Source organism: Lutjanus erythropterus, chromosome 5 (assembly GCF_056507025.1).
Source record: "Lutjanus erythropterus isolate fLutEry1 chromosome 5, fLutEry1.hap2, whole genome shotgun sequence".
Taxonomy (NCBI): Eukaryota; Metazoa; Chordata; class Actinopteri; order Lutjaniformes; family Lutjanidae; genus Lutjanus; species Lutjanus erythropterus.
In genome coordinates this window covers 11,233,532-11,372,518 of record NC_139321.1, presented here as the reverse complement: position 1 = coordinate 11,372,518, position 138,987 = coordinate 11,233,532, and the positions used below count along the sequence as shown (strand labels likewise).

General features: G+C 39.2%; 10 protein-coding genes across 13 annotated transcripts; 5 read left to right on the top strand and 5 right to left on the bottom strand.

The window, feature by feature from the left end:
* Positions 1 to 13,877: 13,877 nt before the first annotated feature.
* On the bottom strand, positions 13,878 to 30,101 carry LOC146326517 (LON peptidase N-terminal domain and RING finger protein 3-like). Its single transcript, XM_084718801.1, has 12 exons — positions 29,260 to 30,101; positions 23,706 to 23,824; positions 23,460 to 23,582; positions 23,222 to 23,338; positions 22,911 to 23,121; positions 22,731 to 22,815; positions 21,174 to 21,288; positions 19,825 to 19,946; positions 17,749 to 17,907; positions 17,485 to 17,647; positions 17,149 to 17,298; positions 13,878 to 16,760 (listed from the first exon to the last, which is right to left on the bottom strand). Exons 1-12 carry the CDS (start codon positions 30,005 to 30,007, stop codon positions 16,602 to 16,604), a joined length of 2,271 nt encoding a protein of 756 aa, XP_084574927.1. The 5' UTR covers positions 30,008 to 30,101; the 3' UTR covers positions 13,878 to 16,601.
* Positions 30,102 to 37,105: 7,004 nt separating this feature from the next.
* On the bottom strand, positions 37,106 to 44,404 carry commd5 (COMM domain containing 5). The gene is made up of 7 exons (XM_084718800.1): positions 44,151 to 44,404; positions 43,804 to 43,964; positions 43,360 to 43,388; positions 43,193 to 43,243; positions 42,904 to 42,999; positions 42,489 to 42,564; positions 37,106 to 37,867 (listed from the first exon to the last, which is right to left on the bottom strand). Exons 1-7 carry the CDS (start codon positions 44,269 to 44,271, stop codon positions 37,766 to 37,768), a joined length of 636 nt encoding a protein of 211 aa, XP_084574926.1. The 5' UTR covers positions 44,272 to 44,404; the 3' UTR covers positions 37,106 to 37,765.
* On the top strand, positions 44,369 to 54,376 carry fam199x (family with sequence similarity 199, X-linked). The gene is made up of 8 exons (XM_084718799.1): positions 44,369 to 44,508; positions 46,510 to 46,688; positions 47,336 to 47,555; positions 47,721 to 47,879; positions 49,169 to 49,330; positions 49,639 to 49,822; positions 49,962 to 50,065; positions 51,253 to 54,376. The coding sequence occupies exons 2-8, from the start codon at positions 46,522 to 46,524 to the stop codon at positions 51,424 to 51,426; spliced, it is 1,170 nt and encodes a 389-aa protein (XP_084574925.1). The 5' UTR covers positions 44,369 to 44,508; positions 46,510 to 46,521; the 3' UTR covers positions 51,427 to 54,376.
* A 1,095-nt stretch (positions 54,377 to 55,471) lies between these two features.
* LOC146326514 (uncharacterized) lies at positions 55,472 to 67,239 on the top strand. The gene is made up of 8 exons (XM_084719829.1): positions 55,472 to 55,553; positions 58,137 to 58,265; positions 58,908 to 58,998; positions 60,250 to 60,338; positions 60,495 to 60,578; positions 62,242 to 62,499; positions 66,051 to 66,233; positions 66,327 to 67,239. The coding sequence occupies exons 2-8, from the start codon at positions 58,152 to 58,154 to the stop codon at positions 67,140 to 67,142; spliced, it is 1,635 nt and encodes a 544-aa protein (XP_084575955.1). The 5' UTR covers positions 55,472 to 55,553; positions 58,137 to 58,151; the 3' UTR covers positions 67,143 to 67,239.
* A 3,228-nt stretch (positions 67,240 to 70,467) lies between these two features.
* LOC146326513 (uncharacterized) lies at positions 70,468 to 78,009 on the top strand. Its single transcript, XM_084718798.1, is given in 10 exon segments — positions 70,468 to 70,486; positions 70,855 to 70,983; positions 72,803 to 72,893; positions 73,015 to 73,109; positions 73,275 to 73,358; positions 74,312 to 74,373; positions 74,468 to 74,554; positions 75,179 to 75,233; positions 76,406 to 76,594; positions 76,688 to 78,009. Coding segments are annotated over 9 exon segments (1,602 nt in total). The 5' UTR covers positions 70,468 to 70,486; positions 70,855 to 70,869; the 3' UTR covers positions 77,513 to 78,009.
* Positions 78,010 to 79,669: 1,660 nt separating this feature from the next.
* Positions 79,670 to 81,927, top strand: smim19 (small integral membrane protein 19). Its single transcript, XM_084718795.1, has 3 exons — positions 79,670 to 79,942; positions 80,644 to 80,768; positions 81,293 to 81,927. Exons 1-3 carry the CDS (start codon positions 79,809 to 79,811, stop codon positions 81,361 to 81,363), a joined length of 330 nt encoding a protein of 109 aa, XP_084574921.1. The 5' UTR covers positions 79,670 to 79,808; the 3' UTR covers positions 81,364 to 81,927.
* A 900-nt stretch (positions 81,928 to 82,827) lies between these two features.
* On the bottom strand, positions 82,828 to 94,178 carry pld7 (phospholipase D family, member 7). Its single transcript, XM_084718796.1, has 12 exons — positions 93,835 to 94,178; positions 93,174 to 93,281; positions 89,801 to 90,685; positions 89,378 to 89,565; positions 88,151 to 88,331; positions 87,940 to 88,054; positions 87,339 to 87,466; positions 86,412 to 86,615; positions 85,969 to 86,108; positions 85,463 to 85,628; positions 85,275 to 85,374; positions 82,828 to 84,249 (listed from the first exon to the last, which is right to left on the bottom strand). Exons 1-12 carry the CDS (start codon positions 93,967 to 93,969, stop codon positions 84,029 to 84,031), a joined length of 2,571 nt encoding a protein of 856 aa, XP_084574922.1. The 5' UTR covers positions 93,970 to 94,178; the 3' UTR covers positions 82,828 to 84,028.
* Positions 94,179 to 94,225: 47 nt separating this feature from the next.
* Positions 94,226 to 101,154, top strand: gpr137 (G protein-coupled receptor 137). The gene is made up of 8 exons (XM_084718794.1): positions 94,226 to 94,366; positions 96,326 to 96,796; positions 97,155 to 97,204; positions 98,139 to 98,379; positions 99,308 to 99,457; positions 99,629 to 99,754; positions 99,888 to 100,006; positions 100,109 to 101,154. Exons 2-8 carry the CDS (start codon positions 96,416 to 96,418, stop codon positions 100,203 to 100,205), a joined length of 1,164 nt encoding a protein of 387 aa, XP_084574920.1. The 5' UTR covers positions 94,226 to 94,366; positions 96,326 to 96,415; the 3' UTR covers positions 100,206 to 101,154.
* A 1,505-nt stretch (positions 101,155 to 102,659) lies between these two features.
* Positions 102,660 to 115,807, bottom strand: syvn1 (synovial apoptosis inhibitor 1, synoviolin). Its single transcript, XM_084718793.1, has 16 exons — positions 115,621 to 115,807; positions 113,113 to 113,264; positions 112,913 to 113,005; positions 112,618 to 112,770; positions 111,861 to 111,909; positions 111,162 to 111,265; positions 110,089 to 110,215; positions 109,856 to 109,955; positions 109,604 to 109,669; positions 108,950 to 109,066; positions 108,514 to 108,671; positions 107,118 to 107,267; positions 106,796 to 106,960; positions 106,157 to 106,340; positions 104,892 to 105,007; positions 102,660 to 103,522 (listed from the first exon to the last, which is right to left on the bottom strand). Exons 2-16 carry the CDS (start codon positions 113,242 to 113,244, stop codon positions 103,311 to 103,313), a joined length of 1,926 nt encoding a protein of 641 aa, XP_084574919.1. The 5' UTR covers positions 113,245 to 113,264; positions 115,621 to 115,807; the 3' UTR covers positions 102,660 to 103,310.
* Positions 115,808 to 118,342: 2,535 nt separating this feature from the next.
* Positions 118,343 to 132,844, bottom strand: smad5 (SMAD family member 5). 4 transcript variants are annotated; one of them, XM_084718792.1, is made up of 7 exons: positions 132,667 to 132,844; positions 127,261 to 128,199; positions 124,010 to 124,303; positions 122,328 to 122,435; positions 121,104 to 121,325; positions 120,749 to 121,005; positions 118,343 to 119,470 (listed from the first exon to the last, which is right to left on the bottom strand). In XM_084718792.1, the coding sequence occupies exons 2-7, from the start codon at positions 127,661 to 127,663 to the stop codon at positions 119,327 to 119,329; spliced, it is 1,428 nt and encodes a 475-aa protein (XP_084574918.1). In that variant the 5' UTR covers positions 127,664 to 128,199; positions 132,667 to 132,844; the 3' UTR covers positions 118,343 to 119,326. The 4 variants fall into 4 exon arrangements, with proteins under 4 accessions (XP_084574918.1, XP_084574916.1, XP_084574915.1 ...); XM_084718790.1 differs by lacking the exon at positions 132,667 to 132,844 and adding an exon at positions 132,198 to 132,311; XM_084718789.1 differs by lacking the exon at positions 132,667 to 132,844 and adding an exon at positions 132,133 to 132,290.
* Between the last annotated feature and the right edge of the window lie 6,143 nt (positions 132,845 to 138,987).

Here is a 138,987-nt window from a genome sequence, read left to right as displayed (position 1 = left end):
AAAGAGCAGCTGGACATTTTGGTCACATTTGCTGAGCCACGCTTCCTCAAACTGCTGTCTGAGTATCAGGTTCTTTAGCCAAATACATTTCTTGTAACATAATCCACAGACATTAAAGGAACAGTTTGCATTGTTTGAAGTGGAGTTGATGAGGTACTTACATAGTCACAACCCCAGTTAGGAGAAGCAGTGGTAGTGCCGGTGTAGGAAGCTAAGCGATGTGCTGCTGTGGACAGGGTCAGCATCAAAACGTATTCTAGCTCCCCAAATAACGGCTGGAACGACCTAGAAAAATCGATATCAGTTTAAGTGTGCACTACATTTAGAATATTTTCTCTACTTTACTTTGGTGTCAAACAGCCTTTTCAGACGGAAAACCACCATCATATAAGCCAGATATCACTCTCTCCAAACCAACCAGACTCCCTTGGAAAAAACAGCAATTTTACCTCACAGAATATATGAATTGTCGATCCTCTACTGCCTCGATCAGTTAGTTTGTTTGTGTTATTTTGAGACTTCTGTGTTTTGAAAGGGTCAGTTTGAATTCACCAGACACTCACAATAACACAAACAAACTAACAGATAGAGGCAGCAGTAGACCTGCAACCTCTGTGTTGTGTGGTGTAAAATTACTGGTTTTGCCAATGGAGTCTGGTTGCTTTGGAGAGAGTGATATTTGACTTATGTAACAGTCATTTCCTGTCAGAAAAGGCTGTCTGACGGCAAAGTAAAGCAGTGAAAATATTCTAAATATAAGTGTACACGTAAACTGAAATACATTTCTCGCTGCTGACCCTGTCCATAGCAGTACATGGCTTAGCTTCCTAAACCAGTGGTCCTGCTGCTTCTCCTCACTGGGGGCATGACGACCATTCATCGTAGGTTATACACTGTCTATGGATAAATACTTCATACAACCCCGCTTCAAAAAATCCAAACTATCCCTTTAAACTAACAATGTTTGTTGTGTTAGAGTGCTGAGTGTGTCCAATAATTTCCAGGTTGTCAATGTAAATTATGTTTTTATTTTCTCTTTTGATATTTTGAATACATAACTACAGATAATCTGTCAGCATCCTACAGAAACTGATTATCTCCAAAAATTCATCTGTTCAGGAATCATGAAAACCTATCATCACATTTACTTTTATGTTTTTTTTTTAAACACTTTTCATTGCATCCTTATGTTGGCAGCATGTTGCGGGTTATGAAATATTTTCCATTGTAAATGAAACAGAGATCAATATACTGGTAAATTAGCCACTTGGAGACTGGTTTGCTGCAGGATGCAAAGCATCACAAGTTTCACAGCAGAAAGTTTCCTTTGTATGAATTAAATCTATCTATCTCACAGTAACTATATAAGTTTTATGCATTTTGTTTTATTTTGTATTGCCTTTTGAGAATTTGTCTTGTACATAAAATGTGCAGTAAAGAACAAATTAAATCTGTTTTTTTCTGTGTTTTCTTGTTATCTGTCTGTATGTCGACACATAGTTATTACACATAGTTACAGCTATTTGGGTTTTAAAGTTAAAATGCTTTTAAAGGGACAGTTCACCCCAAATTCAAAATTACATATGCAATCTGTCCATCTAGATTGCTATTTATCCATCAAAAGGAATGTCTCTTTCCAGACATCATGACCCGGTTACTCAAGATAATCCAGACTTTTTTGTGGGCAGTTTCATGTAGGAACTACATTTTTTTATTTTATTTTTTACCAAACCACACCCACAACCAAATCACTGCACAGGAGGAAATGTGCATTTACTCCTGGACATAGACATAAAATGTAGACACTGCAGTGATGCTTTTGATCCAGAAAAACTCTTGTAAGTGTTTAGAAGCCAGTCTTGACCAGACCGAAGTGACAGTGACACTAACGCACAATCTTTCTATGCTTGTTCAATGGCGTCCTCCTTGCCTGAGCTGTAACCTCTCATCCATGAGTAGATGTACACTTACTTCCTTGTGGTGATTCGGTTGGTGGGTGTAGTTTGGTAGAAAGAAAAATAAATCCCACATAAAACTGCTCACAACATGGTCTGTGGATTATCTTGAGCAAACAGGTTGAGATTCCTGCAAAGAGACATTGCTGCTGAAGTTTTTCAAATGTATTCTTATTTTATTTTATTTTTTCGTTGCTTTCCACACCACAAGTCGAGTGCCAAAAAATCTACATGCATAAATAGCACTACAGATAAGAGTAAAATATGTATATTTGACTGTGGGGTGAACTGTCCCTTTAATGCAGAATAAATCACTGTGTAAAAAGCATCAGCATGCATGTCTTGTATGTCTCCAAGTGAAGCATTTTAAATTTTTTAACACAGAGTATGTCTGGTCTTGATATATATTTTATAGTGATAATATCAGTATTACGTTCTGTTCTAACATGCATGCTGGACTCCAACTCTCTCTTACAGCTGCTACTTAACATGCTGAGGTCCACTCATCTGCAATTTTTTTCAGTCTACAAACAAAACTGAATATTTCATAGGCTGGTTCCAGTGCTTGTTACTGTTAATATATTTAAATTTCACTACTGTTAGATCGATTAGTTAGATGATAATCTCATCTGGAGGTGTAATAGACCAGTGTTCCCCAACCCTGGTCCTCAGGGCCCACTGTCCTGCATGTTTTAGATGTTTCCCTGCTCCAACACACCTGATTCAAATGATCAGCTCCTCATCAAGCCTCTGCAGAAGCCTGACAACAACCTGATCATTTGAATCAGGTGTGTTGGAGCAGGGAAACATCTAAAACATGCAGGACAGTGGGCCCTGAGGACCAGGGTTGGGGAAAACTGTAATAGACCTTGAAAACAACATTAATTCAGCAGTTAACTGGGAAAAAATCCAAGTGATTAAAAGATTTTAGATACAGAGCACTAATTAAAACTGATTTTGTAATACAATAAATGATACTAACATATTAAAAACTTGCAAAAACACTCACTGTAAACTCTTTGCATGCACACACACACACACACACACGAAAATCTTGTATGTGTCCAGTATATGACTCTTTCCTTGTGTGTGGCCAGAGTTTGAGCCAGATGTTTGTGGGCGTTGCGTGCATCAGTGTGTGCACAACGTGATTGGATGTTTGCATGTGTATGATCGATGGCCTCAGTGCGTGTGCGCACATACAGGAAGCTGCAATCAGTGAGAGGGCTGCTCAAACTCCCCAGATGTCTTTTCTGGGTGAGTTAGGTAACAACAACGCTGCTGCCCTACTTCTGATACGCGCACTATCACACACACACACACACACACACACACACACACACACATGCTGCTCTGAACTGGACCAGCTAAGATGTACGATGTGTGTGTGTCCGTGCCAAGTATCCATAGCGATGACTGCTGGGCGCTGACCTTCTCATTTACAGGTTATATAACCAACCAACTTGGCAGAGATCAGAGACGCAGAGGTGAGGAGACCAGGAGAGGAGGTGGAGTGTTAATGTCCACTTAGAGCTCTAAACTTCTGTAAGAGAAACTTTTAGGACACACTTGCATAAAACAAAAAAAAAAAACAGTGATGGAATGAAAATAGGTTACAAGTAATTACAGTTCTCAGAATTCTGTTTTTGAAATTACTGTAACATCAAACCACTTCCATGTGTGATAGAGTTTGTATCAGGCATTTTTCTGCCCAGAGGAAGGACACACAAAAGAGTCACAAAGAGTCAAACATCTGTGAGATGCTTTAGTAAGATTCAGTGGTTAATTTTTAGATCATCAGGAAACAACAGCAGAACAATGAAGTAAAAGTTGCTAATTTTAACCAGGTAATATAGTATGAATCGTTATACAACAGGTTTGCACAATGAAAAGAAAGTTGTAGTCCTTTCATGCTATGCACACATACAACATACCGATAATAAAAGGTAGAATAGCATAGGACAAATTATAAAGTAGAATAAAATAACACATACAGTCACAGGAAATAATTCTGCAGTGCATTTTTTCAATTTGCATCTGGGGTATTGTAAACACCAACAAGAAGATGGTGATGATAATGATAATATGGTTTGTCACGGAAGTTGTGGTGGAACACGTCTCTGTAAGATGTGGGCACAACAGACTCTGGTTTCAGTTTCACTTACCTGAGTGGACATTAGCCAGGAACAGCCTTAAAGGAGAAATCTGTAATGTATTTAACTGTACTAAATAATAAAATGACCATGGTATGTCATCAGAGATTAAGGAAACATGCTAAATTGAAATACTGGCTTCTGCAGTCAGCATGTTCTCCTTTCCAGTGTGGAACAACTTCCTCTGTATGCTTGTTTCACTTTTATTAGAGTTCAAATTAATGCCAAATGCTCAGTGAATGAGTTATTATCTGTTTATAAGTTGTAAGAAATCATTAAAAATATTGTGGAAGGAGTAGGTGTTTATGACGGTTAAATTGAACAATATGTTAATAGAGTCTAGCAGGCAGGCAGTCACTGAACTCCAGAGTGTGTATTTGGCACTTGGCATTGTCAAAATATAATGTTGCACTTGTTTTGCGCTCATGTAGGTTCAACCAGACAACCTGCCTGAGCTTCAGGTTTGAGGAAGAGGCGGCGGGTAGAAACAAGTCTCTTCAACCATAGACTGAGTCAGTATTTGGACTGTAGTACACGCTATGGTCTTACGTACTATTTCTTTAAGTCCAAGCTTGTTTAGCACGGCTCTTATCCCCTCTCTCTTCCTCTCCTCCAGGGGCGGTCATACAAGCTGTGGTGATGCATGCTCCAGCTGGTCGGGCAAAAGATGTCGTGTGCATTGTTGATCATCTCAAGATCTGCTGCTCTTTAATCCAAACTTTGCACTTCCTTTTCCAGTGACTGTGAGTGTCTTTCTACTATATGTGATATGTTTTTCAGCCAGCCGGCAAAAAGAATAACAGATTAAAACAAAAATTAAGTTTGAAGGCACTACCAGCTACAGCATCTGCATGCTGCACTGTTGCCATGGAGAAAATGACACACGCTTATCATGTTCATGAGAAGAGTTCATATGAACATCCCCCTCTTGTGGTTCATGAGTCACGTACACAATTTCTCAAGTCATAAATACAAGATTGCAAGTTCCATTCGAAGGCAAAAACACATTAATACATAAGCTAAAATATTATCCACCACAGTACTTAACTGTAAAAAAATGTGGCAAAATATGTAAACCTGCCTTAACCTGTGTTGTTGCAGCAGAACGAACCACTGACATACATCTGGAGTCCTGTCTGTGACCTCCTCTACTCACCTACACCAACTCCTAAGGGAATATTTTTGTCTCTTTAACACCTAAATCCTTGATTTTGTCCACCAGCCAATGACCAGCTTCATCAATCTGCTGCTTGGAGCTGGTCAGGTACCTTACTGTACGTTGGACTTTTCAGACCTTTTGAAAAATGCTGATGAGAAACTGATGAGACTGAACAAAAACCGTAGCCTCCAACTGCTGGCCATCAAACCAAAACAATTAGCTGAGCGATGCTGAAACGCTCTGCAGCTCTCTATAAATCTCTGTAGCTGTAGAGGGTAGGTGATAATTCTCTATGGCAGTCATTCCCAAAGTGTGGGCTGTGAAATCACCATAAAATATTTATAAATTTTTATTATACAGGTGTACACTGTACACTGTATATACACTGTATTTGGTGGCCTGTTACATTAACACTGGAATGTATCCTATATCTTGTCATTGGCACGATCATCAGAGGTGCGATTGAAGGTTTAGTTGTGCTGCAGAAGATTTTCAGATTTCAAACTGGGCCGTGGCATTCTTAAGTTTGGAAATAGCTGCTCTATATGGAGTAATTACTAGAAGCAGCTTTAAGAACTTGATGCAAGCAGCTTGTACATCAATGAAGCTGCGAGTTATAAGTTGTGGTTGTTTGCAGTTTTAGGTCGACGTTTAAAGCTGTTTCATTTGCTGTCAGAGAGGTTGCTAAAGCTTCACTGTGTTGAATTTTGTTTTTGATTTTGTTTTGGACATGAGACAACACAACATCTCTCTGGCGGCAGAGGACAAGCCGGACGTCCAAAGCAAACACAGCAGCAGAACAAACACACACTCTGCAAGCTTTGTGGTTTGGTCGGTCTGGCCCGACCTCGCTGACCTCTGTGTGTGAACTGGACCGACCCCTGCACCGGGTGAGGTCGGTTCTCAAACTGTCATTGTTTCCAGTGAAATCATAGCTGACCATTTGATCACCACTGTGACAATGAATTTCAATTAACACAAAGACGACAACGGCGGCTGGTTTCGGCTGACCTGACCTGACCTGTGCAGCCGATGAGGACATGAAGACACGTCCTCCTCACCAGATTTAATCCTACTCTTCTTTGTTGTCTGTCCTTCTCATGTCATTACACACACAACTAACAGTTTCCAATAACAGACTCTGAATGACTGCTATTTTTACAAACTGCTTCATTGTATGTATCAAGACTTGACAGGACTGTCGACATATTAGTTGATGCACTCCTTCAACTGAGAGAAATGAAGACTTGGAACTTTTATTGAAGTGAGACTAATATATCATTCATTGTGATCATTTAAGTGTTTAGTTTAACTTTGTCATGGCAACACAACCTTGAGAAACGCTTGGCATACCCTCGTCAAGGGTTTCCAGGGCTTGGTTGCCCATCTATATATGAAACAACAAGCAAACTGAGCGTTTGGCTGCCAGGCAAAAGTTAATAGTGTGTTTTTCCACCTGTTTCCTCTGATGCTTGTCACTCGGCTAGCTCACTCTCCTTGGTCCGTCACCACTTTTCATCAATGCTCCATTAACAGTTCGTTTTGTAGACACTGAACACGCAGACAATAACTCAAAACAAAATTTTGCATGGGAAAAGGGGAAAACTCGACTGTCCTCTTGTTGGAGCACTCAGACAAATGCCTCTTTTCTCTTTGGTGGCCCACACCTGCTCCTCATCGTCTCACTTTGGCAAACCGACCAGCACACGCTGTGTGACTAGGTAAGCCCACCCCCTAGCCTGACAGCCATGCTGGACAGCCAATAGGGAAACAGTATGCAGCAACAACTTTCACAGACAGGCAGACAAAAACACAATGAGCAGTAAGCTTCACACAGTATACCACATTTATATATTTAGACACAAGGCATGTCTCATTCATCATGAAATGAATAATCGCTTATGGAAGATTTTAAATGAAAACAAGTCAAACAAAGAAACTAGAGACCATCTTATGATGAGATCACACCAGCTGTGATGCCAACATGTTGACATTCTGAGCCACGACTGCTCAGTAGTTATTACTACATTACCACATGAGCACTGAGTATTTATGTGTCAGACCACAGCCATCATTAAATTCGACCTTCATTCTGATCTCAACTACACACTTGTAAAGTTTCATGACTGCATGACAATTGTGCTACTACCCCATTGACAAAATCTGTCCACAGACATATAAACACCTGGCAAAAAACCTAAAAACTTTGTGGGAATGATTGAAACTGGGATAAAGTGATTTATGACTTAAATGTGGGCCGATGGCAGGAAGTGAAGGAGCCAGTGGTCCCTTCTCTACTTCCTGCTGCCCTTGTTCCTGTCCCAGTGGCACAGGCGGGAATTATGGGAATTATTAAAGGCTGTACCATCTCAGTGCTCGTGTTTGATCATGCAATGAATATGCTGGTAAAATCTGCATAACCAGAGTGCAGAGGCCCTGAGTCCAAATCTGGAATTCACCAACCACAAATCAGTGCCTTCAGCAGTGACCACTGAGCCAGTCTCTGGAGCCAGATGTATCCTGAGGAGGCTGGAGTAGGATAGGGGAGAAAGAATGACATTCAAGCCTAAAAAGTCAAGGTTCTCAGAGGTGAAGAAAGGCTGAATGATCGACAGATTCTGGTTCCAAGCCCAGCCATCTCCATTGAGGAACTTGGGGAAGATGTGTGAGAGCCCTTAGACCCTCAGAGATGAAACATCAGTCGAGAGCATCTGCAAGGAGCTTGATAGTTAGGGGAAGGATGTGGATGCGACAGGCCTCCCATGCTATTACAAAGTGCGGATATGTCGGCATGGGATTCTGCCGAGCATCCTGTGGCTCCTGTTGATCTATGAGTTCCTGATCCACACCACTGGGAACCTGTAGAGGAGAGTCACCTACTACCCAAGGAGATGGTTAGGTCTGCCGACCAGCAGAGGAGCATGAGGGAAGTGTTGAAAAAGCACAAGTCAACAGACCCTGAAGCAGAGGTATCAAACTAATTTTAGTTCATGGACCACATACAGCCCAAACTGATCTTAATTGTGCCGGAGCAGGAAAAACCAATGCATAATGACCCGTAAATAACAGCACATCCAAATGTTTCCTTTTTCGTGATAGTAAGAGGAAGTACATTCTGAAAACGCACAAAACAGATGAGGGACAGCCTGAGATATCTTTGGAAAATAATCATTTTACCAGATATTTCCACTCCTGTGTTGTATTGCTGCAACACCACACAACACCAACTAAAGCGGAAGCTAATGAGGAAGAAACTGAAGTTATTTCCTGCCTTAAAAAAAACATCAGATCAAACGTTTTGGCAGTGCCTTAGCAACAGGGCTTCACCAATAATGATGTAAGATACTGATTATTTTCTTCTGAAGCTGACCATTGACAATATTTTGCACAGTGTTTATATCTTTAGACATGACGACAATGAGTAGATATTCGCTGTTTTTACAGAGAGCTGTATTCTGGTCTGGAATTAATGACTGCTCTGCAACTGTTACACATTGCAAAGCCATCCAGTGGGCTGGATTGGTCCCATTGGTGGGCTGTTTGTGGCCAGTTAGGCGCATGCCTGCCCTAAACTCTCTGGGGCGGGGATTGAGCAGGAAGTGGAGGGCAGAGGGTGCTGTGGGGTTGCACCAAATTTCATAGTTGTTGAGTTATTTCAGTCTGGACCAAAGCGTTGGTGGGCTGCCCATCAGATCAGCACTGCAGTCTCCTAGGACATTGCTGCTAGTGTGGCTAATATGAATGCTACATGACTGTAATTATCAGGTCACATTTTCAGCATTAAAAGAACGGCTCATGTTGTGGAGAAACATCTTATTTGTGCTCTTCACTGTGATGCGTAACAGATAATCAACATTTGACTGAAATCTCAGTTTACATTGGTTTATAGTTGAGTGAGAATTCAACAGTGTGTCAAAGGTTGACCAGTGCACTTGAATGACTATTGCATGATGAGTCCTAATTTGCCTAAGCAGGTTAGATCCTGGACACCAAGTGGAGGTTTTGATGACGGATGTTTACAGTCTGCAATATGCTGGTCTCATTAAAGCTTCTATATCTCTATATTTAGAGGCACTGGGATTGCAATAAGTAGGCCTTCAAACCTCTAAGAGACCTTATACAACTGCAGCGAGCTAGACTTAGTAATCTGCTGTGTAATTATACTGAAGAGCAACAGATAAAGAGTGGGCCAGGAGGGGAAGAAGACACTGCTCTTCTCTACATGTATCATTACATCTGCCCTCTATCGCTCTGTCTCTAATACGTTCTGTCCCCTTTTCTGTCTCTTTGTTAGTTTCTTACTCTGACTGAGTGACCTACATTTGCATTGCTTGCATAAACTGTCTTCCTGTCTGTCCAGCTTCCCCTCCGTCTCTGTATATATCTGTCGTTAAGCTGCACATTAAATAGTCTGTATATATTATCGGTGGGTGTGTGGCTCAAACATATTGGACACATATGTATGTATGAAAAACAAGCTGTCACTTTCCTTGGTTTTGGTCCCAAAATCCAAAAGATTTAATATATTTTTCTTACACACACACACACACACACACACACACACACACACATGTAAGATTTCTTTCACACATTCTCTCGCTTGCTTATTTTCTATCTCTAAGTGTCAGTTTACCTCTCTTCAACAGTCTTTCCTTGGCTTCTTACACTTGTTTATTCTGCCTTGTTTATTCCACCTCACACACATGCACACACACACACACACATGCACACACACACTGCTTGAATCTGTGTCCATCAGTGGTTTGCAGACTTCCCCTCAGAGACCCTCCACTTCAGAGGAATGTTTTCTTGACCTAAATGTGTTGAATAGTAGGACCTCCACTAACACTTAATGTGAGTTGTTAGCTAACTGCTATATAACAGGACCCACTTATGAAAGGCAACGACTCTCTCAACTTGAAATGTTACCCTCCTTCATTCCTACTCTTCATCACTCTGCAATGGCATTTTTTAACCTGTTAAATCCTGCTCTCCACCAGCAGAACAGTCAATAGAAATGCATAGTGTGCAGTGAAACCCACAGAAGTTCATTTTAAATTATTACCATGTATAAATACAGGCAGAAAGTTTGAATATTTCACTCAGTGTAAACAATGTATAGCTCCATCGAAGAGCTGGAACAGTCAAAGTACAAATCTTAATGCTATTTCTGCATTAAAATGTATAATATATATATATATTTTGTTAAGTTGTTTGGAAGGAAGTTGCTGAGCGTGAATAAATGTAGAATGAGTGCTTCGTTCATGAACATTTCTGCCTGAGTCATGTCAGATAGATTTTTATCAGCTATGTTGGTTGTTTATAAGTGACAATAACATCTCCTATGATCCTGCACTACTTCACAGCATCATCAAACTACATCTTTTATTAATGTTTTAATGTCAGAGAGACTCTTAGGTTATGAAATCACACAAAAGTTCTAGGTCATTCTGAGTAGAACTCCCAACTGAAACTAGCCCGTAGTGGTTATCTAACCAAGATACATCTGTCAAAATTAGCTAATTACATGCAAAAAGATCAGACTAATCAAGCAGATTCGAGCTTTAAAAAAGGTTACCAAAAGTCAGCTCGAAGCCCGTTCTCAGTGCTGTCAAAGTTTAAGCTAACATTAGCAGCTCTGTCCTGCACATAGATTTGTCTTCATCCTGAAAGCCTGAACTCTTGTCACATTAGTGGAGCATACTGCTAAATACAAGCAAATATAGTTAAACTCTTTGCTTTCTTTCCAAGAGATAGTTGAAAAGATATCATTCTCATATCACATTACATGTGAAAGGTTTCAACAATTAGCTTAGCATAACGACCGGTTTTTGTATAAATTAAAAAACAAAACATTATGTGTTAATTAATGAGGTTTAGAGGTGGTTATAGGTGCATATTGTTACTTGTAGACATAGCCAGACTAGCTGTTACCCTGTTTCCAGTTTATGCTAAGCTAGGCTAACCGTCTGTTGGATGTATTGTAGCCTAATATTTAGGCTGATTCTATTAGTATGCAGGTATCAGTAGCCAACAACACTATTTGCACCCAGGCTGGAATAACCAATGTGGGTTACACCTGGGTGTATATTAGCATGGCAGATGCAAGCACCCAGGTGTCGATGGCAAACAATACTATTTCTTCCCAGTGTGGCTATTTACGCCAGCCTTTCTGAAACCTAACCAAGCAGTTTTGTTGCCCAAACAATCAGTTGCTCCAGAACTGCAGATGGAAGGTTTTAAAAAACAAAATGTTGCTGACATGCTGACTACCTCCCACATCACATGCTTTATCGACTACTGTGCTTTTTCAATTGGAGGGTTTGATTCATCTTGTGAATTATTGAACACAAACTCAATGATGTAACCCGTAATCTGACCCCTCACTTTCTAAGGAACTCAGCCGCCTCTGAGGAACACAAACAAAGGAGACGTCAGGCTCTCGTCCAGTCCGGTGCGTTCATAATCCCTTGCAGGATCGAGAACACAAACCTTTTGGTTTATTCACAAGCTGCAGCTTCAGACTGTACTTTTGCAAACGAAATGCATACTAAAGTTTTACTATCAAAAACAGACATGTACAGAAAATATCAGAGAGATGTCAAGACATATGTTACATACATTCATCTTGTGCAAATTCACCCAGACACATTTAGAGGCCATGGAGTTCTACAGGAGAATAACAACCTTTGAAAGGTGCAGGCAATGTAGTCATTGAAGTCAGTTCAAATATTTGACAATAGGAGAGGCGCTTGACAAAGACGTTAAGTTTTTATAGTTAGCAAAGCAAGAATGTGATGAATCCTCAGTTGCCAATTTGCCAGGTAAGATAAATCAAGTTCTCCTTCACATAATTAAAATATCTGGGATCAGTATCAAACACAGAAATCGTTGACATAGTGTCTCAGAGGTGTGAGGTGAAAATGGTGTATTTTAACATGGGCACAAATTTGAAAAAAAAAAAAAGACATTTCTGACCACAGATTATATCTATTATTTGTTTAGACTATCAAAGTACACTTTCAGCACAGAATAAACAACAATAACAGGAAAACAACACGATTAGGAAGCATATTTTTCCCTCTCTCTCTATGTGAAGTGCTCTAGGAGGACGCCAGAGGTAGTTGCACTTCTTCAAAAGGTCAGTGATTGAATTCTGAAAGGTCAACATATCACCAGGCAATAATTCACCATCATGCTTTTTTTTTGCATAGTTTGATGACAAAAAGACCCAACTTCTCCTACGTCTGCGTTGTTGTTATTTTTGCTGTTTTCCGAGCACAAACCTACGGCTCAGTGTTTGTGAGCAACTCTGGGATGCTCTATTGACCCACTGACACTAAGACGCAAAAAGGAGAAGTTGGCGTCAGTGCCAGCAGTCGGCATGATCAAAGTTATCATGAGATTGGAGTGCTACAAAATGTCAAAATTATACCCATCCTGACCTTTTAGAATTCAATAAATCCTTGAGAATTAGAAAGAGAATTCAACAGAATTAATTATATTTAGTAGAATCCAAAGAATTCAGTTTAGTTGGATTCTTCAGCTTGTTTTGATTCAATTCAGTAAGTTTCAATTCAATTGTCTGAATAAGTCTCAATATGTCTTGACTGCTACAAATTGTCAAAATGATACCATCAAGCCGCAACAGCAAGAATTCAGTAATTATTTCAGAATTTTAAAGATCTTAGTAGAATCCAAATAATTAAATTCAGCTGAATTCTTCAGTTCAATTCAACAGAATCCAAAGAATTCAATGATTCAGTTATTACAATTGGCAAATGCCAGTTCAGTTCATGTCCCAGCTGGGTCATAGCTTATAACCTGAGCTGTTTCCTAATTAACATCTTCTCGTCTGAAATCATCTCCGTGAGAATCCAAGCAAACGGAGACTCATCAGTGACGAACATATCGGACCGCGGTGGTGTTGTTTGTGCTGAGATAAATAATTAACAAATTAATTTGAACCATCCATTATGTAACCTGGCTCCAAGAAATCCTACACATCCTGTTTGTCTAATTATAGTATAGTATACTTTGACACTTAAATAGGCTTATTGGGCATGAGAGTGGTATTGATCTCCTCATCTACAGCTAATAAGCCCATTTCCCGGAAGGTGCAGGCATTCCTGTAAGATAAAATAGCCCCTAGCAGAAGCCATTTTTGATATTTTAGATCTTTTTTTGACTGACAGAAGTTGACCGTGCAGAACAAATTGTAACTAAATACTTTTACAACTGTATTTAAAGTGATTAGTAAAAGAGGTTTGGACTTAATTGTTCTATGAGAAGAAAATCCAATGCTATAAGTTACAGTGCGTGAGATGAATTCAGACTGAGTAGTTGTAAGATGTTATTTAGGGAAGCCCAGGTTATCGCACTAAACATTACCGTAGTTGCCAATGCAGTTTATCCATTAAAGTAAAAATGGAAGAAGTCCAACTTAAGGCACTGGAACTGCTGTCACAGATGAGCAATAATTCACAGATATCAATTTCAAGCCAAAATCCAATTTGGCATCATGCTTGGGAACTCAAAAGTTAGAAAAAACATCGGCTCCTCGTGTGACATCCTCAGACAAAACATCAATGATGAACTGATTCAATGAAGTTTTAACCGTTTTGTTTGGGAACTTTTACTGATTTACTAATAACAGGAAAAGCATTTAATTTCAGGTGGATTTTCCCTTTACATCTTTGAGGAAATACATTTGTTACTGAATCTGAAATATCCGTGATATGCTTTTACACTGAAGATGGTTATATTTGACTGATGATTTTTCCCTTTCCTGCCCAGTTTGAGCTGACTCATGTCAATGGTTACCAGTTACAATATAAACAAACATTACTGGGGCAATTTTTAATACTTGAAGAGAAGAGATAAATTAACCCAGTTATTTTAGACAAACATCTTCCAACTGTAACAACTGTGGTGAAAAAAAAAAAATAAAAAGCTCAAATAATGGAACAATAAAATATGAATTATGGAGAAAATATTAAAAAATTGTAGTATTACACTTTGTCAGCTTCTCCATTTTATAGCTTTACATGGCTTTGGCCCTTTCAATACAAAATAATAAATGTGGGTGATCTGACACGACACTCTCTGTACTATGACACATGAACTAAGGAGACACAAACACTCCAGAAAGTGAAGAAAATTATAAAATACAAAGAACCTGATTGACATAGAAACATGTAAAATCAAACACATGTATATAAAATAAAAGATTTTGAAGGCAAAGCTCAACAATCTCTCATATTTTCTGGAGGTGAGCTTTCGCCGTGTAAAAACAGTCATGTCACAGACATCAGCAAGGCCTCGGTAAAACAGATTTTTTTTTTCTCGCAGAAATACATTTGTGGGTCTTTTAAAAATGTGTTTCTCTTGTTTTATTCCCATTTAAACTCATTGCCTTTCTGTGAAAATCATTATCGAGTGGACAAATCTCAATAAAGGGGAAAAAAATTAACTACTTAGCTAGAAGGCACTGGCCTTTACTCATAACATACATCCATCAAACTCATGAATGGAGATCTTTTGCAGTAGTGTTGGCCTGCTAGACGATGCAAATAAGTTTACACAAAGGGACCTTTTACCAATTCATCCAACATAAGACTTAACTTTATTCTGTTCATTCAAATACTTAAATATCCTGACTTCTATCCTGAGGCCTGTTTCTTTCCCTTACATAAAGTGGACGTGCAAAATAAGTCAGAATAAATACTGAATAAATACACTTATGACATAATGGTATCAGAAATCCAGATGTTGCTCTCTGTATTACTGACGGGCTCTGAGTATCTCAGCTGAAGAGACTCTGCTGACAGCGAGGGGATTCAAATATGTTTAAGTCAACAAAGCTCGAATTGTGACAGGCCAATAAAAATAATACAAAAATTTGGGTCACCAGTGATCTAAAAATAGGTGGTCTGGGAGACAATCTGCCCTCAACTATTTTCCAGAGTTTGCCCTGTGCAGTCGTTACCCTCCCTCGATTCTGTAACTGGTCTTTTTGTGCGTGTTTTATAACTTTTGGACTTTTTTTTTTTTCCAACAGCTAACAGGGTTTTATTGCTGATGTTTGGGGTCAAATGTATAAAGGAAAAAAAAACAGCCTTTGGAAAATGAGCAGCTCGGCATCTCTTTCTGTGAAATGTAAACAATGTCACTGCATGCATAAATAATGACAAAATAAATAATGGAAAAAAATCCAACATAAAAAAATGGATGAATAAAATACAAGAAAAAGAGCCTTAAAGCACGCCAATGTAAAGGTTCAGTCCGTAGTTATTCAGCTGCAGGATTTAGAGTCAAACAGGGGCGGAGTTGAAGGGTAGCAAGGAAGACAGAATAGCTGTGATTATTGTTGAACTTATGCTGTAAAGGGCAAACTAGTAAACACAAAGATTTTCTGTAAAAGTCTAACGTATTAATGGTAAAACCATTTACAAAGATTTCAATCAATGGATGTGAAAATTTCCCACATTATAGTTTCAGTCACTTATAATAATTAATCATATGTGACCAGTATTATTGTAATTATTCGCTCAGCTGTTGTGAGTGAATTTACACAAAAAGACAAGTTCTTTATTTGGTCTCTTGCAGAATTTCTGAGTATATTTAAAGACGTACAGTTTGGGGATACTGATTGGTTGGATTAATGGCAGTTGCCACTTGCAGTCGATGTATTTGTGTGATTCTGAACTGTCTGTGTTTGCTTTAAAAGCCATGTTCAGACAGACTGCTCAGTTCAATCACTCATATCAGACTGCAAAGTAAAGTCGGGGGATTTTTTTGTTTGTAAGAAGAAGAACGTAGAACAACAAAAAATGGAGGAGGGCCAGAAAGGCAACAGAAGACAAATGAAGACATATCAGCACCACTACTTGCTGCTGTACACACAGAGATGTTGGACAAAAACATTTAGCATGTGCGTATTAGCATTGATACAGTGACATCCAACATTAAACCCAAATGAAATCATGTGTAAATTGTAATGTCAGTCATCTTCAGAAGAGTTCCCTCCTGTCTGAACGTAGCTTAACTCTTGGTTTTTCTGTATGGTGTGATGACATTATTATGCATGGAAGATATTTAGATCTAAAGCATCTTTGTTGCTGCTTTTTTTTAAGTTAAAGTTTGCTGTTGTGTCGATGGAGTCCAGCGCTGCTTTCTGAACAGGCGATGCTACAACAGCGAAGGTGCAACGACGTCAACATCAGTTCTTTGTGCATCAAAAGGAAGAGCAGCAGGTCAACTGCTGCTTTGGAGGAGGGTGTGTGCGGGGCAGGTGTTTTACTGCATCTTTCCAGGTGGCTCGTTGAGAGCATGTCACCGGTGTCTGCTGTGGGCCATGAGGAGCAGCACCTTGCGGATGCCGCTGAGCCGATCTTTCAGAGAGGTGAGGGCCAGGAACGGCAGCTGGGCTCGGCCTTCTAACGGAAGAACGGCTAATAGCCACCAACACCACGAGGGACCGTTAGGACTGGTCTGAAGGGAGGAGGAGAAAAGAGGAGACAATGTGAGAAGAGTTTAAAAACAAAATAAAGTAGAAATAATGTTAAAGGAAAATTCTGACTTATATTTAGTTTTACATAACTAGCCTAATTGTTTTCTCTTAGAATGAATGAACTGACCCTTCCTAAGTCCCACCCCTTTTTGCTCTGGGCTCCAATAATATCTATCTATCTATATAAAACATGTTTTAAAGGGATGCTGCATCATGTAGTACACCAACAGTTCAACTAGAATCCTGATAGATATATGAAAAAAGCCCCATATTCCCATGTGAAAAAACTATTTTAAAAGAACCATGCACCACAGATGGTTAAATAATTAAAGTAAAAAGTGTGATGTTGTAAATTATTTGTGTCTGTACCTGAAGTACAGAGTCCTTTCCAGGCATGGGTCCAAAGTGTCCTTCAATACGTTCCTTCTGCTCGCGCTTCAGGGAGTTGACCCACACCAGGGCCTGGTCGTACACCGCGTCATGCAGAGATTGCAGCTCCTGCTCTGCCATGCCCTCCACCTGCACACACGCATTAACGTGCACACACGCACACCTTTGAGCTATAACATCTCTCTGTAGTTCTTTAAAATCAACCATCCTTCTTTGGCTAACTCTGCATTTCCAAGCTACTCCACATCTGTCCTGTCCTTCTCCTCCTTTCCTACCCTCTCCCTCCACCCACCCACACCTCCAGCCCCCTCATACCGTAACATCCTCCAGGTACTCTATGTCAGCTGTGTTGTATCCATCCCTCTCTTGATGGTTAATGACTTTAAACCTCCGTCTGCCGATGGTGTCCACAACTGAACGGCCGTCAGAGAAGAATTTCACGTCACGGATTTCCAGCAGGCACCCGTAGTCTGCGAACCTGGAGGGACAGGAGGAGGAAGAGAACACGGGGTTAGACGTCTCGGAAACATACTCAATGACACATGAGCAAACCCACACAGGTACCTTCCCAGCACTGACCCTTTGAGGTTGTCTCCCAGACACATGCCAAAGCAGTTGGTTCCTGTCTCCATGCATCTGCGAATCATCAGTCTGTAGCAGGGCTCGAAGATATGGAGAGGACACGGCACAGTGGGGAAGGCCATGGTGCACACGAATATAGGCACATTCTTGTTAAGACTGAAGAGAAACAACAGTAAAGGAGAGTGTGTTTAATAGAGAACAGCAGAGGAAACATAACATGTCTGATTTCTTTTCATAATCAAGAATGAACTTTCAATCTCATGAATGAAAAGTCTTTGAAATGATTACAAAAGAAAATACAGCTTCATCTGCACCAGTAATCCCAAATGATCTTCGGGCCAAATGCCAACACAGCACTGGCTGCTGTGCATAAGAGAGGCGATTTATTGGAGAGAGAAGTTTGCTACAGCCTCCAGGAAGTGATACTCGATGCCTGACCTCATGTATGCTAAGAGGTCAGTGGGTCAGACATGCGTAATCCACAGTAGGTCAGTAGGTCAAACAACAGAAGATATTCACATAGTTATGGTTATGTCAGCTGTAGGTAGGTACTGACATCCATTTATTGACAATATGGATGGCACACTATTCAAAGTTGCAGCCAGATATTTATCTTACTCCATATGTCATATTTTTAACAGTCTGTGTGCCGCCACGCACAATGGAAAGAATCAAAACTCATACCACTGCCAAAACATTAAGAGGCTGCACTCTCTGGGGCAAACAGTAAGACCATTAACCTACTGCCAGTATTCAGCAAAAGACTGGAGAGGACTCTTTTCAATCTAACTCAACACTATTTTCTAAGCAGTGACCTTATTACAAAATCACGACATGCATACAGAGCTTGTCACAGAACTAACTCTAACTCTTTTTTAATAGTAGCCTCTCAGAAAGCAAAGATCTATCCTGTGGAGTCCCACAAGGCAATTGCCTGGGGCCACTACTATTTTCTATTTCACCATTGATCTGCCCCGTGTCCTGGAAGAGGCAAATGTGGTACTGTATGCAGATGACTCAGCCATGTTCAGTACTGTTAACATGGAAAGAACTACAGGAAGTATTATGCAGTGAATCAAAAATTTGTGTCTGACTGGGTAAGAGAAAATAAATTGATCTTGAATGTATCCAGGACAAAGTGCATTGTCTTTGGCACTAAGAGGGATGTTTGTCAGGGACTCCTGTAACAAGTTATGAAAATAATCAATGATTGCTTGGCATGGTCAGAACATAGATGTTATTGTTGTAAAATGGGGCAGGGTATTGTGATCACCCAGAAGCCTCCCCCTTGTTATCACCATCAATTAGGCATTTTTTCTTTCACACCTAGGGGTCGTGTATGGTTGTGTGGTCCTGTGAAGCTAAAAAAATACCAAAAAGCTCCAGCTCCTACAAAATAAGAGCTGCAAGACTAGTTTATAACTGCTCCTTTAAAACTACAGTCCTAAATGTGCACTGCGGTCTGTCATGGTTGACTATTGAGGGAGTTTTACAGTAAACCGGTTTTAAAGTAAACTGGACATTTTCAACTTGTGCAGAAAGGTTTATCACATAATCATCATAGCAGACATATCACAATGAGTCATCTTGAACTTCATGAGCCCAAAACAAATCAGCTTAAAAAATCAGTCATCTGCAGAGCCTCCAACCTTTGGAACCACCACAAAACAGAAACAATGCCACCTGCTCTAATGTTTAGTTTGGCATCTAACTGATTAGCTTATTTGATGACTGCTGTACATGCACTGCTCAAGTTATCTGATATTTTAATTGCTTTCACTTTTAAATATGTAATAACAGGCTAGACTGATGGGAGTCTGTCATCCTTTGTATTTTTGTTGTTTTGTCTGTGGTTGTTGTTACTGTCAGTGTTTGTATAATGTGATTTATTTATGTGGACCCCAGGGAGAAAAAGCAACCACTCTTGTGAAAGCCAATGGGGAGCCAAAAAAAAAAAAGAATAAAGAATACAGAAAATAAGATTTGACAGCAGAAAAGAAAACAGACTAAATAACGCATGAAGAACAAGTAAAGCCTGACAAAGCTACAGTGGAGAAGGGGACACACACTTACTTGGAGAGCTCAGCCATCTCTTCCTGGTGAATTTTCTGTCTTTCCATGAGCTCAGAGGGAAGATACTTAGATATCAGGTTCTCCATCAATACTGTCTTACAGTACTGCCTCTGGACCAGGTACTGGAGAGAGATACAGAAACAGACTTAATCAGAAATATGTTTACAGTGGCAAAAACATGGAGAGACCGTTTTCAACAACATCCATTGTTTAAGTGGAAATCTTGAGGATTTTCATTCTGATAAATGTCTGCTAAGTTGTCAAATGAGGAAAAACAGTGGCGACTGAGCCTGTGGCCTACTGATTAAAGTATTCTGCATTATTTATATATTTGTAGTATTATGAATTGGGTGTCTGTGGCAACATTAGCGACTGCTGATGTGAACCAAACATTTCCGACTGCTGCAGCTTCACAGTAACAGCATTTAGCTGTCGAAACTCGAGTTGACTTGTACTATGAATTAGTCAAAGGATATGCAATATGTTTGCCAGTAAGCTTCGCACTTACCGCTATCAAAACTACGCCTACAAAAGAAGACAATGGTCATTGTCGGCATTTGTTGACAGCAGATCAGTTTGAAATACTGCAGCAGGTAATAGAACAAGAAGGGGCAACCACAGTGAGCTGTTAGATGAAGACCTGCAGGTGAAAAGCTGCACACCGCCAACTTCTCAGCTGTTCACAGACTCATGTTGCGTGAAGCATAACATCAGATCGTTGCTCACAGAATGATGGAAAAAGCCCAATATTGTCCAACTTCCTTATTAAAATGATAACAGTTTGTTTTGCCATCCCCAGAAATCTTTGTTTGCCAGTAAGCTGTTAAACTACATTTGCTGTTACCACTGGTAACTACAGGTGTTGCCAAATCAGCCAAGATGAAAACGTTTGAGATTGCCACTTTAAGACCTGCTCTATATTTGTCTCATAACATAATCTTATTTATCATCTTCATTACTGTAGGGATGCACCATTCCAATACGTCAGATCCCCATTTGCCCCAATAGTGACCTAATTACAGTAAGTGATCGGCTATCGGCCATGACAGTTTCTGCGTCAATGCCGTCAGAAAATTGAAGATTTCCACTATCAGTTACATTCATTACAGTCATGGCAGGTCACCAACTCTGTTTTTAGTTCCATAGCAATCCGTGGTATCATGTTACCTTACATAAAGATGACCCAAATGAGTTTAACAATGAGGTCAACAGATTTTAAATTTGGGGAAAAGAGAGACAAACCTGAGTGGTATCAGAAAATGTTTGATCAGTAGGTGCATCCCAGCCGGGTTTGGTTTAGCTCACACTGAAAGGTGCCACGTATGTAAGAACACATAGAGAAGTATTACCTCAGAAAGCTCCTCTTTACAGAGTGGACACTTTGGGTTGTGGTCCAGGCATCTCTCCAGACACTGAAGACAGAACGTGTGACCACATGGCGTCGTCACTGGCTCATAGAAAAGCCTGCGTGGGAAACAAGGTGACATGGCTTTAAATTCTTTTTTTTTTTTGTGCAACCGAAAACCCCAAAGATATTCATGATATGTGACAAAGAAAAGCAGCAAACACACATTTGAGAAGCTGAAACCAGAGAATATTTAGCATTTGGTTTCACCATTTTTTTTCACTATTTTATGTAATGTACAATTAGACAATGTCATAGACTGAATGAAACATGGACGTAGTGGTGTAGGAGCCGTGAGGTCACCCATAGGTTTCTGAAGAGCCATCGTGAAGCTCACAGTGTGGTGGCTTCGGTCTTCGCCATCTTGACAGTGCTTTTCTAACTCCTGGCTAATCCGAAAATGGGCAAAGACGTGGAGCTTAGGTGAACGAATGAAGCGACTACCTAGCAGCTGGCTCTCTGTGATGGTGCCCACCTCTCGCCTTAATTATGCATAATTTTAAACTTTAATTTAAACAGGTGAGTTATATAAAAATTCACTGCCTGTACATTTGTCATGAACAGGAAAATTAGCTATAGAGACCAAAACCTTTGTTTATCGGGCTGTAAATATGTTTATTTTTGGGTATTTTAATGCGGGGGTCTATGGGGACTGACTCGCTTTTGAAGCCACCTTCAAGTGGCCTTTTGAGGAACTTTTGGCACTTCAGCGTTGGCTTCATTTTTCAGCCCCGGAGGTTGCGATTGTACAATGTACAATATTGGCCTGCAGACATAATTGCAAATACAAAGTTCAGATGTTAATGTCTGCTGTCTGGTTTTCAAACATACAAGCCAAAATAAAGACATTAATTCAATTTAGGGTTGTTCCGATACCAATACCAGTATTGGAAAATGCTCCTGATACTGGCCGAAATCCTGGTATCAGTATCGGCAAGTACGCGACGCGAGTCTATGCACCAATCTGTTATTATGTACTTTATTAAGCCCACAACCCCCAGGATGGCGAAGTTTTGTTCTAGTCATTCTCTGTATATATTTGTTTGTTTAATCATGTCACAACCATTGTTTTTTTCTTCTGATGTGTCGGATATCGGCAGTGTAGGCAGGGGTCGAGAAAAAAAATACTAGCAGAATCACAGATTTTGGCTTTGATTTCGATTTGAACGCACATTTCGATCAATATTTCATTTTAATATTGGAGTTGTGACACTCTTCTTATATGTATGGGCTGCTGAGTTTCAGCTGATATGCAAAGTTAAAGTATCGGAGTCGGTGTCGGGAAGGATAAGATGGTATCGGAACATCTCTAATTCCCTTCTCACAGGCTGCATTTCGATGTACTGAAAGCTACTGTATGTCACATCATTTTATTACAGGCAATACAACTGTCAGTAGCAACTTTGCACACATTACATAACTTCTAATTGATTTACAGCACAGTGGTATGACTGGTATTATAAAGTCTTATGTCTGAAGGAAACTGTAAAGCTGATCTTACCTCATACAGAGAGAACACTCCAGATCTGTCGGGTCCAAGACGTCACCGACCGCAGAACTCACAGAATCTGTCGCCTCTGCTGGCTCTGAAAGGCGAAATTATTGAATACAAAATAAGATACATATCCTGCTAACAGAGCGAGCGTGCATGTGTTACTCAGCTACATGTGTTTGCGCTCACCGGTCTTGGATCTCTTAGTATCGTCGCTCCGCTCCTGTCCTCCTTTCTCCTCCTCCTCCTCCTCTGTGCTCTTCCGTTTCCGCTTGAGGATCAAACAATGGCCCAACCTCCTGACCTCAGGCTCTCCCTGACCTTTGACCTCGCATCCCTCCGGCCTCTCAGGTGCAGGAGGAGCGAGGAACTCTGACGACAACAGGCTGGGACTAAAGGTCTGGGAGAGGGAAAGGGATTAAGGAGGAAAGGTTAATGAAACCTCATGTATGTCATGCTTTTTTTAAACTGCTGACTACCAGAGACGGAGCAGCTCTCACCTGGGAGGGAGCGCTGATGCTGCTTTTGATGTGCGCTCTAAAAGACAGTACATTGGAGTAGTCTGAGATGTGTTCAGGGACCTGATCAGTAACTGGAGCCAGGAGATCACTGAGGAGCTGAGAGGAGAAAACAGACAATAATGTGATTATTCTGTATTCTCATAAATGCATGCAGGCATTTACGATAATATGACAATTCCCAATGCAATCCCTATTATGATACTACTGTTGTATTTACCTTGTACACTTCAGTCTTGGCTAGTCTACAGTCCGGCTCCACGGACAGACAGACTAGGTACTCTCTCAGAGCTTCCTCCGTCCTGCCCAGCGACACCAGGGCCTGGGCCTTACGAACATGACCCTGCAGGCAGGAGGAAGATAAATCACTAATTTTACATTTTACTTATTTTTACATTTTAACATGAACTGACTCTTAGGTATCTTTTATAATGGAGCTGAACAAAGCCACAGTGGTCTGCCATACCTTGGACCAATGAGGCATGAGCCTGCAGGCCACCTCAGCGTCTCTCAGAGCCTTGTCATAGTGTTTGAGACTGGAGTGGATCTGGGAGCGATTACTGAACAGTATATGGTCCGTGGGTGCTGAGGAGGAGAGAAAGGATAGTTAGTACAGACAGTTAGGTAGTTAGGTAGTTCTCGACAACCATAGAGTGTTAAATTGTTGCAGGGTTAAGTATTGTTAAAACTATTTTGATAATTAATTGTTTTATTCAGCCTCTAAAATAAAGAGGACATTCTCCACGTTATATCTTTGTAAACTGATTAACTTTGAATCTTGATTATTAATCTGAAAATAAAACACTTTTAAAGATTTTTAACATGTTTTGCTGTTGTTTGATATTTTATGGACCAAACAATAAATCAGTTATTTGAAAAAAAATGAAGAGTAGACTGAATTCTAATAAAAATAATTGTTACTTGCAGACCTAAATAGAATGAAATAGACAAATTAAGCAGCAAATAATAATTATTTTCATTACTGATCATTCTATTGATATATTTTTTCAGCATATATGTATATCAATCAGTTCAATTCAATTAGATGTTCTGATCCAAAAATTGTAATTCCCACTAATAGTGAATTCTGTCACAATATATGTCAAAATAATCACAATATGTATAATATTTTTTTTTTTACCATATCATGCAACGCTAGTTTTTAGTATTTAAAATATCAAAAAGCTGTTTTTTAAATTACCATCAGAATTTCGCTCGGCCCAAAGAAACATCTTCAAATTGATTGTTTTGTCTGACCAACAATCTATAACCAAAAGATATTAAAATTACAAAGACGTAAAACAGAGAAAAACAGCAGACTCTCACATTTGTCCAGCTGGAAACAGTTAATTTTTTTTTGCTTAATAATGATTTTAACAATAATTTCTTATCAAAATAGTTGTAAATAACTTCTTTGCAAATCAACTAAGCAACAACTTCGCTAATTCCAATTATTGATTAGTTTCAGCCCTCCTTTTTCAAACTTAAAACCTTTACATACCCATACTAAGATCCATGACCTCCATACTGAGGCAACTGTTTCACAACACACTGCAGAGCTTCAAAAGGAAAAAAAAAAAAAAAGCATGGCCTCACTTGTTTATTTTATGCCATAAAAGGCTGCATTCACCGGTGATATAAGCTTTCAAGTTATATGTGAAAGGAGGAATGTTTAAAGTGGATCAGTTTCCATATTACAAAACGTGTTATGAAAAAAAGTGCTGCCTTACAAAACCATGCAGCATTATCAAGGTCACCCACATTCCAGGTTTCATAACTATAAAAACTTATGCAAATGTCGCAGTTAGCCCTATGGGGATCAGAGGAAAATATCTGCCTGGATTTAGTACAGGAACGTGTAGTAAATCGATAGGAGACGCCCCAAGGGAAAAGTACTGTTTTACATGACAATTTCAAAGACTTCAGAGAATTGTCAAGTACAGTATTTACTGCACAGTGCTTATTTCCAACAAAGCTGCTTTGTTGCACACTCACACACACGCACACACACAGACCTGAGCTAATTATAACTCTGAGGACATTGTACTGACTTGCATTAATTCCCTGGAGACTCACCCTTACCTTAACAAAAGCTGCTGCATGCCTAAACACAACCTTGAGCCTAATATTAACCTAGATCCAACACCGCATTTAAATCCAAAGCTTTGTCTTAACCCTGTAATATGAGGTTAACCCCACAGGGACAAGATCTTTGCTACCGGGTTCTTGCAGAAACATGCACAAGCATTTCAGTAAAAACACTACGGACCTTGTTTAAGAGCTAAAAATATATTTCTATATAATACAGTGATTAACAGGGTAGTGTACACAACAGGCTCTGTGAGTACAACAGGCACTGCCCCTTGTTTTGCTTTGCTGAGATTCAGCTCACAAACTAATCTGCACAAATTCTTTAGCTGGGTTGTTCCATTAGAAATTGTGTGCCAAAAATGAGTCAGAATGATACAGTTATTAAGGCTGCCTCTCACTCCTCCACCAGGATCAAAGATCAACATCCACTACAGGCCAATTTTGCAAATCACTGCAGTTTGCTGGTCCTTTCAAAATAAGACAGTTACTTAATTCTTTGTTAACAATTATTTATCAAAAGATATTTGCTAACCATTATGGATGTAACAATATACTGTCGCAATAAAAATGTCTCAATGCCGTTCTGAATAGAGACAATATCTACTCTGATATTGCATGGTTAATTATTTTCTTTTATTATATATTAAAAATGTACTGCTTCTAACGGCTGCATTATGTTTGTTTTGCAGTTGTACATACATAATTCAAACATTCATTGCCTGAGACAATTGCATAAGACAGTTTTCTGCCACTTTAAAGACACAGTTGACCCTAAAATCAAAAATACTCTTTTTTTGCCCCTGGCCTATAATTCAGTTTACCCATCTATATTATTTTGGTGTGGGTTGCCGAGTTTTGGAGATATCAGCCATGGAGACGTCTGCCTTCTCTCCAATATACTATATATGGGTACTGAATGGCACTCAGCTTGTGGTGCTCAAAATATACATTTGAAAAATTCAAAACCAGTGTCTCTTTCCAAAAATCATGACCCAGTTAGTCAAGATAATCCACAGGCCTTGTTGAGAGCAGTTTAATGAAGGAACTACTTTCTTTCTGCAGTAGAATCTACCAGAACTACTGGATGAAAAGCACTTCAGGCCAGGGGAAACATACATATTTGATTTTGGGGTCAACTGTCTCTTTAATTATATGTTATTAAATAAAAAAGTAGAAACACTTTAAGTTAAAAGGGAAAACTACTTTTATGAAAACAAAAAATTCTGTATCATGGATTTTTTTATTGTGGCATTGTCATACTTTTTTGGCCTTGTTACATCCCTACAAACCATGCAGAAACACTTTGAATAACATTGTGGTGCACAAGCTGACCTGCAAACAGCCTGTCCTATTACTCTGGGAGCTCCCAAGCTCAACAACAGTCAATTATTGGTGTGTAAGCGGCTACACTGCAGCAGCTGGCAGATAAACACTGGTGGGGACCCGCTGTACAGATATGTTGATGTGGCTAAAAAAAATCCTTACGCAACTCGAAATGATGCTCCTATCAGCTGTCAGCTGATCGGCCAGGGAAACTGTGGTGTACTTATAACTTGCTTCAACTATGATCGAAACAATAAGTGACTCTAAACTTACACAAGCAGCCTGAAAAGTGCCCGAGCCGCTGCACTGTAACCATAAAGTCAAATAAGGTCAGGACAAGTATCCCGGTAATGAAAGACCTCTGCTGCCTGTGTTAGAGGAGACTCTCCAATTCAGTCGTCCACTGTGAGGACTTTTATTGTAAGAATACATTTCAATTGCTGCATCAATCATAGAAACCAGTGTACTATGTATGTGGGACATTGATCTCTGAAAGGAAAAGTTCACCCCAAAAGCAAAAATACAATTTTTTTTCTCTGACCTGTAGTGCTGTTTATTCATCTAAAATGTTTTGGTGGGAGTTGCCGAGTTTGGTAGAGATAGAGACGTCCGCCTTCTGCTTGTGGAGTTCAAAGTGCAAAGAAAACAAAAAAACAACAGCAACAACAGCAGCGTCTCTTTCCGGAAATCATGACCTCGTTACTCAAGACAATCCACACATCTTGTTATGAGCAGTTTGACGAAGAACTTTCTTTCTATTAGAATCTGATCAACACATCAGTTGTCCAATATTATCGTCCCAATATTGGCCTATAACAGCTATATCAGTCTACATCAGTATCAGAATATTTATTATCAGTATGTGTCTGTATGTTTTTTTTTTTTACAGAACATAATGCAGATTATATTTATTTGTTGCTTTTTCTTAACTCAGGTTTAATATAAACATAAATGTTGTCTTATTTGTGTTTTTTAAATTTATGTTTATTCATAATTATTATAAAATACCAGTGAAAGTTTACAGTTTCAGTGCCCTGATATCATTTTGGACAATAAAATTTATTATCAAATTGTAAAATATCCTGCCTCCATATTATATCTTTGTCACAAGTGTTAATCACTTTTGCCAGATCATTGCAAAAAAATGTTTATGTATAAATTATACATCCTGTATGTGCAATAGTGTTGCAATTTTTTGTGCATTTTCCTCAATCGATAATTGATAATGATAATATCAATTCATTCACCATCAATCATTATAAAAAATAAATAAGATATAAAATGCAGGATTTTCTCATTTTCAGTATTTTCCTTGAATTTCTCTAATTTTTTTCCCCCATTTTAAGTTTTCTTATTCAACAAATGTTTCTGCCAGATTAAAGAATACCAAAAGAGACTGATTAATTATTGGTTAATGTGGTTTTAATCTGCTCAATTAATGATTAATCATTAACATTTCCAATAAAAAATATCAGCTGATATAGCAACATCAAAAACTTGTTTACTCCCTAATATCTGTATCGCCCTAAAAGTTCAGTATTGTTCTGATCCTACTTTGTATGGTAGAATGTCTCTACAGCTGATATCTCTAAAAACTCAGCAGCTCACATTAACACAACCTAGAGGGAAAAGTAGCACTACAGTATTCTTAATTTTGGGGTGAACTGGCCCTTTAAGAAGTTAACTTCCAGACTCTTGGCCCTAATTAATAACTGCCCGATCAATATGACAGGTTATTTAAATACTGATAATCACCTGTTTCATCAACATACCACCTCTGCCTATATAAAACCTCTGGTATTAATGTCCCTGCTATAATACCCTTGACCCACATTTGCCTGAATCATTGTTTGACGTTACACAATGAGCGAGCTGAGGGAGGCGGGTAACGTGCTTACGCAATGTTTGGTCCACTGGCCCAGCCTACATAACGCTGTTATCCAACACATGGTGATAGATAGGACTGCGAGATGCCAGCGGACTGAGGCAGCCAGCCACTGAAAGTGTGCCACTGTCAAACAGTGTATATAGCACACTTATGAAACTAAGTCATGTGTTATAACTCTCTTATTATGCCCTTACAGAGGCATGACAAGTCACTTGGCATGCTGTTATGTAGCAGAAACCTTGTTATACTGAGGAGTAGCAGCAGAAAACATGAAGTTAAAGTAGCAACATGCAGCTCCATCTCACACTTGTTTCACAAACTGAAACCACAAAATAATTTAAGTTTCATATAAAATAACGTTGAAGTGTCCCGCCTATCAATATGGCTCGGTTACATTTCTTTCTTTCTAGCAGAAAGACAGTAGTTCTGATATTTTCTTAAGTAGTTCCAGTGGCTTCTGCTGCAGGAAAAAAGTAGTTCCTGCATGAAAGTGCCCACAACAAGATCTCCAAAACTCTGCAGCTCACATCAATATATCTAGATGGATAAATAGCACTGCAAGCCAGGGGAAACATATTTGTTTAGGGGGTTTATTTTACTTAAGAGGGGAAGCACTTAAGTTAAAAGGAACAGCTGATTTTATAAAAATAAAAAAAATGCTGTATCATGTTTGTTTTTTAAAGCCACTGTAAACTGACTTCAGTTTCATGTGTCCTACCTATCATTATGGCTTTGTTGTATTTCTCCAGCGCTGCCTCCATCTTCCTCTCGGCGTACAGTCCGTTGCCCTCCCGCCGCAGCTGGCCGGCCTGGTGCGGGGTGGGGAACCACTTGGCCAGCAGGTTGCTGAGGACCACATTGACCCTGTAGCTCTGCACGTCGGCCACCCTGGAGCTGTCCCTGCACTCCTTGCACATCACCGGCCTCTCCCTCTCCTTCCTCTCCCTCTCCAGACACTTCTTGCAGAAGCAGTGTCCGCACGGCAGAGTCACCGGCTCGAACAGAAAGCTCAGACATATCCGACAGGAGAAGTCCTCGTGCGCGCTACCTGTGGCACCGACGCCGGGGCACCCGGCCGCCTCCTCTCCTGTCACCGGGGTCCTCTCCCCGTCCTCCTGCCTCCTGATACTGCCCGACAGGTAGTCTATCAGGTTGTCCAGGTGAGCAGGTCTCAGCCTCTCTATCTCCGAGGCTTGCCGGTACACAGCGAAAGCTTCGGCGAATTTGCCCCCGAAGGCGAGCGCGTCAGCCCGCTTCACCATCAGCTCCTGCCGGCTCCCGGGGTCTCCGAGCCCCGCTAGCTGGCACTCGTAGATATCCGCGGCCAGGTCGAAGTTTTTAGACTGGAAAGCCTCTGCTGCGAGCTGCAGCATGCTCTCGCTCTCTGTCCCCATGCCCAGCGGGTTGCGTCGAGTCTGTCCCCTCACATACAGTAGGCTACGTGCTGCATATGTGGTCGCTGCCATTCATGTTTACGTCTGTAGCTGCAGGAGAGCTCTGACCACACTGTGCGTTCATGCTCCAGCTCAAGAGGTACCGCTATTATTCTCAATGGAGCAGCGCAAGAAAAAAAAAAAACTGTTATGTAAAAGTTGTGTCATGTGACACCGGCCAGCTGTTCTCATTGGACGAGTTTAGGAAAACTGTTACAAAACAATCTGCCATGTAACAGTGTCGGGGCAGGGGGCAGGAGCCTGTCTGACCTGCATCTAGGACTCTAGTAACCGGTGGTGGGTCAAGGTGGGGCTCCAGGTAGGAGGGGGGGGACATCATTCAGGGGTCACTGACAGTAGAGCTGGGGGGCAACCCAACAAAATAATGACTTTTACATTGATATCATATTTCAAGAAGTTTATCCAAATGATTCATGTATAAAGGAACTTACCACATAATCAAAATTAAATTTTTCACTCTTGCCTGTAGTGCAATTTATTTATACTGATTGCTTTGATGTGAGCTGCAGAACTGCAGTGTCTCTTTCCAGAAATAATGACCTGTTTACTTAAGACCTTGTTATGAGAGCAGCTTCATGGAACTACTTTTTTTTTTTTTTTTTTTCTAAGGAACTACACACTCCAAGGAGGAGGTGTGCATCTTGTCATGGATGGGTGGTTTGTTCCCATAACAGGACGGGATGCAATGTTGTGCAAGTTTACCATTAACAAGCGCCTGCTCAAAGTTCAGTTCACATTCCCCCAAATGAACTACTTCACATTTATTTCTTTCATTTTTCAAAATTTTATTTTAAAGGGATAGTTCACTCATAATCAAAAATATACATATGTTTCCCGTTGGCCCGTGGTGCTGTTTTCTTAGACAGAGAGTACCTACATGAAACTGCTTACAACAGTGTCTGTGAATTATTTCGAGTGACCGGGGCATGATTTTTGTGACAGAGACACTGGTGTTGAGTTTTTCAGATATTTTAGGGGCTTTGAGCACCACAGGACCATTTAGTCCCTTTATATCTAAGACAAGGCAGAAATCTTTACGGACAATATCTCCAAAACTCTGCAACTCACACCAAAAAAAATCTAGATAGATAAATAGCACTACAGGCCAGGGGAGAAATATGTATTTTTGATATTGGGGTGAACTGTTTCTTTAAATAGTACCTCCTCCTTCCAAGGATGCTAGAGTCTATATAATGGCGTCATACTAAATAAGGTGCAAAAATGTCTGTAAAAGAGACTCCAGTCTGCAGTGTAGTCCAGATCATACACCTCCTGCTGCATGATCAAAGATGTTTTTTTCTATATTTTATATCACGTCAACAATTCTCTCCATATTCATTTTGCATGCTCTCTCTCTCTGCTGCAAATCTGCATGACACTTTTTTATCAGTTGATGACACGAGCATTGTTTACTCTCTCTGTTTATTTGTTGAAAAGTGATCTGTTCAGTTCACCGTTCACCAAAAACGTGATCACAATCAAAGAACAATACTCTTTTAGCTTGTTCGTGCACAACACTGTTGGGTGTAACCTAAATATTAATGGCGTCCTCCTCTGCTGAGCTGCAGCTTCTTATCCATGAGGAGATGCGCACTTCCTTTTGTCTGGTGATATGGTTAGCAGATGTAGTTTGGTTGAAAGAAAACAGGTCCTACATTTAGACAAGACAAGACATTACTGATTAAGTTTTCTTTGTTGTTGTTGTCAGACTTTTTTTTTTTTTTTTTTGGTGCTTTGAGCACCACAAGCCGAGTGCCATGTAGTTCCATTATATTCAAGAGAGGGCAGACATCTCCAAAACTCAGCAACTGACACCAAAACTATCTAGATGGATAAATAGCATGGAACTTTAAATTTGAGTGAACTGTCTTTTACACCTATACACTATAATTATATTTATGGACCAAGTCATATGCGCAAAAAATCTGTAATCTATCAGCAATCTGTCTGTCCCCAATAAAAATACCACAGCCACAATAAGAAACCTATCAGCACCATTAACGTTAGTAAGATGTGAAATGTTTTTATGTGTATTTTGAGGCTGTAAGAAAGGTGGATCATGAGCATATCCAATCCCAGCTGCAGGACAAAAAACAGCAAATAGAAGAAAAGGAGTGGTTGTCCCCGTACTGAGACTTGCAGGCTCCAAAAAACTGTATTGATATATTGAACATTTTGATCTACACAGTAGGTAGCACCAGAGCCACCACCCAAGGATCAGACTGTATAAAATTTTCCAGCACCTTCTTTGGAAAATTAGGTCAGAGCAAACATTCAAGCGGTATGTTTTTAGTGCCACAGTCAGAATTCTTAAGAGTTGTTGGTTTAGTTATAAAACTGATTTGGGGCGGCAGTTACAAAGACTCATGGCGCAATAATTAACCCATGGGCGTGGACTTTCAGCGCCCTTCCCCCTTCTGTTTAGGTTCATATCATTATACAAGCAAAACAGCAAATATGTGACCCACTCCGAAGTGCTAGAACAACTGTTATGTGACAAGTGAAGCAGTTATGTGACAGTCACAAAACTGCTTTACATAAGTTTTTTTTTTTTTTGCACCAGAAAATCAGGATGACCATTATGTCTTGTATGGATCAAGCAGAATTTTCACGCATCTATCTTTAGAAAGGCTCTACTGAATGCGATGGCACCCGGGCAGCAGTTTGAGTATAATGCAAGCTTTGATGACAGTTTACACCGGTTGTCACATGCAACACCCCCAGAGAAATGTGAGAATGTAAATGATTTTGCTCACTTTGACAAATCTTCGGATGCTATACCACTCAGTCTCACACTGACTGCAGGCACAGAGTTATTATGTACCTCGCTGTAAATACTGGGAAATATGCAGACATCTCACCACTCAGTCACTCCACCTTGTTGCCTGAGGCAGGTGCAGCGGGGCTCATTTAACCACTTACATCAACACAAGAGGACTTATGAAACTGTGACAGTGACACAGAGCGTTTGAGAGTGTTTGATAATGTGGATATGCAACAGTCACTCACAAGAACTTTATCGTCTAGCTAGTCATTGTTACATAAAACTGTTTGCATAATAAGAAAAAATCATGCTGGGTGGCATCTTAGTGAACACACTGAGAATTTAATTAAATCAAGACTGTATTGTAGCCTAATATGCATCTACAATTTTAGTATTACTACTAATAACACAAAATCATTAGTACTTTAAAAAGCTATTACTGGATTTAGTATTATATGTATGAATCTTATGAGTATATAAAGTTTATGAGGTGGCTGCAACTAAATGGTGCACGTAGCATTATTTAAGTTCATAGTTAAAGAAAGACTATTAAAGGATGAATAACACATTCTTGGTCTTGCAAATCAAAAGTTAAATTGATATACAATAAAATGCACCCTCAGGTTTTGCTACAGTCCTACTGGTATGATGAGTAGCTTAAGCCAGTAGTTTTCAGATTCATTCATTAAATAGTATGTAAAAGTTTTTTGTTTTTTATTTACAAAATGCATCATATTTCAACACATAAGGTTTTAATTTTAAAATCTAAAATAGTTAACAGATTACATTATAATCTAACAATCTATAACTCTTAATAAATATATATAAATAGTCCTCTCACCAGTCAATCATGTCACCCATTAATGGTGTAAACTGGTTTTCTCTACGTGGTTATTCTGTGTTGACATAATGCAATATTTTCAATACAATATCTAATGTCTTTCCTGGAAGCTCAGTTCTGCCAGTGTGATCTCATTATGATCCCGTAAGTCATTATGTCAAAATAATGAGAAGCTATTTTTTTAGAAGGTTTCTCATTAGTTTGAGATCACCTACTGAGTCACTATTTTGAGATAATAACTCACCGTTTGGAGAAGGTTTTTTTTTTATTATTATTTTTAGATACCAACTCGTAATTCAGAGATAAATAAGTCACTATTTTGAGAAGGTTTCTCATAAAAATGACTCACAAGATCTTTGTTATGAAATCACATTGGTAGAAATGGTGTTAGCTAATGTTATCAACCTTTAAAAATATTGCTAAGTAGGGCTGAGCAGTATATTGATATTAAATCAATGTTGTAATATGTTGTTGTAATCCAAGTCTCCTAAAGTGCTGACATGCCAAGTTGATTTGGGCCTAAATCTTCACTGTAGATCCTTAGCTTGGAGCCACATTTACGCGCACGTGCACACCGTATGAACTGGGTGTGTGTGGCGTGAACAGCATGTCGAGGCTTTAGGGGACTTGGGTTACACCAGACGAGTAGCATAGAAGCGTTTTATGGGGTATTTTGGTTGTTTTTTCTAAACATTTGAAAACCATTCGCTTATATTGTTTGGAAGATTCTGCAACGCTGATTTACTGTGAAACTACAGCAGTGTTGTGTGGAGAAAAAAAAAACTAAACCTTACCTGAATGACTGAATTTTCATGTGTGATCCACAGCAATGCATCATACACTATAAAATAATCACTATTTGAGAGTTTACAGTAACTTTGCTTAGTCAGCTTTTTGATGTCATTGGTTAAACTATATTTTAGCATCATGTCAAAATGGCTGCTGTGACACAGATCTATTGTGACTATAGGGCGCAGTGGTCAGGAGAAGTTACATAGACCTGTAAGGCCAGAAGTAGAAGTAGGTTAAGGTCAGAGTTTAATGACTCTAGTTAAGGGATTGGATAAAGTTCTGATACTAAACTACATAGTATTATTAGCATCACCTGAAGTAGTATATCCTGCAGCCTCCAAATAAAACCTGTTTGCTAAAGGAGTTGTTATGTATGTGTGTGTGTGTGTGTGTGTGTGTGTGTGTGTGTGTGTGTGTGTGTGTGTGTGTGTGTGTGTGTGTGTGAGTGAGTGGGGATTATAGGCTAGTGAGTTGATCAGTGTCCATGTCAGTAGTAGTGGTGCTGGTAATATAGGTCGGCCGGTCTAGCCAGTGAACTCAATCCCGCGCACAGACACACCCTCTGAGTGACATATACGCTGCAGCAGCAGACACAGACAGACTAACACACATGTCAGAACAGACAGACTGACATATATGCAAATGAGGACACCCGTGGAGTATTACACAAGCAAACACACACACACACACACACACACACACACACAATAGTCAGAGATTCTTGTGTCCCCTCACACCTTGAATTTTGTTATGCATGTTTCTAAATAGGCCACCGGTGCAGTCTAGCCGGATCTTCTAGCACGGTCTGTCTGGACACTGTAAACTGGGCTGGAACCAGCAGTTATCCTCAAAATCACCTCATGGACGATTATACAAGGTCTTATTTGGCTGAAAGAAAGATGGATATTCATGCAATGGATAACAAGCATGTGCTTGTGCTAGTTTTGGGCACCAGAGGTGTCTTATTTCACAGTGAGAATCTCATACTTCAGGGCATTCATTTAAGAGAAAAATGCCTAAACAAACAAGAATGAAAGGCATGAAAGACTCACAGTTATGTGACAAATGTTAAATCAGATTTGAACTTGTGAAAGTCTGAGAAAGAGTTTGAGCTACTCTGTGTGCCGAATGACCATGACAACTACATTTTGAGCACTTCATGGAACAGATGAGGATTTTTACGGTTGTCAAAATCAGATTTATGCTGGCTTCTATTTGTCGAGAAAGATAGGATCAGGTCTGCTCCTTATTAAAATAAAGAACTGAAGTTTTGTGTGAAATATAGTCTTATTTGTATTGGAATCCCATTAAATGGAAATTATAGTGGATGGAGGTTGACAGTAATTGGCTTATTTCAGAGATGAATGATGTTATTGTTAAAGATCAAAGTGTTCAGCTTTGGCATCAAATTTTTTAACATGATAATTTTCTCATAAAATTTCAAACAAAATAATTTACAGATGTAACACGCTAATAAAATAGTTACTGAGCCTTGATTTTTCCTTTTGTGTGCTTTTTTTATCCTTTTTGAATGCTTTGTTGCATCCCCCGCAGAAAAAGGTAGTCGGTCAAATTTTCCGAGCTGTTCGTAAACGCATCAGCGCTGCAAATACCAGCGTTTTGGTTTGGTGAAACATTCCGAGCACGGCAAAACAAGGAGAAAAGAAAAATACAGGAAATACGGGCAAAGGGCAGGGTTTCTGCAGATACAGCCACACACTTTAAGTGGGTCATAGGTGACGGAAAAATGTTGCAGATTATACCTTTAAATCCTACTGCAATAAAAAAAAAAATCACTAATACAGTACTACATTTTTGTTAGAATTTTGTGCCTGATTTGTAAAAAGCATCTAAACTCTGCATCGTGTGGTTAAACAGACATTTTTCACAGCAGGCAGTAGGGTAAACACATAAAGGTCAAACAGAGTCAGGGTGCTGCTCTTGTGCATGTTTTTTGGAAAGGCTGCTACACAAAATGGAATGGGACTTACATTAGTAGCATCAGTAACACCTGTGTTTACCCTTCTGTTTCTTATCAATAGAGCTGCTGTGAAAAAAGGTCTGTTGGTAAAACTGTCGGACCCACCCAAACAAAGTAAAGCTAAGGCTGATGGGAATTTCATTATTTTTTTAATCAAGTCAGAAAAAATGCTGATGATGGTGCCAGATAAAAAAATCGCCAAAGTTATTACATTACATTAGTCTATTGTGTGCACCAAATTTAATGACAACAAAAGTCAGGTGACCACCAAAATCATTAAGATTCATTCTGTGGAGATCACAAACATCTGCACATAATTTCATGTCAATCTGTCCCAAAGTTGTTGTTTCAAGCCAGATTTTAAGGCAATCCCATAAATTGACAACCTGTGTGTTCGGACATTATTAATTGAGATTTAAGTGGATCTTAAATGGAGAAATTGTGGTTATTGTAGAGGAAATCATTCCAGTGTTAAGATGCGTTTTCTTCAGACTGTTGTTTGGAAGAGGAATCAAATACTGGAAGAGTGATTGCTCAATCACGAAATTGATCAGGGTAAGCCAGAAATTATAGATTCGGAAATTATATTTTAGTGCAAAATTAACCTGTGCATGTGGCCCTTCAGCTTTTTTAAAAAAAAAAAAAAAAAACTTCATGTCTTGTTTATTTGTGTGTTTGTTATACCTTTGAAAAAAAAGGACACATGATTTTGATCATTTTGAACAAATCATCTATTCTCTCCAAACAGGAATGGACAGATTTTATTAGAGAAATGTGGTTCAACAGATAAAAATCCTTGATGTTATTGTGGAAAACAAACCGCTGGTTTGAATTACATGTAGTACAAACATGAGTAGGAAAAAAAGAAACGACCTTGTACGTTCTTTGACTTGCACATCCGCTAATGTTTCAGAAGCATGTGAACAAAACGTTCAGTCTCAAACTCAGCAGATGACACCGCGCCAGTTAAAGTGGCCACTTAGTAAGAGAGTCTGAGAGCTCACTTGACTCCATTTGTATTTTGGCACGATGGACCTCTGCAGATGTGTCAAATCTGACAACCACTGGCTTGAATAATACTAATATGTACAGTTTTCAACGCAGCAAGAAAAAAGCGTGATACAGTCTGATTTGTTTCTGAATAAAGGCTGTGAGTTCTTGTGTTTTACTTCAGCGCAGGCAGCTGGCTGACTGTTCGTCTCATTTTACACTCTGTCAACAGTCAAATATGTTGGATGCCAACACACTCAAAGCATGACATCAGGACAGGCGGATTATCAACGTCTTTCAAAATATCATGTTTGAAACTATTTAGTGGCATTCGGTGAAGTTTACAAAATTCCACTAAACTAAGAAAATAAGTTTCGTTACATAACAACCCTGGATGGTTTATCAATCTTGGATTTGAAGAATGCTCCTCTTCTCCAGGTCGTTCATCTCTTTAAGGATCAGAGCCACGTTGTATCGGAGCTCCTGGAATTTGGACACAGGCACCTGAACAAGGAAACAACACAATCAAGATGATCAGTATGAAAACACCTGCACAGCCAAGGTAGACAACACATGATGACTGTCGATTAATCAGTTGATTATTTCCTTAATTATTCAATTAGTCACTTAGTTTATGTAATGTCACGATCAATATTGTGATCCTCAAGTGTTTTGTTTTGTCCACAACCCAAAGATATTCAGTTTATTGTTTTTAAAGGAGTAAAGCAACCAAAAATATTCACATTTAAGAAGCTGGAACCAGAGAATTCTGACTTTTTTAATTAAAAAAAAAAAAAAAAGATCAAAAGAGTTTACCATTAATTTAATAATTGATTCATAATCAATTACTCGTTACTCGTTACCATAGTGATATAAAGCAATGGAGGCCATTACTGATACGCTTCAAAGTAATGTTTTGAATTTTAAATGTTGAACACGGTCAGCATTTTGTTCGGTCTGAAACGTTGCAGTTTCACTGAATTTAGTGCTCACAGTGTGCAGAAATTTCCAACTTTATTTTCCATGATTTCATTTCCCTACACACCTCTCTTCTGCACGTGCAGCGCACAGATGTTTGAAAATAGTCACTGATTTAGTTTTCCAGATTGGAACAAAAATTGCAATGTGATCTTTCCAAAATGCTCTTTAATTTCTATACACAAACATTGTTTCTTCATCATAGGGCTTATTATTCACCTCAAAAAAGCTCAAATCTCTGTTATAAATGTAAAACACAAACAGGTACATTTTTCCATTTCGTTTAGTAATTTAATTGTGATCAGAAATTTTAGAAAGAGATACATTCTGTGATTCAGGAGGTTACTGTTTAATGGTTCACACTGTCCTCTTTGTTTTATTTGTTAAACCATATTTCAGGTAATTTTTCTGATACGGACACAAACTCCCTGTTAATAAGTCTCTTATTTCTGGCTAAAAAGTGCATCTTGCGGTGACGGTCCTCTCTGCAGCTCCTCACAGTCGACGTGGATATCACAGATATCTGCCCTTCTCCCTCTGGAGACACTGACTTATGAACTCAATCATAAATCAGACAAATTGTGGAGACTTTGGAAACCCCTTTCATTCTTTTCTACAGAAACTCTGACTCGTTTGTTCCTGGACAGGTATTGGTTGTTTACTTCATCTGTTTGTCCGTTAATTTACCTACTGTCATATTCTTGTACAATTCAGTCATTTACTCTCACATTCCTGTACAATTTATGTCTATATATGTTACTTTATTTTATTTTATTTTATTTTATTTATTTTTATACCACAATGTTTGGTTTTGACTTGGGGTGGAATTTTCTTGTTTTGCATATATATTGTATTATAATAAATACATTTCCCCTGTCTCACTTCCTGGTTTAAAAAAGGCAAGAATACTGCTTAAGCACAGGTAAACTTTCTATTTTTTGATAAATTCATTAACATTGCTATCAAATGTTTTTCAACCATAACAAGTCAATTCTGTGGTCCTTCTAAATCTAATTTTCTTATTTTGTTACCAGGAGGTTGGTCCATTTAGATTTAATAGCCAAAAGTTTGACCTTTTAAAATATATTTTTTTCCAGCATAATCGAAGAGTAAAAATCAAAACCCCCTCAAACTACTGTTTTGTCCCAATTCTCAATAATGAATTATATATTTAAAAATTTATAGAAATTAAAAAAAGGCACTGAAAGAGTTCTTGAACGTCTGAAAGGCCTTGAATTTCACACTGAATGACTCATAGCCGAGTTTGACCTCTGACCTCACTACAAAGAGAAGGTGGGCTACTGCCAAAACAATATATTCTAAAGTAATACACATTCATGAGGTTTTATTTATAGCTCCTATAATTTCTGTGTTGAAGCCTCACGCTGACTGTGAGTCATTGTCCGTTTTTAACTGTACATGGAAAGATGCATCCGCTCATTAAAGGACAGAGGGGAACAAAGTGTTTGTTTCTTGTGAGAGCAGCAGCAGCAGATACTCTTCAGTCCTCCTCCGGAAGAGCACATATCAGCTGGAGATAAGGTACGTCCATCAATAGAATCTGCACATCGGATGTTGTTGCTGCTAATCTTGTAATTCTGCTGTAATCTGATTACGTAACCGCAGCACTAGGTACACCGAGCGCCGTAGTGAACCCCCACCCCCACATTAGCGGCCAACCTCGAAAGCAATTACGGGGCAGTTATGGACTGTGGCGCCCCCTGCTGACTGAAGCATCTTACTACCTTGTTGAAGGTTTGATTCGTTTTGCTGTTGAGTTTCTCACATTGTTTGCTCATTATTTGTATTATGACCTTCCTGAATCAATCATCATTACTGTTTCCTGTGAGCACATAAAAACTACTATAAATAAAGTGTAGACCCATATTTATAACAAAAGACAAAGATCGTTATGTGCACAGTTACGCTCAAAAACATCACCACTGGCCCTACAGATATGCCGTGAAATTCCGAGTGAGGTTCATTTTTTGTTTTGCTGTCCTGCCTATGAGGACACTTTTCACTAAAATGTCATCTATTTATGTTGATGTCTTTTGGCAAAAAAGGTAACCTTTCTTGTAGCCAATTTTATTTGTCAAGCTTGGGAGAGACGACAGAATATTCTGTTAAAGTGTTCCAGCTATAAAATGGACTGTAGTTTTGCATTGAAAGGAAAATGCTTGAACACTGCAACTATATTTGGTGTCTTATAAACCCATGAGTTTTGTGAGTGTGACATGAAAATAAAAGGAAATCAAATTATATACCTTGTAATTCTTTTAGAGAAAGACTAATTTACCAAGAGATAGAACAGTTCTGATTATCTGTTCTATCCTGCTAGCCAATATTTGTGGCTTTGTAATAAATGCTTTGTTACACAAAATATGTAACAAGTAGAATCATGCAGTTGTCATGATGGTACAGGTTCAAGGTTTGGCTGTCATTAATAAACGTTACTTCAGTTATTCCACTGTGATCCTATTATGCAACAGCTGAAACAGACCTACATTAGCCCAGTGGCTAATGACCCACTTCTTTTTAGTCAGAGGCTGAAGATAAACTTGGAACACACGCTACAGTGCAGAACTGACACTGGTCATGTGGACAAAATTACCATCCAGAGGCTATCCCTGAGTTTCTCACAGCCAAAAGCCAAAACAATTGTTTCTACATTGTAACCCTTGATTTGTGAAACTCTCGCACATGTGTACTTGATTCAGCTCAGGCTGACTAGAATACAGAGCGAGAAAGAGTCCAAGTAGGCAAGAGCTTCAGGTGGACAGGTGGGTCAAGCACAGGACTTTAATCCAGGAATCTAGGGCTTACATTCAGTGTGAACCAAAAGTCAACTTTGACTTTATTTTAGACTTAGCTGATTTATTATTTTTAGCTTTTTAAATTTGTTTCAGTCTTCAGTTACACTTTGGTTTAGAGCCACCCCTGAAAGTCAGAGATTCAAATCATCAGTCAGAAATACATCGAGTTGTTTTTTGTCTGTCAGTGTGCATTACAATGATGGGATAAACCAGATCTTACAAAAATCACGACGAGAACATTTCAGTGAATAATTACAAATAAGAGGAATCATACATATATTTTTATAGCTGGGGGGGCTTATTAAAAAAGTCCCTGTGACAACATGCATTGTTGTCACAACATGCATTGGCGGTTAACTAAAGAGAGACGGTGAAACGAGTGGTGGGTAAACAAGTTCAGCTCTTGTTTTTTACCTGCGTCATTGTACACAGAGCAATGCAACTTTACAAACCATCTCTAAATCACCACAAACCACAAAACCAACTCCGATGGAAATGGAGAAGAGTGACAGACACAGAGTGCAGGTGATGCACTGCAGCCCGGGAGAAAGTGTTTGTTATTCTTAAACTATGAGGAGGAGGATGCATGCTTTTACTTTTTCTGACTGTGTGGAAATCTGATGTTTTCACATCACAGGCGATGAAGAAAGGCATGAAAATGTGAGTCTTGTTGGTAAGACATATTCATGCAGGCTGATATAGGACTTAATTGTGGTGCTAAACTGAAAAAACAAAAAACAAAACATTAAATGTTCATATTGAACTTCCCATTCTTCGACTGAAAAAAGTGGGGTACATCCCTAGTTTGGTTAGGTTTAGACAAAAAAACTACTTTGTGAGGTTTAGGAAAAGATGATGATTTGGCTTAAAATGCTGTCAACACTGTCTTAGGGTTTCACACAGAATATGAAAAGCAGCTTTCTGGTGGAAAAACCTGAAGGCTAACTTCTCTCACGTTCAAGCTGGTTCAAAACATGAAGAATGAATGCACACAAATCTAGCGCAGGTTTCACAAATCTAGGGTTACCAAAAACCAAGACATTTATAATGCAATCTGAAATCCGAGACCAATTCAACCACAAACTCTTTAAACATTCAGTGTTCCTGTCAACAAGACGTTTTACTCCAAGATGATAATTCCCAAAGCTGCTTCAGTGAAAATGCTGAAATGTTTCAATGTTTTTAAATAACGATTTTTGACACATTGGTCTATGTGTCGTCTGTACTGGTGTCAGAATGGAAGGATTAGACTTAGGAACATATACTGAGAATGAAAACAGGTTACTTTCAGATGACTGTAAAACTGTCCGTACAATCAGTTGTTTAAGTACCTCAAAACGGTGAAAGCTCCCGTCTGACAGTTTCATCTGCATGAGAACAGAAGGTTGAAGAGCCCTGGCTAAAGAGCTGTGGAGACAGAGGAGACACAGATCAACATGAACCCCATTACAATGTGTTGAAAACTACATTTCTTTAAGAAATGTGTTCAATACTGTCACATTTTCTCTTTGGATTTTCTTTAGACAGACTTTTCTTTAACAGGTGTCTGCTTTGTCTAATCAAACATGGTGACCATTACTGCTCAGTCAACAGACCACTTCTTCTTGAATTTATCGCAAAACAAAACCAAACAAAAGACAGCAGAAAACACCTCATATTCTGTAAGGGAGATTTTTTTTCCCAAGAAAAGACCCACCAGACACCAAAGAACAAACAGAAATGCTTACATAAATATCTCCACATTACCTTGTAGAAATGGCGACATCTACTCTCCATCTGAAGTCTTCTACTGTGGGGAGCTGAGGATCATTCTGGGAGGTCGCTGCCTCTAGAGCTGCACGCCTGCAAATACAAAGATAGGTGTGATGCAACAAGGATAAAGTCTCCATGAGTGGCATCGTAATGCCGTCCAGTTTAGGTTACAATATGAAAAAGGCATGTCTTACTCATGGTAAATGGAGTTATGTGCCTTCATGAGAAGAAACAAAAACAGAGAATAAGTATATGAAGATCTACATTTAGAGGCTCAACATACCGACTGCCAAAAACCACACTGGAGAAGTCTGTGATAAAATCTTCAGGTATCCTAAATGACAAAATATAACAGAAACAACAAACTCAGCATCTAAGGTTGAAATTGTGTTGTGTATAAGCAGGGGTGATAATCAAGTGATTGAGGATTTGGGAAAATGATGAGCCTACCTCAGTTCTCTGAGATCTTCTTTAAAGGCCTAAACAGAGACATGAATAAATATTTTAGTATAGGAGATTAAAAATATTTACATCTTAAAATGTGTATTTCCATTCTTATGAAGAGGAAGCAATTAGCATTTGTTGCCACAGATATACTTGCAGGTGTGCGAGAAATCTAATCAGGAAAAGTAAGTGAAAGCACCTGTGGTGGTGAACCATAAGGCCTTTAATAAACAGCAGACGTTTTAGCAGTGTCTTAATTACATACTGCATACTTGTTAGAAAAAACATTTACGATGGCTCTGTTCTGTTCTAGTCACTACAGTGTGACAGTTCACTCATTTACTACTCTCTATATAAAAGACACTCAACAGCTTACTCTACAGCAATGAACTGTAAATTGAGATTTAAACACTTGTCACATAACATTTTCAGTGTTTAACAGCAGTTTACCTCTTGTTTAAGTGATGATGTGGGGATGCGGATGGCCTCAGACAGAACTCTGTACATCCCAGCTACGATGTAACTGAGCCTCTCCTGGGGGATTGTGCTGCTCTCTGCTATCGACTTCATCACCTCTCTGCAGTCCTTCCCCTCCAGGGCACTGACCACAGCTGCACACAGAACAATTCACAGACACACTCAACTCACTTTTTAAATGCTTTCAACTGCTAGAAGTCTACTTCCTTAGAATTTCAGGGGCTGGGTCTTACCGAATGAGTGAAATTACAAACATTTAAATATTGCGATAGCTGCTGTTTTAGAGGAACAGTAACAGAAACATCATCTCGCGGACCTACCCTTCAGTATTTTTCTGAACATTTCTTGATCCACATCCTTCAGGTTTTTAGACATTGACTCGATTTCTGGTGGTATCCTTCCTCCCAAAAAGCTGGAGTCCTTTGTATGGCTTGAAGACATGGTTCACCATGCACTAATATACTGTATTTGCAGATAACAGGTAGCAAAATGACAGATATACGCAGAGACGTTAGTTTTTAATGCTAATTTGCTGTTTATGTGCCAGCTTCCGCCTTCGTGTCACATGACCCTAACCTCGCTCCCGGTAGTCTCGCGATGACAGCTTAGATCATCGGTAGAAGAGAAAGGATTTGCAAATGGAGGTGGCAGAAATAATCATTCTTTGAACGACAAAAGGTTGGTGTTTTCATGTAGATAGCTTCTTAATTACAACTTTGCCAGGTTTATAAACCTGTCAGAAATGTTTGTGTGGGAAAAAAGATGAGTTAAGTGTCGTTTTGTGGCTTTTTAAACGCTACGTGGACATTTGGAGCATTAGCAACCAGCTAACGACGTTAGCCCGTGTTGTGTTCCAGTCACAGGCTGGTCGCCTGTACCAAACACGATAACGATTATATAACATCTATAAGTCTAATTAAACTAACGTAGTTTCCGTCATTCATGCTGGATTCTCATGTTGCCTTGCCTTCTTGCATACGATTTGTTTACAGTAAAGTATTTCAGTTCGTTGTCAAGAAAAACAACAATTGACTGACGGGAGTTGGGTGCTTAACGTGGATGACATCTAGTGTCAACAATTAACATGAGCAGTTTCTTTAACATTATTACTAGGTATAAAAAGAAAATGCGGATATCGTGGAATGTAACCAAGTACATTTACTCACGTACTGTCATTAAAAAATATGTTCTTGTACTTAACTTGAGTATTTACATGGTATGCTACATGCTACTTTACACTTCACGCTTACTTCAATACACCTCAGAGGCAAGTATTGTACTTTTCACTACACTGTATTTGCCTGACAGCTTTAGTTACTAGTTACTTTTCAGATTACAAATTTTCATGCCCTTTATTTCCAGTTAAAACACGTATCTCCAGATGTGTCGATTTCTTTGTTTGTTTTGTTGTGTTTGTTATTAAGATATGTGCTGAGAAAATTCTACTTGTAAACTAAATAAACCCTAGATAAAATCCTCTTGGCGTAGCTGGAAAATGTATTATCACAAAGCTGAAAACAGGGCTGTTTTTCTGAGCTCATGAAAAAGACTTACATATACACACATAATTGTGGGGATCGTTTAACTGGAGAATAAGTACTTTTACCTTTGATACTGTAAGTATATTTTGTTGTTAACATTTATGTACCATATTTTGAATGCAGGACTTGTAGTGATTTATTTTCTCGGTGTGGTATAAGTACGTTTACCTAAACTAAGGATCTAAATACTTATTCCAACACTGTCTGTGGGTAGCTTAACTGGATTTGCCCACCACCGTCACCAGCAAATACCCCAAAACATGATCAGCCAGATGTAGATCAGCTTGTGTAATGTTACTGTTCGCTAGTATTTGAATGAAGGAAAGTTTTGCACTGGTGAGTGACTGACTGTATGCAACATTTTTGTCGTCTTCTTTTACCAACTGACTTTGAGTATAAACAGCATATTTGTTCAAGCAAGATTTGTTCATTGAAGACCAGTCATTAAAATTGAAATTGTACTACTAAATTTTGAAAGTCATCTTAGTTTTTTGTTTGCTAAAGGCTGAGCTGTAAATTTATCATAACAAAACATTAAAGCAATATACTTGGATTTCTGAATGTCAGATTTACCTTAAATGTTCACAACTGGTACTGATTATAATATCACATAGCATAAATTAATCTGCACATTTCCCTGTAGCTAAATCTATGCATGCACATACTGCACAGTGTATCTTATACATATTACACTGGCGTGAACAGTGAAAAAACAACTTGTTAGGGCTGCAACAAAAGATTATTTTATTTGTCAATTTATCTGTGGATTATTTTGGCAATTAATCACTTAGTTGTTTGGTCTATAAAATGTCAGAAAATGGTTTAAAAAAAATGTTGATCAGTGTTTCCCAAAGCCATAGATTATGTCCTAATTTTTTTGTTATGTTGCTCAGATTGATTGTTAAAATAGTTACCATTCAAAGCATCAACAGTGTGTCTATTTGCTAGACTTGTCATAAATTGAGTAGACACAGTCACATACACCTGTACAACCCAGTGCAGTCCAATACAGTGAACTTGGAACTGATACAAACTACTTTAGTATCCTAAAGCTTCAGTTTGGTGGTAATTATTGAAACAGTAGCTGTATTAAAAGGTGCTCTTGTTTGTCTTACCTTTGCATATGTTTGTATGTCAGGTACATTTGGCCATGTCTGAATCTCTGTATGAGAAGTTTTTGGCCCCCGAGGAGCCTTTCCCTCTCCTCTCCCAAAGAGCCAACCTCAGTGATGTGGGAACCCTGGACGTCAGTGACTTTGGCTGTCAACTCTCATCTTGTCACAGAACAGATCCTCTACACCGCTTCCACAGTAACAGGCAAGTAGAGAGGGCGTCTGTTCACACATCTGACTTTCAGAATGTATTTTCAAAGGTCATCTGTAAAGTAATTAAGAGAACAAATAAATGTTCAAATTCACCAGACTCTCCAAAGGAAGTCATTATATTTTGTGTCTGAACTCTACCAGCCACACATTTTGGTGCTAGTTTTCCACCCTGGTATCACATCAAGTCTTGTTACAAGTCTTGCAAGTTACAAGTGATCAAATATCATGAATCAGAACTCCATCATGCTTCTTACCACTATTAAAAGGCAACAATGTTGGGAAAGATACAGATTACAGACTGAAAATGTGCGTGATAATAACAATATCCCATGGCACTGAAAATTTACAAAATGCCGTTAGGGAATGTGACAAATCAGAGGTTGATTCTCTGAATTTGATAGCTTAGAAAAACCCTAGGTCTAAACATCGTCCTCAGCGACTCCTGAATCTATATTTTCATACATCCCTTGTTAAGATGAACTGTTGACATTTGTGATGTGTTTCACAGAGGAAGGCGTTTACATGAAATGTACATCCTTATCTTTTGCGCGCAGCACCTGTTCTCAGGGGAATGATCTGAACAGTTTCCAGAAATGACTCACAGAATATACTTTGATGTTGACTTATTGATCTCCATAGGTGGAACCTCACTTCCTGTGGGACCAGTGTCGCCAGCTCAGAGTGCAGCGAGGAACTCTTCTCCTCGGTGTCTGTCGGTGATCAGGATGATTGTTACTCCCTGCTGGATGACCAAGAACTAACATCTCTGGACCTGTTTCCAGAGGGCAGTGTCTGCAGCGATGTCTCCTCCTCTATCAGCACCTACTGGGACTGGTCCGACAGCGAGTTTGAGTGGCAGGTTGGTTGTTGGCTGGAAGGTTATCTAACTTTAGGTACTTTAGGAAGCCATGAGAATTTAGTTGCATTATCTGCCTACATCAGACACAGAGGATGTGGATTGCAACATAACCTGACATCCTTTTTTCCATCTCACTGTTTGTCTGTCTTCCCGCTGTCCTCCCAGCTGCCAGGAAGTGACATTGCCAGCGGCAGCGATGTCCTCTCTGACATCATCCCAAGTGTGCCAAGTTCGCCCTGTCTGTTTTCCAAGAGAAAGCCGAAGCCCCACCCTCACCGCAACCTTGATGAGTTACCATGGAGTGCTATGACCAACGATGAACAAGTAAACAAAACAAAATACCTTTTATGTTTTGCAGTTTGAAATTGTCAATCTTCCTGTGCAAACATGTTTATGTTTGTTTCATTTTGTTGGAGCAAGATCGTGATTTTGCGTGTTTTCTGTGACATTTTTCACAAACTAAACAAAAAAGGCTTAGTGGAAAAACAGGTTTTATGGACCGGTAAAAAACCAACATTAATACATGAAAAGTCATATCATTGCAGATTCTAGAACTTGGGTCAGCAATATAATAGCATTATTCAAAAGCAACATATTATTAGGGAAATCATGTTTCCTTTTTGGACACTTGCAAATGAATGTTGTGTGACAGAATCATTTTTTAGCTGTATTTTAGGTAGGGATCAGGGTTTATTTTAGCAGGCATATGCTGGCTTTTTGCCAGAATGCTGTGTAGTTGTCTGGCAGATGAACATGAGTGAATTACTTGACTTGCAAGAATGGCATTAGTTGGCACGTCTGACTGAGTGTCACTATCTACAGTGCAGACCAGAATGTTTGGGCATTTAACTTTGGCATGTTAAATTAGCATTTAGCCTTTTTACGTAGTTATAATCTTATCCCCTGTGTCCAGATGAGGAAAGGACAAAGAAAAGAACTTATATTACTATTTAAATCATGTCCAATAGTTGTTATGTGCATGTATATGACCGGAATTATGGGATATTAACAGTCATATTGGCTGTCAAAAAATAGTCTCAAACTCTCATGGGGATGTCCTACTGGACTGATCCAAGCATTTTTTTTCCCTGGTGGGTCTGTATCACCAATATAAATCATCAGCCATTTTCCATTCAGGACACAAAATTAGCACCAGCAATCAGCCAGCTGCTGGTAAATGGCTGGTAGGAAAATCTGCTGAGTGGCTGGTTAAATTTCAACATTCACTAGCCATTCGGCTGGTGGACAAAAGTCCAACATCCTGTTTCCAGTTCATTGCTTCAAGCATCCTATTAGACTCAGTTACAACCCTCATATTAGGGCTGCACAGTATGGGGAAAAAAGGCATATTGTGATGATCTTGACTGAAATTACAACGAAGACTGTAGTAAGACTGGCTGTACATTAGTGGGAATGATCATTTTTATATTACGTCATTTATTTAACGTTTACTGGAAAAAAGTGATTTGAATATTGCACTTGGCCATATTGTGATTTTGGTAATATTGTTTTTAATTGTGCATCCCTACTTCTCATCCATCTTTAGTCTTCATTGTAGGCAGCGATTAACAAATACAAAACCCAAAACAATGTGTCTGTGTTTCCACCTCCAGGTGGAGTACATTGAGTACCTGAGTCGAAAGGTCAGCACAGAGATGGGCCTGAGGGAACAGCTGGACATCATCAAGATCATCGACCCCTGTGCTCAAATCTCCCCCACCGACAGCGAGTTCATCATAGAGCTCAACTGCCTCACAGACGAGAAACTCAAACAGGTGAGTAATAAGTCTGAAATACACCACTGAACACAAGTCTACTGAGTCAGTTAACAAGGTGGATTTTAATTCACACAAAACTTCATATTTATGCCAAAGTGTGAGCAGCCTGTCACCAAGTTGATACAGAGAACATGAAAGTTTGATTATACGTTTAGTTTTGATTCAGCTGTTGGTTATCGTTGTTTATTGAAGAGAATCGCTCCTTGCTAATACATCAGTCGATGCAGGGAAAGAAAAATGGTGATCCAGAAATATATGCAGCATGTGAAGAGTAAACTTTTTTTTAACCTGTGTGATGTCATCAGGTACGTAACTACATCAGAGAGCACAGCCCGAGGCAGCGGGCCAGCAGCACCAGAGAGGGCTGGAAGAGGAGCAGCCACAGCAGTGCCAGCACCGGCGGTGTCAGTGGAGCCAGCAGCAGCAACGCCAGCATGGTCAGCTCCGCTAGCTCCTCCACCGGCTCCACAGCCTCCAACTCCATAGCAGGTAAGATGCTACCTAATTCATTAACAGTTGAGTAGTAGTAATATATGGGGCAATGCCAGCTCAGTTGTTGTGATTGAACATAAGAATGACTTATGTCTTTTTCTGGTTGTATTACTGTTAATATTTCGTTGTTTTCTAGGTGGTACAGCATCAGCCTGTAGTGGAAGCAGTGTTGCCAACATCAGCAGAGCTCACAGTGATGGCAACCTCTCCAGTGCTGCAGAACGTATACGTGACTCTAAAGTAAGAAATATGTACATATGCGTGTCTAAACAGAGGTAATCTTCATTTTCCTGGTGATGGTATTGTGCTAGACAAATACCACTATCATTTTAATCGCTGAGAACAAAAAAAATCCAAACAGGTACAGGAGTGTTTTGCAGCCTCATTTCTAAACTTTTTGGAGCAAACTATTTCTGATTCAGGCTACTACACACTTGTTATGTTTACTGCAACTAATTAATTGTAGTTCATTACGTTACATTCATTACGTTACTAAAAGCTAAATACCTGTGCACTTTGACTGCCATTTCTTTTGCCTCAGTATTTCATAAAGAATTTGAGATTGGCTGATCACCTTGATCCTCATCTGTTTTAATCCAGGATGTCATGAATTAGGGATGTTCCTAGCAACTAATTTCCCTGTCGATTAAAGGCAAATTTTAATTTAGACTAGTTGACTCGTCTAACAGTAAGAAAACACTCGGAAAGCAGCTAAAATTGAGTGCAATTCAGTTTTTCAATTGATTTTTATTGATAATGTTAAACACTGTGATAAAACACTATGTATATAAAGAGTCATTTTGAAGTTGACAATCTCCAAATTGTATTATAAATGCTGCTGAAATGTGCTGTGCAATACGAACATTGCATATTAACCTACAAAACATGACAACAATTCACTAAATGCTTCAACTTTTCAGACTGAAAAGGAAGAAAGCCCCATCTTGTGGCGGGCAATGTATATGAATAAAACATTGACAAACTAGTATTTCTGCTGCCAACTAATAAGGGCGGTGTGGTGGTGTAGTCGGAACAATCATGCACATCCCTAATCAGAATTCTAAGTCTTAAAATGTGAAGTTAATGTTACTTTTTTTAAAGTCTTGCTTTTATATGTGTTATTGGGAGAAATTTGTCTTGGTCACTTTGTTACAACTTCAAAATGAAACCACCATGGAACAAAAAACACTATAGTGCAGATCAGTAGTGGACTTTATGCATTGTAGCTAAACATCATTGTCATCATATTATCATAAATTAAGACAGGTCAGCTGTTTCAAATGGTCTCTGATCTGAAAACCTTCGTACTTCTTGTATGGATGTGAAAAAGGTCTGTTGAAAGGGTCTTAAAAAGCCTTATTTAACCGTTGAAACCTGCAGAAATCCTGATAATTCTCTAACCTCTCTGTTGCCAAACTGTCTTTCAGAAACGTTCGAAGCAGCGTAAGCTTCAGCAGAAAGCCCTCCGGAAGCGGCAGCTGAAAGAGCAGCGACAGGCCCGCAAGGAGCGCCTGAGCGGCCTGTTTCTGAACGAGGAGGTGCTGTCGCTGCGAGTGACAGAGGAGGACGACCACGGTGATGACTTGGACATACTGATGTGACAGCAGTGAATCAATCAGTGCTCCCTCTACACCTGCTCTTTCACCACTCGGCCACTACCATAGAGCTTATAGACCACGCTAATCCAGATCACTGCATGCATTAGCTTTGCGTAGGCTAATATGCTAATAGTGCATTTTTTAAGAGTAATGTCTGATAGGCAGTAAAGCTTGCTGCAGCTTAAAACATAGCTTGACACATTGCTTGCTAATACTAGTGTAGTACCGCTAGTGCTAAAACTGACAGCCGCTGAAAACACTACTAAACTAGCTACAGCAATAATACTGCTAATGCTTTGATTAGATACAGACCTCAGCTTGTTGCCAGTGCTAATGAACCTAAATGCTCACAGATACACGTAAATATACATTACTAATGAGTTATTTCAGCTTAGTGCAGTTAACAAGTGGATCGCTTATAAATGCTGTTACAGCGTTCTGTATATCCACTGCTACTAATACAGCCACCGCCGGCAGAAGGACAGATCAGGTGAGAGAAGCTGAATTCGGCCACATTATTCAGATGCTGCTCTGTGAAAAACCAGGTGATGGCAGCAAGTTTATTTCCTCATAATATACAGAAGCGACTATATGCAAGTTAGCAGTATTTTAGTGAATTTGGTAGTAGATTTCAATCATCTGCCTACACATGCATCCGTAGTCTGCAGGGCTGTATCTGCACTGGCCAAACTCGGTTTATCTGCAGCTCTGGTTTAAACTCTTGAAAGTAATGTCACAGCACCAGTGTACTGTATACCTACAGGCCTACTGTCAAAAGTGGCTTGAGTGACAGCAGATTTATTGTAACGGTGTGTCTATTTGCACCCAGGTGAGAATAGTCCCACAGCAGCCTATGGTTGCTATTCACACCGACCCCCTTAATTTAGCCGTTAGAGAGAAAAATTCTATATGAATTAGAGGTTGCAGTGGATGAATGGATTTAGCATGGGACTCTCCCGTCAGGGAACGGGGTCGGAGTCCCGTCCAAGTGGAAAGTTGGCATTAACATAGTTTATAGATTTAGTTGACTTATTAAGTTAGTTTCATGGTTTTTGGTTAGAAAATATCTTGGTTTGTCATGCAGGTGTAATTGGCCACATTGGTTATTTACACCCTGGGTGCAAATAGCATCGTTGGCTACAGTCACCTGGGTGATGGTCTCTACCATGCTAGGCTATATACACCCAGTGTGAATACCCACATTGGTTATTCAACCCTGGGTGCAAATAGCATCTGTCTTATTGTAATGAGTCCCCTCATAGGGACACATCTGGGGAAAACAAAACAAGATCTTGAGATTTAAACCTCACATTGATAAGCAGTTTCTCTAAATGGTGAATTATCGAAGCCTGATACAGACCCAGTGAAGGTTGATTTCAGGGGAAAATACTTGACACTCGGGAAAAGTCACCCTTCAAAACTCACAAGTACATCTGTGATTGAAATGTTCCTGATGTGAAGGGAAGTGGGCTGGTCTGTCTTTCTATCTGCTGAGTGTGGTGGCCCCATTTCACTCTCAAGGCTTAGAGGGAGCACTGAAACCGTGCATGTTTAAATCTTCACCCACACTGAGTCCCTGTGTGGTCCAGTAACTAACAACTTGCGTCATTATTTGCATACACCTGTTTAAAAATAGCTTCTGTGTTGTAAATAAATGATAAATAACAGCATATTTACTGCTTGCTTTAAGGTTTTCCTTGGTGATAAAGGTTTGATATAAAGTTGTTTTTTTTCCTCAATGTATATATATTATGATAAGGTAGTGAACTAATTGGTTATTATAGCTCAACATGCTGTCAGTTACCACTGGTTCTTTGCTTTATTTTGAGTCTTATTTTGAAACATTTAGCTGTTTTGTCACAAGTACTTGAGTTTAGTCTTTGTCCTCTTTGTTTCCTTACCAGCACTCCTACTGTGTAGTTTGTCTGAAACAGACCTGAATAATCACAGATTCTCCATCATTTTCTTCTGTTTGCAGTTTTGAATGATTTGACCACCGTGATAAGTTTCAAACATCTAAGCTCGAAGTTTTTACAGATCACATTGTGTCTCTCTGTCTGTGTACTGTATGGCTGTTTTGGCTTTGGCGCTGAACTTGAGCTGGTTTCTTAAGAATGTGCATCTAACATCGAGTCATTAACTCTGCTTTCAGATGTTCATTTTGCTCAGTTAAAGTATTTATGATCGACAACAAAGTGTTGACGAAGCATTAACATTTCAAAAACAGCTTTTTGTGGAGTTTAGCTTCTATGCCATATTCATGTTTGCTAGAAGTAGCAACCTGAGATATCCTTTCTTTTGTTTTTTGTTTGTTTTTGTTTTTGTTTTTTTCTTTGTCTACCTTGTATGAGAAACACTTTCCCACAGCTTCTCAGCTGTACCGTGGTGAACCACTGCAGTTATTGGCTTAAAAGCCTGCTGTCATTTCTAATACTCTAATAATGTGTACTGAGCTTTGGCTCTCGTCTCTGTCTCATGTATAAAGTTATTGATTACAGCAATTATGTTAAATGCAGCTTTATGTATTCTGTAGTTATGAATTAGTAAAACTCTATTTTGAAAAATAAGATAATTTTGAAAAAAAAAATAAAAATGAGCCAGTGTGATGCAACAGAGTTTTTTGTGTATATACCATGTAACTGCAGAAAATGAATGATATTGAACTGATTAAATACGGTTAAAAAGTTTTAGCATAAACATTTTGTCGGGGAAAACTCCCTCAGTGGCATTGTTAGAATTATTTATCCCCTGTTGAGGTAAAAAGCTACGATAACAGCAGTGTTTTCACCTGTATTATTTCCTAACAAACCACTATGGAGCAGTGTTGCCTGCAGTTATCACTGACAGAAGAGTAGGAAGTCCCAGAGGTGCCATGTTGGATCTTCAGGCAGGACTGTGTGCCAGTTCTAATTCACTGTTAACTTGACAAATAAACTTACATCGTTGCATCCTATTGTTCTTGTCTATGATCTCATTTGAGTGTTAATTTGTCATTTTTACAAATGGATACGAAAAAAATGTTTACAAAAAAGATAAAACCTCAAGCATTTGTGGGCCTGGGGCTCCGGGTCTGTTCTTTTTTTTTTGTTTGTTTGTTTTTCCTTGTGCGTATAAGTAAGTCACAAGTCATTTGTGTGAAAGTCCCACTTGAGTTGCATGTCTTTATTGATTTAGTCGAGCTTAAAAAAATGTAACTCGAGTCCTCACGTCTGCAGTTTACAAATTCAGCTGTTCCTTGATTGATCATTTGAACCTGTGTTAGAAGATAGACACCACTTTTTTTTCAAGTGAGGAAAACCTCTCAGCATCTCTTTAAAGGGAGACTTTTGAAGAAACCTTGTGAAGGCTCAGGGAAGAGGGGACCACCTTCCAGGCCTGTGCTGATGTGCCTAGTCATCCTGTGTATTAAGCCCCAGTGTCCATCCACCCATCTATCTATTTTCTTTCGCTTATCCAGGGTCTGCTCGTAATGGCAGCAGGTTAATTTCATTCAGATGCCTGTTGACTATACTGATGGTCAAACACAACACACAAATGATCTATACACTTAATGACTGACTACAGTAACATGAGCACACTCATTCTCACATAATAAAACCACAGACTGTGGGGACAAAAACCAAGTATGCTGTCATAGCAATGAACCTCAGACCCCAGAGATATAGTTTAGAGTGGAGGTAATGTCAGACTGAACATGCAAATGAAGTTTTGAGTCTGATATGAGGCTAATAATGACCAGCACTTCACAGAAATTAAGCTCTGGATGGGAAGTGAAAGGGAAACATTTGGTCTCCAATGGGCAACTTTAACTTAACCAAAAAAGTGTCAGTAAGGCCCAAAGAAATGTGATGCCAAAATCAACAAAGGCAGTAAAAAGAAGATAAACATGGATGTGAACAATGCACAATTTAAAATGTTTAAAACTCTGAAACACTAAAGAGAAAAAAACAAAAGCCAAAAGAATCAGACCCAACTACACAACTTAAGCATGAATTCCCCCACAATTTTAGCTTGATCATGACGCATAGGTGTTGCATGGAGAGGGAGGAAACCTCTCAGTTTTGTTTCACTTTCTACAGTATATAAACTTACTCTTGGTTTGGGGTTTAGAGGATCTTCGTTCTTTGACGGTGAGTGACACACAGGTTTTTACTGGGGCGATAATTACGCGTTGACGCGCGGCTAACGCATGTTCTGTTATATAGACCATAGGGCTGTACTACGAAGCAAGCTCAACACAGCCAGGCTTTCTCTGCATGATCTGGATCGACAAAGCCTAAAACCGCAACCAGAGATAACGGGTATCACGACGGTGGTTATCAACTCACTTTATTAATCCAGGCTTTCGTCTTCAGACTCTGTGCGCGCTCACATAAAAGAGGCGTTTGTTGCGTTATTTGACTCTTCTTCCGCATGAAATGAAGCGATCGCGAGCCACTTAAGTCAAAATGATCAAGTTGTTATAATTATGAGCTGTGGAAAATATACAAAATACATTACGGCAAAAAGCAACATTGTTGCTGCAAATAAAGCAGGAGAAGAAGAATGCCGTCAGAAAATTACTGATGGACTAAATGCGGTCTTAATGCTGCCGTTTATTCTAACATGAAAACTGCACATTAAACAATAAAACTCCATACAGCAGATTTAAACATGATGAAGTCTGTCTGACACTGTCCTATGATGACAGAGACGTGGAGATCACTGAAGTTTTTGACCAAACCAACGTAAAATGAGTGTAATTGATTTAAGATTGTCTGTGATAAATGATCATGCATTTTCTAATCCGTGATCTGAGCTGCAAAATCACCAAGACAAAACAGATAACAGTAAAAAGTATTCAAAGTGTCTGTAGTTGCTTCATCATTATTTTAGTGTGTGGATTATATACGATGTCAATTTAAAGTGTTAATATGATCTGAAGCAAACGGGAAAAATGACTCTGCATCACCAAACGTATGACAATACGCACCAAATGACAATGTAAACAGGCCTGTCTGTTTAACTCTATAGGGTCCAATGTAGCAACTGGCTAAACGCAAAGAAATAGGAGTATATGAGGAGGGAGAAACCAGGTAAAAGTAAAAATAAGGCTGATCCACAGCAGAGAGAGCGTGTGAATATAGACAGCTGTGTCGACTAGTCACTGCATGAAGTGCCGACCGATATAAAAACTTAACTGATGATACAATTGATACAGTTCTGTGGTTTAAACACTACAGATAAAAATATCTTTGCCTCATCTCTTCAACAAAACATGCCAGTGTGCTGCTTTATTGTAAGTGATGATGAAGAGTCCAGAGTCTGTCTCTCCTCTTCATCTCCTGTCTGCTGTGGTCTAAAACATCCTCACTGATGTAAATGATCCTGCTGCCTTAATACAAAAACATGAATATCGCGCACCGTTTCGTCATTATATGGACTGAAGTGAATGAAGGTGAGGATTTTTCCTCAGAGGACAATATTTTATAAAAGATTTCAACCACTAGGTGGCGGCATGGTGCTGCCTCACAGCAAGAAGGTCCAGAGTTTAAATCCCCCAGCCAGCCAGCTGGGGGGGCTGAGGAGTCTGTGGCTGGGGCAGGATCCTTCTGTGCAGAGTCTGCATGTTCTCCTTGTGTTTGTGTGGGTTCTCTCTGGGTACTCTGGCTTCATCCCACAGTCCAAAGACATGCATTAAATAGATTATTTGATCATTGTCCATAGGTGTGAATGGTGTACCAAGCCTCTTACCCAGTGTCAGCTGGGGTAGGCTTCAGCCCCCCATGACCCTTCAATGATAAGCAGTTACAGACAATGAATGAATGAAACTATTCTTAGCAATAATAATACTAAATAAATAAACAGATGCATATAAATACCGACTTCTTACTAAAATACTGCTGGTTCTGTGGTGTTGGAATTTTAAATTTGAAGCCTGCAGTGAACCATAGAAGCTTGAACTGATTTTTAAAAACTGAAAACTAAATAAATAAATAAATAAATAATCAAAAACTTCAATAGAAAACTAATGAAGTTTTTAGTTCGTTTTGGCCTCAATGTTAAATTAAGCAGGTCAATATGCTTATCTGTGCCTGATGGGTTTGTCGTGTTATTATTTGAGCATATTTTTTATGCCAAATGCAGTGTCTTTGAGGGTCTCTGGACAATATTTGTCATTGTTTTTGGTTAATGTATGTGATTTAATAAAGTTACATTTAAATGACACTATAAATACTTGAAAAAATACATTCTGAACAAAAATGTGCGATTAATTTGCGATTAACTACAGACACTCATGCGATTAATCGCAATTAAATATTTTAATCGATTGACAGTCCTAGTTTTTACATTATGTTATGTTATGTAACTAGTGTGGGATCATAGAGAGCAACAGCAAGACTTTTTACACTGATCTTTGCTTCAGTGTAATTTTTATAGCATATGTAATTGTATCATTGGAGAGAATTTCTATTTTACCATAATGGTATCATCTCATTAGCTTCTATTTGTCAGAAACAAAAGCATACAGTGATGGATGGTCACAAGTATTTTGACAAACTGATTATGCCACAACAGTCAGTGTTTCATATTGTTAAAATTATTGCTTTCCAGAGCTGAGAAAATATAGATAATAATATAGATTTCTAAAATTCTGAGCAATATATCTGAGGTTTCCAATAATACTCTCCCTACAGTGGTCCTGCAATGAATTATTGTTTTTGTGTCATAAGGCGATAACAACAAAGATGGGACAAGAACAGAGCACCCTGCAGAAGGAAGGCTACAACATTGAAAAGGAAACAGAAAATTATGTTATAGCCACAAAGGACGGTGACAAATTCTTCATAAGAAAGATCAAGGTAAGTGGTGGGTTCAGTTTTGTTATTTTACTTTGCACTAAACACGAATAAGCTCAGGTTTACCATCCTCTAAAACACCAATACAAAACTTCATACAGGTTCTGTACATGTTGATCTTATCCACTGTTAGACTAAACTACTGAAGCAGTTTGGAAATAAATTGAAAATCAAACCATACACAATATTATGTAGCCTGTTCTTATATACCCAATAAGTTCTCATGTCACTGCTATAAATAATGTTAAGAAGTGAAACAAATCAAAACTGCCTTTGAGGAAAACATTGATGAGGAAAATACATGTAAGAGATAATACAGTACAGTGAGCGTCGGTTCCCTGCATCACCCTGTCAGGATTTATTTCACAATAATGACCTGCTGACTGTACATTATCTAATTTATTACGTGACTACTTACCCCAGAAATGAATAATTTGCCACCAACCATATGCTACCAACGGTGATGGCATCAACCTTCAAATTGTAATTCAGTTGGAATAGTTGAAAAGTTTTAAGGGGGCAGAGAGAGGGGGCTTCGGCCTGTGAGTGTCCGGGCGCTCAGACAACCAGGTGCCTCTGCCAGACCATTCTGATGCAGTGTTTTTTTTGTAAATTTATTTATTTGTTGTTGTTGTTTTTTGACAGGTTTCCACAGATGCAGCATTAATATCAGAGATGGAGACTCTCAAGACAATAAATCATCCTCATGTTATGAACATCAAGAATTCTTTCAAAGGTAAGTCTTTAAAGTCTGTGTGAAATTTAATGGTCTTCTCAATTTTTTGCCAAAAACATTGGTTGTAAGTAATGATGTTATGGTACTAAAGGTAGAGTACTGAGGCAATTTTGGGATTTTCTTTCTCAAAACTGAGCCCTGCATCACACATCATGTATGAATTTACTGCATTAACAAGCTAATTTGCAGTTCTGCTTCAAAATAATGTATTTTTTGAAAAAGAAATATGATAAGAGTAAATATTTCATTTGAAACACTCTGATTTTGTGATACAGCTGACATCAGTAGTGAGCTGAGAGGAAAGATACAAAAAGTTACATACATGTTTTTAGCATCAAAGTTGGAAACAGAAGATCAACAAAAAAAAAATCAAATTCACCGTTCACTTACTATTTTTTGCAAGAGTTTTGATATGATTGAAAGCCACAGAAAAACATGCCTTGAACTGGGATTGTTTTGTGAAATCTATTGTATGTTTTATACGTCCTGTGGGAGATTTATCTTCCATCCATCCATCTTCATCCATCTTAAACTGCTTATCTGAAGTCGGGTCGTAGAGGTAACAGTTCCAGCAGGGGACTCCAGACCTCCCTAGTGAGGCGACCAGGGTTCATCTTTATGAGATGCCCAAACCACCCCAACTGGGTCTCCACTCTGAGTCCCTCACAGTTAATTAAGTTTCTCATCCTATCCCTGAGGGAGATGCCAGCCACCCTCCTGAGAAAACCCATTTCGTCCACTATCCATGATCTTGTTTTTTCAATCATGACCCACCCTTCACGACCTTCGCCATCTGGCTTAGCTCTCTTTTCATCATAAAATTGCGGTAAAGTGAACGCAATACCGTTCCCACTGCTCTAATTCTGCAGCCCATCTCATGCTCCATTGTCCCCTCACATGACAACAAGATGCCAAGATACTTGAACTTCCTCACTTGGGGTAAGGACTCTTTCCCTACTCGGAGTAGACAATTCACCGTTTTCTGGGCTTTCTTGGGGCAGATTCTCTACACTCCTTCCTTGGTTTTGCACGAGGTTTTTTGAACCATTCTTAGTCTGGACCCTCGCCTGAGACCAATTTGCCGTGAGAGTCCCTTCCAGGAGCACCAGGATCCAGACAACACAGCTCCCAGGTTCATACAGACACACAAACCTCTTCACCACAATAAGGTGATGGTTCCCCAGAGAGGGAGAATTATCTTGTATAGCTTAATATGACAGATTCTCTTTTCTTTTTGTCATAAAGATGAAGACAGGAACACTTACAATGTGGTGATGGAGTTCTGTGAGGGAGGAAGTCTTACGGAAAAGAGCAGAGAGGGGCGTCAACAAGAGTTTGAGGTACTCATGCAAAGAATATTTTAAATTTTCACCTGTGCAATACAACATAAATATATTTTACACATTTGTTCTAAGCAATTAAAATCAGTGCATATATCATAAATAACTAAAATCCTGTGCAGCAGTAGAGATTTTGTTTGTTTGTTTGTTTTCTAGGCTCTGAGCTGGATTGTTGAAATCTGTATGGCACTGAGAGCCATTCACGACAAAGACTTGCTTCACAAAGACCTGATGCCACAGGTACAGTGTTTCACAAAATTTAAACATTAAGTCTTTTACATCAAAAGCGCACAAAATATGTAGGCCTGTTGAATGTTAGATAAATAAATAAGTAATTATAACATTATGTAAGGGATAATGTACAGTGAGGCTGTCATTGTTGTGAAATAAATCCCAAGATAATGAACAGGATGATGCAAAAGTTACTTACTTACCAAATAAAATATATTTGGCACACATTTATATGACAGTATTTATTTTCAAATGATTTTATGGCTTTATTTTGCAAACGTGACCAGCTCATTGTACATTATCCTGCTTGTTTAAAAAAATCAATAATTTGACACAAATTAATTTTAAAATTATTTGATTGTTTTGATTGTTTTTTGTAATTATACATGCATTTGTTGCCCAGTGCTCAGTAACACTTTGGAAAATCGTCGTCAACAAAGTTTTGAAACAAAGTTTATTAGTTAGTTAGGTGATTGGCAATATGCTCGTCTCCACCTCCTCCTGTTCTCTGTTTCTGTGCTTATTCTGAGGAAAAGTGGTTTCAGTGTCTGCCAGTAGTATTTAAAAAATTCAGCAGGGAATCCATTTGTCTTTATTGTTGGTTGTTTATGTATAAGCCATGTGAAGTTCAGACAGTGATAATGGAGCATCTGGAAGCTTTATTTGTGGATTACTGTGGTAGTCGCAGAGTATCTTGAAACGGCTAAATGCTTGTTGGGTTAGAGTTATTTTAGGGGTAACCAACATTGCCATCCATGGAGCCATATGATAAAAACCCACAGCAGGGAGGCAGATTATACTGCAGGTGTGGTGCTGTTCACTAGAGTCCAATGTAACTGCTGTGAATCCTTGAGGATTAGTCCTCTTTAGGTAAGAAGGTAAGAAGCTTTATTGTCATTGCAAGGGATACAATGAAATTTCGTTTGGCAACATCTCTTGTAGCAGCTACAATGTCCTGGTCATAAAATATAATATAATGTAATATAAATAGTAAAAATAAGTAAGTAAAATAAAGTGCAGTTATAATATTTACAGCAGATACAGACTGTAATAGTCTGTATCAAGAGTGCAAGACAGTCAGTAGTCAGTTGGGGGGTCATGGTTCCTGCAGCAGTCTCTTCACAGCCATGGGGAAGAAGCTGTGTCTCAGTCTGTTGGTGCAGGCTCTCATGACTCTGAGTCTGCCAGAGGGAAGGCTGGTGAATAGAGAGTGTCCTGGGTGGGTGGGGTCATCCCGGATCTTTGTAGCCCGTCGGAGGAGACTGCTGGAGTGGATCTCCTCTAGGCATGGAAGTGGGCAGCCGATAATCCACTGAGCCGTCTTGATGACCCGCTGCAGTTGTTTCTTTTCAGATGCAGTACAGCTGGCAAACCACACTGTACATCCATAGGTGAGGGCACTCTCTATTGTGCATTGGTAGAAGTTTTTCAGCAGGGGTGGAGGGAGTTTGTTCCTCCTCAGCATTCTCAGAAAAAAGAGACGCTGCTGGGCCTTTTTGATGATGTGGGTGGTGTTCACAGTCCAGCCCAGGTCCTCCGAGATGTGCAGGCCAAGAAACTTAAAGCTGGTGACCCGTTCCACTTTCTCCCCACTGATGCTCAGGCCTGAGTGCAGTGTGGTCCTCGACTTCTAGAAGTCAGTGATGACTTCTTTTGTCTTCTTGGAGTTGAGGTTGAGGTGATTGTCACTGCACCAGGCCGCCAGTGCTTGGACCTCCTCCCTGTATGGTGCCTCATCACTGTTGTTGATGAGCCCCATGACAGTTGTGTCATCCGCAAATTTGATGAGGGTGTTGGAGCCATGAGTAGCGACGCAGTCATGAGTGTACAGTGTGTACAGGACTGGACTCAGCACACAGCCTTGAGGAACACCAGTATTGAGGACGATGACGGAGGACGTGGAGGTGCCCATTCTGACATGCTGGGGTCTGTTAGTCAGGAAGTCTTTATTGAACGGTACAAACTTTTCACAACTTTCAAAGTCACCTTCCAAGCCTACATTCAATGTATAGATTTAGCTGTTTTTGACATAATAGTCAAATATTTTTTATTTTATCAGTATCAATAGAAATGTTAAAAGAAACTGTCCTCCACTGGTCAAAAGTCTGTTTTAAACAACAGTTAACTGGGGTGTGATCGAAGGTGGACTCTTAAATATAATATAACCTCCATATTTTAGAATGTAATTTACAGAAAAAAAACATCTTCAGTCAATAATTACAGCATTGACAAACAGTTTACAGTTTTGCCTTTTCTTCTTTTATAGAACATATTGCTGACAGAATTTGGAACAGTGCGCCTCAGTGGATTTTGGAACATTGAGGAAAAGTACTGTATACTGCTTTATCAATTAGAAATATAACATACAAAGTATATATAGAATGAATGCAGCAGTTTCAAGTTGTTTTTGTTGTTTACACAGTTCAAACAACCCTAATGAGAGAACTGTGGGACATGCAGCAGTGAATTATCTGGCACCAGAGGTCTTCACACAAGCATCGAACTATGATGCGAGAAGGTATTGATCTTTATTCCAGAATAGAAAACCCAATACTTATTTGGTGAAGTTTTGGGTTGGTTTGGCTTCTTGTCTTCACATTTTTTCTTTTACTTACTTACTGAATGCTCCTATCTGTCTGCTGGAAGTGTAATTGTTTGCTGATATACAGATGAGGATGAAATTATTAGCCCCCTGATTAAAAATTCCCATGTGCTGATAAACAGCAAGGAATTTTTAACACAGCTTTTTCAAACATCCTAGTTTCATTTTGGATGCTTACATTATTTTACTTTGCACACAGAAACAAAATTATTTCACAAAAAACAAAAACTACCAGGGTCAAAACTATTAGTCTCCCTGATGCTAATAGTCAGTTGTGTATTCTGTCTCTGAGTTAAAATTTTAAGTTCCCAGCTGCGATGCTCCGATGTGGTCGATCTAACAGCATGCTCTGAACCCGAGAGTCGGCCGAGGACTAATGCCAATCCCTTCTGCGTTCCGTCTATATCCTCTTCCTTTGCAGTACCTATGTGCTGAATAGATTTGGTTATTTATTGTGCAAAATACCGTCTCCGACGATGGATCCAGATGTATCCTGTTTGTGCCATACAACTTCCCTTTTTTGCTTCTCCCTCTCTGGTCTTTGTGCAGGCCAGTCGATAACGTTCACTTTTGGAGGTAGTTCTTTGTTTGAAGTCAAAGTGACAACCCAGAGCCAGTTTTGCTGCTGACTGCTTGAGGTTTTCTTTCAAAATCTTCACATATCCTTCTTTCTTCATGATTCCTTCCACCTTGACCAGGTTCCCAGTTCCAGACACACTGAAGCATCCCTACGGCATAATACTCCCACCACTGTTGAGGCGTTGTTCTGTTACACGCCTCTCCCTTCTTTCTCCAAACATAAGCAACATCTCTATGGCCAGAAAGCTCTAGTTTTGTCTCATCTGACCAAACAACACGCTTCCAGTATGCATAATCTTTCTCCAGGTTGTCCTTAGCATACTTCAGTCTGGCTTGAAGGTGTCTCCTCTGCAGAAGTGGACTTTTTCTTGGTCTACAACCTCGCAGTCCATTCCTGTGCAGGGCTCTAGTGATTGTCTTCTTTGAGACTACAATTCCTGACTTGGCTAAGTCATTCACTAGTGACTTGGCAGTTGTTCTGGGGTCTTTAGACACGTCTCTCACTGGTTTTCTTTCCAGAATCTTTGAAATCTTTTGCTTCCTACCTCTGTCAGGCTTGTTCTGTACTGTGTGGCTCTCTTTGAATTTCTTGATGATACTCCTCACTCTAGTTCTTGACACTTGGAAACACTGTGATAACTTTGTATATTCTTCTCCTGCTTTGTGAGCATCAACAATTCTTTTTCTCAACTGATTTATTTTTGTTTTTGGCATTATGCTTTCTCAAGTGACAGCTTAAACCCTTACTGAAGTTTTTATACTGTGTGTAAATTGGAAGATAACCCACAGTTTTAACTTGATTTTACAAGCTTTGAGCATTACAAAGTTAAAGCACATCATTGCACAACAGTAGTTTGTGCTATGGCTCAATAAAAAGGTCAGTTCTTAAGGGGGCTAATAATTTTGAAAAACTAGTATGTTTAGAAATGCTATGTTGAAAATTCCTTGCTCTGTTAAAAAAGCACTTGGGAAAATAAAAAAAAAAAACCTTTCCTAGGGGGGCTAATAATTTTGTGCTCAACTGCACAGGACATAAGTGAGTTGAGACAGAATTGCTCTGTGTCTGTTGCTTTACTGTTCTCAGCTTTGCAAACCATCTGTCACTTAGCATCTGGTGTCAGTTGTGCAGTATACATCTATGGTCATCTGAGTGCTTTTTAATTCACTTAAATTCATTTTTTACAGTAAAATTTGTACATATTCTTATTAGTTTACAGTTTGCTTTGTATTTAGTGTGTATGTATGCGTAGGGAGTATTTTTGATTTGCACATATGACACCAGAAGCTATGAACAACCACTTCATTTTCTGATTACTTCTGTAATACTAATAATACTAATACTTTCTTCATTTGTAGTGAAGTTTGGTCAGTGGGATGCATACTCTATGAACTCTGTATTTCACAGTTACTGGTAAGTTATTCAGACGTGTTTGTTACTAAAAATTAATGTAATGTAAATAAACATAAAAAAGAATGAGAATAGAAATAAAACTGCAGAAAAGTCTACAGCCATGCTGGAGGCTCAGTAAGGCTGCAGCTCAGTGGTACTTTGAGTTCAAGTCAGTAAACTAACATTCTCACAGTGACAATGCTAACATGTTGATGTTCATCACGAGCTATAGTTTTTACCATAAATGAAACAGGCTGTTGTGGGAGCAGTGTAGCGATGTAACCAATAATTAAAGCAAGATGCTGCCAAAGGACACAACGAAGATGTTTTAAGGGCAGATTTGGACTGAGAGTTGCTGAAGATATGTTCATAACTGGCTGATGCATTTGAGGAGAGAGTCGTTTCTGAATCGGTTTGCAGGAGTTATGCAGTGTTAGGAGAAAATGGCTGTTTCTTCATCAAACCATATGCCAGGTCGGGCCAAAGAATCCTGAACATGGAAATTGTGAACAACAAAAGAATAACATTTTAACAAAATTATGATTCAGAACCATTCTAGAAATACTGACTGAAAAGTATTGTGAATACAACGATCAGATCATTTTTTTCCACTAACTCTCTAATGTGTCAGACTTGCAGAAACTTTTATCTCAGTAATTAGTCATATCCATAAAATAAGGTGATAAAATTTAATACAGTTCTTAGACCATTTCAGCACGAGGTCCACAGGCTACAATGAATTACTTTCCATGAGTGAAGCACGTAATATGGAGAGAAATAATGTCACTTTTCTAATATAAGTAACAAGATGACATGTAATTGGAATGACATTACTGTCCTTATTACTTTATTATCTTCAGTTATCTGACTGCAGTGGTATTAAGTCTTTCTAACAATAATTCTTCCTCAGTTCTCTGCAGATGAGACAGGCAATCTCATCCCCAAGATAACTTCTGGTCCTGATCTCCAAGGCGAGTTCTCACCAGAGTTTCGTGAGCTCTTGAGTGACATGTTGAACCAAGACCCTGACTCAAGACCCACAGCCTGGGAGATTTTGGGGCGTCCCATTACTTTAAGATGTCTCACAAAAAAGGTTTGGCATGTAGACTCATATATTAGTCGTATGTTTACTGATCAAATGTAACTCCTGTTTCTGTCTTTGACACTGACTATGTTTTGTTGATAGTGTGAAACAACTACAAAGCACCTTCAGGACCAGTTGGACAAGCTAAAAGCTGTGGCAGACAGTTTGGAAAGAGTGCACATGGGCACCACCATCGGCAGTCTGACAGGAGGAGTGATCGGAGCAGCAGGAGGGACTACATCCTTAGTGGGCCTTGCTCTGGCCCCCTTCACTTTCGGGGCTTCGCTTATTGTCACTGGGGTTGGAATCGGGGTGGCTGTGGCTGGTGGGGTCACTGCTGGTGCATCAAATATCACAAACATGGTCAACCAGGCCTCTGATCGCAAAGTTGTTCACAGCATCATTAAAGAGTTTGCTGAGAAAATTAATGCTGTGGCCTCCTGGCTCCAAGAAATTAGCAACAGTTTACAGACAATCAGGAATAAATGCTCGGGTGAATTGTCTGAGGACAGCAGTCTCAATCCAGAAAACTGGGCCAAGGTTGGCACAGGGCTGGGCAAGGGCTTAGGCAACATTATCGAATTGATTCGACTGATTCGAGTGGTAAAAATTGGCAGAATCGCAGCACAAGCATCCAGGGCAGTATGTGTGGCAGAGGCAGCAAGTGGTGCACTCGCTGGTTTATTTGTGGCAGCAGATGTCTTCTTTATTGCCATGGATGCTATAGAGATACACCACATCAGACAGACACAGGCAGGTGGTGAAACACATTCCGAGATCATGAAATTTGTCCAATCCATCAGGTGTGCTGCAAAGGAGTTGCAGGAGGTTTTGGATGAGCTCAAAAGCATCACCTCAACCCTCCCTTTTCTTGAGGACGAGAGAGAGTTGGAGGGGCAAAAAATGGAAGGAATGTAAAATAGAAATACTCCTGTGGGTGTTGCCTCTGGCTCTCTTGGGTGACATGTGTACACGTGTCTTATCAGATTCAGATGAGAATATGCCAAAAAAACACGGTAAATCTTAACATGTGATTGCTTAATCTAACTTGACAAAACTGAATGAATGAGACAAAAATCCAACTTCAGGCACCAAACCACAGTTTTAGTTGTAAATTCAGTTCTATTGCTGGAATGGCTTACTCTGAAGTGACCATCCATGAATATTCTGACATAAAAAAATCAAACAAACAAATGATCCATTGTACTTACATGCTATATAATGATGAAATTCTTTTGCCTTGATTATCAATAATAATTGCATTCATGACAATATCCTTGAACAAATACCGAAACAACAAATACCGTTTATTGTAATTGTAAAACATGTATTGCTTTTTTCATGCTGTTCCACACAGCTAGCAACCTGAAAAAGGGGAGATTTATTCTTAAAACTAATTATTCTGCACCAGAAATGCAATATACTGAGGGCTGTTAGCAAACACAGCAACACTTTGCTGCCTGTCACTGCATATTTTGAAAATAAACTTTAATAATCACTTTGATCTAAGCTGGTAGAGATGAATGCTTGTGAGCAATCTGAACCAAGAGTTTATTCAATGCATATGTCTACACCCACAAATCCATTCTTTTGAATGAATTCAAAGGTTGTACAGACATGAGGATCCTGACATGCAGTTGGTATCTCCTCAGTTTTATTATAATTTTGCAAGTGAACACATTTAGAATACATTTGAATATTGTATACATCTATACTGATGAAAAATAAATGCAAGTTGTAACCTGGAGCGTTTCTCTGTCTGATTTGCATGTTTCCTCTGAGTCTTTGTGTGTTTGCTCTAGTTTATTTTAGGCCTGGGAAATCAACACTCACCTCCACTCCTCCTGGGACGGTCGGCGAGGGTCCGTCCCGCTGATCTGACTGCATGTTTGACGGACGCCAACTGTGTTGATGATCATCTCCTGATCCATCAGCAACCCAAAAGGTTTTAGTGATTCAGCTAAACTCAACTAAACATTTATTTGAACAGCAATAATTTTGTGGCACGATTTTATTCAGATACCTGTTGACTACACTGATGGTCAAACGCAACACACAGGTGATCTACACACTTAATGACTGACTAAAGTAACACGACCATCCTTCACACACTCACTCTCTCATAATAAAACCACAGACTGTGGGGACAAAAAACAAGTATGCTGTCATAGCAACAAACCAGCTCTGACGCCAGAAACATAGTTTAGGGTGAAGGCAATGTCAGACTGAACATGCAAATAAAGTGTTGACAGTTAAGTGTGATATGAGGCTAATAATGACCAGCACTTCACAGAAATTAAGCTCTGGGTGGAAAGTGAAAGGGAAGTATTTTTTCAATGTAGTGATACCAAAAAAGGCAGTAAAAGAGAAGATGGGTATGAACAAGGCACAATTTAAAATGTTTAAAATTTTGAAATACTGAAGAGAGACAAAAACAAAAGTGAAACAAAACAAAACCAAGTCACTATCAGAGCCGACCACACAGTTTAAGCAGGAAATAGGACATTAATAGGACAGAAGAGGCAGGTTGCATTAATACTGTCAGTTACCTTTTCCCACGCGTTTCTTCACCAATAAAAAAAATAATAATAATAAAAAAAAAAATACTGTCAGTTACCACTAGTTCTTTATTTTGGGTCTTATTTTGAAACATTTAGCTGTTTTGTCACAAATACTTGAGTTTAGTCTTTGTCCTCTTTGTTTCCTTACCAGCACTCCTACTGTGTATTTTACCTGAAACAGACCTAAATAATCACAGATTCTCCATCATTTTCATTTTCTGTGTATATACCATGTAACTGCAGAAAATGAATGATATTGAACTGATTAAATACGGTTAAAAAGTTTTAGCATAAACATTTTGTTGGGGAAAACTCCCTCAGTGGCATTGTTAGAATTATTTATCACCTGTTGAGGTAAAAAGCTACGATAACAGCAGTGTTTTCACCTGTATTATTTCCTAACAAACCACTATGGAGCAGTGTTGCCTGCAGTTATCACTGGCAGAAGAGTAGTGTGCCAGTTCGCTTACATCGTTGCATCCTATTGTTCTTGTCTGTGATCTCATTTGAGTGTGTTAATTTGTCATTTTTACAAATAGATATTTAAAAAAAATGTTTCCAAAAAATAAAATCTCAAGCATTTGGGGTCTGGAGCTCCGGGTCTGTTCTTGTTTTTGTTTTTCCTTGTGCATGCAAGTAAGTCACATCTCATTTGTGTGAAAGTCTTACTTGAGTTGCATGTCTTTGTTGATTTAGTCAAGTTTAAAAATGTCTGTAACTCGAGGTCTCACCTCTGCAGTTTACAAAATCAAGTCTTGGGGTTCCTGTCGCTTGGCCAGCCTGAGTCCCATTTCGTCTATTTCATCTTCCTGAGTGGACATGAGCCAGAAGCAGCCTTATGTCCCAGGTGGATGAGCATGGCTCTTGTCAATGCTCACCTCCACTCCTCCTGGAGTGGTCTGCGGGGGTGCGTCCTGCTGATCCGACTGCATGTTTGAAAGATGCCAACTGTGCTGATGATTGTCTCCAGAACCGTCAGTAACCCCTTAGGATTTTGTGATTTGGCTGGCTACTTTGATCAAAACACCAAACTTGGTGGGACGGTCATCCAGAGACCTGTTGACCATACTGATGTTCAATGCAACACACAGCTGATTTACACACTTCACACACTCACTCTCTCATAATAAAACCAGACTGTGGGGGGAAAAAAACAAATTATGCTGTCATAGCAACAAACTGGTGGTGACCTCAGAAGCATGGTTGAGTTTAACAATATTAGACTGAATATGGAATGAAGTGTTGACAACTGGGTCTGACATCAGGCTAATAATGACCAGCACATCACAGATATTTAGCTCTGTATAGAAAGAGAAAGGTTAAGGGAAACGTTTTGTCTAGACCGAGCAACTTTAACTTAACATCAAGAAAATGTAGTGATGCCAACATCAACAAAACCTGTAAAAAAGATGATTGCAAGTACAGAAAACATCAATATGAATAATGCACAATTTAAAATGTTTAAACCTCTAAAACACTGAAGTAAGAAAAAACAAAAGCAAAAGTAAACAAAACCAAGTCACTGTCACACCCAACCACACAAATTAAACAGGAAATTGCTTCTGTTTCTTGAGAGGTCAGATGAGGTTAATGTATTCAAATGTGAAGGAGGAGACCTCACTTTAGTTTCACCTCCTACAGTATATAAACTTAGTTTGGGTTGTTTTTGGTTTGTTTAGAGAAGATCTTAATTATTTGACGGTGGGTGACACATCGGTCTATGTCTTTTTACACTGATCTTTGCTTTAATATATTTTTTATAGCATATGTAATTGTATTATTGGAGAGATTTTTTATTTTACAGTAATGGTATCAGCTCATTAGCTTCTATTTTTCAGACACAAAAGTATACGGTGATGGATGGTCACGAGTATTTTGACAAACTGATTATGCAACAACAGTCAGTGTTACATATTTTTAAAATTGTTTTCCAGAGCTGAGAAAATACAGATTTCTGAAATTTTGAGCAATACATCTGAGGTCATGCATTTGAAAATATTGCCATTTTCCACAATAACACTCTTCCTAAAGTAGCCCTGCAATGAATGATTGTTTTTGTGTGTCATAAGGTGATAACAACAAAGATGGGACAAGAACAGAGCACCCTGCAGAAGAAAGGCTACAAAATTGAAAAGGAAACCGACCGTCATGTTATAGCCACAAAGGACGGTGACAAATTCTTCATAAGAAAGATCAGGGTAAGTGATGGGTTCATTTTTGTTATCGTACTTTACTTAATAATATAATAAGCCCAGGTTTACCATCCTCTAAAACACCAATACAAAACTTAATTCAGATTCTGTACATGTTGATCTTATCCACTGTTAGACTAAACAACTGAAGCAATTTGGAAATAAACTATTTTAATTTCACAGCTTTATTTTTGTTTTCTAACCTCAGTAAAACCAAATGCAACCAATTGTCTTGACACAAACGTGACTTCAACGTGAAATGTTTCATCCTGTATTTATTAACAGACATGTATTCATATTGTAGAAACTGAAAGGGGAACATCAATAATGGGAGAAAGAGAACAGAGGAGGGGTGCTTGTGTGTGTGTGTGTGTGTGTGTGTGTGTGTGTGTGTGTGTGTGTGTGTTTGTGTGTGTGTGTGTGTGTGTCTCTCTGTCTGTCTGTGTCTGTTTTTTACACATCACAAAGTGGCATTTTTCTTTGTTGCAGTTATAACAGCCACACTGCAACTCACTTGACAGTAAAATGAATCTCTCTCTAATGCACTTTGCCCATGACAAAAGAAACATAGAAACAAAAGAAAGCCTGACATAACTTTTTCCCCTCAGCACACTGTGTGTGGTTAACTAGCGGTGTGTGCAGTCAGAAGCACACACACAGGATGCTCACTTCACGTCGTCAGTCATCTTGCAAGAATACACCGTGCACAAACGAATACCACTGCAAAACCTCCTTACTGGACCGTCAGTTGTTTAAGTCCTCCCTCGGTTCTTCGGTTTCTAGACTAGCAGTGACCGTCTCTAGCAGCTTAGCAGCGTTTAGCTACAGGGCAGTGAGGGCACGTCTACATGGATCATGTGACTGACCGAGGGTAGATCCTCCTTATTTTGGGCCACACAGACAGACTTTCACACACACACACACACACATTTACAAAAAAAACAAAAAACAACAACAAACAAAAAAGTTCCCTGCATCACCCCGTCAGGATTTATTTCACAATAATGATGAACTCACTGTACATTATCCAACTTATTACACGGCTATTTACCCAAAAATATTAATAATTAATTAGCAGGGATGGCATCTCTCTTCAAATTGGAATTCAATAGGAATAGTTGAAAAGTTTTAGGAGTTACAAGGTTAGCGTGTGAATAAAAGGGTTCCAGATGACATCAAAATCTGTTGTTTGTTTATTGATTGAGGTGGATAGTTTTTCCATTGATATGTAGTCGATTAGTAGGTTTTTCCAGTTTGTGATGTTGAATTGATGTCTTGATTTCCAGTTCATGAGTATAGTTTTCTCGGCAATTGTTAGGGCTACTGAAAGTATTCTATTTGATGTGTTGTTTAGGTTGGTATTGGATATGTCTTCTAGTAAGCAGAGTGAGGGGGATAGAGGGATGTGGCAACCCAAGATGCAAGAGAGGTTGTCAGTAATCACCCGCCTGAATTTTTTGATTGGTGTGCAGTCCCATATAGCATGCATGTAGGTGTCTGTGGTGTTCTGAGTGCAGTGTTGACAAATTTCTGACACAGTGATGCATTTTAGAGAAGTAAACTGAATGCTGGGGGATCTTGCAACACTCAGAATGAATACCAAAGAGGGGGTTTGATTTTTTGGTTTTTGTTTTGTTTTTAGAGTATTTGTTAGTTTGTTTTTTCTTTTTTATTGGATAGAGACAGCTGAAGAGCAGACAGTAAAGAGAGTAGAGAGACGCAGCTTCGGCCTGTGAGTTGCAGGGCACTCAGGTGCCTCTGCCAGACCATTCTGACACAGTGGTTTTTTTTGTAAGATTATTTATTTGTTTGTTTTGTTTGACAGGTTTCCACAGATCCAGCATTAATATCAAAGATGGAAACTCTCATGACAATAAATCATCCTCATGTCATGAACACCGAGAATTCTTTCAAACGTAAGTCTTTAAAGCCCGTTTGCAATTTAATGCGATACTAAAAGGAGAGTATTAAGGTGATGGTTGCCCACAGAGGGAGAACTGTATTGCTTAATATGACAGATTTCTTTTTGTCATAAAGATGAAGACGGGAACACTTTCTATGTGGTGATGGAGTTCTGTGAGGGAGGGACTCTTGCAGAAAAGATCAAACAGGGGCGTCAACAAGAGTTTAAGGTACTTGTACAAAAGATATTTTAAATTTTCACCTGAGCAATACAATATAAATATTTTACAGTTTTACACATTTGTTCTAAGCAATAAAATCAGTGCATATTTCATAAACAACTAAAATCCTGTGCAGCAGTAGAGATTTTGTTTGTTTGTTTGTTTGTTTTCTAGGCTCTGAGCTGGATTGTTGAAATCTGTATAGCACTGAGAGCCATTCATGACAAAGGCTTGCTTCACAAAGACCTGACGCCACAGGTACAGTGTTTCATGATATGTTTCACAAAATGTAAACATTAACTCTTTTACATCAAAAGCGCACAAAATATGTAGGCCTGTTGAATGTTAGATAAATAAATGAGTAATTATAACACTATGTGAGGGTTAGCGTTAGTACACATGTACACAGAAATGAATTTGGTGCCTGCAACACATTTCAAAAATGTTGGGACATCTACAAGTACAAGTTAAGTCTCTACCATGCAAAACAGAAGACATATGTCAACAACATCCAGACTTCTCTGGGCCTGAGCTCATCTGAGATGGACTGACCCATTCTGAGGAAAAGTGGGTTCAGTGTGTGCCAGTAAGGAATTCAGCAGGGAGTCCATTTGTCTTTATTGTTGGTCGTTTATGTATAAGACATGTGAAGTTCAGACAGTGATAATGGAGCATCTGGAAGCTTGATTTGTGGATTATTGTGGTAGTTACAGATTATACAGCTAAATGCTTGTTGGGTTAGAGTTATTTTAGGGGTAACCAACATTACCATCCATGGAGCCTTATGATAAAGATAGATTATACTGCAGGTGTGGTGCTGTTCACTAGAGTCCAGTGTAACTGCTGTGAATCCTTGAGGATTAGTCCTCTTTATTGAACAATACAAACTTTTCATAACTTTCAAAGTCACCTTCCAAGCCTATATTCAAAATATAGATTTAGCTGTTTTTGGCATAATAGTTAAATATTTTTGATTTTATCAGGATCAATAGAAATGTTAAAAGAAATGCTTTACTGCCCTCTACTGGTCAAAAGTTTCAAGTCTGTCTTAAACAACAGATATCTGGGGTGTGATCGAAGGTGGACTCTTAAATATAATATAACCTCCGTATTTTAGAATGTAATTTACAGAAAAAAAAACCCAAACATCTTCAGTCAATAATTACTGTGTTGACAAACAGTTTACAGTTGTACCTTTTCTTCTTTTATAGAACATATTGCTGACAGAATTTGGAACAGTGCGTCTGAGTGGATTTTGGAACATCGAGGAAAAGTACTGTATACTGCTTTATCAATTAGAAATATAACATATAAAGTATATATAGAATTAATGCAGCAGTTTCAAGTTGTTTTTGTTGTTTACACAGTTCAAACAACCCTGATGAGAAAACTGCAGCAGTGAATTATCTGGCACCAGAGGTCTCGATACAAGCATCGAACTATGATACGAGAAGGTACTGATTTTTGGTTTTTATGCATCTATATTGTTTTGATGTGAGTTGCAGAGTTTTGTAGATATCAGCTGTAAAGATGTCTGCCTTCTCTTGAATATAATAGAACCAGTGAGTAGTTTCATGTAGATTGATTCCAGTAGATTCTACTGAAGACAGAAAGTAGTTCACAAACTCCATTATGAGGCAGAGAGGAGGCAGACATCTGTAGGGTTGATATCCCCAAACTCTGCGACTCACAACAAAACAATCTATATGAATAAAGAGCTCTACAGGTAAGAGAAGAAATATGCATTTTTGATTTTGGGGTGAACTGTCCCTTTAACTTGTTGCTTCGCTATTCTCAGCTTTGCTGATCGTCTGTCACTTAGCATCTGGTGTCAGTTCTGCAGAATACATCTATGGTCTTTGAGTGCTTTTTTTTTACAGTAAAATTTCTACATATTCTTATTAGTTTACTGTTTAGTTTGTATATAGTGTGTATTTATGTGTAGATAATATTTTTGATTTGCACATATGACACCAGAAGCTTTGAACAACCATCTCATTTTCTGATTACTTCTGTAATACTAATAATACTAATAATACTAACAATGGTAATAATACTAATGCTTTCTTCATTTGTAGTGAAATTTGGTCAGTGGGATGCATAGTCTACGAACTCTGTACTTCACAATTACCGGTAAGTTATTCAGACATGTGCATGTTACTAAAATTAATGTAATCTAATTAAACATAAAAAAGACTAAAAGTCTAGGCTCAGTGAGGCTGCAGCTCAGTGGTACTTTGAGTTCAAGTCAGTAAACTAACAATCTCACAGTGACAATGCTAACATGTTGATGTTCATCACGAGTCATAATGTTTACCATGAGATATTTGCATGCTAACATCTGCTAACTACAGCTGAGGCTGATTAGAATTTCATCAGTTTTGTTGGTATTTAGTCACAATAACCCAAAAAAGAACTGAATTTTTTACCAGATGACAAGTCAGGAGATGATCAGGTATAACAAGTCATCCTGAGGACATGAATGTGTACCAGATTTAATGTTAATCCATTCATTGGACTCAAAACTACAAATGTTAACTTGATGGTGGCACCAGAGGCAAAGTCAGAAGATCACCAAAGTGGAAATGGTTGTTGCTGTCAAGGTTTATCGCTGATCATGAGGAGAACCTTAAATGTTCTGTAACTCTAAAGGCTCATTTATGCTGAATGTTAGATACGTGCGTACATACAGATTCAAATGGAACCTTCTGTTCATACTCTGCATTTTTTCATCCATATTTCTGTATGTTTTCTGAAAGCTTACCGACACGACAAAACAAAGCTGTACCTCTGTGTGGTCATGGGGTCAGTGTGGCAATGTAGTCAGTAGTCAAAGCAAGATGCTTCCATAGGACATGACAATTACGTGACTGTCAATTGGTCAAAATTGGCGGATGTATTACTTGACATTGATGCCAATATAAAAGACACATGGAGGTACACAGGCAGTGACAACTCTGTCCTCTTTGTCTGCAAGAGGGTGTTATTTTTTTTTTTTTACTTCAGCGTCAGGTTGTTGGAACTGACACACTAGTGCGTCAGAGTTCCAGAAACTTTTATCTCAGTAATTAGTCATATCCTCAAAATAAGGATATAAAATTTAATACAGATCTTAGACCATTTCAGCACGAGGTCCACAGGCAACAATGAATTACTTTGCATGAATGAAGCACATAATATGGAGAGAAATAATATCACTTTTCTAATATAAGTAACAAGATGACTTAACTGTCCTTATTACTTTATTATCTGTAGTAATCTGACTGCAGTGGTATTAAGTCTTTCTAACAATAATTCTTCCTCAGTTCTCTGCAGATGAGACACTCAGTCTCATCCCCAAGATTATTTCTGGTCCTGATCCACGTCTCCGAGGCGAGTTCTCAGCAGAGTTTCGTGAGCTCTTGAGTGACATGTTGAACCGAGACCCTGACTCAAGACCCACAGCCTGGGAGATTTTGGGACGTCCCATTGCTTTAAGATATCTCACAAAAAAGGTTTGGCATGTAGACTCATATATTAGTCTTATGTTTACTGATCAAATGTAACTCCTGTTTCTGTCTTTGACACTGACTATGTTTTGTTGATAGTGTGAAACAACTACAAAGCACCTTCAGGCTCAGTTGGACAAGCTAAAAGCTGTGGCAGACAGTTTGGAAAGAGTGCACAAGGGCACCACCATCGTCAGTCTGACAGGAGGAGTGATCGGAGCAGCAGGAGGGATTACATCCATAGTGGGCCTTGCTCTGGCCCCCTTCACTTTGGGAGCCTCGCTTGTTGTCACTGGGGTTGGAATCGGGGTGGGTGTGGCTGGTGGGGTCACTGCTGGTGCATCAAATATCACAAACATGGTCAACCAGGCCTCTGATCGCAAAGTCGTTCGCAGAATCATTAAAGAATTTGTTGAGAAAATTAATGCTGTAGCCTCCTGGCTCCAAGAGATTAGCAACAGTTTACAGACAATCAGGAATCAATGCTCAGGTGAACTTTCTGAGGACGGTGGTTTCAGTCCAGAAACCTATACAAGGATTGGCGCACGGCTGGGCAGGGGCTTAGGCGGCATTGCCGAACTGATTCGACTGATTCAAGTGGTAAACATTGGCAGAATCGCAGCACAAGCATCCAGGGCAGTACGTGTGGCAGAGGTAGCAAGTGGTGCACTCGCTGGTTTATTTGTGGCAGTAGATGTCTTTTTTATTGCCATGGATGCTAAAGAGATACACCACATCAGACAGGCACAGGCAGGTGGTGAAGCACGTTCTGAGATCATGAAATTCGTCCAATCCATCAGGTGTACTGCAAAGGACTTGCAGGAGGTTTTGGATGAGCTCAAAATCATCATCTCAACCATCCCTTCTCTTTAGGATGAGAGATAGTTGGAAGGGCAAGAAATGGAAGAAATGTTAGTAGAGTGACTATCATGAGTATTGTTGACTATTGAGTGTTTATTTTAAGGGTACTTCACACATCCAGCAACCTGAAAAGTGGACATTTATTGTTAAAACCTTAATTATTTTTTACCACAATGTTCTGAACAATGTGACTGATTAACTGATCACAAGTTAATCTGAAGTTATTCTTTTGTGTTTTCATTTCAGTATTTGTTATGCAATGTAATACACAGTGAAAGTACCTTTGTGTAGGATTTGATGTCTAGTTGTAGTGTAGTCTAGTTGCAAAAAAAGATGCTGTATTCACTGATGCATCCCAGGGAACCTGGAATACAGATTAATGGCTTTGAAGTGTTGACTGCATTCAGCACACATGCTTTTGAATTATTTGCAGAGCGTAATTTCATCTTTGTAATTCTTGATAATGTTTTGTAGACATGAGAATCTCAACATGCTGTTGTTGTCTCCTCAATTTTATTGATATTTTGCAAGTTGAAAAATAAACGCAAGTTGTACCTGGAGCCTTTCTCTGCCTGATTTGCATGATTTTCTATGAGACATGAGTCCATGTGTGTTTTCTTTAGGTTTTTTTTTTAGGACTGGGCAATAAAACAAAAGTGATATGTGTCAACAATAGATGTCAATAGCAATAAGAGGACTGTTCAATAAAATGTTCAGTAGTTTCACTTAAATGCAAACTGCCATGAAAGAACATCATGAATACGACCTGGCTCATAAACAGCCGGTCATATCCATTGATAATGAACAGCCAATCAGCCAATCATTGAACAGGTGTGTTGTTTAGTTGCACCATCGACATGTGACACAACAACAGAAACAGTGTGGAGTGAGAGAAAAAGTGCAGTTGGAGAGGAAATTGTTGATTATAAAGGACTCTTCAGCTTTCCAGTATGACAAGGTTTTTCTAGCCTTTTTCTCATGGTCTGTATCAAAAATAGGCAATTAAACTTTATCATTAATTGTCAATATCAACTGAAATAAAACATTTGATTGTGATAAATTCTTCAGATATATCACCCAGTCCTAGTTTCTTCACATCAGTTAAGGCAGTGGTTCAAAAACTGTGAGGCAGCCCCCCCTGGTGGGGAAAGGAGCCACTGCAGGGGGATGTGGAGGACCACTGGAGAAAAATGAAGTGAAACAAAGCTGAATGATTATGATTTAATCAACTTAGATCCTTTTTTTATCAGCTGTTTCCCCCTATCATTGTCATGACATCAATTTACAAAAAATAGTTGTGGGGTGGAGGACATGTACTGTTTTTGGCTTCTGAAGGAGGGACATGCCAGGAAGAAGCTGATCAGAGCCACACTGAGTTTTAAAAAGTAATTTTGCATCTATTCTTGCAACAGTACACTTATTTTTTGGTTGTAAACTGTGTTGACTTCAGTGGTTTGTTCACACTAAAGCTGATTTGACTCTTGATTTCTGCATAGTTGACCTTTAAAGTGGTGCAAAGCCATTAATCTAAAGAAACTGAACCTACATTCACATCACTTTAGCATAAGAAAATGCTTAAATAATTTTACTTGTAGCAGGAGTACCACAAATCGGCTTTGTGTATTAAGCAAAACTGTAGTGTATAGGCTTGTAGCAGTCATTACCGTGTGTCCATCAACTTTGCAAGTTGATTAAAAAAAAAAAACAGATCAGTCTAAGAGTGCAAAAAAATATTGGAACCGCCCTACAGTAACTCTGAGGAAAAGACCATTGCCTCAAATGGTATGCATCAGTGTCAATATGACCACAATATGCTTCTAATTTCAACAAATTAAAAGTATAACTAGAGAATAATTTCTAACTCGAAAACAAAACAAGCATATTTCTCTTATTTGTGTCAAAAAAAAGGGCAAAAAATGCCTCATTATTAATTTTGGATTGAAGTATGAACAAATCTGTGCAGTACGTTTAATAAGTGGTAATTTGCTTTAAATATGAATTTCCATTATATTATTTAAATAGAGATACATTATGTTAGTTGAGTTCAGATTGATAAGTTGTTTTAAATAATAATTAAATTTCCATTATATTAGTTGAGCACAGATTTGTAGTTTGTGCTTCTTGCAGTCGTCCAGCAGATGGTGCTGTTTGTTTCATTAGGCTGATATAGGCTACGCTCCGCCCATCGGAGGCTCTCCGGAAACAGAGAAGAAGAAGCAGAAGGCGGATGTGACGTAATTGTGTTTACACCGTTGAGATGAGTCCCTTTTAAACGGGAGGCTAGAGAGCAGATTAAATATAATTCCTTTTTGAATTCACATTTGTACCCGCAGAGTTTGTCCGTAGGTATCGTATATAAATGGGTGCTCACGGGGTTTTGGGGAACGAGCCCGAGTCTATTGACTACTCGGTGCACGAAGCCTGGAATGAGGCCACTAATGTCTACCTGCTGGTTATACTGGTCAGCTTCGGTCTGCTGATGTACGCCAGAAAGTAAGGATGGTTTGCTCTTGCACTCAAATCTTCATTTCATAAATTGGCTTATAAAAGGTAGAAGTACAACACGGGTGTGTAATTCAGACAGAGAGATCTCCTTCTCCCGTCCCCTTTCAAAATATTAAAATCTCCGCCATACTCTATTGAATTTTTTCAGATTTTATTATTTTCTTCGTTACATTGTAATTGGCGTACTTCATGTGGCATTACTTTATCATCAAAAACATTTTTAGGGTATTTTGCCTAATTCGGCATTCAGATAACACTCCAAGTACAATGTATTTGATCAAATTAAAGTTAAAATAGGTGGAGGTGTGCGGTTCAGCGTTCTGCCTCTTGCCCTCACTCAAAATACAAAAAATACGCCATACTCCATTGAAAATGTCCATATTTTAATAAACGTTTGGATACATGGTAACAGGCTCACCTAATGATGGATTACATTATTAATAAAATTATTTTGAGGGTACTGTGGTAAATTCGGCATTGATATACATCTCTAAACAAAATGTATTTTTCTTAAATGTCAAGTTTAATTATTGGTGTGATATTTTGTATATTTTGTCTCATATAGTATAAACATGTATATACATATTGATATTTTCTATAAGCAATATGGCTAAAATGTATTGATTGCCTTTGCATTCTCATTATACTCATATCGTTTTTAAATCTCTGTCTTTCCACTTATAAAACAGAAACAAGAGGAAGATCATGCGTATCTTCGCTTTGCCTCCCACCGTCGGCAGCAGCCCGGAGCCTAACTTCTACGACAGCCTGCAGAAGGTCCGCCTGCGACAGCAGCTGGAGATGTACTCTCTGGGTGAGCATTAATGTAGCTCTGCACAGGGCAAAAAAAAAAACAAAAAAACAAAAAACAGCCTGCATCTGGGTTGTGTCTGTTCACACTGATATTCACAGGAGAGAACTGGGGAGACACTTGTAAATCAATCAGCATGGAGGCAGAAGGGGCCACAGAATTGTTGACTATAGGATCAGAGTATGGTTTCCCAAATAAGACTTACTTTTTTTTTTATTACCACAACATAAACTTTAGCTTCAGACATTAATGTTAAGGTGTATGATACAAAATATATATATTTATCCTTTCCTACTCTAGAGAATATTTGGATCTGGCACTGTAAAATATTTTAAGCTGATTTTTTTGGGTTAAACATCAGGCAGTGAAACTTATGTAAACCCCTCATACTGACAAATGCTTCTGCTGTTTTAGTTGGGTGACATAGACCATGATCAGTCTAAATAGGCACCAGTGTTTCCTGTTGACATTCTGGGTAACCCTAAGGTAAATACATTTTTCCCTCTGTCTTCTGTCATGTTTTGTAGCCAGGAAATTTGAGCATCAGCAACAGCAGCAGCAGGGTCAGGCGGACAGTGTGCAGCTCTCCATGGAATGAGAGCAGGAGGGAGCTCGTCCTGTTCTGTCAGACTAAACACTCCTACGTCTTCAAGCCCTCTACACACGGATAGGAAAGGACTTGGACGGCTGTCACGATCAGAGATTGTTAAAAAGCTGTAACTCCTATCCTCGTTGTTTCTGTTTGGCTCCTTGAGTAAGAGGCGTCTTCATCAACCTTCTGTTGTCTTTACTTCATCTGTTACACGTGGAGTTGGTACAGCTGAATTGATGGAGAAGCCGAGATTAAACGGGAGTGTTGTGGCACCTTGCAGGTTTGCTGTATGGCATCCAGCAGTGACTCTTAAGTTGAGGAATGATAAACGTCTAAGTGCAGCAGACGTCACTGAGATACTTTCAGTACAATGTGAGATATTAAACAAAGTCCACCATGAAGAATTTCTTGCACATAGAACATGATCCTTTTTAAATTTAACATAGGTTCTAGTCTGTTTCCATTTGTTTTTTACGTGTTTGTTTAATGTTTTTTGTTAGCTGGGAAATTATATTAAAATTCTTAAATGTGAAAATAAAGCACACGTCTTAATGATCAGACCTGATGTAACTTGAGTTTCATCTGGGTTTTTATTTGACTATGAAAAAAAGATCACTTTTTCATCCAACTAGCCCTCTTGTACTTTTCTCTGTGCTCACTTTAAAGGTGCAATATGTAAAAACTGTAACCACGAACTTCTCTAAACTGTAGCTGCCAGCAGCTCAGTCACCCCCTCCATGATAGCAGATAGGACATGGACCAAGTGGGCTCATTTTTCTGATGTTTGTTTTTAATCAGTTATTTGATGTTATAAAAGGGTTTCACAACATGATTGACAGCTGAGCTCTGCTCGACTGAGTCAGTCGGGTATATGGGCTCTTGATACCACAGCTCCAACCCTGATTACTGCTGTGCAGACTCTGATTCCAGATTGGCAGCAGGGAAAACTGCACCGAGATGATTTACAGTGGCTCCGACCCGGACTCTTCCCTCCGGAGATGACAAAGACACGTGTTCAGGAGAGGTGTCAAGAAGGAGACAAACGAAGAAAATCACCTTGGTGTTGTTGGACTGAGGGCAGATGGGACTCATTATCACCTTTTCAGGTACAAAGTGGTATTCAGAGATGGGGCAGGTCGGGGTTAGCAGGTTAGCATTCTAACTTATGTAGATGTCTCTGCAACACAATGCATGGACATCTGACATGACAACAAGACTGCTATCTCTTCACACTCTGTTGATAATGTTAATTTTTGGATATTCTAAACTAAAATTCTTGCATATTGTACACTTAAGTCTCAGTGGACTTTTCATCAAAGTACAAGACATCTTGTGTCCAGCAGTAAAACTTGAGAAATTAAAATTATTGGCATGTTCATAGATTCTTGATGAAGTGGGGGTAGATGTAATTTAAAAAAAAAAATAACTAGCTTATTGAATTTTTTTGTGGAAAAGAACATTTCAGTCAAATTATTCCAAGCAGAGCATTTTTATTTGTCATAGAACATGTCTGTAGATGATTGTTCAATGTGTCCAGTACTTTGGTTTATGACCAGATAGTCACAAAACTACTGACATTCCCATTTACCTCAACTGTACTGTGTGAACTGTGAAGTAAGAGATTTTTAACTTTTATTGTGATCATGTAACATTTAGCTTAAAGCACCACGATGTCCAAGTATAGGCTGACAGAGCTGATAACATGGCTCTAGACTCCTTTAAACAAAACATTTTTTTGAGTACCACACATTCACCATTGTACTGCGACATCAGAGACAGAGATCTTAAAAACCTAAACTATCAAACCAAAACTAACTGTGTAACTGAACATCAGGAGAGGTAAATAAGTAGTCAAGAAGCTCTCAAAGATCACCAACCAAGGAGCAGGTTTTATTTATACTGAAACATACAGTAAACTGCTCCGTTGGCCAGGGACAAACTGAAAGGTTCTCTATTTCATCTAGAGTCAGCAAAACGAACAGTTTCAATTGATGCAACAGTCCACCGGTAACACAAACAAGACCTCAAGCATACAACAGATAACCCTGGTCATAAAATAATGAAGTAAACAGTACAGGCATATTCAGTAATTATCAGTACAATAACAACAGACCAAAAAAATTAAAAAAAAGACACAAACATGCTCTCTCTGATTTGAGTGAGTCGTTCTCTGATTGTAGTGGCATACATTCAAATTGGATTTGTTTGTTAGCCAGACATCACTTATGAATGAAAAATTGATTACAGATTATTAAATTGCCTATTCACAAGAATCTTGAATTCCATCAGATGGTTTAGCTACACACAAACATTAAGAGCTTCAGCAGTGTAAACATGGCCATGGTGTACGCACCTCTTTGGATGTTTTATGTCCTGCATGAGATCATTAAAGCTTGGCACCAGGAAAATATACAAAATGCTCCAGGCATAAAATAAATTGTACAAAGCGAGTTCCCTTGTAAGACAATTGTTGAGACAATACAGAGTATAAAAATAACACGTTTTGAAACAAAATATAAAAACGCAATTATGTACAGAAAATAGGCAGCTAGTCGGGAAAAGGCAATAAAATAAACTTCATTCACACAGTACAGCAAGCGGATTCTGCATAAGTAAAATAAAGTTCAAGTGGCAGGAGCAAGCAAGGTGCTCATCTACAATGCAATGTCCTTTATTGAACAACAAACCATCGGTGTCGCCCACGAGGGCAGACGTCTTCATCGTCAACAGAGAGCGTGCTGGCGTACTGAGAGGCCCAGTCTCTGAGGAAGAGCTCCTCTGCTTGGCTCTGCAGAGTCTGTTGCCCTGTTTTAACCTCAGAGCCGGTCTGGTTCACCACCAAGCCCACACCAGCTGTGTGGGTAAAGTAGTTCTCTGACCAGTTGGATGTCCCTGAGAACAAAGAAACAGTTACATCAGATTAGATTTAATGATAGTCGCATGAACTAATAAGACATCTTTTAACATCTTGGTGCGCTTTCTACTCTCATGACTATATGGGTTCCATTAAAGAAAAAAAAATCTTTCTTTCTTAGTGTTTGGAAATGTTTTATGGGTCTATAAAAAGACAGGATTTAAATTCAGGAACACAAGCCTTTGTAGACCCGTGGCTAAAACCCTGACCTGTCAAAAGCAAAACAAAGCAAAATGTTCCTGTCCAGGGGGATGAAATGTTCAGATCCTTTACTTAAGTAAAAGTAGTGATGCAGCAATGTAAAAAGGCTGAGTCAAAGTCCTGCCCATTCCCGAAACTACAAAATAGTGTAACCTTCATCTTATACAGACATTTCTGTCAATGCATTACAAGGACAGTTCAGACTATCTGAAGTGGGATTGTATGAGATACTTATCTATAGTCACTATACTACCCACAATATATGGCACAGAAGCTAAGCAATGCAGTTTTAAAGTGGAGTGCAATTAAAATGGGCTAAAATATACCTCCACCACAAATAAAGAAAAAAACAAACAAACAAAAAAACTTAAAGGACTCAATTCCAGACAAAACATATTTTAAAAGCAAATTATTTGTTTTGTATGAAATTATCTACAAAATATGCAAAATTACTAGTTATTTTTCACCACAGCCATTTTAACATGAAATAGTAGGATAAACACAGATGTTGCTAATAAAGGTTCCATTACATTCAGGTCAAACAGAGTCAGGTTGCTGCTATTGTGAATGCTGTCTACTGGAAAACCTCTGCTACACTAAATGGGAGCTTAAACAGTATCACTGGTAACTCCTGTATTTACCCTGCTATTCCATGTCAGTATGATTGGCGTGAAAAGGGTCTATTGTCAGATAAATACAGTGATGAGTACAATATTTCTCTCTGAAATGAAGTAGAAACACCTAAAAGTGCCTTGTTTAAATGGTCAGAGGAGTTATAAAAACATAAGTGGTAATAGCATACCTATATAGACCACTCTGTCTGTAACCATGTATTTGGCGTGATTGACTCGTGCAAAGGGAATCTTCTTCTGCTCCGCTGTTGAAGGCACTGTAAAGATTTTCTACACAGAAACAAAAAACAACGGAAGTTTAGGATGTATCACCATTCGGTTGAAATCACTGTGAAGGAAATACAATCTCCCAACGTACCACATCAATGTCACATTTCAGAGGGGGCCTGTTGAGCACCAGCAGGGACTGCAGGAAGGTGAACATGGCGGCAGGCGAGTGCTTCCAGCAGCTCACCAGAAGCCTAACCTGCACCCCTCTGGTGCAGGCTGCAGCACGCAGGCCCGAGTCGATGGCAGGCCAGAACCTGACAGAGAGAGACCAACACACAGTTTCAACTCTTCAGCTTTGCAGAAGACAGATTGATACCGGCAGAATGTCTGTGGTGCTAGTGGGCAAACAAGGGAACACTTCAACACTTCATGAAGAGAATCCGTCCTGTAATGTGTTTGGACACCACTAGACGTATCACAGGACTGAAAAGCTTCCTTCCAGTTAGTTTCCAGCATTTTAACTAGAAAGACCTAACCCTAACATAAGACATAAAAGTATCTTTAAGGGGAATCAGTTTGTGTCTGATGATGAATATACTTTGGATTATAACAGTGAACACTGTTGGGTCTGTGTAAGTCGAGTGGGCTCATCACCTGAGTGGGTCTGTGTATTCAGACAGAGGAAGATAGTCCATGACAGAGATGTCGATGAATTTCTGGGCATCACTGATGACAGACAGGATGGTGGAGAGGTCATCAGAGCGGCCACGGGCTGATATCTGTGGAGGGGCACTCTGCAGGAAACGGGTATATCACAGGTAGTTAGAATCACGGGAGCCACCGGACAGAGGAAGAGACCTCTGACAGAGCAGGGGACAAAGATGAGTGCACTCCTGACAGTGATCTAAATGGTGTTTCTTATCCTATTCCACTCTGACAAGAATGCACTTCTGCTTAAACCTGCACAATATGTCACTTATTGATACGCTTTGTCTAAAAATATCCCTGTCAGCCTTTATCTATGTAACGCCTCACTTTAAAACATGAGATTTCTTTAAGTACTCCTCCTGAAATGTATACAGTAGTTCTGAACTTACAGACAGGTAAACTTCAGCAGGCACACCATTGAACTTCAGGCGCATGGGATTCTGGGAGCTGGATAGGGCAGAGAGGCGAGCAGGCCAATAAGGCGGCAGGGAGTTGTTGTTGGCACCACCGAGGCTCCAGTACACCCCGAATATCCGAAAGGCATCCTGAGCCAGGCAGCTGCAGTCCTCCACCGCCAGGCCAACCTCCTTCACCTTGGTTCAACAGAGAACACAGGATGCATTCAGTCTGTCACAACCACAACTATAACTGTATGTAAACAGTGGTGGGATCATCTGGGTCCTGTTCCAGGAAGCAGATGAATTGAGTCATCTGAATGGATTTCCTGAGCACAACCTGGAATCCCCTCTGATCTGGAAGCACAATTATGTTGTGCTATTACGACCGATGTTATTTCATTATTTATCCACCTTGGACCAACATTGTCTGAATGCATTTACACACTCAAATAATCTAATCTAGACATCAGTGTCACAGCTGATTATTATACAGTCAATGTTGGAGCCATCCTTAAAGGTTTATGGAAAAAGTCTATTACACTGAATAGTGCACCGTCCGTCTTAAGTTCATCTAAAATCCGCTGTCTCACTGTAGCCCAGTTAGTTTCACTTGTGTCTGAAAACATGTTTGAAAGTAAAGGTGCCTTACTGCTCAGTTTCTCTTTGTCTTAAATCCAGACTGGACAGTACAATCTGTCTGTAGAAAAGAGCTTTTTCCTGAGTCAGGCTCATGCTATTAACTGGCTCGGACATCAGATCTACAAATCTATTGGACAGTAATGTAATCTCTGACTCAACAGTAATGAGGCCTTCCAAAGCAAAGGGTCGTGTGGGGTGAACATATTGACTGCTACTCTTTATTCTGTACCCCCAAATAATGCAGATACATTGGAAAATGCAAGTTTCTGTCTGTTTTACCTGACTCAGAGAACGCCAGTCCATGTTAGCACTACCCAAGTAGAAGTGCTTCTGATCCACCACCCACAGCTTGGTGTGGATGATGCCTCCGGTTACAGCCTTGAGGTCTACCTCTCTGACTTCTGCACCTGAAAAAAACCCCCAGAAAAACCACACAATGAGACATCATCAAGAGGCAAATCAACAAAAAATATCTGCAGACACATCTGCAGACAGCCTGGTTAGTGTGGCTGCTGGGAAACGGTGTTAACACTCCTCCATGTGACTTTTGGGAGGGTGGCGAAAAAGCCAGTTTCTAACCCTGGACTATAACTCACTCATCTTTTCTAAATGACTTAACATGTGTCTCTCATCCTAAAGGACAGCAAATAAAATCTATGCTACTGATAAAAAAATCCATCAAAAACAACAACTTACTGGCTAAAATAAGCATGTATATTAGATTGTAATGTCCACAAAATTATATGGCTTTACTTTGTTTTGATATCAGCATTAGATATCTGCTGCCCTGCTATAAATGCTGGCATCAAAAAAAACAAAACAAAAAAACAATACTCGTTGACCACTACCATGTGCTACATATTGTCAGGTTGTGAAGTACCTGTTGCATTCAATTCTGTTGTATCTTGAGTTGAGGTCTGGGGGGCGTTGACGGCGATCTGGAGTTTCACACCTTTGGATTCCAGTTGTTTAAGCTGCTCAAAGACCATTCTTCCCTGCGAAATGTGTGCAAATAATATCATATCATATGCAGAAGAAATTCAATAGATTCTGGTGTAAAAGCTTGATATGCTACATGACGCTGAACTAACCTGAGAATCAGAGGAGCCGGCGAAGTCTAAATCATTGCCACGTAGAGTGAAGTAGAAAGCAGCGATGTGGACAGAGCTGTTGGCTCTGTGGAGCAGATGAAGCCAGCTGTCTGCGATGCTCCGTCTGGACGAGGGAGCAGACGGGTAGAGACCCTCAGGGATGCTCTCCACCAGATGAACTCTGAACAAGAGAGAGAAAAGCTACAGCTGCAACCACTTACACACCAAACACAATCCAGTCACCTTAAACATAAAGAACTTTTACGTTTGACTAGTTTATAAAGTTTTAATGGAACATGCATGACATTTCAGTAGCAACTCATATGTTAGCATGTAACATATGTGACTGTGTAAATAAAGGGGAAAAAAAACACAAAGCAAAGCTGGGTTACACTTTATTTGACAGGGTGTGTATAAGACTTATTACATTGTCATAACCATGTCATGACCCATGAGGGAATCTTAAAGAATGTTAATGACTGTTATCACTAAGTGTCAATTGGTAAATTACATAATTTTTAAAGCAAAGTTGGCATGGTTTGAGATGTCTTGTTAGGACATCTTGACATTAATCAAGCCAATTATGTCTTTGTTATGACTATCTTGACATTAATGAAGACATAAATATCTTTGTAATGAATCAGGTAATTCTGTCAATTGTTTCAGTACTGTATAAAACTACTCATCAAACAGGCCTTATAACATTCATTGGCATCTTTATGACAAATTGAAATGCTACCACTTTACCTGAGATCAAAGAAAATATTCATGACATTCATGCTTATAATGTTCTCATGACGTCCAGTGTCAAAACCAACCACATATGATGGTATAATGCAATGTTAACATGTTGCTTAACAGTTGCTTTAAGTTTGATAATGTCAACTTCTTTCTCATGACAGAAATACATCATGTTGTCTTGGTTAATGTCGAGTTGTCAAAACAAATAAGTCTCAAACAATGTCAACTTTGCATTAAAAATGACAAGATTGACCAAATGACACTTAATAACAGTAGTCAAACATTGATAACTGCTTCATGATAGGTGTCATGACATTGCTTTAACAGTGTAATTAGTCTTAGTCATATCCTTTCATATAAAGTGTAACAAACGTGTTTCTTTAAAAATGCATTTGTTTGCATTTGTCATGAGTTAAATTTCACAAATGTGTCTTTAAAGAACAAAACTGATCAGAGAGATCAACACTTTGTTGATCATGTTCTTACCGGCAGTCAGTGCTACAAGGCTCTGGTATGAAGCCAAAGCCCTCCAGCATGTGCAGTTCCAGCTGAGCTGTGAGCTGAGCCACAGACATGGGAAGACCGTACTGCCAAACATGCTGGCCAAAACCCACTATAACCAGCAAGAGCATGGGCAGGAAGCAGAAGAGTCCGAAACTGGAGCGTCCGGAGGTCTACAGAACGAGAGATGAACAATTTTAACTTATGAGCAAATGGGTAAAGTTACTATCATAGTTTCGACAGGAGTCTGGGAAACAGCTGAGGACTGTGCTGCATGCCTGAGCTGTTACAGGCCTGCAGGGTGTGGTGGAATTCCTTTTTATATGACTGACTCTGCTGAGACCACCAAGAAAACAGTGAGAATGATATCAGTGGAATCTATCAGGTAAATAGAATAACATGACCCACCTTAGTTGATTTTGTTGCGCTAGCTTTGGCAGGCTTCTCTGGTGCTACAGGTGAGGTTAATTCATCAATATTGGCTCTTTCTTCTGCAAGATCCGAAGCCTTCAAATGGCTTGTAAGTGGTTCATGAACCTCCTTCACCTCCCCTGAATCTTGGCCCTCAGACTTTTCATCTGCCGTATCATCCTCACATTCAACGTCTGACGAAGATCTACTGTCCTTTAATTCAAGCATGTTAATCGGCTCCGTCTCCCACGGCGGTTCTTCATCCATAATAGCTTCCTCTTGGCTGACCTCAGACACTGACTTTTCACTATCTCCAGAGGCACTGAGGTTGATCCTGCTTTTAACCACATCATCGTACTTCTCTTCTGTGTCTTCTGGTAGCTTATGTCTGATGAAGCTCTCACGTGGAAGGTGAGATATGGGGGCATCCGTTATGGTGTCAGCTTCTATTTCAAGTGTTTTGCTCTTGTCTTGCACTGGTGAGTGGCGTTCTGATGCTAGCTCTGTTCTGAGAGCAGGTCTGGGAGTTACAGTCATAAGAGGACACTGGGCTGCTGCAGCAATGGTTTCTGTGCTGGCAAACGCAGAAGGGGCTTCAAAGCCAATTTTGGGGACGCGGACCGATGGCAGGGGGAGTGCTGTTTCTCTGACATGGGGCGACTTGGACTTGGATGCCTCCACGCTCCCGCTTCCAGCTTTCTCCAGAGACTGAGCTACATGGACAGGGGTATCTTTTTTGGGAGCAGGCAGCTCTGTGCTCGGGCTCGCACCGGTGGGTCGTTTATGGAAAGTGGGGATTCTGGACATGGGTTTCCCACCTTTGCGATTCATGTCTCCTTTCTCCTCAAGACGGTCCAGCACAACACTACACTGCTTTAGTTCCTGAGGAAGACAGAACATTATTAGAAAAAAACATGCATTTTTGGGGTATGTACAGAAATAATTCATCTATAGAATCTCTCCCACCATATGCACATAAGTTTTAACCCAGTGACTCTAAGTTGCCTCATGACAACAACCTAAAATACCTTCAAAAAAAGCAAGCAGTTAAACATCAACATATGTTAAAACTCAATATCTTGTAGTCATTTGTTCCTTGTCTTGATACTGTTTAACAATAGTATAATACTATATAATACCTCGAAAGGCTTCTGTAGGACTGCGATAACTGGAAGAGCCACACCTATTCAAATCAGGTTTCCTGTCTGATCCACCTCAGCATGGCCACCAGAGGCTGTTTAACATGCTGTCATGGAAGTCAATATTTGTTTATGAACATGAGTTACCATGGCTACAGCATCATTTCACAACCCACAATGTTATTTTTCAGAAATACACTGATATTGTATAACAACAACATTACATGGTTCAAAATAGATACAAGGGTTGTCCAAAGTATGGATACTTTGATAAACAGTTGTTGATTAATAATTAATCTGCACTTAGAATCTAACCAATTAAAATGTATTGATCCATAATGTACGTTTGGTGTACTAGTTCTTCTCTGGAGTTCATGGGTTTTCTCACAATTTGGTCTAGTTTGGTTTGTTAGTCTTGAAATGGGAGTAGTCGTGTTTTGTTTGGTGAAGCCATTTGTTGAATAAGGACAGGTGGACAGGAGCAGCTGTCTCGAGCAAGAGGCTTATTGTTTTATTATTTTGTTTGTTTAAATTGTTTGTTCCTCAGGAATGAATGTGTCACATGACTAATGTGCCACTAGAATTGTTTAAATAAAACTTAAAATTAGAAAAAGAAGTGCATGTTGTGTCTCATTAATTAATAATGATTAATTGATTATTGATTGTTAATGGTTGTCACCAATTGGCTAAGGAAAATGCATAAAATCGTAAATACTTTTTTGATATCGCCATTGTTTTTTTTAATACTATCATTCTGGTAGATACAAAGGTTCGTTCAGTGTGGACAGTCTACTGGTCATATATTTGTTGATGCTGCATTAATTTTCCAGCAAGATGTTGTAGATATTGTAGTCCTCCCATGAACAATAAATACTGACATTTAACCAATTCCCTGTGTTTAATTAACTTTTATTGTATGTGAATATAACTGAATGTCTGCCTCCTGTCTTAATAAGCCATTCTATAACTTTTATCTCTAGTGTTTGTATTTTGTACTTGTTTTATGTCTTATTACCTAACAACATAGGTCTTTTTCATGTAAGACATTTTTACATCGTCAGAGTAGCAAAACCTCAGGTGTAAATAATAAAACTTTAATGATGGATTCCATTCCGCTGCTTCAGTTTCAGGGTCCTGTATTGTGCATGCTGCTTCACTGTCATGACAACTGGGACACAGATCATTGTTAAACATTATTAGGAACACCTGTGCTTTTCCTACTATGACATGTCAAAATGTCTACTGTGAAAAAGTCTGACTGAGGGTTTTTAAGGCAAATATTGAAATGAACATTTGATTAAAATCAAATCCTAAACTACATAATGGACTAAACCATGAAATTAAAACATTGTTTTTAACTTAACTGAAACATATTGTGTCATTTATGTACAGCAAGTTCTCGTTCATTTCTGTCAGCCTGCACAGTAATACTAATATATAGTATACTGGCTGACCCGTCAGTCTGATTATTGACACAATGACCATCTTCACAACAGCCATTTACAGGTGTTAGCAATGATACTACTTAATGTTCCTTTCAATTAAGGGGGACCTTAATTAGTATCACTGCTAACACCTGTGTTTACCATACTATTTAATATCGATATGGCTGCTGTAAAAAAAGGTTGCTGTGGATATTGGTATTACCGTATACCATGGCACGAAACTTGACGGTTATCAGACCATATACACTTGCAGTACATCTATGGTATTGAATTCTACAGTATTTGTGTCGTTTATAAAAGAAATCCAGTTTATATCAAGTTTCATGTCTGTCACCAATTACAGTGCAACATATTTTTTTGAGTTATTGGGCTGTGAAAATCTCATACTGATAATGACAAAAACATATATTATTTAATATCTCCAAACACAAATACTGATTTTGACACTGGCCTCAAAAACCCTTTACTGGTTGAGCTCTCCAGTTTATGTAAATAACTAAGTCATTGGCTCAACATATAAATCAGCTTAACTTCTCTACAAGCACGCTAAAGGAGATTAAGACACTGGCACACTGGCCTGACAACATTTCCTGGTGATGATTACATACTGCTGATTTCTCTCACCACATAGCTGTATAAAGTTGTGCCACACCCAGCCGTCCTACCGTAGACAGCTAACCCGGCCGTGCTTTTCAAGCCTGATACAAAAAAACACCGGACAGCCAGAGGTGTGTGTGCGTTTTGTGTTTGTTTAAGGTTTTCTGTGGGGTGATTTATAGACTATACCGTTAGATCTGCCTCCTCAGCAGTTTCCTCCTCCAGCTCTGCCTCGGGACTCTGGTGTGTCTCCATCACTTGGCTCTGGACAGACTCAGAGTCTGACTCATCTGATTCCTGACAGGACAAAATACAGTTCACAGTTAACAAGGAGGAGAAAGCATCGCCATAAAGCATCTGTTAGAAAACCCACAATGGAAGCACCAAGGACACATAGGTTGTGTATTAATCTGCATCGTGCACAAAAAACAGACAAGAAAATAGGAAGGGCAAATGTGTAGTGATATTTTTCACGCAGACACACCGTCAACGGAACAAAACAAACTTACCATGATGCAGTAACTTACTTAGTAGCGGTAGTTAACTTCTGGCTGGGCTCAGGGGTTCACACTCACGGTGCAATTATCGCCTCTAACGGTTATGCTAACCAGCTAAGCAACTATTACACACGTTAAAATGTCAATAACACCAAATACACGACAGTTTAAGGCAGACCGGGTTATATTAAATCCTTCTCTGAGTATTTTTCTCGGGTTAGCCCGCTAACGTCGCAGCCGTTGACGCTGGCGAGCGAGCTACGTGGCCGACTGTGAAGTTCTCAGCAGCAGCGGCAGCAGCAGCAGCGGTGGAGGAAGAGGAGGCGGAAAAGCTGAGTAATAAAAATACCCACCTCGTACGTAAAGTTGGTCCTCCCGTGCGGGCGGGTCGACCTTCTCCTCCGTGAAGCCGGTGTCGTGTCCCGTAACTCTCCCTCGCCCTCCTGTGAGGGGTGGATGGATTTTCTGGACCGCAGTACCATGGGCATCTTGTACCACTTTAATAATGCAGCGAGCCGCGTCACACGAGATTAACGGACGGAGCGTGAAGAGCAGTCACGTTTGTTAGATGATGAGGGTGCACTGGGGCAGACGGTCAATGCCGAGACTACACTTGCACTGAACGGCTGCTAAAGTTTTAAAAACACCTTTCTCACTCACCTAAAATGACCTTTTTAACGTGTTATGAATGCGCCGTCCGTCTCAAGATAAGTAAACAACAAATTGAAGGAACCGCGATTTCCTGTCATCTCTGATTGGCGGTTGGAATTAAATTGTAGCCCCGCCCATCAGACGTTACGCACATCAATACGGAAACAACCACAGGGAGGATTACCGACGGCTGTCTGGCTGCGTATCTGGAGCTTCATGTTCACTTCAAATAAGGTCAGTTATTAGTATCGTTTAATTATTAGTGTCATCTTAAATATTTAATGATGTTGTGAGCAGACAAAACACAAGTGAGCGACGGTTTACTTCAAGGTTGGTTTCAGTTAGCTTAGCCGCTGTTGAGCAGCATTGTTTATGCTCCAAAGACCAAGGTAAAGACATACCGTACAAAATAGCTAGCTGGGTTAATGAGTTGCAAAGGTCAGTGTAAAATACCCATGTTGCATAAAAACCCGTACAGCACAACACAGTCAAATAGTCCTACAAATATAACATCCCCGGAGTTTGAGATGTTGATGTATTTGTCGAAAATGGACAATTTTAGTCCTGTTGCATTACGTTGTTAGCTAAATTAGACTAATGTTATTGTATTCACGCTTTTATCTTAAGAGGTGAGCCAGCCAGTCATAAGATGTAAATATACAAAAGTTTATATGCTGCCTAGTCACCATAACGTGACTGTTATATTGATGTTCATAAAATGAGGTCACTGTATGAATCAATGTAGAGGTTGACACAGATGAGGAAAGTATCGTTGTTGTTGTTGTTACATTGTCATTAATGGTAAACAGTTTTTTTTAAAGTCAGATTTCTCCTTGAATTTGTTCTGAAATACTGAAAAATGCATCTGGAAATGAAACTGACTGACTTCTCTTTATCATCCAGTCCTACGTGAAGAATAGCAGCAAGACGATTTGATCTGCCAGATGTAAACCAATACAGTGATGGCAGTTTTGGCAGAAGGTCTTAAGGATAATGCACAATGAGACTATAGGACTGGGCAATAAATCAATATCATGATGTGAGACTAGATACTGTCTTAGATTTTGGATATGGCATGAGTGATGTGGTGCAAATGTTGTCTTGTCATGGTTTTAAAGGCTACATTACAGTGAAGTGATGTAATTTTCTGAACTTACCATACTGTTTTAGCTCTTCCGTTATTTGCTGTTACACATTTAGTCATTATTGATATACCAAGGTATTCTGTCAATAATATTGTGACATTTGATTTGGTCTATATTGCACAGGGCTAATCAAATGTTATAATATTTTACTTGATCATCTGATATTGATAAATATCCATAAATTGTGATGTGGCAAGATTAATAATTTCAATGACTACTGGTAATTTCAAGATACTTCAATACAACTACACATTTTGTTTATTATGGGTGGGCAATATGGATACATGATTCTATTAGGTTCATGGTTTATATCACAGTACCAACATATATCATGACGTAGCCCATTCTTTTGAAAATCAAATGAGTTACTAAATAAGAATCTCTTTTTTTTTTGGCTAATCCAGCAAATTAAACAATTGACAAATTAAAGATACATTATCATGTTTAAAGCCTGACCAATTTATTAGTTAGCTGATATTATCAGCCGGTATGTACCTGTCATGAACCTAGCACAAATATGTCAACGTTGGCATGTATTTTTTCTGATAAACACCCATATCAAAACCTTTTTAACAATACATATAATACAGGAAATGATGCTTGGGGTGATTTAGAAATGGTGTCATCGCCTAGTTTGTCCAGTAGAGCATGTTCTGACTCCAAGAATATTTAACTTAATTATTCTCATATTAAGTCATTTGTTTAAGAAAGCAGCCTTCTGAGCATCATTGCATAGTCATATTCTTGCAAAATGTTTTGCACAATCCACATAGAAAAGAGCTATTTTCATTTCAGCTCAAGTTCACTATATTGGCCGACACACTGGTAATCTGAATTTTTCTCTCTAAAATCAGTATCATTCTCACTAGTCTCACATTAATCAATCTTTAATTATGTAGATGCAAAAATTAGATAAAAACAGAAATAATGCCCAAAAATTGGTATGCTCTCACAATATATACTGTCCAGCCATATTAGTGTGGATATAAGGTATACATTTTTCCTCCATCTCTTGCTCAGCGCTCTGTGATTTTGTTCCTTTCTTCAGGTCTCCCATGTGAACCCTTCAGGCTGAGAGGAGAAGGTTTGGCAGTTTCTCTGTGATGATGGACAGTTAGTCAGCCCTGCCTCTACTCCAATGGAAGCTCCAGTCACAACTGCCCTGCCTCCCAACTCCTCCACTCTTCCTCCACCTGTCCCCCTGCACCCTGCCGTCGCCCCCTCGGTCCAGCTCGGCTTCACCATCCTCTACACCGCCCTGTACGGCGGACTGTTCCTGGTGGTGTACGTCCAGCTTTGGCTCCTCTACCTCTACAGACACAAAAGATGGAGCTACCAGAGTGTCTTTCTGTTCCTCTGCCTGCTCTGGTCTGCCCTCCGCACCACCCTGTTCTCCTTTTACTTCCGTAACGCTGTTGAGGCCAACCACCTCCCTGTGGCAGTGTACTGGCTGCTCTACTGCTTCCCGGTCTGTCTGCAGTTCTTCACCCTCAGCCTTATTAACCTGTATTTTACTCAGGTAAGACTGGGGAGAATGAGTCAGGGATTATTCTGTTGAAGCTAGGATACACCAGCTGTAATGTGAAGGGAAATAATAATAGAAATTAACTAAAAGATTGTAAAAAGAATTAGTCTGATGCATCCATAGTTAAAACACTTCATGTCATTATCAAATAAGTGTAAAATCAAGGCCTCAAGGTCTTCACATAATCTTTGAGCAGTGTCAGTACCTGTGTGCCAGACAGATACTAAAATGAAACAGTGTTAGAGAAGCCAACAACAACAAGGTGCTTATTAAACAAATTTTGGTTTCAGTTTCATTCTGAATGTCTGATTTTATTGTTCACTGCGTTGCTTACTTCTCTTTTGTATCACAGGTGCTCCTCAAAGTGAGAGAGGTTTACAACTCAGAGGTGGACAGACGACTGTAAGTTTCATGCTACAGTATGAACAATATAGTTTTGATTCTTTGACGAGGGTTGTATGAGGTACTTAAACAGTGGTTTATTACAAGCAGACAGGAGTACCAGCATGGAGACTAAGCAATGAACTGCTGTGGACAGGGTCAGCAGCAAAATGTATTTTAACCACCCAAAGTAGTGTAAAAAAAGTCAATAATAGCTGCAGTGTATGCTATATTTAGAATATTTTCACCGCTTTACCTTGGTGTTAGACAGCCCTTTCTGACAGGAAACCACTGTTATGATGAATTTGAACAAACCCTTTAAGCCATTGAAGTCACACAACAACACAAACAAAGAAATAGATTGGTGCAGCAGTAGATCAGCAACTCCTGTGTTCTGTCAGGTAAAATTACTGATTTCACAAATAGAGCCTGGTGGCTTTGGAGTGAGTGATATTTTATTGATATAACAGCTGTTTCCTGTCAGAAAATGTTGTCTGATATATATATATATATATATATATATATATATATATATATATATATATATATATATATATATATATATATATATATATACATACATACATACATACATACACATATATATATATATATATATATATATATATATATATATATGTATATATATGTATATATATATATATATATATATATATATATATATATATATTCTAAACAAGGTGCACTGAAACTGTTACTGATTTTTTTTTTTTTATGTGGGCCTTTTTCAGTGGCTAAATTATGTTTTGTTGCTGACCTTGTCCACAGCAGTTCATTGCTTAGCATCCAAAACCAGAGTTTCTATCGCTTCTCCAAACTGGGGCATGCTATCGCCATCCACTGATAAACTATCAATAAATGCCTCATGCAGCCCCACTTTACCCCCACTATGGTACCAATCCATCCGTCGCTCTGGCTTCCATGTCCTCCTCAGGTGGCTGGCACGATGCATGTACGGCGCATTGAGCATCGTGTTCCTCTGTGTCAATGTGGTGTGCGCGGCTCTTGGGGACAGAGGCGCCGATGGCGGGTCGGGGGAACGGACCTGGAAACTGGTCCTGCTTCGAGTTCTCGTCAATGACCTGCTCTTCATCCTGGATGCGGTGTTACTGGCTGCCTTGCTGTTGCTCCTGACCAGACACTCGCGCTCCACCAGCCCTTATTTGGTCAGCAAGGTGAGCTCTCAGGCAAATGACCTGATGAAGTAATGAGGGCTGCAACAGATGATTATTTTAATTGTTGATTAATCAGTGGATTATTGTCAATTAAACAATTAGTTGTTTTACCTATTAAATGTAAGAAAATTGTGACAAATGTCAAGCAGTCCTTCCCAAATAGAAGATAATGTCCTCAAATGTCTTTTCCACATGAAGATATTTAGTTTACTGTCATAGAGGAGTAAAGAAACCAGAAAATATCCACTTTTAATGAGCTGAAATCTGAGAATTTGGCACTTTCTTTTCTTAAAACATTACTCAAATCGATTAATTCATTATCACAATAGTAGGCCGATTGATTTTATAGTTGACAACTAGTTGTTTAATTGATTAGTTGAGGCAGCTCTAGCAGCAATGATTTCATATGGAGTAAAATCTGAAAATAAACATACGTTCCTCCAATTTTACACATCAGTATTAATTCACTCGGTGTGACAAGTCTCACTCAGCCTGTGGCTCTGGAGGAGCTTTGTGAAGTCTGAGAAAATTATCCCTGTGACATCAATATGACATCATCAGGGTAATCTCAGTTTGGGCTTGGAGCTTACACGTTTATGCCTTACACAATGGTAGTGTTTTTAAAGATGTGGGTCTAATGAAAAGTAATATTGGGTTGCATTGTGGGAATTGTAGGACTCAGCATGTTTTGAACCACACAAGGGACTAAAAGTCAACGTCTGGTTACAAAACCTACTTTAAGCTTCAAGTTTAGTGGTTTTATAGACAGCAGATCTCAGAGTCTGCTGCATCAAATTTCGATCATCCTTTTATTAATGTGACTCTTTATGAGGTGCTTTGCAAATCACTGGAGTAGCCCTTTAAACACAAGCCACTACTCAGCCTACTCTGTAATTATGTGGCTAACAGTGCCTTTTTACCCAACCAGGGGACCACAGTATGCCGTACAGCAGCTCTGGGAGCAGCAGTGATCTTTTTGTTTGCCAGTCGAGCCTGCTACAACCTGACGGTGCTCATTCTGTCTCAGACCCACCGCGTGGAGTCATTCAACTTTGATTGGTACAACGTCTCTGACCAGGTAATCGTCTAGTGTTGGAGTCAAAGCACTCTTAGCCAGCTTAACGCAGAGTTTACTTGACAGGAGTGGCTGTGAGAATTTTCTAATAATATCTCTGAACATCATGAGCATGAGGTGGAGAGCCACTGCACTACCAGATAACCCTGTTTGTGTTTGTTTGTTTGTTTGTAGGCTGACCTGCGTAGTGAACTGGGCGACAGGGGCTACCTGGCTTTTGGTGCTATCCTCCTCATATGGGAGCTGCTCCCGACTAGTTTACTCATCCTCATCTTCAGAGTTCGCCGACCAACTCAAGAGGTAGTTAGTACGTCTCACACAAACTAGATCAAAGGCCAGCTAAACAAAGAAATGTAGAAATGAGACATGTCACAGGACGTGTGTTGCTGAAGCAGTGGAACCTGTGTTTTTTTTTTTTTCCTGATTCTCACAGAGCAGCAGCATGGCCATCAACAACAGGGTCCTACCTCGTCCGTATTTCTTTGATGACCCTCAAGGCAGCGACGATGATGCGCCTGTTCCATGGGCACGCAGTTCACATCCACACACAAGGTACTGCCATTAAAAACAGCTTATTCTGTGGCTGCATTGTATTCTGATGTATGATCAGGCACAGCTGTCATTTCTCAGCTCATCTTCTCGCTCTGTTTTCAGCTGGTACGGCTCAGAGACCGCTCCTCTCCTGTTTGCCAGCAACCCTCCAGACAAGAGCCACCAGCACCACTCTTTCTACTCCACCCCCCAGAACTGACCCTGGACACCTCACCACTATCAAGGTCATCGTGTCCTCGATGACATTTGTCACAAAGACAAACCACACATAGCCACCAGCCAGCTATTACCCCCCCACCTCCCCTCTGCCAGCAGTTTTTGCACTGAAAACCTCAGGAAATCCTCACCAAACAGTGGATATGCACCTTGTAGTTTTTGAACAGAGAATATATTTATATGTTTCGTAGTTAAAAGGGCACAAATGATGAGAAAAACCACAATTTGTTAGCTTGTTTTAAATGAATAATTGTTCCATTGTTGATTACAAACAAGGAAAACTGGCTCTTACAATTCCTCAAACTGGCACATTTAGCTTTGTTATCATTCCTTAATAAATTAACACATGTGATGCTACATAGTTCATAAGCTTGCAGCAAGTTCTAACCACTGATGATGTTAATTCTCAGTTTTATGAAGAACGAAACTTTGCTCTTACACTGTTTCAAGTGTAGATGAAACTGACTAAAATACAAATGATCGTCTATCTCTTTCGGCATTTAGTATTGTTTCTTTAAGACCACTAATTCCTTTAATAAGTGATTCCACATTAGACATCAAGATTACTGCAGGTATACACGTTGCTGGATTGTTCTTTTTGGTGTTATATTTTAAGTCTCATTTAGGGCCAGTGTGTGTCTGTTCTTTCTGTTTTTACAGTATTGCAAATTGTTTTCATCATTTTAAATTTTCAAAGTCGATTATGATTTTAATTTTCCTCCTGTGTAATTGTATTTTTTTTTTTATGTAAGTCTAACTTATTTTATAACCATGGTTCTACCTTTAATTGTATCCAAGAAAAATCTCTTCTTCTCTTTAATGTCTTTACTGGAATGATGCTTCCTCATAGAGTCGCTCACTCGTGACTTTGACTTTACCACATGACTGATATTTACTATGTCAACAACAGACCAATAAAAACTTCAGAATGAGCTTGTCTTGGCTGTTGCTAAGCAGAAAATGTACGTGGGAAAAAGCGCTGTGTCTACACCTGTTTTTCATGTTTTAGCCCATTTACTACAAACTATGTAGACTGTAGTTACTGCCAACTGTTTTCCTGGAGAGGCTGCAAGCATGCCAAAATGTTTAAAATTTTTTAAATGTTGTTTTATCCATTGGTGAACGTCAGGTCTACTTTTATTTTTGTCTTTTCTGTTACTCCTGAATGACACTTAAATACAAATTTTTAAAAAATCAATTTAGTCTTTCATCTTTATAACTGGTTATGCGTTATTTTATGGGCTTCTAATTTGTGCAGAATTACCAAGGAAATGTCCCAGAAAGAATGATTTGGTAATTTGGTGCTAATTGCACAGAAAATAATTTCATTGGTTTAAAGAGAGCTTTTCTTTCAAGGAAATTCTTATTTTCCATATAATTAGTACCAGAACACATTTTTCTGTGCAAACTTACTGGAATACTACCCAGAGCTGATAGATCTGAAAGACAGAGCGTTACTGCATAGCTTAAAGCTGTGGTAGGCTTTGAGAGAAGGCAGACATCTCTGTGGCCCAAATCTCCAAAACTCTGCAACTCAAACAGTACAGATGGATGAATAGCACTACAGGCCAAAAATATGAACTTTTGATTTTGGGGTAAAAGGTCAAGTTTTGCCACGTTTTGTTGGGCTGAATGCAGCTCTGGTTTCTTGATGTTTTTTTTGTTGTTGTTTTACCTCTGAGTCAGATATAATTAGTGGAGTAGAACAGGTTAGTTTACTCTTATAAATTACAACTGTTGACAACCTTGACATTCCAGAAGAAGAGAAGAGCCTTGAAAGCTTTCTGCCAGAAAGTCTAGGTATGGGGGAAAAAAAAATCATGGTTTGGATTAAGATAGCAAGACTTTTACCAGAAAGCTCTGAAGGCTAACTTATTCCATGTGCACTTCAAGCCCAGCAAACTGAGTGTGCATGTTTGCCGTTTCATTTGGTGGGAGGGGCTTGGCAGAGCGATGAGAGGCAGCAGACAGAGAGGTGGAGGGTTTTGCATAGAAGATGTTCAATTTTCCTACTGCAGCTTTAACAACAGCACAAGCAGTCATGATGACTTGAGATGGATAATTTGTGCAGTTTCATGTCTCTGTAAAATCAAAATTTCAAGACTGGCCTGAGAATATATACATACATATAAATTGGGGAAGCTGTGTTTTTTTCTGGATAACAAGCATGATAACATTTATTAAAAGGTTTATGATCTATGGGGAGTAAGAAAAACAAGTTTTTTTTATTGACTCAAAATAGCAAAGTCCTACACATTATATTGTTTTTCGTCCAGGAAAAATGCATTTTTCACAGGCCAGTGTTGCCAGGACCAATACAGCTGCAGTCTTGACGAGCCATCTGAGGGCCAAAGTGGAATATATGTCTTATGGTACCGACCGCCAGACCCACTGCTTTACTGTGAACACAAAAAACATACGTGTTGTGCCGCTGCCGTTTCTGTCGAACAGTTTATTCTGCATTATGTACAGATCATCCTATTAAAACTCTTTATACAGTATGTACACGTTCAAATAAATCAGTATGTTACAGTGGCAACAGAAGAGTGATGAAGGTTAAATTAAAAGAAAAGCCAGAGTAGTCGATCAACCCCACCCCTAATGTGAATTCACTGGATGTGATGTTGATCCAGCTGCTGTGTAACAAGTTGATGTGGTCACTGGGGCCACATTTAAACTGAAGAACGCAGAATTAAACAAAAATCAAAGTGCAGGCAAAGACCTCACCAACAGTAAATCTACTAAACAAGGTCTCTCACGTTGACCAAAACAACTTTCTTTGAAAATTCCTCTTCCACCTCATTAAACTCACAAACACCTGCAGTTCTCTTATTGCAGTAGTCATTCTGAGTGAAAACAAACAACAAAAAAGTCGTGCTATTGCTTTCTGTCACAGAAACAGTCCAGATAAGCGGCAAAGATCATTGCGTCTCTCGGTAGCCTGAGTCCAACTCGACGCAGTCAGGGACCTGAGCCTGTGGAAGGCGAGAGCCACGAGGAAGAGAGGCAATGAGGAGCCGAAGCAACGATCGATCAGCTCAGAGTTCCTGTTGGTTCAGAGCAACATGTCTGACTCGGAGTGCACGGATCAGTTGTCTGGAGGAGGTGAAGACGATGATGATGATGCTGCCGTCTCCAGTTTACGAAGGCGGCGACGCCTCAGCTCAGCAGCGTTGGGCTCTCCGTCCTCCCCCACCACCTCCGCTCCTTCGTCCATCGTTTCTTGTCTTTCTGCGTCCGAGGCAACGGAGGTGGAGTCAGCTGGCTGAGAGGAGACCGCAGCTCCGTCCACCTGATCAGCTGGAATCAGAAATAAATATTACATTGCTTTAATGAAGAGTGGGCAGTATACTGTTTTCATCACTGTCACTGGTGTCATGCTGTGCTGGATTTTGCATTTTGTATTGCTGTGATGAGTATTTTAGCACATACAAACTAATGTGCTTTCTGTGGTTGTGATAACATGCAGGTAAAAAGCTCCCACAGTCAGAGTTTTGGAGTTACATCCAGTAACTATTTTCCTTCCAAACAAACAATTTATCTGTTGGCTACAACAACCGACAAAAGTCTTTATCTAAGGTTACTCCCACCATTTCAGGAAGTGAAGACTCAGTAGATTACTTTTGATAGAAATCTCCCCACAGTTACAAGGCAAGGTTCAGATTCAATTTGGTTCTATCTATATTGACTTCAAACTAGGAAGCTTGAAGTTTCGCCATCTTTAAGTTACTTTACCATTTATCCTGCAGGTCAGCCTGTTGTATTTTGCGTTAGCATGTTACGGGGCTGTGGCCAGTACCTGCTGTACTCCCACGAGCTGGGACGATGTTGGACAAATGTTGTAATAATGAGGGACAGTCGAGAAATTGTGTGAACGTTAAGCCTAGGGCTGAACAATTTTGAAAAAATATCTAACTGCAATTATTTTTACTGATACTGTGATATGAGTGACGATATTCTGCTAATTTTTACACCACTGTCCTCATTTTCATTTAAAACACAAGATTATGGTGCTATTTTTACAAAGATCTGTACCAAACAAAAATGTCTGTAAAAGTAAAAAATATCACGTGTAGACTAGGACATTTCTGCAGCACAACCTACAGCAACCATTTAATTTAATGGTTTGAGACATTTTACATTTAACACATTATGCGCGATGTGATTTGAAAATTGTGATTTCAATAAAACTGTAATTTCAATAAAATTTTGATTAATTGTACAGGTAAACCTCGTTTGAACCTCAGTTAAATATCCAGAGTAGTAGGTTGATATGGGACGTCATATTTCCAGCTCAGCTGGTTTTGTTATTACATGAAAGCTCTTTCTGCTGTGTGATCTGTGCTGGTGTGATCTGTGCTGGTGTGTGTGTGTGTGTGTGTGTGCGTGTGTGTGTGTGTGTGTGTGTGTGTGTCTGTTGCTGCTGTATGTAAATGTACTGGCAGAAATGCCCCATGGTACACTGACTATTGCACTTGTTTGCACTTTGGGTTTTCTAACTTATCTAACTCAGAGAACGAATCACATTACATTTACTTAAATTGCCAATAGAACAAAAAGAGGTTGAATAATATTTTAATCGTAGCATCCTTCGTTATTTTTGTAATACCTTAATATATTACTTTCAACATAAAAACAAACAAATGATGTGAGCTGTCAGTTTACTTACAGCTAGCAGAGTCCTTCTCCTGACTGGGACCGTCTGTGCTGCTGCCGGCTGCAGGAGATGAAGCGGCGTGGTTCGTCCCGCTGGCTTCTCCGGTGCTGCCCTCAGCCCGAGGAGGACTGTGGAGAACAGCAGCGGAACAATGACATATTCTAGTGAAAACTGCATTTTAGAGACAAATTTGATCAACTCTCAGCTTTCTTGTTTCATTGTTTTTCTCTTGTTTCTTTAATTGCTAAATTGAATGCATTACTCGCTTTAGTTTCAACTAAGACAGGGGTTTTCAAAGTCTGAGACCACGGGCCTCGCCTCAGACAAAGCTTGTTTACTTGCTTAGTTTCACTTAATTCCTGGATTCTACAGGATCACGATTATGTTATCTGATCCCACGCAGACACTCAGTTGTGCTCAGATAGCTTACTATTGTTGTTTTACATAACCACAGGCAATACCAAATAAATAATAAGGTCTGTTGAAAGATGATTATTATTTTTTGACTCTGGGAAAAACACTTGAATTCCCCAAAATGGTATCTCTGAAGTGTCTCTTTCACCACGTCGCGTACATTTAAGCTACTCTATGTGATCTTTTTAGATAAATAATACAATAATTAAATATATTTAATATTTTATTTATTTTTTCCTGTGACAACATTTTGTCAAATTTATGTCATTATGTCAATCAATGTTGGTCAAAATGACAAACCAATCTTAGCCCGTCTCTGACTATAACATTTGGTCAGTGACAGAGGGTCATGTGTTTCGTGTGCATGATCCTGTAGAGATGTGCACAGAAATTATAATCCTGGAGACTTTTTGTCAGTGAAAATCAAGCGGCTGTTGTGAAGTACATTCTGCCATCTAGTTTGTTTTTTTGTGTTTGATTTGACAGATTGTTCCAAACTGACTGGTGAAATACATTATTACATTTTTAATTAATTTAAATTTGACAATATAGCCTTAGTGTGGTAAGTGTGTTGTATCCTTCTTTAGGAGTAGATTTTGAAAATGTATGTGACAGACATAAAACCTGTCGTTCTTTACAAATCAAAACTCTCACACCTCAACTTACTGAAAAAAATAATTTAAATATTTTACAGGTATCTAGTTGAATCCATACCCTTAATTCTTAAAATAGTCAAAACTTTGAGATCGCAGTGATTAGGAAATGCTACAATAGTATGAGTCAGCTAGCTGCATTTGATGATCATTTCAAGTTTAATTTGTCAAAAGAAAAAATGCTGTTTCGAGTAGAGAAGGCTCAGTTACGTGAGTGTGGCGACGGTGCTGAGGTAGTGGTGGATGTTCAGCATGGCGGCGTCCAGCAGGGTGTGGATGTTCTGAAGACATTGGAGTCTGGCCTCGAGGCCCCGTCGGCCCTCAGCCTCCAGCTCCCTCAGCTCCTCCTCTGACAGCCGGGACAGAGACGGAGGAGGAGGAGGCATTGATGACACTGGAGGAGAGCAGAGGAGAGGGGAGATATTAAATCAAACGCATGAAACAAAGTGCGACTTAGCTACAACATCACTAACGTGCTCAAGGAACTGCTTGCCACATACTGGGAAATGCCAGGGACTTTCAGTGTGATTTGATAGTTTGTTGCTATGGTAATGCCCAGCACTTCCTTAAACAAGGTTTGATAGAAGAAGTAAGACAGTGTTGTCCCCTACATGACTCATCCATATGCATCTAAAATTGCACACATCTTATTTCTATTTAAAGAAAAGCATCACAACAGCTGTTTTGCAAGAACCAGCAGGGTGGAAGAGGTTAACGGTCTGCTCACTCCACTTCCTTACTCCTCCGTCTTTATACATATTTCTGCAACAGTTGTCATCTTTTGAATGTTAACTCAGCGACTTAACATTCATTTTGTTCACCAAGACAGTACGGAGTGTTTGTGCTTACTGAAGGGAGGAGGTGGTGGCATGGGCAGCCACGGTGCTGTGGGGAAGGGCGGAGGGGGGAATGAGAAGGGGAAGCCTGGGATTGATGATCCAGGAGCGGCAGCAGCTGCAGCAGCAGCAGCTGCAGCAGCGGTGTCTGCTGTCGATGAGGTGGGCTGACTGGAACCTGAAAAAAACAAACATTTTGAGTAGCTGTCAAGCTGTCACAGAGTAGAAAATAAAACCACTGCTACAGTTGAAGACACACACACTTTGGGTTTCCTTTTGTGGTCTGGAAAATTGAGGTGTCTAATTGGTTGCAGGAAAGCATGATGTATCCTTACCAGCTGCCTGTGTAGCCTCTGTGCTGCTTTGTGGAGCATCAGTCGCACCAGGAGCAGCAGCTGCTGCAGCAGGAGGAGGAGGCACTGCAGGGAAGGGACCCCAGAAGGGGAAGATGCCAGGGGGAAAACCAGGTAACATGCCTGGAGCCACTAGAGAGGAAACAGAACCAAAAAAAACCCTCTATGTTCAATATCATGTACAATATTACTTTTAATATCATGTGTAATATTATGTTCATTATCAGGTGCAATATTTTAGATCTATTACACACTTTATATTTCACTTTATCAGTCCCTCCAGGAAGTTTCAGTGTTACAATCACAACAATTCATGCAAATTCAACCAGTTCCTGTGAATTCTGCATGACTTTGCTTTTTTTTTTTTCGATCGCTGCAACTGTTCCGCAAATTTGACCAATCATCATAGTTTCCTGAGAGTTTCAACTCTGAAAAGTACTCAAGGTTTGTCATTGTTACTGACATTTATCAATGTTCTGGCCACTTCTATATTTTGTACTTGACTGAGCTTTATCTCCGAAAAGAGTTTGCTGCTTTGTGGAATACTGCCAGATCCCCAACTCCAGATCTAAGCCAGGGCCTTCATCAGGGACACTGACTGGAGAACTGACCTAGCATACTTTTTTATGTTGGGGGAAACCAGAGCCCCTGCAGCAAACAAGAACATGCAAACTCAGAAAAAAGCTGCCCTAACCAGGATCTGAACCCAAGACCATCTCACTGTGAGGTGACAAGAACCACTAACTGCTATGGGTAGAATTTAACAATGTGCAACTTAAAAACTGCACTATTTTCAACCAGGATTTTCAATTTTTTCAATTTTTTCTATTTTCAAATTTGTGCAATTTGGTGGCCAGGTAACTCAGTTGGTAGAGCATTCGCCACATGTACCGAGGCCGTGGATTCAACTCCTGCCTGCAGCACTTTGCTGCATGTCATCTCCCTGCTCGCTCTCCCCCTTTCCTATCATATCTTCAGCCGTTCCATCTGAATAAAGGAGTAAAAGCCCCCAAACATGTTTTAAAAAATTAAAGATATTATGGTCACTAAAAGTTCTACACATAGTTGCTTAAAGCACATGAATGGTTATGTTTTTTCTAACTGAAACAGTCCTGATAGCAACAGACAAGTTTATTAAAGTTTGTTAAAATATTACTCTCAGGTACTGGACTGTGCAGTATTGCAAAAGCTGTTTCAAAGGCATTTTTCTGTTCTGGTTTACTCATGCACAGAGTTTGTTTTACAGCTGAGGGCGCCCACATGAACTTGCTTTCTGCACTGCAAATAATGAGGGTGTGGGTGTTTAGTGGCTTCATGTGGTGCTGAAAGAAGCAGGGAAATGGGGGTAGTGGTCGTGTGTTCTGGTTTTGACTCTCACCATTGGCAGGCGGGGCTGCAGGAGCATTGGCCGGGGCTGCTGGAGCAGGGGCAGGGGCCTGGGCCGGGGCTGGAGTCTGATTGTTATTAGATGCCCGGAGGACATCCATGCGACAAGTAGGACAGGTCTGCTGCCTCTGGAACCAGGAGCGCAGGCAGCTGCGGGGAGGAGAGGTGAGGAGAACACAACTTCATTTGAAGCACTTGTAAGAACAAACTAACAGCAATGTTTAAACACATTGCAGCAACAAAGATTCTGTCTTGTTTTAAGTCACATTTAATTTGCTCTACTGACCTGTTCACTGTTTAAATAAACAAACTGTGTGTAACTTCAGTTACTGTACTGACTCTGACCACGTCTGACATCTACGTTGTTCTGTTTGTTTGCAGTCTAGAATCTTTTCCTGCTGAGCCAGACTGTTTACCACACGACTTACCTGGAGTGGAAAATGTGATTACAGGGCAGTTTCTTGGCTCCAGTGACCATTTCCTCCCGACAGATGATACAGACGTTGTCAGAGGCCTGAAGGTCTTCAGGAGTAGCATCAGGGTATCTGAACACAGGAGAAAACGAGATGAGAACTGAATGGCAACTCTAGTTGGAGAAGTGTAGTGGTTTAATCTCAAGAGAATATATTTTTTTCCAATAAATAAAAGTTTTTTTCCCCTGGATTATTACCCCACTCCCTCCTAACTTTTTTTTTTTTTTTACCTAAACTGGGCAAAATAAACAACACACACATATATATGTATATATATATATATATATATATATATATATATATATATATATATATATATATATATATATATATATATATATATACATACACATATACACACACATCCCAAGTAAGAGCTTATCAAACTTACTCTGTTACAGTATCTATAGTTTCCTCTAGAAAAACAAACACTAAATAAAGAATGGACAATTTTCATGTTGGTCAAAATTCATGTCATATAATTAGAATTAAAATCCCACTTGACCATATTTCCTTCAACCAAATGATATGTAAATCAATCAGAAGGAAACACTGGGAAATAACAAGTTTTACAAATACAACATGGTTCAGTCAGGAAACATTACTCACAATGTGTTCATGTTGCGGATGGCTCTCCGGGACATTATAGCGTCTGTTACAGCTTTCTTGAACTGCCTGAGAGAAAAAGAAGAACAATACATACTCAAAACATGCCTTCAATATTAATTCAAAATATCCTGCAAACAAACTTCTATACCATAAATCTTAGGAATATTCAGACCTGTGTGAGAACGACGGAAAGCAGAGTAGTGGATGAAACAATAAAAACACAGACACACAGAGAGGTGGACAGCTGCTCACCTCATAGCCAGATACATGGGCCGAATGGCGAACAGGGGGAAGGTGTGGACCTTTATCATGATTGTCATGAAGGCGATGTACAGGAGCACTTTGATGAAACCTGGAATAAAAAAATTAAATTTGAGTCTGCCATTTCATCTTGAAGTACACACACATCACCTGGAGGAAAAACAAATACTCCAACAACACATTTTGAACTCACTCAGTACAGTACAACTCACTGAGTACAGTACCTGTGAAGAGCTCGGTGTAGAGCATGTAGACAGCCTTGTTGTCCCAGGGATTCTCACTCTGCAGGTCAATAGTGTGCAGTAGGTATTTAATGAAGGTGGTCAGCACCATGGTCAGCAGGATGGCATACTGAGGAGCACAGAGAGAGGAGAAACAGACATTTAGATACATTCTTCCCGTGATCTAGTGCTGTTAAATAAACACAGTGACCATCAAAGTGCAAATTATTTTCATCAAAAGACGAGGGAGAGTGAAACTTTGAACCATCAAGACAAAAAATATCTAGAGAGGACTGCTTTCCTCAAACCTTTTCAAACAAATGAATGTAATGGTGTGAGGAGAAACGTAACAGTTTGTGCTGAATCCAAGAGAAAAATGTCAGAAACATTCCTCAGCTGCTCTGTAGTTGACTCATACATAAAAAAATGACACGTGCAAAGAGTCTTGACTACATTTATAAAGCTTTCATATCACAAGAAAGCAAAAATGACGCAGTACATAAAGGAATCAGCCTATTAAAGCAGAATAAAGGATTAAAGACTGGAAATTACCAAAGATGTATTGACCCTCAGACGTACTCCGCTGTCTGCGGCTTTTGAATTTATAATCCTATCTATCTGCTTTAACAAATCAGGTAAAGCAGAGTTTCTATTCTTTTCAGTGGTATCACATGTCTCATTTTGATATTCAGAGGCTCTGCAGCGACGGTGGTTACGCCTGCAGTGTTGATTTGTCAAGGAAATTCGACTAAACTCAGTGGGAAACCAAGACCCTAACCCAAGTAGGTGTGTATATATGGTGCATGTATGTGCTTGCGTGAAAACAAACAAATTTCAAAAGTTTTTAAAAATTCTGGTGAATTTATCCATTCTCAGACAAATCATACGTAAATTTGGGATTTTAAATTAACCTCCTGAATCAAATGATGTATGGCAGTTGATACTGAAAACTTGAAAAGGTTAGAAAAACAAGATAAATGCAAGAGAGTTAGACGCCCCTTTTTTTTTTTTTTAGGTGTTTGAGGGTTGAATAACTACTTTTACAGTTAAAAACAAAGAGCTGAAATATGACAAACCTCAAATCCAAAAACGAGCTGGACTGAGGCTCCTCGGGTAATGATGCTGTGACAAGCACCGCTGACAAACAGGAAGTCCAGGACACCCAGAAGTCCCATGAGAGCTGCAGGAAATAAAATAAAACAAGAGTAACACTTCTGTGAGGGGGAGCAGTACACATATGAAGAAACTCCATAGAAAGACAGTATATTGTACCTTTGTTTTTGACCAAAAGATGCATGCAATAGAACATGCAATATTAAAAGATGTCCACTGATTTTCTAAGTATCTAATGGCCATTTTAAAACCTTAAAAAGTTACTGGACCTGATTCTGGAAAAGACCAAGGCTCTGTGCCACCAGCTGTCTTAAATTCAAACACACTAGGCTGTATGCAATCTGACTAATTTAAATTAAAAGATGGAGGAGTGGATTTTTTAGTAGTGTTCAAAATGTTGGGTCATGGTCTGTTAATGTCAACCACTGCAGAGTTCAGTTGCAGGGCTCAATTCAACTGTGGAGCACCTGGCTTCATCTGCAAACAGCACTGATTTGCATACAGTTTCATTTAGACGCGTCTCATGAGTAGAAGCAACAGAACAGAAAGCGATAGGGTGAGAAGCCAAAGATTACAAAAAAAAAAAAAAAAAAAAAAGCCAACACAGTAAGGAGGGCGGGAAGAATGACTTCTGACGTGGCTCACTGATAACGTGTACTTACATAATACTCTCAAGTGAAAAAGCCAAGATATGTTTGGACTCCGCTCCATCTGCCAGAAAAAGGATTAAAAAACACAGAAATTAACAATACTGAAGTGATGCTCAAAACATGAACAGTCACATATGTCTATTAAATTACTGAATCATCAATTGTGATTCGAATGATTAATGTATACATGATTGCAACACCATAACAGGAGCACAGAAACCTGTAACTTGTTGCATCTATCACTTTTTTCAAATGAATTTAGCCCACTTCCGTATGATGAAAGTGTCGACAGCTGTGTTCCCACAGAAACCACACGTATGCAGGTCACACACCTGAATTCACTGTTCATCAAACCACATATAAGATAAGACTTAGCTAGCTAGCATGCTATTTTCTGACTGTATGCTCAGTGGATGTTGAGTAATGGGAAAAGTTAATTCTAAAGGGCTACAAGTTAACAGTTTGAGTCAAGCATAGAATGCAGCCTTTGAGGCTTTAATCATCAAATCATCAAAGAGGGAGTGGTTTGATCTAAAATAGGTTGGAGAAATGATAGATGCTCAAACAGTTTTAGTCAAAACTCACAGTAAGTGCTAAATTTGTAACTGAATTATCAGTTGCAAAATGTCACATAACAATGTTTGTTTAGTTCTGGCATGCAACCTTAGTCACACACAACCTGTCCCATTCTTTACCCCATGTTTCCTCCCTACCTTTAAACAATGTACCGTATTAAGTTTGAGGAAGTAGTTTGTCTTTTGTTACTCACAAAGTCCACCCGGTCCTCAGCCAGCCAGTGGAAGCACTTAAGGAAGAGCAGGACGGTGAAGAGGGCAACGAAGCGGGGGGAGAAGTCATCCCTGAACACAGTGAAAGCCAGGCACGTCTCGGTCACCGCGTACCATGAGCGCTCAATGAGATGCTGATGGGAAAGAGGAAAGACATGGGATAGCACATAAACAAAGAGGCTGATTATTAGATCCATTGTTGTCATTTGCGACAAAGACAGACAATGCATTAAATATTAAACTGAATGTGTGTTATGATGAGTCAAGTGAGTGTACCTCTATTTCTGCAGCCCTTAGCTGTCCAAAGAAGACCTTCCTCACAAACTTTCCCAGCAGAAACACCAACACAAAGGCCTGAATATACAACACCTGATGCCAGAAACAAAACAGAAACCAAAATTTTTTCACATTGTCACTGATATTGCCTTTGAGGAAAGATAAATTTAAGGATATTATTATGGGTAAAACAATCTTACCGCCATGCTGGGGCTGCTCTTGGTGAGGTAGACCACAGTCGGGTAGAACTGGTGTTTGAGGAGGTAAGCATGTGCCACCACAGCCCCAGTCAACGCCAGACTGGTGGCCGTCACCAAGGCTGCTCGTACCATTTTGGACTCAGCTACAGATACTGTGGAAAGGAAACAGGTGAAGGGAGAAAAGAAAAAGGTTGTTGCTGAATGTGAAAGCTGACTGATGTAACGGAAAACATGCAAATAAAGGGTAGCACTTCAAGGGAAAGGGATTATTTTGGCCAGTTGTCTCTCTGTTATGTTAATTTCACTCAACCAGATATGTACAGCTTCATATTTTTTTAATCATCTACAAATATATTTAAAACGTGGTCATAAAGCCTTGACAGCCTGTCAGCCATCCATAATGAAATATCTGCTCTGAAAACTATGTGGTCACTGATAAATACAAAGAGATTTTGAAAAAAATACTCCCACCCCATCATGTGCACCATCTCTCTCAATTTACAAATGGTACTTCATCCCAGCAAGCCAAACGTTTTGGAAGGTTAAAACATAATAATCAAAAAGATATAATTAGGGCAGCAACTAATCATTATTTTACCATTAATCTCTCTATAAGGTTTAGTCCATAAAATGGCACAAAATGTTGATCAGTTTTTCACAAAGACCAAAGTGACGTTTTCAAATGTCTAGTTGTGTCCACAATTCAAAGATATTCAGTGTAGTGTCAGAGAGGACTAAAGAAACCAGAAAATATTTACATTTGAGAAGCTTAAAAAAAATTTGCTCAATGCAATTAATTGATTATCAAAATAGAGGGTGATGAATTTAATAGTTGAAAACTAATCTATAAATTGACTAATCCTTGCAGCTCTAGATATAATTCTGAAATGTCAGGGGGTTGATGGACCATTAAGATGTAGCCACTCAGATAATTTGTGTCTTCTATGTTTGTTGTTATATAGAGGAGTGTCTGTTTACTGTATTGGTGCTGACACTTCAAGTGAAAAATACATTTTAGGGTAATCATCAGTGTAGCAACCAACCACAATTGAATGGACAAAGTTACCATTCATGTTGCTGTTTGTGTCTGTGGAAATTTCACTCATGCAAAGAAGCATTTTCAAAATTGAAATGATTGGCTCCACTGGCAGCGGTGCAGCTCAGAACAAAGTGACATGTTTGTTACTGATTGGGGTAGTGTGTTTGTGGGCAGTCAACTGTTTACTGCTACCCAGCAAGCAGTGTAAGGATTTCCTCCAGGGGTTTTAGATTAACCACACTCGTTCTCATGTGTTAACTGAACATGGTTAACAAATGAAAAGCCTACACACCTGTTTGAGTAAGGTGAGGTAATGATGAGAAAACACAGAGCTGCAATGTGAATAAAGTGTTGGAACTGACAGTTATTTTCATAATTGATTTATCAGATGCTAATTTCCTCAATAAGCCCATTAATAGTTGTTTGGTCCATTAAAAATGTCAGAAAAATGTCAGAAAAATGTCAATCACTGTTTCTCAAAGCCCAAAATGACATCTTCAAATGTCTTATTTTGCTCACAGTCCAAAAGTGTTCAGTTTACTGGCCTACAGGAATACAGACACCAAGAAATTCACATTTTACAAGCTGAAATCAGAAATGTTTGCATTTTTTCTTAAAAAATGACTCAAAACAATTAATTGATTATCAAAATAGTTGATAATTCATTTAATAAACAATTAAGAATTGATCAATCATTGCAGCTCTGGAGTTTTGAGATTGGATCAAAAGTCTCACCCCTTACAAATAAGTCTTTAAAATTGATTACCACTTTTTATTTAGAGTTTAGACATCGGAATCCCAGAAAATATAATGCTGTACTGACTAATGCTGTTCTGTGCTGAAGTTTAAAACAACTGAATTGTATAAAAGGTTGATACAACATTAAAAAGTTGCAACATATGAATGCTGGAGGATTTGGTGAATATGGTTAGATGTTTTTTCATTAGGCAAACGCATCATACATCAATGCTGGTAAAATGTACAACATGAAACTCGTTGATTTGATTTTTACCTGCACAGATGCTCAGCAGTAAAATGCTCTTGGTTAACAGTACACTCCCACTGTTGCAGCTACTGCACCACTCCCTCCAATTCTAAATTTCTAACATAAAAAGCAACGCAATAAACTAGATAATCTCTTATTTGCAACTTACATTACAGTATACTTTCCTGGAGAAGAGACACCTCTTTCAGCTAACTTATCTCGTCACAATTAAAGCTAATATGGTAAAATAGACTCCGGCTAACCTTGTCAGGGCTTTACAAGACAGTGGGAAACTTAGCTACTGAGCTAGTTACACACCTCTAAAAAGCAGAATATATATTTATTTGTATCATTTATAACAGAGACTACGTAACCGTCAAATAGAGGTAGCTATGACATCTTAATTAGGTTAGTTAGCTGGTGTTAGCTAACGTTAGCTAGCTAGCTGCTAACATTACAGCTGTCAGGACTCTGCGGGACTCACCGACTCGATGTCTGCGGAAGACTTGGTCCTTGGTTAAATTGACGGACGTCTCCTTGCCTGCTTAAATCTCTGTATTCTTTAGAGCTACTCCATTTGGATGGTTTCACTGTTGCCTCTCTATTATATGTATTATCCTCGCCCCTGTTCGTCTGGCTACGTGTTTATCTTTGGCTTGCTTCTTTGGAGCCACCTCACATCCGGCTGCTACGGTAATTTGACGCAAGACAAATTTCTGGCATCACTGACACGTTAAATGTTTTCTGTCATTTACTTGGTGTAAAAAGCATTATACTTTGACTTAAATTTTTAAGACAGACTTAAAATTTACGTCTCATCGCTATTTTTTTTAGTTTTATTAAGAAAAATATTTTTTGTATTAAATTTGCAAATATTAGGTGACCCAGCTTTTAGAAGATTTATGGTAAACACCAACGTGGACCAATGGGAAGTTGTCATGCTGATCTACTGTATGATGTATGTTATACTGGTATGATTTCTTCCATTTGTTTACTGAAAATAAATAAATGTAAGCGTAGAATAATAGAATATAGGATCTATTTATCATTACTTAAAGAAACCAGTTTATTTCAGAATCTGTAATCTTAACACACAGCAGGATCGCCTTATTTGATTAGAAGACCTGTTTCATAAAGAACACTATTAGCCATTACATTTATTTAAAAGCTGTAGTTATTAGTTAGTTTCCAGATTTAAATATAACATATAAATAAACCGATAGATTATGCTATGTAATTAAAGATTAAACTACCCAGAATTATATTACGTAATTAAAATTAGCTCCAGATGCAAAATTACAGTGATATACGCATTAATGAATCAATAATTACAGCCTAATCCAAAAATATAATATATATGATTCTGAAATGGGCCGTTCTACATAATGAATATTTTTTTATTTTGGTACTTTATTATAAATACTTTTATTTTATGCTATACTTTTGTTCTTTTACTAAAGGAATTTGAACATAAGAGTTTATTTGTAACAAAGCATTTTACTGCAGTAGGACTGTAGTATTGCTACTTTTAATTAAGTGTGTGGTCTAAATACTTCCTCTACCACTGTTTGTCTCCAGATGTGGGGCAAAGCTGGTGTGTCCCCAGCTCTCCATTGTCTGTCAGGACTCCTTCAAAAGCCAATTTTTTTTTTTTTTTTAGATCTAATCTGGAAAACGCATTTTGCTGTTTGTAATGTGCATGTGTGACAGACTTGTTAAACTTCTGATCATAAGTTCATGCAAGAACTAACAGGGGCGTACCGCCTAATTCTGGACCCTGTACACAGGCATTCTTTATGGGCCCCTCCCTGCATCCACAGCTATTCATTCTAGTATCTTTGTGGGTCCTCCCCACATGAGGATCCTTTACCCTCAGTTCCCTCTGTCCCACCTAGTCCGATGCCCCTGAGAGCGAAGGCTCAACCAAAGGCGTACAGTCTACAGAGATAGAGTGTAAATCCTCACACACAGACACACTTGACAAGCAGTGATGTGACTGTTTTGCTTTTCATGGCGCGTTAACGTGTTACTTTTTGTGGTGTTAATGTGTAGAAATACTACATGCTAACATGTATGGTTTGATCATGTCGACAAGCAATACTTCTACACATTAACAGAACTAAAACTGACACGGGTCAGGTGGATTTTCTACACATCAAAACATTAACATTGTGGTATCTTAACATGCAAATACTGGTTATGTATTACTCACTGTGGTGTGTATTATTGTTATCTGGGTCATTCAGATTCTTCAACAACACTTACACACACAGATATACAAATAGAATTATCAATCCTCACACGCTGCAGGATCACGTCACATTAACAAGAGTCAGACAAGACTGATAATGTGGCTGCTTGACTTACATGATTTGAGTTTTCCACTGCAAACAATACATGATTTTAATTATACATTTATTTGAATATCATAAAGAATATTATTATTGAGGCAAAGCAGATTTGTTGACACTGAAAACTTTACAGCAAACAGAAATAAGCTGTAGTGTGAAAGTTTCCGTCATTTGAACTCACTGTTGTGCGTCTTTGCTGTGGTTTGCCATGGCAGCATTAAAAGACATTCAAACTGTAATCAGTGTTGTGATTGTAAATTTAACATCTACATCTAAAACATCTATTCAAACAAGTTTAATCAGAAGTAGACCAATATGTAATGGAAACATTGGGTAATAATGTGCTGCAAATTGATCGTCAGTACTTTGTTTACAGGATGAACCTCTATTTACAGGTGTGCTTGCCTGATAGTGTTGTGACTGGTGAGTCATCAGTTATACACTGTTCACGTAGAGCTCATTTTTTAATTTAGTCGCAAAATATTTTGATAATCAATTTATAGATTTTAGTCATTTTAGGGATTAAAAAGTCCAAATTGTCTAATTTTATCTTATTTTACATGCATATTTCCTGGTTTATGACAGTAACCTGAATATCTTTTGGCAGAGGACAAAACAAGACACTTGAGGGCATCACCTAGACAATGACTGAAATGATTTTCCCCATATATGACATTTGATGGACAAAACAATTCATTGTTTAAATGAGAAAATAACCAACCGATTAAATGACAATTCAAATCATCGTTAGATGCAGCCCGTGTGTTCATGTATTTATGATAGATGTACGATGTATTTGTTTGCATCTTGCCAAGTTTTAGCGAATCTTAAAAGAACAGACAATATAAACAACCATTGTTACCAAATAACCTGTTTATTTCATTGAGCTAATGAAGTCAATTATCTATCAACATAATGCCTTGGTACCCACGCCAAAATTTAATATGCCTCCACAAAAATCCATGAGTGCACAATATTGTTAATACAGTGAGTATGGAAAATACAGTCACTCTTACTTGAACTCGAGAGTACAAACAAGAATCAATAATGATGATGTCCATTGTCTGATTATATCATAAATGACTACTTCTATTGCAATAGATGTAACATTCACAATGTTGTTAGCTTATGGCATGTTAAACTTGTTCAGTGATTGATCTCCCATATCAAAAACTATCAGGTTGGCATACATAACCTTCTCTTAAAAGGCAGTAGCTCAGTGTTCATGTCTAGCAGTAGAGACTATAAAAAGAAAGCAGTTGTTATATCTGAGCCTAATGGTAAACATGATCGTGTCTATATCTTATTGTAAATATCTGACATTGAGACGACAATGTAAGAAAAGTGTTCAGTAAAATTCCAATTTGTCTGTCCTTTGACGTAAGGCAGAGTAGTGAAACTGTTCTGCTTCATTAAAAACTACACATAGAGAAATAAAAACATTTGAGAAAACAATAAAACTTGAAGCAAAAATTAACATTTTTGACAGATTCAAGCTCGACAATGGAGCCCTCAATTCCTGCAGGTGTTGTAGCGTTGTCAAGCAGTAGTTTGTCCGTGTCGTTACTGCTTCTGGGGCGTTCCTCTCTCTTTCTCCACGTATTTGCTTGTAACGTTACTCTGTTTCAACAACTGATTTCCGGCTTCTGCTGCTGTTGAATTTCCAGCCAGAGTTCAATGTCCCTTCCCAAAGTTAAGTGTAAACAGTTCAGCCATTAAGACCACCTTAAATTATAAATCACTGAGGGGGGAGAAAAGAAAAGTAAAAAAAAAAAAAAAAAAAAAAAAAAAAAAAAGAAATGTAGAAAGGATCTCCCCAAAGCTCCCACGGGTCCATCATTAGGACACAGAGGAGATTGGGTTAAGAGGGGAACCCATCTGTGTTAGCACCTTGTCCAGCCACTGGAGGGGCCCGTGCAGGTGCACCTCAATCCAGCAGGGGGTGCTGGTGACGTCCTGTCGGTGATACTCTGCGCCCCAGCCCTGTGAGGAACAGAACAAATAAAAATGATGAAGTTACAAGAAAGGATGAGAGATGTAGCACAGGGATAATACAACACGAAATCCAAAATCCAAGTGTAGGAAAGCACTGAAAAATAATGAAATTAGTGATGCCACAATTTCCTGCTGTGGACATGGGTGTCCACACAAAGGGTTCAGAGTCGCCCACAATTAACCAGAAATCTACATGACACATGGAGTTGAATGCAGTACAGTGCATGTGGAAAAATTCTTAACCCTTAGATACACAAGTGGGTCAAAATAACCCAGCAGGTCTTGCAACATCTTTCTAATGAAATGTTCATCCTAGCTAACATTTATGTTGATTAGTTCCAATTTGGCAGTCACAAATATTTTGGAAATAATGTAAAAGTAACATTTTAAGTGATATTTAAATAATTTTGTTTTAGCTTTATGTTAAACACTGGTGTTGCTTACATGGATTAGTGCCACTTTATACTGACTTGCTTGTTGCCAAATTTCCGAATATTGTAATGTTGATTAAAATGATTATTTCTGGAAGCACAAAAGTGCTTCCGGGGTATCGTTAAGAAACATCTTTGAACCACCACCAATAATAATGAATGGCAGAAAAGCAGAAACTGGAGCATTTCAGTTTGTGTAGCCTTTAAGAAAGGTTTTCTGTCTGTTTTTAAATTTGCTTAAAAATGAAATGACAGTTTTGTTTTGTTTTTTTTTGCTAGCCTGCTGCTATTAACAGTACTAGCTACAACTACTTTGTTTGAGACTCACTGCTGCAAATGACTATGTGATATCAAGATGTGATCTAAATTAACATATACTGACATCTAGCAGACTCCTTCAGTGCCTGGATGACAAAAAATCGGGACACATTATGGAACAGTAATTTAGTTTAGACACCATGCTTCCAGATTGCAGGATTTAGCCCACGGGCCTTGAGGTTGGCCGACGTTATAGGGGAAACTTTTATGAGTAACAGACATTTGTCTGATTTTCTGTCTTACTTTATGTGAGGTTCACACCTTTTATTCCCCATAACATGCCTGTACTAAAAATACATTTTTAGTATAGTGGGATCATACTGACGCAATTTTCAAAATGTTCCCTTCATATAATTCCTTCAGATTTTTTTTGTCTCATTCTGAACATAGAGAGTTTTTTTACACTGCAATTTGTGTGAAGATGACCCACACTTTTGGATAAAATGCCTGGACTAATGTACAACTGTTTCTGCTTAATGTCCTCCCCTGTCTTCTCTTCAGCTCATGAAGGCCTTACCTTGACGAAGCTCATCCTAATGGTACACATCTTAGTAAGCTCATAGACGGCCTCGAAGCCGTGGTTGACTGATTGGGCCAGAAGCTGAGCGAACTCCTGGTTGTTGAAAATCTTGAGGCTACATCCGCTGGGGATCTTGCAGACTGTGGTAGGGTGGAAGCCGTGGTGGTAATTACAGTTGCGGCTCTGGACAAAGATGCTGGTGTCACTGAGGCACTCTGCATACACCTCACCGCCCACGTAGTACAGATGCACTCCTGGGTAACACAGATGGACAACTGAAGGTCAGGACAGCCACACAAAACGTACACCTCAATGACCTGCCTCTTCTGCTGTGTGTGACTGTTCGTCGTACCTTTGCCGATGTGTCTGCGGGTGTTCTCGATTGTCGAGTTGCGGTTAACGTTGGACAGCAGTCCGAGGCAGAAGCGGTTCTTGTTGTTTGAAGGGTCAGTGAAGCCGTCCACCAGCACACTGGTTGACGAGGCATGGTAAGCCTCACCTACACGATTGTTGAGTTCATAGTAGACAATAGAGCACCAGTGGCTTGGCTCCTCATACTCCACTGGCTGCACATCTGGGAAATACATTGGATAAAAACAGGTGAGTCATAAATTCAGCTGCTGACATTTTTCCACACACAAAAATCTTCCAAAGGCATAAGACATTGATTATGATTCAGCTTACAAAGCAAAATGTTCTCTACTACTAATAAATATTTCACAGCGAGCAAAGATAGATGACTTAATACACCATAGCTCTGACTGAACCAAATCCAACTGACGTCATTATGACAATTAAAAAAAAAGTTCAAAACTTCACAACTGTACTTCTACTTTTATAAAGTATTTCACCCCAGAATTCAAATTAAATGCATTGATATGATGTGGCAAATCAGATTTGTTAAAGTCGATATTTATCTGTAAAAATTTCATTACTGGAATAATGAATAATGTAACTTTCCCATTATTGGCCAATAATTTATCATGTATAATTAAAGAGGTCAAACTGGATGGATTTAGTTAACAAGAGCAGAGTAGCTCTTTTCTCTTTTTTATTTTTTTGTAAAGTATTTAATACAGTGCAAACAATTAATTAAAGGATAAAATCTCTGAACTAGACTGTAAAAGATTTGCAGAAACTTTGCAAATACTCATTTTGAAAAGCCTCAGAATTGGGACAAAAATGTGACGAGGACATATTTGTCCTTACAAACTTTTAGACATGGACACTCTTGTTCATATGAATGAGACCACTGCAGTGGTGCAGAGTGAAAGCTACCAGAAGGGACTGCAGCTCAAGAAAACCCAAACAGGGCAATGCAATGATAAACGTCTGGATCTAGTTTGCATTTTAGTGTGATATCGGGTCATAGCTGCAAGAACAAATGTTTCAAGACTGAGAACATTTTTTCTGCAATTTTCCAGAGTAGTTAAATCATCTCGTCAAGTAGTCAGCAGCTTGGATTTTTCATAAGCCTTCAAACTGGCCTTCCTAGTTGGCATTTCACTTTCTCACCTCTGGGTACTCTCTCTATTTTTTTTAATGCAGTGTTAGTGTAACTGTGGTCACTCCTCACCTCCTCTGGCCATGTTGGGCGGCACCAGGCTGCTGCTTGTTTCCATGGACTGGCTCTCCTGGCCCAGCTGCTCATCAGGAGGCATGTAGGCTGGGGGTGGGGTGTCAGCTGAGACATTAAGAGAGCAGTTAGTGAGGATGAGACCAGTTGTTGCTGCTGGCAAACACACACACACACACATACACACACAGTAGTCTCCCTAGACTCGAACAATCACCACAGGATCTGTACCCCGGAAATGGTGTCAGATTTCACATATCCCTCACTTGCTAAGCCACATGCTAACCCATTCCCGACAGAGATGCAATATGAGCTTTCTGAGCCCATGCTGAGGCACACAGGAAAAAACAATGCAGAAAACCTCCACTTAGATTGCAGCGAGGACATTTCCACGATAATGATGCTTGTGAGTGCAGACAATGGCGACCAGGGCTTTTCAGCACAAATAAGCTCAAATCCTAAAATCCTAAATTGCCATTAAAAACTTTTTCTGCCTGACTGCCTGCAGCCACCGGATGTGTCAGCAGATCTGGACTGGAGCAGAATAGAGCACCAGTCACCAGACACACACACACACACACACACATGCACGCGCACACACACACAGCAGTAACAGACACACACACACACTCAAACAAGTTTAATCCAAATAGTCACAGATATGTCTCTAATTTACCAGGAGTATTGAACAGGACAGAGAGCAACATGTCAGTTAAGTGACATTTCTTCATGTTAGATGTATCTGTTCTGTTTCTAGTCAGTAACAATGAGACAGAAAGGCTGCCTGCTCCACTGAGTTAGTGCCTTGACAGCAGCCAGCAGCCCTGGCTCTAGTGGACACTGCTTAGCTGGCATTTCCTTTGTTCTCATTTAGGGGTGTAGCTTGATTTGGATGAATATAATAACTTGACCTGGTTAGAGTACAGTTAAGAACATTTTTCATTGCATAGTAGCGCTGTTATGATACCAACATTTTAAACTTTGATACAATATTAGTATAAAAGAACTGTACTTAAAACCTCATTTGATACCACAACAAAGGACGAAAAAAAGCCCTTGCCATACAAATAGAATAACAATTTTCTTTTTTTAAATTAACAACCTGCAAAAAAAGTCACTGAACATCGTCTGGTTTTGATGCAAGCCAAATTTCAGGCAGGACAATAAAGACTGAATTGAGGTCTTGAATGAGAACTTAGATTACTTTTTAATAGCTTTCATACTTTTGATAGTATAATTAATGGCTATTGTATTGTTTTAAACATTTGGTATTGGCAGTATCGATGTAGGGATTCAACAACCTTTCTGCACAGTGATGAAGTAAATCATGCACGGGCTCAAACTATAAGGAGACATTAAGATGAAACTGTATTTTTTAAATTTTTCTTGGTCAGTGCAGTGTATTGCACCCAAATGTCCCTAGATTTGTGAATTTTGTAAGTGATATGAATATCAAAATGGATTTTCCTGAATCTTTGGTAAATATCTGTTGTCACTAAATTGTAAACAACATCATGAGCACATTTTTTCCTTCCATTACACAACTTTGAAGACCAAAATCACCAGAGACTAGTGTTTAGTAACAGCTAGCCTGTTGTTGGCTACATGACAGCGACAGTCCACAAAAACACAATAGTTTGGCATCATGCCCAGGGTCAGGTACACAAGTATATTTGGCGTACCTGGAAGCTGGAATGGACTGGAGGGCCCCGAGCTGGCAGGAGAGTTTGGATAAGTACCACTGCTGGCTGGAGAAGGAGGATACGGAGAGTTTGGAGAGATGGGAAATGAACCGCCGCCACCGCCTCCTCCACCGCTGCTGCTGCCGCCTCCGCTGTGTGGCTGCTGGAAGGACTCTGGAAAGGTGGCGTTCAGGGGCATGTGCGGCTCGTTGTGGGTGAGGTTGCGGAACTGTACCAGCAAGCTGTGCTGTGGGTTGAACTCGCTGTGCCGCGGTACCAGGACAGGAGGGAGCACTGGACGATGAAACAAAGAAGATAGGAGAGGAAATTGAGTTAATGAAGCACACAGTCAAGAAGAGGAAAGCATTTTCTGTAAGGATGTACGATAAATATCAGGGCTGACAAATGATAAGCTAATATTGGCCTATCCAGCTACTTCCGTCTATACTGGTATTGGCATTTATTAGCTGATAAATATCAGTTATAAAAATATCTTATTCGACAGATTGTCAAAGCATCTAATTTGAATTATTGGGCAGAATGTTTTATAAAAACCTAGGTATATTTGTGAGGTGTTTTGCTGAACTTTACTTGAAAAAATAAATGAAGATTTGAAGAGTCAGAACTGTTCTTTGTTTTTGTTGTCATAGTGATGTCAGATTTGATTTGATCAGAGCTATGGAGCATTAAATCATCCATCTTTGCTCACTACAACTTGCCTTTTTTACTCTGTAAAATACAAGTTATATAAACCTATTTCTAAAATACCAAATTGTAAAATTATCAGCTATATCATTGGTATCAGCCACGGGAACCAGATAATTATTGGTTATCAGTACTGACTGAAAAGAAAATCAATATTGTGCATCTGTGATTTTGTTATCATATAGAAAACTAACTGTTCAGTAAATGTTAGGAGCCCATGTCTACTGCACACGTCTTTGACCAGAAGACCTGTTTGAAGTAAGGCTTTCACTGTGCTTAAATGCTTTTCCTTGTTAATAATGTATCCTTTCCATTATTAACCAGGAAATGCAGCCATTGCTGCAAAGAGAAGCTGGTGATGGGCATGCTCTTAGAAAAGCAGCTGTGGTGCACACACAAGACGTGTAACACCAGGGCCCTTCACATTTTCCTAAATCCCAAGTTAGTATCTTCAAATATCTCATTTCAGTCAACCAGCAGTACAAAATCCAAAAATATTGACTTTAAAATCATATAAACTGAAAAAGAGAGTCAATTCCACAGATGGAAAAGCTGAAACCAGACAGTTTGGTATTTTTGCTTGACTAATTCCTTAAACAATTCTCAAACTAGGTGCCAATTAATTTTCTGTAGATCTACTGATTGGTTTATTGTTTCAGCTCTAACATACACAAACATTAAAGGGCCAACATATGTTGATATTAAAGCAGACAGATCAGTCAGCCAATATTATCAGCATAGCCATATCATAGATGTTCTCAATTTTGTTGTTTTTAGTTTTTAGTTCTATAAGCAGCATTTTATGTATATTTTATCCTTCTTAATTCAAGCTGCTAAATTTGTGTTTTTATAGTTGTTTCTCATTAATAAAAATACCAGTGAAAGTTTAGTATTTCAGTGTCCTGATTTCATTTAGGATTTTATCTATTAAGAATATCAGCCGATATATTAACAACTGAATATTTATTAGTCCCTCCCTAATATTGGTATCGGCCCCAAAAATCCGGTGTTGGTCGGGCTCTAGTTGATATGAGTTACTTATTCTTGTAGCTTTTTTAATAAGATGGTGTTCTTGACATTAATATGACAGCAGACATGTAATTTTAATAACATGTAAGATATAATTCCACTTCAATTCTAACTTTGAATAATGTTTAATATATAGTCAATATCTTTTAAAAGTAGCGGTTCTTTGTTTCGTTGGAGCATCAAAAAACAAAACACATTCTATCCCAACCTACGTCCCACATTCCTGAAAAGCCTTTTTAGACCTTGGTTAAGATACATGGAGGTCATCCATATTTATTTTCATTCTCAACTTGGTCAAAAGGATAGAGCACATTTCCCCCAGCCTTGATTTTCACCTCCTGGCTGACTGTAAGCGTCATGGCTCCAAGGCTGTCCCTCCAAACTACTCAGCGAGCTTTGCTTTAAATGATGATATGACGTGCAGTCTCTCCTGACCGACATGTGATCCATATCCTTGAACTGGTCAATACAGAGCTGGCAATCCTGAACCAGCCTAGTGTCAGAGAGGCTGTCCCCTCAGGGTCACTGGTGAGTGTATGATATGATGTGATGTGGTGTGTGAGTGACAGACAGGCAGAGACCGAGGGAGAGATCAGAGAGAGTAGAGATGAGAAAGTGCTGTGAGTTTAGTCTTGAGTGGTTTATGCATTTAGTAAGCCACTCTCTGATGCCACACCCCATCTGGAGTGCCTGAAGCATATAATCTAATAAGACTCCAAAAGAGCTAGTGATATTGATTTTCTGTGAAATGGAGGGGGTGGGTGGAACAGGCCCGTGTGATGACAGCCTCCTGACCTCTGTGGATTTGTTTACCAGCTCCACGGTTTACTCAGAGCTCCAGCTAAGGGATGTGCACAGCTCCACACCGGTCTAATCTGTCTCATATTTTCCGCTATCCAGTAGAGATGTAACAATACCAGAATTTTAAACTTTTATAAGAGTACATAAACATGAAGCTGAAATGAGGTCTTGATTGAGTTTTTAGATATTTTTTTATGGTTTTCGTACTTTTGACACCAATGTGCAGTACTAAAAGTGATACGGATATTGAGTGGTATTGATATTTTTTGACTTACTATCCGGGAATTTCAGTTGTGTGCGTTACAGACACTACTGATTAACAGATTTGGTATGTAAGCATTAAGACACTAATTTGGAAAGGTAACTACATATCTGGATACGTTCATTTCAATTAAGGCAGCAGGAAATGGTAAAAAATATTATTTTGCATTACAATTTTCATTTATCAAACAAACATGTTTTCTTACAGCTGGGGAACAAGATTTGTAGGCCATGCATCTCTGCAGTACTACAGTACTTTATCAAAGAAATTACAGCTTCTGTGATTTGGATTTTGCACTTGGCCATATTTCGAAAATATTCTGATTAATTGTGCAGCCCAAAATAAGTATAATTTCTTTAGACTGTAAAAAGTATTTGTCAAACATTAACCTTACAATATATAAAATAACCAGAGGTAAAGATTCTTTTTGACTACCCTGTTCATGAGTACCTACCAGGACTCTCCACTCGCTTGTAGTGATATGGGTTGATGCAGACCTCCTTCTGTTTAGAGCCAAATGGGTACTCGCAGACCTCCAGGGGCTTGAGCTCGTGGTGGGACTGGAGGTCCGGCCAGCGCCACACTCTGCAGTAGATTACATGAGGCAGACCTTTCCTATGGGAAACCTGTAGCCGGCCGTCCAGTGATCTTGGAATGGTAACACACTTGCTGGGCTGCCCGGGGCAGCTCAGAGCTTTCTCCAGGTCCTCCATGGCACCTTTCTTCTTCTTCAGCTTCTTTACCAGAGCATCCACTGCTTTTTCTGCCCATTTCTCCTCCTCGTCTCCCTGCTTCCAGCCGAGCAGGCGCTTGACTGCTGGGCTCGTGAAGGAGAAGAGACTGGACATGGAGGTCATGCTGGAGGCTGCAGTGTAAGTAAAAGGGAGGTCTTCTGTGTTGGCGGCTGGCGACTCCAGGGGGACTACAAGGATCTACAAGTCTCCTTCTGATGATCTCCAACTAGTGTTAGTAGTAGTAAAACAGTGTGTGAGCGTGTGGTCAACAAGAGAAACCACTTAGTGTGTGTGAGAGTATGAGAGGCCAGCAGCGATGAGGGGTGGGGTGGGGGAGAGGAGAGGAGGCTTTAGCCTTGTCTGACCAAGGACAGGAAGCAGGGGAGGGAGGGGAGTCAGCAAGCAGGACGCAGCTGCTGCTGCTCAGGAAGGGCCCTGCAGCAAGCTGTCCGGACTTGGGTCACCACCACTGATGGAGGGAGGGGGGTGCAGGCTGCAGGAGCTAAGATCAAGACCTCTGTCGAACTGACACGCTGCAGCAGGTCTCACCGGTGCAAGCTGACAGGCTAAGAAATGAGGATGTGACTCTACAACTCCCAGCTCTTTCCGGATTGATGTGTCCAACCAGCGCACAGTCAGTGTTCTGCTCCACCAGCCGTCTGCAAAACAGAAAAGAGAGCAGACACATGTCAAACTCAGCTGCACACTCAGATAAACAAGCAGGCATCCCTAACATTTGTAAATGTCACAATGATAATATATTTTAAGATTTCCAATTATGAATGAAGTCTGAATCACAGCACAGCATGTGACACTATTCTTACTCAACAGGATGATCAAAAAGCCCTTTGTCCCCTTTTTATTTTGACACATCATTTCCATGAAGAGACTCAGTCATGCTGAAACTTGATGATGACTCAATTATCTGATAGATGTTTTATGTTGAACTTGCAGATAGTCATGTATATGAAAAGACACTCTTCCAGTGAAACAAATGTAAGGCTGCCAAGTTGGTCTATTAGACAGCATCTAAAATGATAACTGTATGTATTCATCTATATGAAGTACTGTTGTGTCAAAATGTGGAAAAGACACTCTTCATAGTTGAACTGCAATTAGTGAATTGAAATGAAGCAACTGTTAAAAAAAATTTCTCTCAACATACTTGGGATGGTAACTGCAGAAATGCAATAATTCGTCAATTAATTGATTAATCGTTTTTGCCATTTCTCAGGAAAGACGTCAAACATTTGCTAGTTTCAGCTTCTTAAATGTAAGGATTTGCTGCTTTTCTTAGTAATTTATGACAGTAAAAGACAAGTCTTTTGGTTTGGGACTGCTGATAGGACAAAAGAAGTGATTTAAAGACGTCACCTTGGGCTCTGGGAAATTGATGAGCAGTGAGCATTTTTGGTCACATGAATCGAAGATTAATCGATAATCTTAATTATCATTAGCTGCAGCCTCAAATAACTGTTTTATGTGACTATCTCTATAGTGCCATGATGCCCAGAATCCAAATTTATGACCAGCTTATTAGCAGGCAAAATGATGCTTCAGGTGTGGGCTCAAACAACATATTCTCTTCCTTTATTTGAGCATGTGCACAGTGAGGAAAAAAAGAAAGAAAAAGGGAGGATACTAGCAGAGATGTGAGCAGCACCTGCTCAAAAATCAAGGTCTAGTTTGTCTGCCCCCTGACAGGAAATAAATGTATTAATATGAAAATTAAATTAAATAAAAATAATAAAGAGACTAATAAAGTAATGTTTAAAGAAACTCTCATTTACTACTTTGATATAATCAGGATCAGGATGTCTTCAAAGATTGCTATCAATTCCACCTACTAATATAGAGATACTAGGTGCTTCAAACAGTCTTCCTGACATACAAATACACTAATAAAACAAACTATACTGTGATATGAAACACTTCTGTCCATATCATGCAGCCCCAGAAAGCAGACAGTCAAACACATGTAGCCTGCAGCAGCAGCAGCAGCTGTTTGGGGGCTTGTGAAATGGGCCTTAGTCAAAAAGGATGTGACCACAAAGAGCTGCTTCCTCCCTCATCCCATCTCTGTGCCGATCCCTCCCTTCCAGCACACAGCTGTCCAGCAGCACTGCACCCACTTCCACTGCTCATTGTTCTACATGCACATGAAAGCGGAGGGAAACCTCCTAAAGTAGAACATGTAGACACACAAAAATCATCAGCCTGAGTTTTTCCTGACGTCCACCAGACTATGTTCCAGCAGCTGTTTCCACATAACCTGATGATAAGTCAGAGATCTGATGCAGCTAGGCCTCTTTTAGACTGCATCAGCAGTGATTCATCGGTGTATTGTAACGGGTGAGCAATGACGAGTGACAGATTTCAACATAAGGACGTGTCCTATCTTCCTGAAACAAGCAGAAACTATTTGTCTGATGAACACGTGTAGATAGAGATTGCCTGAATGGACAACTGCAGAGGCTGATTTGCATCTGAATGCCTATTCCTTCAGATGAAGCTGATCATCTCTACAAACTGATAACAGTTAACACTAACAGCTCTTTGTGTTTTCACCATCAAAGGCTGAAAATCAAATGAACCTTGACTGAACAGACATTTTACAAAGTCACACTTTGAGAGAGGAAAGAACTGAAGATGAACTAAAGAAAATGATCTACTGATCAGCGCCTAAATTAACTGCAACTGTGATTAAAGATGGTTAGTGGTTCGTCTTACACCATCAGCGATTCTTCCCCAGAATTCTTGAGCATATGGGGTCATATAAATTTAAGAGAGCTGCAACAATTAGTTAATTACCCAATCGAAAGGAAATTTGTTGCTAATAATATTTAACTATATAGGTCATTTCTCAAGCCAAAATGTTGGTCTATCAGACAGCATCTAAAATGATAACAGTACATATTCAGCAATATGAAATACTGTAGTGCCAAAATGTGGAAGACACTTTTCATACAGCAAGTTAAACTAATTGATTAATGAATTGAAGATGCCAATTTGGGCTCTGGGAAACTGAATGAACCTAATTGTTTACAAATTTTTGTTATTATTTAGAATAAACAATTATCTGATTAAACATAAAAATAAAGAAGTAGTTTAATCAATAATAAAAACAATCATTAGCTGCCCTGATTTAACCTGTTTGTTGAATAATGCGGTCCCAAATATTCTCAAAATTGACAGTACAGATCACAACAGAACTGAAAGTATTAATCGACCAGTTGTCAACTATGAAATTAAAATCACCAACTATTTTCATAATCAATTACTGATTTTTGAATATTTAAGAAAAACGTTGATTATGCTTGTCAAATGTAAATATTTTATGGTTTCTGAAGTTCTCAATTACAGTACTCTGAATTATTTGGGTTGTGGACAAAACAAGACATTTGTGGGCATCATCTTGGGCTTTGTGATCAATATTTATTTCATGGTTATCTAACATTTTTTTGGACCAGATAACTAATCGATTAATCAAGACAATGACTGACAGATTAATTGATAATTGATATAATGTTGACTGCAGCCCAAGATACCACATGGCTATTGGCCAAAATAGAGACAATTAAAAAACATTCCACGCACAACTGTCATGTATTTTCACAGTCCATGGCACAGGATACTTCCAACTGAAGACAACATGCCATGAGACTGTTTTGGACATCATGGGATTTGACTCCTACTGACAATCAATACTCCTCTGAAGCCCTTTCCAAATGCCCAAACCACTCCTTATGAATTAGGAAATAAGCGAACCAGAGGTGGCAAACAACAAAAAATCATCTCAAATCTCCGTAACATTGGCCTCGAGAGGTAGTTGTTTATCACAGTTGGTCTCTTCTGGGTTAAACTGATGAATAATGCCGTCGATCTCGTTCAAACAATGTAAAACCATGTAACACTGGAAAACTTTAATAGAAAAACAATTTGCTTTACAGTGTGAAACATGTCTGAAATGCTTGACAAGTGTGAAGAACAGGGAACAGACAATATGGAAGAACGATCCGGTGTGTAGTAACGTTCAGTAACCCCCCCACCCAGAGAAAGAGAGAAAAGGGATTCAGAAAGACGCATCTAACGTTACACAAATCCTCAAACAGCAGGAAAAATAGCTTTCAGTGCTGCTATAATTTCCGTTTACCATCAAAATACGCACAGTCATAAAATAATACATTATTTCAGAAGCATTAGCTAACCCTGGTATGTAGCAAGCTAATGTAAGTAACCTCGAGAATTTGCTAACTAGCTTAGCTAACAGTAACAGAACTTGTTTTGCTTAAATTTATCATCAAATAACCTAAACCAAATATCACTATCTCGTTCAAGAGTGTAACGTTTTAGGCCATTGTTTCACCTGTAAAATATAACTTTATGCGCCACTGTACCGTTTAGCCAAGAGTTACTTCACCCTTCCTCCTCTTCCTCCATTCCAGAAACTTTTTGAACTTCTCACAACTGCGGCTAAGCTAACGCTAGCTGTTAGCCCAGCCCTCTGCCCAGCGTACCCTGCTGATGTAGCTCACCGGACTTCACTTCTACTCTTTTACTGTAACAATTAAACGCTCGTTTAAGCCACCTACCTTCTAACAACGCACGCGAGCCATAGCCGTTAGTTTTCTTGAAAAGTTTGAGCGGTACTTCCTACTTTCTTAGAGATTTTCTCTCGTTTTCCACCGCTTCTTCCCTCCGTCTCCCCCGTGCCATGTCCTCCAGATCCTGGACACAAGTAGACTGGAGAGGCGGAGTGCATATCACTCCGCTCTTGACACAAACTAGTGCTCGCTCTGGTGTTACAGCAGAGGAGAATTTCGATTCTTATTTGCCCCGAAACATGCAACCATAACACAAGCTGCAGCAGCTGTTTTATATTATATTCCAAAAGAAGCACATTAAGCGGCTAACTTTTAAAAACATGCATTCGCTTTCCGTGCGCACAGAAAAGCAAATGTTCCCAGTGAATAAACTTTTTCCACCTTTGACAGTTACAGCTGGATTATCACGATCGGAAACGTCAAACGTGACATCAGCAGCTGAGCGTGTTGCAAAATTAGCACAATTATTGGTCGTTTTAGTAGTTTTTTTGATGCCTCAGTGCACGAAGTTGGAATTCTTACGGGGGTCGTGCTGCGGCTCTGGAACGTCTCACAAGTTGCTGGCTCCACTCAGTCTGGAGCGCTGCGGTCTGTTGTGTATTGTTGTCCTTTGTAGTCGCTTGTTCGAAGCTCCAGCAGTCCCCGCGCTGTTAGCACGTTTAACTTTAATTAAACAAACTAACCATTAGTCTTCCTCTGCCATTTCCGCATACGAACTCTACTTTCTCGCTGGATAACGCTGGGAGTGCGAATTCTTCATTCAGTCCTCAGATTCCAAATGAAATGCAGTGTTCATGTTCGACCACTGGTGGGCAACGTGCACCCAGTTTTGGGCTGTTAGAGTTGCAGCATCCCAATTTACTGCCACAGTTAACTTAATAAATAAAATAAAGAATATGATTCCTCTCTTTGAGTGTTTTCCGTTGCCATGCCATGCAAACAGCCATGTAAGATCAGTGGTAAAGTGGCTAAACCAGACCTCCATTCATAGATGTTTTGTGTTTCATGCTTTGAAAGACACTGTTAAAGGGATAACTCACCCAAACATGAAAATTCAGTAATTGTATATGCATCCTCATGCAGATTGAGGGTTATGTTTATTTATTTAGTCCGCAAAACAAAACTGGAGTATAAGTGTAAGTAAATGGTGACCATTTTTCAAACGTAAAAAAACCCCAAAATGCTTCCATACTGTTTGTCTGGCGTAATCCAGGTCTCCTAAAGTCTCAACATGCATTTCAATGTGGCTCCATGCTAAGGATCTACAGTGAAGATTCAGGCTAAAAACTTGGTGTAAATAAATTTATTTTTAGTCAAGTTGGCATGTTGGGGCTTTAGGAGACTTGGATTACATCAGACAAGCAATATGGATGCATTTTATGTTATTTTCTGTTGTTTGAACTGGTCACCATTCACTTCAATTGTTTGGGAGATTCTGCAATGCTGTAATGCACTCCAGCAGTGTTTTGTGAACAACCTTCAATCGGCATGAGAGTGAGTAAATAATGACTGAATTTTAATTTTGGGGTGAACTATCCCTTTAAGTAACAGTAAAAATATGAAGATTTCAGTTCATTTTAAATCGAGTTAATTTGGTAAACTATCACTCTACATAAAAAAAAAATCTTTACTTTAATCTCGTTATTGAGATGTACGATGTCCACTTTACAAACCTTTCAAGACCTGGAAGTTTTATTCTCAGAACTTTCTCCGCTTTCCAAACCTGAACATGTCATCATACAGATGTACTGTATGTTATTGTAAAAAATGGATGAACAACATTCTGCAGATAAAAAGGCAGCTGCACAAACTGAGGCACATTGACCATTAACCAAAGCCTCTATGACCTTTAAGTCAACATGGATGACAGAGACCGAGGTCATCAGCCTATTGTGTCATATTCATTATATCATATTTATTAGGGGTAGGGGAAAATCAATTCACTTAGAGGCATAATATGCTACATTTTCTTAAGAACATAATGTATAGACTCAGAAAAATGATCATCACTTATCACCCATTAGTGTGTTGTGGTTTGTGTATCTGCACAGACCCTTCCTTCTGCCTGTATTTCCTTATTTTCTCATGTTTTGCTGTACTTCGAATATTTCTGGGCTTCAGCCTGTTTGGCAGTGGTGTGTACTCCTCAGACAATACAGGTTAAGACTGTATAAAAACATACTCACTAACAATTACATCATATTATCTTTGTCTTTCCTCAGGTCTCTGTCTGTGAGAGCTGCAGAAAGAGTTTTACACACATACACAAACACAAGCAGAGCAGACTGAGGATCGCTTCAGCTTTATGGATCAGAGCAGCCACGTGTCAGTGCCAGCGCCAAATAGAGAAGACTAGTGTCATTTTCATGCATGTTAATATTGGTGATGTAATTAGTTTACCATAACGCCACAGTGGATAGACAACTAAAGCAGCGAAACAGTGTCTTAAAACGTGACAGATGTCAGAAATATATTACCTGACGATTCAGTAAGGTACTGTATGTCGGGATATATCATCTTTGACCACGAGTTGGAGTCGTTTTACCACTTAGATTAAGACTCATCAAACATTCATTCATTCATTCATTTTCTGTAACCGCTTATTCCATAAGGGTCGCGGGCTGTTGGAGCCTATCCCAGCTGACACTGGGCGAGAGGCGGGGTACACCCTGGACAAGTCGCCAGTTCATCGCAGGGCTGACACATAGACAGACAACCACTCACACTCACATTCACACCTACAGGCAATTTAGAGTCACCAATTAACCTAGCATGCATGTCTTTGGACTGTGGGAGGAAGCCGGAGAACCCGGAGAGAACCCACGCAGACACGGGGAGAACATGCAAACTCCACACAGAAAGGCCCTGCCCCAGCCGAGGAGCTGGGGGATTGAACTGCCCAAAGGATTTGGGCTGCGAATAGCTCAACAGTAAAGCAGTTTTCTCATTGTATGCGTTTAAACTGGCGAAGACTTCGTAATTTGTATAAACCACCAGTCAAATTAGAGCAGTTGTTTTCACACAAAAGGGGGTAGAAGCATGATGCTTTTTATGCTTTAGAACGTAACCACTGTGTGGAGGAGGAGCCATCTTAGGATGGTGTGTTTACAAACAGCAAACAACAAATCCTGCATATCCTACCTTTAAATACTGGGAAATTTTAAAAATAATTTTTGATGTGATTCAAATTCAATTGTGTCATTTTAATCTGGGCTTTTTAGACAAAGTGAAAAGAAGTTACCACTTTGATACGGCTGATAGCAAAATATATTTATTGTAATTTATGGGTTTTACATGACGCCATATCCATTTCGAGGAAAACAGAGCGGACACGAGAAAGCAAAAAAATGGCAGACCTGCATTCTCATTCTAAGTGTTAGTGCGTTCAGATGGGGTCGTGTCTCCCTCATGTCGTATTCACATCACCGCGAACTTGAAGTTTTCTGCAAGCTCTGAGTTCACGACATCATGCACCCACCTCCGTAATGTAATTATGAGTTTACAAGTTCCATTTGAACGCAGCATTCGACTCACGAGACTGGCTTGCATGTGATGTCCGTTGTTTCTGGAAATATAACTCATGATTTCTAGTCTCAAGCAGTGTGTGATTCATCTTTTCCTCATGGTCTACATCACATTGTTGCATTAGTTGGTCAAATTGTAATATTGAATCAGCACCCAAGTATTGTGATCGTATCAAAAAACTACACAAGATGATTTATGTACAAGTTTAACTTGAAGCTGGATTAACTGCAGTTTAGCAAAACCCACAGTGCTACATGCTATACATCCTCTTGCAAATAATCATCAGAATATTGTCTCAGTGAGAGGAATCCTTCATTGGTGGATGTACTTTATACATTACCCAGGAAAACCAGGCATCTATTAACACTAAAGTACAAGTACTTCTCTCCATTGACTAAAGAATGTCTTTCTATTACCGTCCACACTACACATTACAGTATCCTCTGAAAGTGGGCAGAAATATTGAGTTCAAATAAAGCCTGTAGAGGAATTGATTGGATGCTATTAGATGCTATTTTTACAACAACAGAGCAGAAGATGTTGTGACAACTCCGATGCCACAGTGTTGCCGCAATGCAGCTCACAGTTTACATTGATCTAATTAAATATTCACAATGGACAGTGACTGTGCTGATACTACTTTCTCATAAAAAAAGTTCAGGTAGTCAAATATTTTACACATTTATGTACACAATTTACAATTTACAATACTGCTTCTCTTGTAAAGGCAAAAAATCTGCTATGACACTGCAAATATGCAAAGACAAAGTTTATTTACAGAGAAGTCAAAGCTGCAAATGAAGCACATATCATCTTGTAAAGCTGTTCAGTCTCTGTCAGTGCAAACTAAAGAAAAAAAAATCACACTCATAAAGTTACCATTCATGTTATACATGTGCACAACTTAGTCGCTGCGTGACAAATTCCCCTCCAGTGATCATCATCAAGGGACAGATGAGCGATTGGAGTGGATATATTTGTTTGTCCTTATCTAACAAGAACACTTGTAGTAACTGTTTATCTACTAGCTTAAAAAAAACACCACATTTAAAGGTCCAGTGTGTAGGATTTAGCGACATCTAGTGGTGAGGTTGACTGCAACCAACTGAATACAGCTCTCCTCACCATCCCCTTCCAAGCATGCAGGAGAAACTATGGTGGCCTAAATAATCATGAAAAATGCGAAGGGCCGTATCCAAGCCTAACAAAGAGAACCTGCATCCTATGTAAATATAAACATCTCATTATAATGTAACTAAAACACCATAATTCTTATTTTCTGGTTTTTATATATTAATGAAAATGTGCTTATGAATTTTATATTCCATTTTGCCATATTCTATTAACCTTCCCGTACACTGGACCTTTAAATGCAGAGTAATACATCACATTGTTGCATTAATTGGTCATTGTTACCTCATAAAGGATGTAACGTTCTGTCTTTTTAACCAGTGTATTCAACATATGCAGTAATCTAACAGCTTGAGTTATGACATCCCTATTTGTTCCAAGTTGTTACACATTATAAAGTAATAAGTTGTAATCTAGTTTGATGTGTCACGCTTTTCTTTGACTGTGTTGCAACAAGTCTTCCTCTATTTACTTTAAAAAACAGAAATATGAAATGCATCACTTCCTGTTGACGGATGATTTTTGAGTTATAATAGGCACATAGTGTTCACAAAAGCTCATGAGTAACACTTTCATGAAGTGGCAGGATGTTGAATCACCGTTTTAAACACACAAGCAGCAGAGGGGTCTTCTGGTTTTGTGAAATTCATTACAGATTATCCACAGCCCATTCCTACATGTTGAAGCATCTGGATAAAGTGACAGTTCCCAAAACCAGAGTCAGACGGAGGAGGATTGATGATGACCTGCAGAGTGCTCCACTGGGACTGTAAAAGCTTTAAGAGGAAAAGGTCATTTTAATGCTGCCTGCTGCTGCTGATGCCAGCAAGAAGCTTTTGAAATGAGTCTGTGCTGCATAAAGTGTGACCTGTGAGCTGTGAAAACCCTGATCTGTCAGTTTCTCAAATCAGCTCAATGTGCATTGTATCTGACACAAAGAAAATTCTGGTTATGTTTCAGCAACTTCCAGTCACTCCTTGCATTATTTTGTCTCTTTTTAAAATTTACTTGAAAGCAACAAACATCTCCTAACCTAACATGCATTTCCACAGAATGCCTTTAAAGGTGCAGTAGGCAATTTGAAACCTTACGCTCGTCTCTCTGCTTTTTTCTAAACCTTTATTTATTCAGGGGAGTTTCAGGAACGCCCTGATCACATTCACACGGTTACACATTCACATCTGGAAGCTGACCAGTACAACCACAGTCTAAGTTGTGTGAAGCAATCAGGAAATGGCATTTTATCTCTCTGATTCACCATCTTTCTCGCTACCAGCAGCCCTTCTCCTCATTAAGTCCCTACCTTGCAGGACCGCAGCTGTGCTCTTTTTCAAACAAATGAACACAAACCAAATGAAGCTTGTTGGTGGCACTATTTTGCAGCGTAAACCACAAGTCAGACACAGACATCAAAGCCGGGTAAACAAAATAAACCAAGCGAGAGTTCTGTCCATGAACTCCGCCTGGATAGCACCAGAGATATTTCAGGTCGACTGTGGAGTAGTTTGATCGCCTGCTTGTGTCTGGGCACCGCAGCATGACTTTGGGTTACATTTCTTCAAAAATTGACTCTGCTGCAACTTTCTCCGCTAATGGCGGTTGTGTTTTGTTTGTTTTTTTCAGCATCTCCTGCTGGTTCCCACCACCACAGCCAAAATGCACAGCCCCCTTTCAAAATAAATGAGAGGCCTGGAGTTTTGCTGCAGTGCCTGATTCGTTGTGCGCTGTCACTCTACTAAACCCCTCCAACCAAATAGCACAAAAAATGTGTTGTCAACCATTGTAACCAACTAGTACACTAAAGTCTGTTCCACTCAGTTAGTTCTGTCTGACTCAGAGGTAAGAAACAACAGTAAAACACCGTCGAACTTAGCAGAGTGGAAGGAGGGAACCAAGACACATAACGCCTGGATGACCCTTGTTTGTACAGAGTCGCAGTAAAAGGCTAGTTATGTGCCAGCCAACCCTGATTGGTCGTGTGATTCAGTTCAGACCTGGTCCAGTTTATAATGAAACTGTAATGAAATAATATCACCTACTTCAGCTTTAAGAAGGTAAATACATTCAACATAAATTGAGGAGGTTTATTGGTTGTTTGTCCAGACTCAGTCATATGATTTTTGGACATCATATGAACGAGCAAATATCATTTACAAGACAATAGTAATAACTTTTATAAAATGATTA

Coding starts and splice junctions, on each gene's coding strand:
- LOC146326517 (XM_084718801.1), bottom strand. CDS start 30,007: ATGGCAGCGACCACATATGCAGCACGTAGCCTACTGTATGTGAGGGGA. Junction 23,583..23,705: donor TCATGCCTCATTGGTCCAAG/GTATGGCAGACC, acceptor TCCTGCCTGCAG/GGTCATGTTCGTAAGGCCCA. Junction 21,289..22,730: donor GAGTGTTCTCTCTGTATGAG/GTAAGATCAGCT, acceptor TTTCCCACGCAG/GCTTTTCTATGAGCCAGTGA.
- commd5 (XM_084718800.1), bottom strand. CDS start 44,271: ATGTCTTCAAGCCATACAAAGGACTCCAGCTTTTTGGGAGGAAGGATA. Junction 43,000..43,192: donor AGTGTGGTTTTTGGCAGTCG/GTATGTTGAGCC, acceptor TTGTATTTGCAG/GCGTGCAGCTCTAGAGGCAG. Junction 37,868..42,488: donor GGAGCTTTCACCGTTTTGAG/GTACTTAAACAA, acceptor TTCCTTGTTCAG/GTGCCTGTGTCCAAATTCCA.
- fam199x (XM_084718799.1), top strand. CDS start 46,522: ATGTCTGAATCTCTGTATGAGAAGTTTTTGGCCCCCGAGGAGCCTTTC. Junction 49,331..49,638: donor CAGACGAGAAACTCAAACAG/GTGAGTAATAAG, acceptor TGATGTCATCAG/GTACGTAACTACATCAGAGA. Junction 50,066..51,252: donor AACGTATACGTGACTCTAAA/GTAAGAAATATG, acceptor ACTGTCTTTCAG/AAACGTTCGAAGCAGCGTAA.
- LOC146326514 (XM_084719829.1), top strand. CDS start 58,152: ATGGGACAAGAACAGAGCACCCTGCAGAAGGAAGGCTACAACATTGAA. Junction 58,999..60,249: donor CATCAAGAATTCTTTCAAAG/GTAAGTCTTTAA, acceptor ATAAAGATGAAG/ACAGGAACACTTACAATGTG. Junction 60,579..62,241: donor ACAAAGACCTGATGCCACAG/GTACAGTGTTTC, acceptor CTTGGAGTTGAG/GTTGAGGTGATTGTCACTGC.
- smim19 (XM_084718795.1), top strand. CDS start 79,809: ATGGGTGCTCACGGGGTTTTGGGGAACGAGCCCGAGTCTATTGACTAC. Junction 79,943..80,643: donor CTGCTGATGTACGCCAGAAA/GTAAGGATGGTT, acceptor CTTATAAAACAG/AAACAAGAGGAAGATCATGC. Junction 80,769..81,292: donor GCTGGAGATGTACTCTCTGG/GTGAGCATTAAT, acceptor CATGTTTTGTAG/CCAGGAAATTTGAGCATCAG.
- pld7 (XM_084718796.1), bottom strand. CDS start 93,969: ATGCCCATGGTACTGCGGTCCAGAAAATCCATCCACCCCTCACAGGAG. Junction 86,616..87,338: donor ACTGGCGTTCTCTGAGTCAG/GTAAAACAGACA, acceptor TGTTGAACCAAG/GTGAAGGAGGTTGGCCTGGC. Junction 86,109..86,411: donor CTGCTGAAGTTTACCTGTCT/GTAAGTTCAGAA, acceptor CGTTTCCTGCAG/AGTGCCCCTCCACAGATATC.
- gpr137 (XM_084718794.1), top strand. CDS start 96,416: ATGGAAGCTCCAGTCACAACTGCCCTGCCTCCCAACTCCTCCACTCTT. Junction 97,205..98,138: donor TCAGAGGTGGACAGACGACT/GTAAGTTTCATG, acceptor TGTCCTCCTCAG/GTGGCTGGCACGATGCATGT. Junction 99,458..99,628: donor GGTACAACGTCTCTGACCAG/GTAATCGTCTAG, acceptor GTTTGTTTGTAG/GCTGACCTGCGTAGTGAACT.
- syvn1 (XM_084718793.1), bottom strand. CDS start 113,244: ATGGTACGAGCAGCCTTGGTGACGGCCACCAGTCTGGCGTTGACTGGG. Junction 111,910..112,617: donor CTGAGGACCGGGTGGACTTT/GTGAGTAACAAA, acceptor TTTTTCTGGCAG/ATGGAGCGGAGTCCAAACAT. Junction 109,067..109,603: donor ATCCGCAACATGAACACATT/GTGAGTAATGTT, acceptor TCCTGTGTTCAG/ATACCCTGATGCTACTCCTG.
- smad5 (XM_084718792.1), bottom strand. CDS start 127,663: ATGACCTCCATGTCCAGTCTCTTCTCCTTCACGAGCCCAGCAGTCAAG. Junction 122,436..124,009: donor CAGTCCATTCCAGCTTCCAG/GTACGCCAAATA, acceptor TTAATGTCTCAG/CTGACACCCCACCCCCAGCC. Junction 119,471..120,748: donor TTAGGATGAGCTTCGTCAAG/GTAAGGCCTTCA, acceptor TGTTCCTCACAG/GGCTGGGGCGCAGAGTATCA.